General features: G+C 47.8%; 3 protein-coding genes across 6 annotated transcripts; 1 reads left to right on the forward strand and 2 right to left on the reverse strand.

The window, feature by feature from the left end:
• Positions 1 to 11,350: 11,350 nt before the first annotated feature.
• On the reverse strand, positions 11,351 to 20,508 carry DUSP15 (dual specificity phosphatase 15). The gene is made up of 7 exons (XM_008020316.3): positions 20,233 to 20,508; positions 19,488 to 19,521; positions 17,347 to 17,429; positions 15,227 to 15,276; positions 14,181 to 14,255; positions 12,850 to 13,021; positions 11,351 to 11,951 (listed from the first exon to the last, which is right to left on the reverse strand). The coding sequence occupies exons 1-7, from the start codon at positions 20,500 to 20,502 to the stop codon at positions 11,679 to 11,681; spliced, it is 957 nt and encodes a 318-aa protein (XP_008018507.1). The 5' UTR covers positions 20,503 to 20,508; the 3' UTR covers positions 11,351 to 11,678.
• Positions 20,509 to 20,773: 265 nt separating this feature from the next.
• On the forward strand, positions 20,774 to 94,532 carry TTLL9 (tubulin tyrosine ligase like 9). Of its 3 annotated transcripts, none has more exons than XM_037982905.2 (14): positions 20,774 to 20,868; positions 38,173 to 38,216; positions 49,956 to 50,048; positions 58,298 to 58,409; positions 59,441 to 59,626; positions 70,365 to 70,433; positions 72,683 to 72,773; positions 74,733 to 74,773; positions 75,598 to 75,685; positions 85,267 to 85,325; positions 86,161 to 86,357; positions 88,853 to 88,966; positions 90,511 to 90,635; positions 94,340 to 94,532. In XM_037982905.2, the coding sequence occupies exons 3-14, from the start codon at positions 49,993 to 49,995 to the stop codon at positions 94,414 to 94,416; spliced, it is 1,215 nt and encodes a 404-aa protein (XP_037838833.1). In that variant the 5' UTR covers positions 20,774 to 20,868; positions 38,173 to 38,216; positions 49,956 to 49,992; the 3' UTR covers positions 94,417 to 94,532. The 3 variants fall into 3 exon arrangements, with proteins under 3 accessions (XP_037838833.1, XP_008018440.1, XP_008018466.1); XM_008020249.3 differs by lacking the exon at positions 20,774 to 20,868 and adding an exon at positions 30,146 to 30,225; XM_008020275.3 differs by lacking the exons at positions 20,774 to 20,868; positions 70,365 to 70,433 and adding an exon at positions 30,146 to 30,225.
• A 1,999-nt stretch (positions 94,533 to 96,531) lies between these two features.
• On the reverse strand, positions 96,532 to 103,998 carry PDRG1 (p53 and DNA damage regulated 1). 2 transcript variants are annotated; one of them, XM_037982907.2, is made up of 5 exons: positions 103,823 to 103,998; positions 101,880 to 101,955; positions 100,379 to 100,453; positions 98,059 to 98,139; positions 96,532 to 97,841 (listed from the first exon to the last, which is right to left on the reverse strand). In XM_037982907.2, exons 1-5 carry the CDS (start codon positions 103,973 to 103,975, stop codon positions 97,819 to 97,821), a joined length of 408 nt encoding a protein of 135 aa, XP_037838835.1. In that variant the 5' UTR covers positions 103,976 to 103,998; the 3' UTR covers positions 96,532 to 97,818. The 2 variants fall into 2 exon arrangements, with proteins under 2 accessions (XP_037838835.1, XP_008018405.1); XM_008020214.3 differs by having other exon boundaries at positions 96,532 to 97,463; positions 103,823 to 103,997.
• Positions 103,999 to 119,976: the final 15,978 nt, after the last annotated feature.

A 119,976-nucleotide genomic window follows, 5' to 3' on the forward strand; every position in this document is an offset into this window, starting at 1 on the left:
GCAACATGTGGGAGCTGGGTCGTGGGTCTGGGAAGCGAACTTGCTGCAACGTGAGGTGGCGGCCCCAGCAGGCGCTCGGCGGCGGCGGCAGCCCGCAGACTCAGACGACAGCGCTGGGCTGTGCGCCCGGTGGCTTAGCGCACCAGCGCTGTGCCAGAGAAGAGCCACACGTGTAGCCAGCAGGCTGTGGGGCGAGAGAGAGGGTACACGTGCTGGGCGTGGGCGGCGCCACCTCCCCCCGCCTTCTTACCCTCCCCTGCAAACTCTGCTGGACCCAGAGGTCCTCCCAGCCTCCACCTCGGATATTCTGGGTGCTCTCTCCCTATCAGTGCTGATAAGAATTCTAGTAATAATAGTAGTAAATAATAGCTTGCAGTATAAACGAACTGATAGTCGAGCTCTGTAGTTAAAGCTGGGGCCATCTACAGTGAGGGCATGACCCTCCCAGCAAATCCTCTGGGATTCTAGGAGCTTCCTCCCAGCAAAGATTTTGATGCAGGTAGAAATAACCGTAACAGCGACAATAACAACCACCTAGCAGCATGTCATGAGAAACCAGCATTCCTGCTCAGTGGTTAGGGTTGCGGGCTCTGCAGCCAGGCCCTTGGATTCTAGTCTATCACTGCCCCTTAGGAGCTGTGACCTATTAGTAACTTTTCCAGGGTTACTAGCTGCGTGACCGCAGGCAAGGTTCTTGAGCTCTGTGTCCTGGTTTGGGCACATGCAAAATGGGAAGAATAGCAGCATCTGGGGGCTGTGGGGAGCTTGGAAGGGTGCCTGGCATAAACTAAGCCCTCAGCAAATGTTGACTGTTGAGGCTATTATTGGGAGCCTGGGCTGGGTGCTTTGAGTGAGAGACAGAGGTGGGCTGGCCCCACCCTGGAGCCCTCTCCAGTTCAGCACACTGGTCAGGGGTGGGGGTGGGGTTCGATTCCTTACCAGATTGCTGAAGTCATCGGAGGACATTGGGCACAGGGGTTTTTGAGGTCCTATGCCTGGTACCATGGCGAAGGAGAGGAAGCAGTCAGGCACCACCTCATCCTCACCCTGGACCCACAGATAAGGAGGAGGCCAGGGAGGAGGCAGGGCTGGGTGAGGAGACCCAGTCCTTACTGTGGTCAACCAAAGGGCCCGGGAAGAGGATGGATGATAGTAAGGAACCCTGCTGGGCCAGCCTGCGGGGCCGCTCCTTGTCCTCATCCTCTGTGGCAAATCCGGAGCCATCCTGAACATTGGGAGAAGGGGCCGTGAGGGTGGGAGAGGAGGCCTGTGATTCCTCAGGAGTTCCCAGACTGTCCCCACCAGGGGCGGAGAGAGGTCTGGGTGGACTGAAGGCCAGCTGGGGTTGACAGTGTTACTGAGTAAAAGGCTCGCTGTCCAAGTCAATATTATTGCACTGGGCTTTTGAGAAAAGAACTTTGAAGTTTCAGAGCTCAAACTCCTCGGCCCCCATGGAGGTAAAGAGAAAGCTGATGAAGATGTTGTAGGTATTAGGGTCAGAGATGGGTCACTGTGATAGGGAGAAAAGTGCTGGGGGTAAGAGGCGAGGGAGTTGGAGATGAAAGGTATGTGGGACAGAGCCGGATGCTGATGCGGGGGGTGGGGGTGATGGGAACAGAGCAATGAGCTATCAACCATGGGGGAAAGGTGATGGGGTAGAGATAATAGGGGTGATACAGACAGAACGAGGGAGACAGAGCTGATGGGAACAGTGAGGGAGCCAGAGGTGACGGAGCTGGACCTGATGGGGTGCATGGGGGTAGAGTGATGGACCCAAGGAGGACAGAGGAATGAGTGAGGAGAAGATGGGGTGGCTGCAGACAGGGGAATGAAACTGAAGATGGTGGCGCTGCAGATGGAGGGGGGGCTGCAAGAGAGGTAGGAAAAGGTGGAGCAAGTGGGAGCATGGGGACAGGTATGCAGCTGGTGCTCTGGAGGGATGAGGTAAATGATGGTGCTGGAGGTCATAGCCAGAGAGGGTGGGGCCAGCGGGTGGCTTGCTGAGAGGTGACTGGGCTGGCAAGGCTGCAGGGGCTGGAAGAACACACTCAGCAGGTCTGACCTGCAGGCGGGCTCAGCCACTTCCACAGCAGCTTCCTGTGGACTCCAGGGCATGCCTGCCTCTTCAGGGGGCACACAGGCCTGGTAACTGCATTGGGCAGGAGACAGCCTGCTGTTCCCTGGGCCCCAGGAGGAACCCCCTCAATTTAGATGACCCCAGACGAGTACCCCAATTCACTGTATGGCCTCAGGCAAGGTCCACCTGTTTCTCGGCCTCAGTTTCCTCCTTTTCTTTCTTTTTTTTTGAGATGGAGTTTTGCTCTTGTTGCCCAGGCTGGAGTGCAGTGGTGTGATCTCGGCTCACTGCAGCCTAAACCTCCCAGGTTCAAGCGATTCTCCCGCCTCAGCCTCTTGAGTAGCTGGGATTACAGGCACCTGCCACCACTCCTGGCTAATTTTTTTGTATTTTTAGTAGAGACAGGGTTTCACCATGTTGGCCAGGCTGGTCTCAAACTCTTGATCGCAGGTGATTCACCTGTCTCCACCTCCCAAATTGCTGGGATTACAGTTGTGAGCCACCACACCCAGCCAGTTTCCTCCTTTTCTAGTGGGGAGATAAACTGTGTGGTCTAGGCGTCCTAAATTGACCAGCACATGAGTTTGAACTCAATGAGTCCACCACCCACTTTATAGAAGAGCAAAGAGATCCTTGTTGCTAGACAGCCATCGCTGGCCACTACCTCCAGGGGCAGGATGGTACCTGGGGGACAGCCGGCAGACACAATATGGTCTTGTAGAAGTTGGAGGTGTTGGCCAGGTGCAGTGGCTCATGCCCATAATCCCAGCACTTTGGGAGGCTAAGGTGGGTGGATCACCTGGGGTCAAGAGTTCAAGACCCCTGGTCAACATGGTGAAACCCCGTCTCTACTAAAAATGTAAAATAATTAGCTGGACTTGTGGCAGGTGCCTGTAATCCCAGCTACTTTGGAGGCTGAGGCAGGAGAATCGCTTGAACCTGGGTGGCAGAGGTTGCAGTGAGCCGCGATCTCGCCATTGCACTCTAGCCTGGGTGACAAGAGCGAAACTCCGTCTCAAAAGAAAAGAAAAAAAAAAAAAGTTGGAGGCGTCCAGCTGGCTGCACTGACTTTCACAGCCCGGAAGGCGGCGCTCTTGTTGAAGGCAGAGTGGAGTCGTTTCTTCCAGGTGGAGCAGCCTCTTTTTTGGTGCCCTTTAAATGCTTGCCCTTGTGTACCACCCAGGCCTGGAGGCGGAAGGGGATTGGGGGATGGGGGGCTTGAGGGGGCACTTGGGGAGGAGTAGCTAGGGCACCTGGGCCGTGCAGAGGGATGAGACTCTGTCCTGCCCCCTGCCCTCTGTCTCCCTCCTTTTCCCTTCCCTTTCCCTCCCTCCCTCCCCACAACACATATTATTTGAGCTCCTACTAGGACCCCAGCTAGGGCTGGGGATTAAATGGGGAATAAGATAGACATGGTTCCTGCTCTCAAGGAACTCAAGCCTAATGGGAGAAGACAGCTGTAATCAGTTAAACAGAAATAACTATATTCTAAATTATGGATTGTGATAAAGAAAAAATAGAGTGATGGGATATAAAATCATGGCAGTGGTTTGCTATCTGCCGAGCCATAAAACGAAATCCCTACCTATTGTCATACACAATAGGTTTTTTTATGGTTTAAAAAACCACAGGTAAGAGACAAAATGGTAAAAATTAATGGGAATAATGCAGGAGAAAATCTTTTAGGGTCAGAGAACATTTCTTAAAATGTAAAAGGAGTGAGACCCTGTCTCTACTAAAAAAAAAAAAAAAAGAAAAATTAAAAACTAGCCAGGTGTGGTAGTATGTGTCTATAGTCCTAGCTACTTGGGAGAGTGAGGCAGGAGAATCACATGAGCCCAGGAGGTTGAGGCTGCAGTAAGCCATGATCACACCACTGCACTCCAGCCTAGTGATCAGGGCTCACTGCAACCTCAAGCTCCTGGGATCGAGTGATACTCCCACCTCAGCCAAGTAGCTGGGATTACAGGCACACACCACCATGTCTGGCTAATAGTATATTTTTTGTAGAGATGGGGGTGTCACTATGTTGCCCAGGTTGGTCTCGAACTCTTGGGCTCAAGTGACCCTCCCACCTCGGCCTCCCAAAGCACTGGGATTACAGGTGTGAATTACCGCGCCCAACCTGGGAGGCTTCTTTAAAAAGTGGGGTCAGAAAAGGCCTCTTTCAGGAGGTAACATTTGTGCTAAAACCTGGATGGAGCCTGACGAACAGCTGGGGAAAGGTGTTCCAGTAAAAGGAGCCGCAAAGGCAAAGGGCCTGCAGTGAAAAAGAGATGGATAATTCAGGTAAGGCCAGTGTGATCAAAGAGGAGGCCATCAGGAGATGTATTGCTATATTTCTCTCCTTCAGCACTGAGGGGGATTGGACTGATGAATTGCACTCAATCATTGTCCTCAGAGACTCCAGGTCTTGTGGGAAACATGGACACCAAAACAGAAAAGCCACAGGTCCTTGTGGGTGCTAGGGGTGAGACTTTTTGAGGTTTAATTTCGTTGTCTATAAATGTCTGTAGGTGTCAATACCACCTAACCTCGTGAGGCTGGGGTAGGTATAAGATGAGCTGGTGCATATAAAGTGCTTAGATAAGTGCTTGGCACACCGTGCTAATTTATCATGACACTTATTATATTAAGAATAACATGAAGATGACATGTGCACAGGGCAGAGGGTGCTGTCACCATGACTAGAGGAGTATTGTTTTTGTTCATGGCTATGGTCTCCAAGTGACTAGAATAGTCCCTGGCACACAGGAGATGCTCAATATGTATTTGTTGGATGCATTGAGCTGGCCTTGAAGGGTGAGTAGGAAGTTAAGAGATGGAGTGACATTTTTGGAAGAGGGAAGAGCTTGAGCAAAGTCCTGGAGGTGTGGAAGGCATGGTGCACTCCGGGGTCAGTGAGCAGCCTGGTGTTGCCCTTGCTGGGTGTGTGTGTCTGAGGGTACAGTCGACTCCCGTTATTTGAGGGAGTTAGTTACGTTCTATAAAGTTCCCATAAACACTAAATTAGGGACTAACGAACCATTGCTCCTAGGGGAAATACAGGGCTAGGTTCCTGCCAGCTTCTGGTCACACCATTTTCATCAACCAACCAACACATAACCTTGTTTTATGTGTATTTCTGTTTGAGGAACTTTATTTAATATGATGTTGATTTATTAACACTGAACTCACAACCAATAGCTCTAAACCTCATGTCTGAATGAAGCTTATCTAACTTGTATTTTCCACAGAAGGTACATGACAGCTTTCTTGCACTCAGGAACACTAGACCACACTTCAACCTTGTGCTTGGGGGCCATTTTAAGTTACCAACAAAAAAGCACAAAAACATAAAAAATGTGGAAATAGACTGTAAAAAGGACACTTGTTTACAGTATGAGAGCTGAAATAAGAAGGCAGAGAATTGCCTTGTTTGACCTGAGCTTCAAATGTTCCTGGGTGGTTGAGGGGGGCGACTTACCTTTTTTGCCATTCTGCACATATCCATGAATGGCCATGAAAGTGACACAAGTGTTGCTTTGGGGATTACAAATAAATTATAGCAAATAGGATAATTTGCAACTATGGAATCCATGAATAATGAGGGTCGACTGTGTGTGGTAGGGGAAAGAGCAAGAGAAATTAAGGAGGAAGAGATAGGCTGAAGCTAGATCATGAATGTTCTTGAAGGCCAAGCTTTATTCCATAAACTTTGGGCACCAGAAGGGTTTGAAGCTAAGGAGTCATGTGTGTGATAGTGGTGGATTGAGGGATAGGTCAGAGCAGCCAGAAGGATGGGGAGGCCAGCCCCCAGAATCTCTTGCCTCTGAACAACAGCATATAAGTCTTAAGGGACAGGCCACGCAACCACCCATTCAACACTTATTGAGCACCTACTGTGTGCCAGGCACAGTGCTTGATGACACCGCCCTCAAGCGGCTCATGGTCTGCTAGAGAAGAGAAATTCACAGCAGTCACTTAAAATTCATAGGGAAAGTTGTTCAATGAGCCTGCACCTTTGGAGTCAGTGATGACTTGAAAGAAGCACTGAGTTGGAGCCTAATAAATGCATTAAATAAATGAATGCATCGGGGAAGGCTCTCTCTTTAAAAAAATTTTTTTTTTATTTCCATAGGTTTTGGGGAACAGGTGGTACTTGGTTACATGAGTAAATTCTTTAGTGGTGATTTGTGAGATTTTGGTGCACCCATCACCCAAACAGTATACACTGAACCAAATTTGTAGTCTTTTATTCCTCACCTCCCGGGGAAGGCTTTCTTGAGGAAGAGATGGTTAAGCTGAGGATGGTGGGAGCTGACCAGGTAAAAGTGAAGAGGAGAAGGCATTGCAGGCAAAGGGAATCACATGTGCAAAGGTTTAACGGTGATAAAGACATGAAACATTTAGAAATGAAAGGAGCTACAGTCAGGGAGGGGAGGGAGTGGAGACAGATGAGGCCAGGGAGGGGCAGTTCATGCACGGCTTTGAGGGCATAGTGAGGAGTTGGGACTCCTTCACAAGGGCAATGGGGAACTATGGAAGGATTCTGAGTAGGGGAGAGTTGAGGCCAGATTTGCATTTAGAAAAATCCCTCTTGAGGACTGCAGGGATTGCTGAGGGATGGGGGAAGCAGGAAGCCCAGGGAGGTCACTGCAGTTGTCCCGTGAGAGCTGACAGAAATGAGTTCCAGCAGATCGACTGAAGAGACGTTCTGTGGCGAGAGCTGGCAGGCCTTGGTAATGGAGTAGAATTAGGCTGGAAGGTGGGGAGTGGCCAGGGTTCAGGTACCCAGGTGGCAGAAGTATGTAGGGCTGAGCTGATGAGTGTGATGTTTGGGGTGTGTTGAGTTTGAGGTGCTTGGGGGCCATCCAGGAGACAGTGCCCAGCAGGCAACTTGATGAGCAGGCTTGGGGTTCAGAGGAAGACCCAGAGCCACCATGCTGAGGCCATGGAAGGGGAAAGTGGGACATGAGAAAGTAGGTTCAGAAGTGAGTGCTGGGAGCCCCAGCAGAGGAGGGGACAGGATAGAGGCTGAGAAGCAAAGGCCTGGGAGGAGTTGTGGGGCAGGCAGCAGAGATTCTGGAAGCCAAGTGAGAGTGTTTCAAGGAGGAGGGAGGGCCTACGAGATACAGACCCACCCAGACCCATCCAGGAGCCAAAGAAGATGAAGACAGTGACATATGCTTGGATTTGGCAACCTAGGCATTATCAAGAGGGACAGAAGCCAGACTGGTCATGGGGGGCTGGGAGGCTGAGAGGGAGCTGGTGTGAGGAGGCTCTCCAGGTGCTTCCCACTGTGGAAGGAGGGGGACGCCACAGAAGGAGAGGCTGGAGGTGACTTTGGTGTTTTGGGGGGACGGAGGTGTGTGGTTGGTTGCTTATTGCTCAGGGAAGACAGCCCAGAATTGAAATGACGGCAACTGTCCCTCCACAATGCCAGAAGGTCCTCCAGGGGGATCTTTCTAAATGCAAATCTGGTCTTTTTTGTTTTTTCTCTTCTCTATAGATGAGCTCTCACTATGTTGCCCAGGTTGGTCTTGAACTCTTGGGCTCAAGTGATCCTCCTGCCTTGACCTCCCAAAGTGGTAGGATTATAGTTGATGCACAACTCCTGGCCATAAATCTGGTTTTGACCCTCCCCTACCATAGCTCCCCATTACCCTTGTGAAAGAGTTCCAACTCTTCGTCATGGCCGCAAAGCCATGCATGAACTGCCCTTCCCGGGCCTCATCTGCCTCCACTCCCTCTCCTCCCCCAGTTTAGTAGTTTTCGTCTCTAAATGCTTCATGTCTTTATCACCATTAGACCTTTGCACATGTGGTTCCCTTTGCCTGCAACACCTTCTCCTCTTCACCTTTACCTGGCAAGCTCCCACCATCCTCAGCTTAACCATCTCTTTCTCAAGAAAGGAGCCAGTTTGGAAGAAGTTAATGACGACTGGGGAAAGGGAGGACATTCCTGCAGGAGGTCCCTGAGAAGGACTGGTGTTGGGAGCACCAAAAAGGTTCCTGAGCTGCAGAGGTTGGTGGGTTTGGGGGTGGGAGGCTGAGGGAATTCCCATGAGTGCATTGGTGGAGTGGGAGAAGAGGTCCTCTGAGACAGAAGGGTGGTGCAGGTTGTGGCAGCCTTGACTGATTGTTATAAGAGAGTGTCCGAGGGTCCCTTATATGTAGAGAAGAATACCCTCAGTCCTAGAGGCCAGAGAGTGGCCTAGGGTCACACAGCTATCGGTCAGTCCCAGTACCGGGGCCACTTGTGTCCAGAACCTGCCCAGTGCTGAGCGTCTCCAGTCCCCTGTCCCCTTACCCTGAGGAGTGCTGAGTCCTGCTGCACCTGGTAGCCCTGCTCGGCTATGTGCTTCCAGGGGATGCAAAAGAGGGTCTTGTCCACATCCTCCCAGCGTAACCCCATGCAGCATCCACTCTCAATCTGCGCCACCCCAGTCCCAGAGGCGCAGGGGACCTCTGGCTCTGCCATGGGTCACCTGCCATCGGGGACCTTTCCTTCCTTCTGGCCATCAGGGATGCAGTGCTCAGGGGGCCAGGTCTTGGGCTCGCAGTGGCTGGATCCACGTGGGCCTGGGGACTACGGGCCACCTGGATGATGCTTGGAGGCTATGAAAGTGAAAGTCTGGGTGGGCAGGTTTCACTTTCTCTTTTGTCCCCTCTCCTGGGAGGCCCTTTCCTTTTGCCCCTCCCCATAGCAGCCTAGCCCGGAGGGCGTTGATCCTCTTTTATGGGGCGGCAGGAGGCGCTGTGGGTCACAAGACCCACCCAAGTTGGGTAGCCTGGACTCTGCAGGTCCCAGGAGGCGGGCCCCCACTAGCTTCCAGAGACACAGCTTTGCCCCACCCTGCAACTGTCACCTGCTCTTCCCAGTCCACCTGCAAACTTGTCAGTCTCTTTCCAGGACCTGAACTGTCGAGGTTGGAAAGGCAAGGGCTTCTCAAACTAACTCCTGCCAGAACTGAGAGGCAGCAACTTGTTTCAAATGCACACTCATGACCTCCATCCCAGACCTGCAGAATCAGACTTTCTGGGCAGGAAGCCCAGGAAACCCACATTGTAATGAGTTCCCCCACGAGGTTCTGATGCAGGTGGTCTGGGGGTCACACTTATTTCTGTAAATATTAGGAGTTCCCACTGACTGCTCATCACAGTGCTGGGCCTGGCTAAACACTTTCCTGCAGTGTCTCAATTGGTTCTCACAACAGCTTATGAGGTTGGTATAATGCCCTGTTTTAATGTTAAGACTGAGCTCAGAGAGGTTAAAGCCCTCTAACAAGGTCACAGGACTAGTGGGTAGTGCAGCCAGGAGCCAAAATGTATCTCTCTGCTCCCTAGAGCCCGGGAGCCTAAGCAGTGCCCCACACTGCCTGCCGACAGCTACACCTGCACTTCATGGATCCTTGGTGGGGGTCTCTGACCCCCTGAAAGTGAATGTAAATTTCATGTCTATGCATTTTTTTCTGGGGTTTGCATCTTTCATTAAATTGTCAAAGGAGATGTGGGATATGAAAGAGATCAAGTTGCTCAGATTGCTCCATTCCTTGCTGTATTCATGGAACTGAGGCTCTGAGAGAGAACGCCCCCCACTCCCTGCACCTTTGCACAGCAGTGGGCACAGAGCTGGGCACCTGGCCAGCACTGACCAGAGACTGGAAGCATTGTTCCTGATGTGTACCTGCGAGGAGGGCTTTCTTCGTGCTCCTCCTTTCCTCCAGCCCATATTCCAGTAGCCGCCTGGCTCTTGCAGCATCTGGAAGGATTGATCTGGAACATCAGATCAGTCCTATAGATGATGGGGGCCATGGAGGCTTCTTTTTTTTTTTTTCCAAACAGGGTCTCGCTCTGTTGCCCAGGCTGGAGTGCAGTAGTGCGATCTTGGCTCACTGCAGCCTCTGCCTCCATGGAAACTTTTAAATAGGGGAAGACACCATCAGAGATAGAAGGTGTTTTAAATGGGGCATCTGGTTGCCATTTAAACTAACCAGCCTGGAGGACTGCCAGCTCCCTGCACTCTGGTAAGTCCAGCCACTTTGCTCTTCACATTAACTGTGAAGGGAAAGACCCTAACTCATGATGGTAGGTAGTTAGGAAGTAACTCCTTCTGGTTTTGGAGGCTACTGGCAAGGAGGTTACGAACTCATGGCCTTTCCCTTAATGTTCTGCCTGCCTGGAATGCTTCCCCCAGATAACCAAATGGTCCACTCCCTCACCACCAGGCGTATTTTTTTTTTTTTTTTTTTTTTTTTTTTGAGACCCGGGCGTATTTTTTATCTGGTATCTTCCCGACCGGAATGGCAGCTACATGAAAGCAGAGGTTTTGCTCATTGCTATATACCGAGGGCCGAACACAATGGCTGGCACACAGTAGGTACTCAATGGACATTTGTTGCATGAATGAGGAGTAGGAAGTTGGGGTGGCAGCTGAAGGTTATTTTGTCCATCCCCCAACTCCAGTGCTGGAATCGGTGCCTCCCCGACAGCCCTGAGCACAGTGGTTTGTGCATATTAAGAATCCCATACAAGTGGCTATTGGGTTATAGCTATTTTCAATCCCTCTCAACTTTGGGTATAGTTTTGGAAATATCAGCTGCAGTGACTTCTACTCATCCTCAGAGCCGGCTACTGCTTTGATGGGCAGCCCCGGCCTTTAAAATCTTGGCAGGAAGGGTCATTCCCACTGGCTGGGGGTGGAGCCTCCTTGTCAGGAACCTCCCAAACCAGAGGAGCTACTTCCTAACTACCTGCCATCGTGGGACTCAGACTGACTAAGCTAGCGTCTAGCTTCCCCTGCTCTGGCTGTGTGTGCTCGGGCAAGCTGCCTGATCTCTCTGAGCCTCTGTTTCTTCCCTGAGGATTAAGTAAACTCAAGCAGTAAAATGTCAGGATGAGGGAGGCGCTACCTTATCTTCCTAGCTAGTATTTGTGCACAGGGATGGGAAGGGAGTCGGGGAGGGGAGGGGCCACTTAGGGTGGAGGAGAGGGATTCAAAAGGTGGCAGGAGGTTCCGAGATAAGGAGGAACTCAGGCCTTGTCCGGCGGGACACGGTGGCTTTGGGAGAGATGTATGTTGGGTGGGAGAGGGGAGGTGTTAGAGAAGGACGTGCAGTCCCAGGAGGCAACTCCGCAGACTGCAGTTGTGGGAGGGTGGTGGGCTCCTCAGGCCCCCAGGGGATGCAGGCTCCCTCGCATCCCCTTTCCTGCAGGCTGCTGGCCCCTGGCAGAGTCCCGCTGGTGCTGCCCCGCCTTTGTTGAATGACAGGGAGGCACTCGGACAGGCAGCTTCTTCTGTGTCTCTTTAATACCCTCCAGGCCCGTCCAACCCTCCACTCCCCCTCCCTCCCCTCCCGCCGTCTTTAAGGGTGGGCCCCCTCCCCCAGCCCAAGGACTAAGGCACCAGGTGGCTGCAGCCGGCCGACCCGGACAGAGACGCACAGGTTGGGGACGTTGACTGCAGACGCAGATGAGCAGGGCGGGCTAGGGAGGCAGGGTTCAGGCCGCCGCGGGGCTCCCCCAGCCTCTGGGCCCATCCTGGGGGGCGTGGAAGGCGCCGACAGCCCCCGAAGGCAGCCAGTTGGGAGGAAGTGGGGAGCCACGGCGGGACTGCATCCTCACTTGCCGCCCTTTCGGGACAGACACCGAGGGAGGCACGAGAAAGTCTGCTTGACACGCGCCAGCAGCGGCAGCGGCCGGTGGGCTTCCCGGGGCGTGCGCGGCACCAGGCGCTGCAGGGTTCCCTCGGAAGCTGCGGAGTGCGGCCCGGTAGAGGAGGCCGAGGTCGCAGAGCCCTGCCGGCAGCGCTTGCATAGCGGCAGCAGCGCGCGCAACTCCTCCTCGTCGCGGAAGGGGCTCTCGCCGAAGCGCTCCTCCAGTTGCCTACGAAGCTTGGGTGGGCGGGTGAGGTGGGCGGGGTCAAGGCCGGCCGCGGGACGGGGTCAAGGCAGCCGGCCCCGCCCCCACCCTCCCGACCTTCGCCCTTCTCCGAGCGTCCCACACCTCGCTGAGCCCCTCCCTTCCTGAGCGTCTTCTTTGCCTCCCGTCTCCCGGGTTTCCATCCCGTCACTGAGTTCCTCTTCCCTTCTAGGAGGCCCTTGCCTCTCCCTGACCCCTCTTCCGCCTTTGACACTCCCGTTTCCAGACCTGCTAAATTGACCCCAGGCGCCCAGCCGGGATCACTCCTCCCTCTTTGCACTTCTGGGTAACTCCTCCCGCTGTGCACCTCTGTGCTCACAACCCATTCCCACAGGTTTCTTCCTTGCCCGACTCTTTCCCAACGCCGTCCTGCAGATAAGCCTCTGGGTACCGCCCTCAACCTGCTGAGAGCCCTCCCCCTCTCATCCTTTGTTCCCAGGGAAGCTTAGTTCCTGACATTTCTACGTGGCATCTGCCCAAGAGGTATAAGAGGGAAACTGCTGTGGTCTCATCAAGGACACAGGGGTGGAGTAGGACATGGACAGTTCTCCCTGATGGGGTCAAACACTCAAATCCTTCAGGTTCCAACCAGGTAGGGCAGGCAGTGGGGAGTGCTGGAAGACCTAGTCAAAGGGGAGGGCCCGCAATGATCTAAAGGCATTCAAATTCTAAATTGAAAAAGAAAACACCTGGCTGTCTGACAAAATACACCTAGGAGCTGGATTAGCTCAAAGGCCATGAGTTTGAGACCCTAGAAAAATCCGGGTCTGAGGCACAGGCTAAATTTGTTCCAATCAGTGATCAGTTTGAGTGGGAAGAAGGATCTCCCACCCCTGGCCCAACCCAGCCCTTGAGCCCATCCATCCCTACCTTCTGGGAACTGCCCCAGCCAAACTCTTCAAGCTGCTGCCTAAAGCCTGGGTTGGGGTTGGCGATGGGCCGGGTGGCCTTGATGGCTTCAAGCACGTCCCGCCAGCCTAGCCCCGTCACAGTCATCACATACGCCGTCACAATCGTGGTGCTGCGAGAGATGCCTGCAAAGCTGGGATCCCCGACAACCCCTCAGGCTTCAAGTAAGATCCAGTGTCCTCCATGCCCCCCACGCACCCCACCCTACTTCAGCTCTCCCACCCTTGCCTCCTGAGATCCAACCATAAGGGACCTGTCAGGACTTGCCATCCCACCTCCAGGCCTTTGCCATGCTGTTCCCTCTGCCTAGAGCACCCCCTGGGTTCTCCCATATCAAAGGCCTAAGTGAAACACCATTCATTCAGTCAACGAATATGTCCTGAGCATCTGTTCTTTTTCAGGCACTGGGAATGTAGCGGGTATAAAACAGACATGGTCTTTGCTGTCCTGGAGCTTACAGTATGGCTGGGGGGACAGACATTGATCAGAGAATCAATTCCAGGTGGTGATAATAGCTTTAAGGATGAGTCTGGGGGCTTGGAGATCCATATAGGAAGAAGTATTAATCTATAGGTGGAGTGGGGTTAGGGAAGGGGTTCCCAAGGAATAGACATCAACGAAGTTTGAAAGATGGATAAGGGTTACTCAGGAACCTTGTGGGCAGTGTGTACAAAGGCCATGAGGCATAAGCCTTGTAGATCTGGAAGATGGGGAGGAGGTTAGTACAGCTGGAAAGGGGAAAGAGGGAGAGGGTGGGAGATGAGACTTGGGAAACCGGCCTCGTTGTTGGGTCTCCAGCAGAGCCAGCCTGAGCCTGGATAGGATGGGCGCTCAGCGAGAAGTTAAGGAATGAATGACATCAACTGAGCGAAGGGCACCTGGGAAGACCCAGAATTCCTGTCTCCCAGCTTGGGGTTCCCCACTGCCCTGCACCATCACCTCCAAGGCCTGGAGGGGAGGAGAGAGGCCCAGAACTACTGGAGGGTGAACTACTTGCATGACCTCACTATTCCTCCCAACAGTCCCGTCAGGTCAGCTTTCTTTCTTTTCCCCATTTTACAGATGAGGACATTGAGTCTCTGAAAGAAACAGCTACTTGGCTATGGCCACACAGCTCATAAGGAATAGAGCCCCGGGTTGGCCGCTCTCCAATGAATGGTGGGCCCTCAGGCACTGTGACAGGCTGGAGAAGATCCTTCACAGGTCCAGCCTTCCCATAGGATGAGTGTGTGTTCAACAGAGGGCACAGCCACTTCCTTCCTCCCCCACCTTACCCCCCAACCTTGACTCACCAGTGCACAAGGCAGTTCCCCCCATTAAGGCGGCAGCAGTGGATGAAGTTGATACATTCTTTGAAGTGCTTTTTGCTAGAGGAGAAAGCAATAGGGTAGGGAGCACTGCGGAGCAGATCTCTCAGGAGTTGTTCCACCCCCACCCCAATTACAGGATAGCAAGGGACACAGAGCACTGGGTTCCCCAGGTCAGCCGGCACATGCAGTGAATAGGGGCCAGTACTTAGCATGAGCTGGAGGTGTGTGTGTGTGAAGCAAGAATGGTAGCATTTCAGGCAGTGAGAGAGGCCAGTCAGGGCCAATCTCACCATCTAGGCAGGAGCGCTCCTCCTGTGGACCCTGTTTTCATGATGGGTTTATTGTGGCCTTTCAAAGAAATGGGTGGGAGGAAATACAAGGGTCCCACTCCTCTGGGGCCTGCAATCAGAGCACCTGGGCACAATGATGGGCAGCAGTGGACTGGGAGCAAGATTCCCAAGGGGGCAGGACTGTCTGCCTGGCTCCATCCCAAGCGGGGACGCATGACTACTGATGTTACAAACAAAAATCCCATTTTCTGAGCTTGGTTATACTTCAGGCCCTATCCTAGATCCTTGACCTCTGTCATCTGATCTTTGAAAGCCTCCTTGACTCTGATCATGCACTCTGGATTTACAGGTGAGGTTCAGAGAGGGGAAGTGATTTGTTCAAGGTCACACAGCAAGTAAATGGCAAAGCCTGGCTGGAACCCAGATGTCTTAACTCCAAGGCTAGGAACAGGCTGAACATGACCCTTTCAAATCAGCCAGTGTAGCTGGTCCCAAGGTACAGAGTGTCTTTTTCCCATTTCATACTGATCAGACTGAGGCTCGGGGAGGTCAAGAGTCTTGGCCAAGGGCATATCACAAGGGCATGATTGAGACAGAGTCAAACCTGGGACTGGTTGAGTTGACCACCTGTGATAACTTTCTGGCCTGAGTACTTTGTCCTCCTTCAAACCCCCTCCCCCTAACCCACCACAGGAGGCGGCTGTCTGTCCATCTGTGGGTCCATCCAGGGGAACTTACATGGGTACCTCAGGGGTATCAGCCACCGGGATGCGAAGGTAGGTGATATCCTACAAGTACAAAATACACTCAGGCAGGGGACCTTGCTTGCAACCCTCCCTGACGCTGGTCTGAGCTGCCCAGGCAGGGCATGACCCCAGCCCAGTTCCTGCCCCTCTCTGGCCCACCGTGGTCCTCTCTGCCCAAAGAAAGTAGTTGTCATCTCTGAGGCCTCCCAGCTGTGACCACTTGTGATTCCTGAACCTTCTAAGCAGATGGTGTCTCCTAACCCCATCAGCGACTTGGGCATGACGTCTCCTATTCCTCCCAACAGGGACCCAGGAACATTTATCAAATCACTAGGAAAGGGCTACTTAAAGGGTCTCCACTCCAAATGCAGATTACAAAATTACATCGTAAAAAAGGTAAAGCAGATTTGATTATCTTGAAGAGAAACAAAAATCATGAAAACAAGTATACATTTCATGAATCCTGGTTATAAAATGATGTGCTAATTGTGAGAATAATCAAGGAATAAATTATCAGGATTTTTTTCCAACAAACTTGCTGTGATGTCCTTTGTTTCCTGATTAGCCATACAATATCATGAAGATTATTTTTGCCCGCCTCCTGAGGACCTCCTTGCTTTTCTCAAGAAACTGTCTTAACATTTTGATGTTCAAATGGCTCTTTTCAGGGGCCAGGCCCACCACTGGCAGTAACTAAGGGACCACCAGCCAGGTTCTCATTTGTCCATGGCTTTGTGTGAGATTCCAGCCCTTCTCTCACTCACATTCCCCAAGGTCATGACATCCTGCATCTTTGGCAAAGTTTGCAATTTCACTTTGCAACACATTTGGCCTTGGGTTTGTGTGGTACTATCAAACCCTGCCTGGTAAATGCGCTGATGGAGCGGGAGGGAGGAGAGATGCTTGGGAGAAGCAGGAAGGGCCGTAGGAGCAGAGACTCACTGTGTAGACTGTCATTTCATTAGTAAATACACTCATGACTTGACAACCTTCCCCATGCAATCTAGTGACTGTTTACTCCAAATACTCCCAAACGAGGCTGTCCTAGGAGGCAAAATAAGACTCCAATGGCCTGGAAATTTCTTCTCTGAATGACATTGAAAATCGTGGATTATTGGAGGTTGCTGTTAGAGAATATCAAATCTGACATATGGGAAAAGTGAGGCCTAGAGAAGGGAAGGACCTTGGCCAAGGTCACACGGCAAGTCTATGGCAGAACCGGATCTTCGTTTCAGATCTCCAGGACCTTTTCTCACCCATGGTTCTTTCTCTCCAGTGGATGATACAGACTCTAATAGATAAGGGGGAAGAGGCTCTGTTCATGGGATAATAATATGATTAACTTTGTTATAGTATCAGTTGTGATTTTTTGGGCACCTATTTATGTAGTTCCCAACCACTCAGTGAAGTGGGTACTGTTACAAAGTTCCCATTTTACAGATCAGACAACTGAGGCTCAGAGGGGGCAAACTCCTGTCTGCAAGGTCATAAAACAAATAAACGGTGAAGATGTTCCTGACATAAGCACGTGTAGTCTGGATTTATTACTTTCCTCTGCTGGGTCCTAACACCCTCATGCCCCTTTCCCAGGAGTTGATAATACCAGCACCAACCGCTCTAGAGGGGACCACACTTTACGGTGTGCAAAGCACCTTCACCATCTTGCAGTCCCTGTGCACCCTCACAACAGCCCCTGGGGGCAGACAGAGCTGAGGGATCGAAGCCCTAGAGAGGTGAAGTCACAGTCCAAGGTTGCATAGCAAGACACAGAGCCCAGAGTCATCCGTTTGAATTCATCCATCCAGTTGGGCCATGGGAAGCCCATATGGGGGCCATTTTAAGGTTCAGTGTGAGACTTCTGGTGCTAGATGGCCTGTGTTCATACCCCAAAACTCCTCAGCTTCCTGGATATGTGACCTTAGGTGAGTTAATTGACCTCTGGGGGCGTCAGCTGCCAAATAGGGATGATAATGTAAAATGGCCCAGTGGTGGAGACCAAATGAGTTAACATGAGTCAAGAAGGAAGCATAGCACCTAGCACATAGTAGATATTTGATAAACGGGTCTGCACCCTCCCACCGCGCATAGCCCTGGGATGGGGGTAAGGAGTACCTGCAGCAGAGGCTGGGGTGACTCATGGATAGAGATGATGTGTGTGATCTTATTCCGGCCCAGCTGATCCAGGTCTTTGGCATCTGAAAGAAACAGGATGCTTGAGCCAATCTGGCTGGCGTGACTTATTTGTCTCTGATGGCCAAGTGCGGAGGGAGCTCACTGCCTGCCCAGCTCTCCCCCTCACCCCACCACTCCACCTTGGCCCACCCTCTGCCGGCTGCCTGATCCTCTTGCTTCTGAGGCACATGCAAATAACAGTCCAGCATCTCCCCATCCTTGCTCATGCTGTTCTTTCTATCCAAAATACCCTTCCCAGGCATATTCTTTGACCCAGCAATTCTACTTCTAGGAATCTTGTCTACGGAAGCACTTGCTCACACAGAAAGCCGTGTGTGGAGGATGATGTTCTCTGCAGTCCTGCTTATATCACAAATAGTTTAAACATGGGAACAACCTAGTGTTCATTAAAAAGGGACTGTATGATTAATGGTGTAGGCATACTTTGGCACAGCGTGCAGCCATTAAAAAAAGTTATATACATTGATGTGCAATGAAGCCCACAATGTATTTTTAAGGATACAGAATAAGCTTCCACTTTTATTTTAAATATTATGTCTTTATCTACAAAGATATATGAACAAGGGATGTACCCGACAGTGGCCCTCTCTAGGGGCTGCATACCCAGCATATGCAGACCTTTTATATTCAGAATAAATAACACATGTCCCCTCTGTCTCCACTTCCTCATTCGATGAGCATTTACCGAGTGCTAATCATTTGTATACTTTGGCTGGGCACTGGAGGTCTGGGGCCAGCTTCGTAGCTCCTGCCCTTATGGGGCCTGCACACTTACAGAGGATTCAGACCTTACTTGGCCAAATACTCACAGAAATCAATGTGGCATGAGCAGCTGAGGGAGCTCCCAGGAAGGAAGGGACCAGGATTTACGAGGGTAAAGCACCTGAGCCCCTCCCTCTCTGAAGCTTTCTCTGACTCTACAGATGGAAATGATTTTCTCACCTTGGGTCACCTAAGCCCTGGACCAGTCTGCCCCTTAGCATGTTTTCTTTTTTTTTTTTTTTTTTTTTTTGAGACAGAGTCTCGCTCCGTCGCCCAGGCTGGAGTGCAGTGGCACAATCTCGGCTCACTGCAACCCCCGCCTCCTGGGTTCAAACGATTCTCCTGCCTCAGCCTCCCGAGTAGCTGGGATTACAGGTGCCCACCACTATGCCTGGCTGATTTTTGTATATTTAGTAGAGACGGGGTTTCACCATGTTAGCCAAGCTGGTCTCAAACTCCTGACCTCAGGTAGTCTGCCCACCTCCGCCTCCCAAAGTGCTGGGATTAAAGGTGCGAGCCACTGTGCCCGGCCCCCTTAGCATGTTTTCTACCCAAGATCTATGTTCAGCTGTGCCTGCCAGCCACCAGCCTGGAAGCCACTGAGGAACAACGTATCTATACATGGGTGTCCCCTCCTCCTGACTGAAGATTGCGGAAGGAATGGATGAGAGAGTGGGGAATGTAAAGCTTGCCAGTTCACCCCCACCAACTTCCAGCTCCAGGCTGCCCACCTGCTTCAGGGCTCTGGGGTGTGACGGGATTGGTGCTCATGACCCTGCTCACAAGAGGGCCCAGCCTGTCTCCAGAGACCTCTCCTCTGACAAGGAGGAAGTTAAGAGGGGAAGGGTTCCCAGCTTCCCTGCTGGAAGCAGCACCCCTAAACAGACTTCAACCCAGAACCTCAGGGTCAGAAGAGCCCTCAGTGACTGGTAGACCTTTCGTGCTGAGGAGGAGGCTGAGGCTTAATGCGGGTGTAGACTTGCTCAGGTCCACAGCCCAGGCCCCGAGCCCTTTGCTCTGCTCCTTTGGTCTTGTGGTAGAACACAGGGTAAGGCTGAATGGCGGGGAGGGATGTCAATGTCAGGCCCCCATGCTCCCTCCATGTCTCTTCGAGCCTGGGGACATTCACCTGCACATGCACCCCTTGTCCTTCATCCGCTTTTTACCCCTCCCAGCCTGTGGCCGCTTCCCTACCTCCAACCCCATTCCTGAGATACATGGGCCAGGGCATGAATGGTGGACACAGGCCTGAGACAGGCAGAGTGCCATGGCCTCGGGACAGAGTGGGCAGTGCTCACCAATGAAGTTTCCGAGGTAGAGTCCAGGAAGTACCTAGAGGAAGGACAGGCAGGGGTCAGTGGGGCAGAGGCACCCCCTTCCACCCCCAGGGCAGCTGGGGGGCCCACAGCCCCTCACTGTCCTATGAAGGGTATGAACCTCAGGGCTCAGGGAGCACTCGCTTCCCTTTAGTGGGCCCTGGGTCCTCTGTGAGAGGGGTCTGGGGCTCTGGGGAGGGTAGGCGAGGGGGCCAGTTAACCAACCGAGGGAACCAAGGGAGGCCAGCTTGGGTATAAGAGGGGAGAGGAGGAAGGCAGGTCTTAGGAGGAGAGGAGAGAGGTGGACTTGCAGGGTGCTGTGATGGAAATTTTGGGACTGGGGAGGCAGAAAGGCAGGGACATGCAGAGGCGGGACAGGATGGAGAAACAGCTCCGGAGACAGCAGGGGAGTCAGCGACAAGGGAGAGGGACACATGCAGACGGAGAGCCGGACTCACTGGGAGACAGCCTGGGAGTGACAGCCAAAACAAGACACAGCGAGAGACACAGAGTCTAGGAGAGAGGGCGGACACAGCGGGGACAGAGACGCAGGGTCAGAGAAAGAGAGACCCGACAGCCGCGGTCTCGAGTCACAGGAACACGGAGATGCCGCCGCACAGAGACCGGCGAGACCAGAAGGTCAGAGGCGGGCGGACGGAGCTGGTCAGCGCCGGGCCGCGGCGGCCGGGGCGGGGGCCGGGGAGGCTGCGCGGGGCCCGCCCCCTACCTTGGTCATGCCATTGCCCATGATCCCGGGGGCGGCGGTCCGAGCGCACCCCCAGCTCGTCGCCCGGAAAGCGATCCGGTCACAGCTGCCCTGACGTCCCAGGCCCGGCGCCTGCAGCCTGGCGGGGAACTGGGGGCCTGGCGTCCGCGGCCCTGCCCAGCCCTGCCCAGCCACCGCCACCGCCCGCCGACCCCGGCCCGGGAGGGAAATGGTGGTGGAGCCGCCGCTGCCGCCGCCGCCGCCACAGGCTCCTCCTACCCCTTCGGTCATGTGGGGCCCCCCCTCGGGTCGCGGCGGGGGGCCGGACAAAGCCCCAGTGTGCCGGGCCCACGGCCCGCGGGACAACGGCAGTTTGTTGGGGCCGCGTGGGGCCGCCACCTCCGGAGGTGGGGGCGGGGGCGCTACCCCACCCTGGCACCGGCAGGCGCGGGCTGATGGGGGGATGTCGCCTAGAGCCCCCCGGCCGGTCCACAAACTCCCGTCCCCCTTCGGGCTCTGCCTGGACCTCCCTGCGGGCCCCGGGGCAAAGCACCCAACTTCTCCCGCCTCGCCTCGGCTTCCAGCAGAAACGTGACGGGGCTGGACTTTGATCGCCAACGGCTGTCTGCTCTTCAGAGTCTGCTTGGAACGTGATAAGTGGGTAATTCCTTCCGATACATCCCCTCCACCCGTGCAGACGCCCTACCAACCAGCCTTCCTCCTTTCCCATCCATTCTCCCACCCTCCTGTTCACTCATTCACCCGTCCATCTTCCCATCCATACATCCATCCTCTCCTTCCTTCCTTCCATCCATTTCGGCCCCTAGGAGGGATGGTGCCATCTAGGTAAGCTCTGCTGGGACCAGGCACAACTGCCATTAGGTGCCCCAAGAAATCACAGGTGAATGTTGGGAGGGGTTTCAGGGAGGGTTCCAGTCTAAAGAAGACTACATCAGGATGTATTAATAGCTAGAGGTCAGGGTCCTGGAAGGGGTCTGGAGACCAAGATTTGAGGCCCTGTTCACCTCTGACCTGCTAGATGACCCTGGGAAAGTCCCTATGAGCCCCAGCTAACCCTATCTGTGTATCTGAGGATGTTGAGGTGAGCCCTTCCGGCTCCCAGGACCAAAGCTGGATAAAGTAAAATAATCAAGACACTTCCTATAGGACTGAAATAGAAGCAGCTGCACCAGCTTTGTTCCTCCAGCCATCACCCCCACCCCTCAATCTATAGTAGTAAGTGACTGGGGATTGTGGATAGAGAGCAGGACAGAGAGAATCCACAGAGCCATTTGAAATACAGTGATTGGAGAAAAATAAAACTGTTTCTTTCCTGTTTCTTCCTCCCTCAAGTTCATAGCATACATGGGACTGCCTATCTCAGCTCTCATAAAAGCCCAGAGTTCTCATAAATACCAAATTATTCAGTAAATACTTACTGAGCATCTAGTATATGATAGAGACTAGGGACACAGCAGTGGGTAGAGATTGTTCCTACCTTCATTAGCTAACGGTCTAGACCAGCATTGTCCAAATGAACTATAATGCCAGCCACATGTACAGCCACATTTAAAAAGCAGAAACAAGTTAATTGTTGATAATATTTTTATTTAACCCAATATATCCAAAATACCATTTCAATATATAGTCAGTATTCTAAAACTATAAATGAGGTATTTTATATCCTTTTTAAATTGTATTAACTATTCAAAATCTGCTTTTACATTTACAGCACGTCTCAATTCAGACAAGTCACATTCCAAATGCTTACTAGTCATATGCAGCTAGTAGCTACATATTAGACATCTCAGATCTAGAAGGGAAGGCAAACAAAGTAAGCAAAGAGACAAATTATTTACAAATGGTCCCAGTTTTCTATGAAGGAAACAAAGCGGACATGGAGAACCTCTCTGAATAAGTGGCATTTGAGCTGAGAGGTGACGTATAAGAAGAACCCAGCTGTTTAAAGAGCGGAAAGCCAGGTGCGGTGTCTCATGCCTGTAATCCCAACACATGGGGATGCTGAGGCGGGAGGATCACTTGAGCCCAGGAGTTTGAGACCAGCTTAAGCAACATACTAAAACCTCACCTCTAAAAGAAATTTGGCTGGGTATGATGGCTCACATCTGTAATCCCAGAACTTTGGGAGGCCAAGGCAGGAGGACTGTGTGAGCCCAGGAGTTTGAGACCAGCCTGGGAAACATAGGGAGAGCCTGTTTTTACAAAACAAAAACAAAAAAATTAGCCAGGACCTGTAGTCCCAGCTACTCAGGAAGCTGAAGTGGGAGGATCACTTGAGCCCAGGCAGTCGAGACTGCAGCAAGCCATGATCACACCACTGCACTCAAGAATGGGTGACAGAGCGAGACCTTGTCTCAAAAAGTAAAATTACACACACAAAAAAGAAAAAGAGTGGAGAGAGTATTTCCAGCAGAATGAACAGCATGGGCAAAAACCCTATGATGGGAATAGCTTGGCCTCTGTAAAAAGCCAGTGGGACTGGAGTAGAGGGAGCTACAGGAGGTATTAAGAGGACGGTTGGGGGCCAGAGCATGCAGAACCATATATGGCCATGATTGGGAGTTAAAGTTTTTCTTATCTTCTTTTTTTTTTCTTTTAAGACGGAGTTTCACTCTTGTTGCCCAGACTGGAGTGCGATGGCGCAATCTTGGCTCACTGCAACCTCCACCTTCTGGGTTCAAGCAATTCTCCTGCCTCAGCCTCCCGAGTAGCTGGGATTTCAGGCGTGCACCACCATGCCCAGCTAATTTTGTATTTTTAGTAGGATGGGGTTTCTCCATGTTGAGGCTGGTCTCAAACTCCTGACCTCAGGTGATCTGCCCGTCTCGGCCTCCCAAAGTGCTGGGATTACGGGGTGTGAGCCACCGGGCCTGGCCAGTTTGTCTTCTCTTCTGTCTGATAAAAACCCAACAGGAAAATTTAATCTGGGAGGCCAGGTCATCTGATTTATTTAAGTCAAATACTTTGACCCCTCACTGACCCTTTCCTTTGTGGGGGCCACTGCAGTAGCTCAGGTAAGAGATGACAGTGCCCTGGGACAGAGTGGGACCCGAGAAGCTGGAAAGAAGGGGATAGACTCAGCATATATGAACATTTTGGCAGGGCAGCTGAAAGGACTTGCAGATTGATTGGATGTAGGGGGAAGGAAGGAATATTAGGATGGCCCCAAGGCTTCCTGCCTTGAAAGTTACTATCTGTGTCACAGAAATGAAAGCAGGGGTCTTCACCAATTCAACACATTGGGCACTGAGCTATATGTAGAAAATTGTGTCAAAGATGTGCTGACTTAAGTTTCCCCAAATGCCCGACCCATGGATGGTGTAAAGAAATGCTGATGCTGGGCGTGGTGGCTCAAGACTGTAATCCCAGCACTTTGGGAGGCTGAAGCGGGAAAATCGCTTGAGCCCAGGAGTTGGAGACCAGCCTGGGCAACATGGCGAAATTTTGTCTCCACGAATAAGCAAACTAAAAAAAAAATTAGCTGGGTGTGGTGGCACGAACCTGTAGTCCCAGTTACCTGGGAGGCCGAGGTGGGAGGATTGCTTGAGGTTGAGGCTGCAGTGACCTATGATCACAGCACTGCACTTCAGCCTGGACGACAGAAGAGACCCTGTCAAAAAAAAAAAAAAAAGAAGAAAGAAAGAAGAAAGACGAAAGGAAGGAAAGAAGGAAGGAAGAGGAAGGAAAGAGAGAGAGCGAGAGAGAAAGAAAGAAGGAAAGAAAGAAAGAAAAAGAAAGAAAGAAACTAAGAAAGGAAGGAAGGAAGGAAGGGGAAGGAAAGAGAAAGGAAGGAAGGAAGGAAGGAAAGAAGGAAGGAAGGAAGGAAGGAAGGAAGGAAGGAAACTGATAAACGAGCTTGAAGACTAGCTCCTTACCATGGCCCTGGCCTTAGCTCTGCGATCCTAGGCAGGTGAGCCAATGTCCCTTAATTTACCCATAGAGGAGCAATTATAACAGTCCTTTGTACTCCCACTGAGTGTTAAGGGGGAAGACACAAATTACATGTAGGAAATAATTCTTTCAAGTTAAAAGCCCGTATGTGTTATTAGATCTAACACATTTAATATGTATGTACTGTTCAGCCTTTGGAATTATTAGTTAATACAAAGCCCAATCTGTCTTAAATCACGAAATGACCATTTTACAAAACCAATAATAGGAAGATGCTAAAATATGGGTCTCACCCTGTCATTCCCTGGCTTAAAGCCCTTTAGTGGATTACTGTGGTAGACAAAATAATGATCCCCCCTAAAAATAGAGTGTAAACCCAAAGGTGTTTACACTCTGTTTCCTTGAAACTGTGAACGTTATGTTACATGGCAAAGGGGAATTAAAGCTGCAGATGGAATTATAGTTGCTAATCTCGGTTCACTGCAACCTCTGCCTCCCGGGTTCAAGCTATTCTCCTGCCTCAGCCTCACGAGTAGCTTGGATTACAGGTGCCCACCACCATGCCTGGCTAATTTTTGTATTTTTAGTAGAGATGGGGTTTCACCGTGTTGGCCTGGCTGGTCCTGAACTCCTGACCTCAAGTGATCCACCCACCTTGGCCCCCCAAAATGCTGGGATTAGAGGCGTGAGCCACCACACCCGGCCAGAATCAGCTGATCTTGAGATGGAGAGATTATGCTGGATTACTCAGAGGGGCCCAACATAATCACAAGGGTCATTATTAGTGAAAGAGGGAGGCAGGAGAGTAGGAATCAGAGGGGATGAGATGACAGAAGCAGAAGTTGGAGTGGTGTAATTGCTGGGTTTGCAGATCGAAGGGGGCCCACAGCCAAGGGATGCAAGTTGAAAAGGCAAGGAAACATTATCCCAGAGCTTACAAAAGAAACTCAACCCTGCTGACACCTTCATTTTAGCCCAGTGAGACCCATTTCACACCTCTGACCTCAAGAACTGTAAGACACTACGTCTGTGTTGTTTTAAGTTACTATGTTTGTTGTGATTACAAGCAGCAACAGGAAATTCATACACTCACCAACACCTTTAGGAAAATGTCCAACCTGCTTAGCATGGCACACGAGGAGGCCTTGTGGGATGTGGTTTCTGCCACTGACTTTAAGCAAGTTTTTTTTTCAACTTCTCTGGGCCTCAATTTCATCATCTATGAAATAAGGAGGAAAAAAAAAACCCTCTGTAGGTCTGTAGTAAGGTTAAATGAGAGGACATGTTTCAAATACCTAGTAGAAAGACTGGAACACAGTACATCATTGTTATTATTACCACTGGCGTTACTATTATCACAGAAAAATTGACAGAGTAAGAACCCTTGTCTCTACTCCCTTCACTAGGGCTTTGTTTCCCCATCTGTGAAAAAGGAAACAAGACCAAAGAGGTGTGGAAGCCTTGTCTCTCCCCTCTACTCCACTCTTTCCTAGTTACTGATCTGTGTGTCATGCTTTGCTTTCTCTAACTTCCAACTTTGCATATGCTGTTCTCTCTGCCTGGAATGCTCTTCCCATCCTCCTTACCAAGCTAACTCTCATTTCCTCCTGGAAGTCTTTACTGACTCCTATTAGACTAGTTTAGAAACCACTATTATGCATTCCCAAAGCATGCTAAACTTCCTCTATCATATTATTGCTATGGCCTGTGTTGCTTTTCGTTGGGAAAAAAATCTTAAATCCAGGTAAGGATACTTTGACCTATTTGCTTCAATTGTGTTGTTTAAATAAAACAAAAACATTCTAAATAAACTTGAAGTAGTTAAGTTCCCTTTTCTCTCCTCACTTCCTTCACTTTCTCCCCAACTAGTATCATGAATTTAGTGCATATCTTTTGACAGGCAGGGATACTCACCACTATACTCACAAGGATTGGCTATGGTGCATATCTTTTGAATCTGTGTTTTTAAACTCTTACTATCTATACATACAAAAGAATATGAAATACACTTTTATATGTGTTTATAATTAACACAAATTATAACCTTTAAAAAACATTTCTCATTCTACAACTTTCTTTTATTCACTTAACAATAGGTTTTGGGAATAGGTACATATCGATATAGCTCTGGATCATTCTTATCACTGTATGGTATTTTATTATTAGAATATATTGACCGGGTGTAGTGGCTCACACCTGTAATCCCAGCACTTTGGGAGGCCAAAGCCAGTGGATTACCTGAGGTCAGGAGTTCGCGACTAGCCTGGCCAACATGGCAAAACCATCTCTACTAGAAATACAAAAATTAGCTGGGCGTGGTGACGGGTCCCTGTAATCGCAGCTACTAGGGAGGCTGAGGCAGGGGAATCACTTGAACCCAAGATGTGGATGTTGCAGTGAGCCAAGATCACACCATTGCACTCCAGCATGGGTGACAAGAGCAAAACTCTATCTCAAAAAAAAAAAAAAGGAATATATTCCATTTTATTCATCCATCACCCCTACTAGTGGACATTTAGATTGTTTCTAATATTTTCTGCGTTATCAAGAACATTGCAAACAATATCCTTATACATATGACCTATGTATTGGTGTAAAAATTTATTTAGGAAGGTTGTCACCTTGCACATTAACTACAAGATGAAAGGTATTCCATGGAGATGTGGGCCTATAGGATATTGTCTAGTAGAGGAATCTATAGGCTATTCAGTGGGCCTATAGGATATTGTCTAGTAGTGGAATCTCTGGGTTGTAAGGTTCTACAACTTTATGAGATACTGCCAAATTGCATTCCAAGGTGTGAATAGCATGTAAAGGCTCCCATTTCCCCACGTCCTCACTAACCTCATAAAAAACATTGACATATTTTATTTTTGTATAGTTGATGTATTTCAAATCATACAATTATTTTTATTTACATTTCTCAATTGGCTTACCGGCCATTTGAGTTTCTTCTGCTGAAAATTCCCTATTTATATCCTTTGCCCATTTTTCTTTTCTTTTGTAGGGGTGAGGGTGGGGATGTATTTTCCTTGACGGTTTGAAGGAGTTCTTTGAGCACCAATCCTTTGTTATATATGTTCTAGATGTTTCCTCCCAGTCTGTAGCTTATCTGCTAATCAGATTTACCATGTCTTTTGTGCAGTGGCATGATCTTGGCTCACTGCAACCTCTGCCTCCAGGGTTCAAGTGATTCTCCTGCCTCAGCCTCCCGAGTAGCTGGGATTACAGGCATATGCCACCACACCCAGCTAATTTTTGTATTCTTAGTAGACACAGGATTTCACCGTGTTGGCCAGGTCTTGATCTCTTGAGCTCATGATCTGCCTGCCTCGGCCTCCCAAACTGCTGGGATTACAGGCGTGAGCCACCATGCCCAGCCTGGTAGTTTAAATTTTGAGGTAGTCACAGATCATCTTTTTCCTTTATGAGTAGTGTTTTATTGTTGTTTATCTAAGAAGTCCTTTCCCACCCCAAGATAATAAATATAACATGTATATGTCTTAAATATTTATCATATTTATTTAATCCATTTAATTAGGCATCTATTTTTCAACTCTATGGAAAGTAAATTTCTCAGTGCCATTTACTATTTTTTCCCCAGTGATTTATAATGCCATCTCTATTGTACATCAAGTACACACACACGCACTCTCTCTCCTGTGTCTGTTTTGAAGCTCTACTCCTCATTGGCTTGGTAGGCAGAGAAGTGTCTCCTTGCCCCAACATATACACATTGTTCTTTTGATTTTGACAAGATTCCTCAAAAATCCTGATTGGATTGGGGAAAATACACATCTTTCTGATACTGAGCCTTCCCATCCATGAACATGTATATCATTGCATTTATTTGATGTCCTTTAATAATATTTTGTAATTTTCTCTATGAGAATATAAACTCCATTAGGGCGAATGCTCTGTTGGTTTTCCTCTCTGCTGTATCTTCAGTGTCAAGAATAGAGCAGGACACAGAGTAGATGCTTCATAAGAATTTGTTGTTTAATGTCTTTTTCATATACTTTATGAGATCTGTTTCTACATATCTTATATTTCTGTTGCTATATATTTTTATTATAGTTTCCAATCAGTTATGGTTGGTATATAGAAATTCAAATGTCATTTTTGGGTTGATGTTTTCTTTCTTTTTTTTTTTTTTTTTTTTTTTGAGACGGAGTCTCGCTCTGTCGCCCAGGCTGGAGTGCAGTGCCGCAATCTCGGCTCACTGCAAGCTCCGCCTCCCGGGTTCACGCCATTCTCCTACCTCAGCCTCCCGAGTAGCTGGGACTACAGGCGCCCGCCACTGCGCCCAGCTAATTTTTTTTTCTATTTTTTAGTAGGGACGGGGTTTCACCATGGTCTCGATCTCCTGACCTTGTGATCTGCCCGCCTCGGCCTCCCAAAGTGCTGGGATTACAGGCGTGAGCCACCGCGCCCGGCCTCTTTTTTTTTTTTTTTTTTAAACCTTTAATTTGTTCTAATACTCTGTAGATTCTTTGGATTTTTAAATGCAGACAGTTCTGATGGACATCTATTTCAGAAGAAGGGAAGAATGGATATGGTGTAGGCAACTAGCAGCATCTTCCACACTACTACTGTATGAAGCTAGAAGAGTCAGGTACTCTAGCCCTGGCAGCTAAAGCAGTTTGTGGACTTTAAATCTGAAACAAATAGTACAACAAAGCAGGTGTCTGTTGAGTATTCATTTGGCCAATTCCAGTACTAGTAGTGATATCTATGGAGCAGAGGTGCTAGTAAAACAACAGCATCCAGTGCTATTTGCAGCAGTCATGTCAGTAGTGCTGTCTGATGTCCAGTAATAATCAGAAATGGCACCCCAATCAAAGTTTCTGCAAACTCTGATTTTGACCATAATTTTGATCAGTTAGACTCCCTGAATTCTTTCCCCATTTTTTGATTCTGATTTCCAACAACTCTGTGACTCATTCAATATCCTACCAATGAATTCCATTTCTATTTCAGTTAATCAAAGATAGTTTTTTTGTAACCAAGAATTCTGAACAACTAAACTCTCATGTTATCTGCAAATAACTTTGTCTCTTTCTTATATATGCATTCAAATAATGAAATGCATAGATCTTTTCAGTTTAGTCAATTTTGACAAATGCATATACTCAATATAACCCACATCTTTATTAGGAGATGGAAATCCCCATCACTCCAGAAAGTTCCTTCATCTCCTTCCCAGTCAACCCAACCTGAGTACTTTTAAAACAAAATGAGCTGGCTGGGTGCAGTGGCTCACGCCTGTGATCCTAGCACTTTAGGAGGTCGAGGCAGGTGATCACGAGGTCAGGAGTTCGAGACCAGCCTGGCCAATATGGTGAAACCCTGTCTCTACTAAAAATACAAAAATTAGCCGGGCGTGGTGACATGTACCTGTAATCCCAGCTACTCGGGAGGCTGACACAGGAGGATCATTTGAGCTCAGGAGGCAGAGGCTGCAGTGAGCCGAGATGGTGCCACTGCACTCCAACCTGGACGACACAGCGAGCCTCTGTCTCAAACAAACTCCAATGAGCTATCACTGTAGTCACTAAAATGAAAAAGATGGACAACATCAAATGTTGGTGAGGCTATAGACCTTAAGAATTAGAAAGCGGCTGGGATAGCAAAGGTGACTGGCCGCGTTACCGACTGACCAAGTGACCGGGTGACTTAGTGAGTAACTTCTTTTAAGTAAGGAAACTCAGTAAATTACATCTGGTAAATTACATTTACCAAAAGCTGACAACTTTTCAGACGCAGCGCTCTCAGTTTAAGGAAAGTGCAGTTGGAGGCGGCGGGGGGCAGAGGCAGCCAGCCTCAGAACGAATTGCCCTAGGGTCGCGGAGAGACGGGCCTGGGAAAGAAAGGTTGAGGAAGCCGGGGGACCTAGGCTGCCAGCACACCCAAGAGCCTCCAGAGGCTCTGGTGGATCGGAGTCTGCGCACTCCGCCGAGAGCGTGCCTTTGGCTCGTCCAATCAGAGCGGCGGATCCAGCCGCTTCTCTGTCGCCTTGGCAACGGGACGCACAAGCACGCGCGGCGAGCTGTGGCAGTTTGGATCTGGTCCGTGGGGAATCGCGTTATGTCGCGACCCAAGGTAGGAGTCAACCTGACCCAGATGCTTTTATCGTCCCTAGAAAAAGGGAGGAAAGCCGCAGAGGGATTCAAAATCGGTTGGGGATGGGTGTTCCTCACGGAATGGGTAGCGGGGTAGGGCGGGGGGAGGAGGTGGTGTTCTCGCGGAGGAATTCCGGAAAAAGGAAGAAAAAAAGTCGACGAACTTAGAGGAAAGACTACAACTCCCGGCATGCACCGCGCCACCCAAGCTGCTGCGCAAGTCCAGCGACCCTGGCCAGCTGGGGGGAAATTTACCCAACAGTGGGATTCTGAGCTCCGTGACCCCTGGGGAAGTTGAACCTCAGAATTTCAGATTTCCTGATTTGGCGAAGCCCGCCTGCCCGTCCATCCATCCATCCATCCGTTTATCCATCCATTCAAAACAACGCTAATTAGTGTCTTTTCCCCCATCAAGCTCATTGCTGGCCAAGGGACACAGGTGAATCAGACAAACCTCTGCCCTCTAAGAGGGCACAGACCAATTCCCCCATTTTAAGAATGGGAAAAATGAAAGTCGAAGAGGGAAAATGAATTACTGTAAAATCCGCTATCCCCACCCCAATCCACTTTTTTTTTTTTTTTTTTTTTTGAGACGGAGTCTCACTGTGTCGCCAGGCTGGAGTGCAGTGGCGTGATCGCAGTTCACTGCAGCCTCTGCCTCCCGGGTTCAAGCGATTCTCTTGCCTCAGCCTCCAGAGTAGCTGGGACTCCAGGCGCACGCCACGACGCCCAGCTAATTTCTGTATTTTTAGTAGAGACGGGGTTTCACCATGTTGGCCAGGATGGTCTCGATCTCTTGACCTCGTGATCTGCCCGCCTCGGCCTACCAAAGTGCTGGGATTACAGGCATGAGCCACTGCGCCCAGCCTCCATCCTACTTCTTAATCCCAGCTCTCATTCATGAGTGGAACCTTCATTTCTCTTCTTTCTTTCCTTTTTTTTTTTTTTTTTTTTTTTTTTTTTTTGAGACAAGGTCTCACTTTGTTGTTCAGGAGGGAGTGCAGTGGTGTGATCTTGGCTCAGTCGACTTCCTGAGCTCAAGTGATTCTCCTGCCTCTGCTTCCCAAGTAGGTGGGATTACCAGTGTGTACCACCATGCTCAGCTAATTCTTTTTTAGTTTGTGTAGAGACAGGAGTCTCTATGTTATGTTGCTGTGTTGCCCAGGCTTGTCTGGAACTCGGCCTCAAACCATCTCCCGCCTTGGCCTCTCAAAGTGCTGGGATTACAGGCATGAACCACTGCACCTGGTCAGCCTCTTATTTCTGTAATTCCCTCTCCCAGCAAAAAGTGAGTTTATCTGCTTTCAGAGTGCCTTGAACTTTGCCTTTTTACTACAATTCATTACTCATGTGATTATTTGTTTAACATCTGTCTTCCCCGCTGCTCTGGGATCTAATCTGACTTGTTCTTCTCCGTATTCCCGGTCCTCAGCACAGAGCTGACTACAGTTGATACATATTGAATGACTGTTGAACGACCTACCTAGATGCTCAGCTAAAAAACTGGGACTGTTGGCTCCTCCATCTTCCTCACATCCCACATCCAGTAAAAGCCTCCTTCCTCTAACTTTCTGAATATGTCTTGAATTTATTTTTTCCTCTACCTCAACTGCTATGCTAATCATGACCAAACTCTCAAATTTTAAAAATTAATACTCTTTAAACACACAGATTGGGACACATATAATTTTTTTTTTTTTTTTTTTTTTTTTGAGACAGGGTCTCATTCTGTTGCCCAGGCTGGAGTGCAGTGGCATGAATACGGCTCACTGAAGCTTCAACCTCTTGGGCTTGAGTGATCCTCCTGCCTCAGCTTCCTGCGTATCATTTTATAAAAATATTATTAAGAAAAAAGAAAACAAACATCTACTGAAATAGTCCCTTCCCATGAACCCAACTGATTCCTTTGAAAGGAAGGACGAACTGCAGGTTGCTGAAGAATGCACAAACTCTTAGCAGTCTACACTGTGAATATAGTTTAGACATGGGTGTAGCAGACCACGTTGGATGAAGGAAAAAAATAGTGGACTACTTCTTTGTGAAACGATGAATTTTGTTTTTGTTGTTGGAAAGGGAAACAAAGGTCTCCTATATATTGACTTAGGACTTTGTGGTTTCTTTCAAATGACCCAGGGGAAATAGGAGTATGAATTTATTTGAAAAGGATCGTTCATGTCAGCCTTAAGAGAACATGCCGGGATATACTTTGTGTACTCTCACAAAAACATGCTCAGAGAAGGCCAGAAGTCAGAATACTATATGTTCCAACCATTGACCTCATCTCCTCAAGGTGATGGTCGCCAAGACCTCAGCTCCAAGGCATGCTGGGAACTCTTCAGAGGGCTAAGGGGAAATGAGGAATTGGATCAGGCAGGAATGAAACTGGGGTTAGTGGAACCAGCTAAGCAATGAAGCTGATCTCTGGTTAGATGATCAAAGTCTAATCACAATGGGTAGGCTGGTGTGGCAAACTGGTTTCAGCATGACTGTCTCTACCTGGTGGGTAGTACCAGGGAGCTCAGAGCAGGACTCCAGGAATAGAGCCAGGAATGAAGGCAGCTGGCAATGTCACAATCCTATGGTCTTTTTGACTCAACACCAACTGGTGCCATTCATGCTACCCTCCATGAATGGCACCAACGAGAAATAAAAGTTCTCTGTTTGTAGCCCATACAAGCAACCAAGTCACTTTTGAATCATTTTCTCAATAAGATCATTTTTTTAAAAAGTCTTGTAGCCTTATCTTTTCTAAATGCATTATTTTAGTGGTTTGGGGAAAGTTATATCCCTGGGCTGTTTTTTGGGTCAAGATAGTAATAGGACTTCTATCTCAGGCAATATGACAGATGAGATTTCTTGAAAAGCTTATTAACACAACACACTTAAAACTGTTGGCCAAAATATAACAGACATCCTTTGAACTGTGTAACTGACCTGCGTATGTGGAGGGGCAAGGATTGGTAGAAGAAAAATCCCCAAGGGACCACCACCCTAACACAGACACACAGACACACACACACACACACACACACACACACACACACACACACACAGAGAAAAAAAATAAAAAACAGAATTGTCACTAACTGATTCTTCATTCGTCATTTTCCTTGGGGAAGTCATTGATTGTCTCACAAACAGGAGTTGAAGTGTCATGGGGCCCACTGGGCAAGGAGTTGGAACTGAGACCTCACCATAAAGCTGGACCCTTCAGAGACCCCCACCCTTAGTAAAGGTGTAATTAGAACCAATTTACCCTTCAGCAGTGGGAGACAACTAGGAAGCTCGGCAGCTTCAGTGTAGGGAAAAAAAACCTTTCTCCTGAGAAATCTTTTTTTTTTTTTTTTGTGACGGAGTCTTGCCATCGCCCAGGTTGGAGTACAATGGCACCATCTCTGCTTACTGCAAGCTCTGCCTCCCGGGTTCAAGCGATTCTTCTACCTCAGCCTCCCGAGTAGCTGGGATTACAGGTGCTCGCTACCACCCTGGCTAATTTTTGTATTTTTAGTAGAGACAGGGTTTCACCATGTTGGCCAGGCTGACCTCAAACTCCTGACCTCGTGATCCGCCTGCCTCAGCCTCCCAAAGTGCTGGGATTACAGGTGTGAGCCACGGTGCCCAGCAAGAATTCTTAACCTTAGATGAGTCCTCAGGCTAGTCTGAGAAATGCTAAATAAGATGTTACCATAAAGTTTACTGTTCTTGGGGGCCCAGGCAGATGTAAATGCTAAACATCTCGGAGTCAAACATCTTTGACTCCTATAATGGTTGAATTACATAATAATTACATAATAAAATATTTTTTTTTTTTTTTGAGACGGAGTCTCGCTCTGTCGCTCAGGCTGGAGTGCAGTGGCTGGATCTCAGCTCACTGCAAGCTCCGCCGTCTGGGTTTACGCCATTTTCCTGCCTCAGCCTCCCGAGTAGCTGGGACTACAGACGCCCGCCACCTCGCCCGGCTAGTTTTTTGTATTTTTTTTTTAGTAGAGACGGGGTTTCACCGTGTTAGCCAGGATGGTCTCGATCTCCTGACCTTGTGATCCGCCCGTCTTGGCCTCCCAAAGTGCTGGGATTACAGGCTTGAGCCACCGCGCCCGGCCTAAAAGATGTTTTAAATGAATTATTTAATTGCATAATTGTATAAGAAAAGATGTTTTAAATAAGTTTTTTAAAAAAGCCTGTTCATGATAAACCCTTAGAAAACCAGGGAATAGTAGGAAATTTACTCAATTTAGTACAGGAAACTATAGGAATCTACAGCCAGTATCATTCTTAAAAGCTGAAATAGAGAATGCATTCCTCTTATGATCAGGAGCAAGATAAGGATGTCAGCTGTTACCACTTTTAGTCAACTTTGTACATACTAGAGTTTTCACCAGTGGAATAAAGCAAGAAAACTAAATAAAAAGCATAAATATTGAAAAGAAAGAAGTAAGTCTGCCTTTATTCACAGATGACATCATTGTATCCAGAGAAAACTCAAAGGATTTACAAACTACCAGAACTAATAATTCAGCAAGGGCATCAAATACAAGGTCAATGTACAAAATCAATTATACTTCTATATATGTATCGGTTTCCAATTTGTGACAAATTGTCACAAATTCAATGGCTTTTAAAAACACTAACTTACTGTCTTACAGTTATTTATTTATTTGAGATGGCATCTCACTCTGTCACCCAGGCTGAAGTGCAGTGGCACAATCTCGGCTCACTGCAACCTCTGCTTCCTGGGTTCTCCTGCCTCAGCCTCCTGATTAGCTGGGATTATAGGTGTGCACCACCATCCCGGCTAATTTTTGTAATTTTTAGTAGAGATGGGGTTTCACCATGTTGGCCAGGCTGGTCTTGAACTCCTGACCTCAAGTGATCTGCCTGCCTCGGCCTCCCAAAGTGCTGGGATTACAGGTGTGAGCCACTGCGCCTGGTCCCTATCTTACAGTTAATGAGATCAGAAGTCTGAAAGGGTTCTCGCTGGGCTAAAATCAAGGTGTTAGCAGGGCTGCCTTCATATCTGGAGGCTCTAGGAGAGAAGCCCTGTTTTTTGCCTTTTCTAGTTTCTGGAGACTGTCTCATGGTCCCCTTTCATGTTCAAAGGCAGTTCTTCTCACAGTGTGTGACTCTGCCACTCTGACATTGACTCTGCCTTCTTCCACATTTAAGGATCCTTACATTGGGCCCACACAGAAAATACAAAATAATCTTTCTATTTTAAGGTTCTTTGATTAGCAACCTTAATTCCATCTGCAATTTTAAATTCCCCTTGCCATATAATGTAACACATTGATAGGTTCTAGGGATTAGGACATGGACGTCTTTGGAGATGGCCTTTTTCTGCTTTTTTTTTTTTTTTTGAGACAGAGTCTCACTCTGTCCGCCAGGCTGGAGTGCAGCGACCGGATCTCAGCTCACTGCAAGCTCCGACTCCCGGGTTCACGCCATTCTCCTCCCTCAGCCTCCCGAGTAGCTGGGACTACAGGCGCCCGCCACCATGCCCAGCTAATATTTTGTATTTTTTAGTAGAGACGGGGTTTCACGATGTTAGCCAGCATGGTCTTGATCTCCTGACCTCATGATCCACCCATCTCGGCCTCCCAAAGTGCTGGGATTACAGGCTTGAGCCACCGCGCCCGGCCCTTTTTCTGCTTATTATAATTTACTATCATCAGGTAGAAAACGAAATTTGAAAATACTGTATCCAATAGCATCATAAAATAAAAAACCTATGAATAAATTTAATTAAAAATGTACAAGGCTGCTATACTGGAAACTAGAAGATAGTATAGAAAAATTTTTTTAAAACATTTAAATTAATGGAGAGATCATATTACTCATGGATTGGAAGGCTCAGTACCTTATAATGTCACTTCCTGAAAATATCTGTAGATTCAATGCAATCCCAGTCAAAATCTCAACATGTTTTTTCGTAGAAATTGGCAAGCCAATTCTGAAATTTATGTTGAAGTACAAAGGACCCCTAATTGCAAAGACAATCCTGAAATCAGAATTTACTCTACCTGACTTCAGGATTTACTAGAAAGCTACAGCAGTAATTAAGCCAATGTGATAGTGACATAAGGATAGACAAGTAAATAGAACAAAACACAGTCTTGAGATAGATCCACATACACATGGTCAATTGAATTGTGACAGACGTGCCAATGCAATTCAATGAGGAGAGGAAAATTTTTTTTAACCAAAGGCTCTGGAACAACTGGATAAACATATGGAAAATGGAATTGAAAGCATGAGAGAGGATTAAAGATAAAATACAAAAAGACGAGGACAGCTTGACTAGTGTTGGGGGAGTTGGAAGGGCTTGAATGGAAGAATGAAAGAAGATTTCACTGTGTTTCAGTGGGGCTTGCTTCTGCCAGTTTTGTAAAGCAGTACCCTCCACCCCTCTCCGCCGCTCTTTGAGGGGTAGGCTGGTGTGCTAAGCAGAATTCTAAGATGGGCCCCAAGATTCCCACCCCCTGGCGTACATGCCTTGTAAAATTATCTCTCCTTGAGCATGGAGGAGTCTGTGAATTTGATGGTATGGTTACTATGGTGATTACCTTCCATTACTTAAGACTCCATCATAGGTAACTTGGAGAGGGGAGGATTGGAAGTCAGAGGGACATGCTCCACGTGGCCTGGAGGAAAACAAATGTGCATGTTGTGAAGTACCTATGGGGGCCGCACTGCAGGGAGTTGCAGGCAGCCTCTAGGAGCTGAGAGCAGTCCCCAGCAGACAGCTAGCAAGTAAACAGAGACCTCCATCCTACAACCCCTGGCAACTGAATTCTACCAACAACCTGAATGAGCTTGGAAGGGGACCCCAAGCCCCAGATGAGAGCCATAACCCCAGCCATCACCTTGACTGTGGCCTTGTGAGAGCTGAGCCAATGATGCAGCTAAGCCATGCCCACGATCCTGGCCCATGGAAACTGAGATAATGGATTTCCATCATTTTAAGCCACTGATTTTGTGATCCTGGCCCAGCAATAGAAAATGAATGCAGATGGCAGGTCTGTCCCAGCTGCAAATGTCATCCTGCACAGGACCAATTTCGATTTCTCTCATCATACGTGCCTTAGGAATTGGTCTTCCCAGGACAGAGGGCCAAGCTGTTTTGGACATGGTTGAAGTGAAATAATACCCACCACCCACTGAGGATTTGAAAGGTCCATTTGGGGTGAAAGGAATTGACATTGCTCTGAGTCTTTGACCTAGCCCCTTCTGGGATCAATTTAATCAAACATTCCAAGTTAAGAGTAGAAAGTCCAGATCAGCTGGGTGTGGTGGCTCACACCTGTAATTCCAGCACTTTGGGAGGCCGAGGTGGGCAGATCACCTGAGGTCAGGAGTTCCAGACAAGCCTGGCCAACATGACGAAACCCTGTCTCTACTAAAAATACAAAAATTGGCTGGGTGTGGTGGTGGGCACCTTTAATTCCAGTTATTAGGGAGGCTGAGAATCACTTGAACCCAGGAGGTGGAAGTTGCAGTGAGCTGAGATTGCGCCACTGCACTCCAGCCTGGGTGACAGAGCGAGACTCCATCTCAAAAACAACAAGGAAAAAAAAAGTTCAGATCCTTCTCACACAGTGTATTGAGCTGAGCTTTCAAAACTGGGGTTCAGGGCTGACCTTTGGAGTACTGAAAATCAGGCATTTGCTATACTGGTCATATCTGTGGAGCAAACCTGCAGTAAGGTGGTACGTTGGATACTTGGGAGTTCATTCATAGCAGATAAATTCTGGTCCATTTGCTGGGGACATGGTGGCCAGTGGGAACTTGATCAGACTGAACCTTCATGTCTCAGAACCTAGGCATTATTGAGTCTGATGGTTTCGGCATTTTAATATGTGCAGTAAGTTAACCTGGGAAAGCAGGGCAGATATACAAAACCAGTTACAGCCTTTTCCTTTCCTCATTGCAGAACCAAAATTACAAGGGCCATGGATTGTCAAAGGGAAAAGAGCGGTGAGTGGTCCCATCCAATCCAACAATCACAGACAACCAACCTCCCTCCCTCCCTCCCCTTTTCAATCCCTCTCTCACTTTTCTACTTCAACAATTATAATGAAAATGATAGTAGAAGTAGTAAAGCTAAACCATTATTGAGCACTTACCATGTGCCAGGCTCTGGGCCTGTCACTTTACCTGTATTGGCTCATTGAATCCTGACCCCAACCATTTGAAGTAGATGCTACTATTGTGCCCATTTTACAGATGGAGAAACTGAAGCTCAAAAAGGCTAAGTGACTTGCTCAAGATCACGTGATCAGTTAGGGGCAGAGCTTGTTGGACTCCAGGGCCCACTATCTAACTTTGGTCTCTCCTGCCTCCTTCAACAACCCTGTGATGACTTGATGACTTACATGTCAGCTGTCCTCTGATCTGCTTCACTCCGCATCGACAACCTGGATGCCAAACCCAGCACCCCTTTGGATCTCCTAAAGAGAATCCACTTGCACAAAGCAGGAGTGAACAATGTAGACTTTATTGAAGATTTTTGTGGGGAGTTAGAGGAGGTAGTTTACATAGCAAATGTTTTGATAATCTATTCTCTGGCTCATTAAATATTTCTCTCTCTCTCTCTCTCTCTGTGTCTTTCTCTCCTTTTCTTTTCTGTTCTTTTCTTTTGAGTTTCGCTCTTGTTACCCAGACTAGAGGGCAATGGCATGATCTCAGCTCACGGCAAACTCTGCCTCCTGGATTCAAGTGATTCTCCTGCCTCAGCCTCCCAAGTAGCTGGGATTACAGGCACGCGCCACCATGCCCAGCTAATTTTGTATTTTTAGTAGAGACAGGATTTCTCCATGTTGGTCAGGCTGGTCTTGAACTCCCGACCTCAGGTGATCCACCTGCCTCGGCCTCCCAAAGTGCTGGGATTACAGGCGTGAGCCACCATGCCCAGACAGATATTTCTGTTCTTTCTAAAGTCCCTCCTGGCTATACCACCACTGAGGAGGGCATGTGTGATTTGGGATGCTTCTCTCATGCTGCGCCCGTCTTCTTTGCCTTCTTTCTGTCCATACTGACTATCCTACCAACTTCAAATCTCTCACTCTCTTATGCAGGGCAACTCAGCAGTGTTCCGGATCCTGGCCCTAAACATACATGCCCACCCGACCCCCATCCCAACAAAACAAAGAGCACTTAACAGGCCTGTGTTAGGCTGTTTTTGCATTGCTATAAAGGAATAACTGAGACTTTTTATTTATTTATTTATTTATTTATGTTGAGACAGTTTCGCTCTTGTAGCCCAGGCTGGAGTGCAATGACCTGATCGTGGCTCACTGCAACCTCCGCCTCCCAGGTTTAAGCGATTCTCCTGCCTCAGCCTCCCGAGTAGCTGGAATTCCAGGTGCCCGCCACCATGCGTGGCTAATTGAGACTCAGTAATTTATAAAGAAAAGAGGTATAATTGGCTCATGTTTCTACAGGCTGTACAAGCATGGCACCAGCATCTGCTCAGCTTCTGGTGAGGCCTCAGGGAGCTTACAATCATGGTGGAAGGCAAAGGGGGAGCAGGCATGTCACATGGCAAGAGTGGGAACAAGGGAGAGATCCCAGGCTCTTTTAAACAACCAGATCTCCCATGAACTGAGTGAAAACTCACTTATCACCAAGGGGATGTTGCCACACCATTCATGAGGGATACGTTTTCAGGATCCAATCACCTCCCACCAGGTCCCACCTTCAACACTGAGAATCACATTTTAACTTGAGACTTGGAGGGGACAAACATCCAAACCATATCAAGGCCCCATCTACTTATTTTATAAAGGCACACACACACACGCACACACACACAGGTATTTACCATAAAACATTTTTTATTTATGTGCCTTATTAGGGCACATGTAGATATGTGTTCCACTACCAGTAAGAGAAAACTCGTAATAGTAGCTTAAACAAATTGTATTTATTTTCTTCACATTACAAAGAGCCTAGAGTGCTGGTACAGTGGTTCAATAATGTCAGAGTCAGCGTCTTCATGATTGCCTTTTTTTTTTCCTTTTTTTGAGATGGAGTCTCACTCTGTTGCCCAGACTGGAGTGCAGTGGTGCGATCATGGCTCACTGCAGCCTTGATCTCCCAGGCTCATGCAATCCTCCCATCTCAGCCTTCTGAGTAGCTGGAACTACAGGCTCATGCCAGTGCACTTGGCTATTTTTTTTTTTTTCAAACTCTTGCTCTGTTGCCCAGGCTGGAGTGCAGTGGCGTGATCTCAGCTCACTACAGCCTCCACCCCAGAGGTTCAAGCAATTCTCCTGCCTCAGCCTCCCTAGTAGCTGGAACTACAGGCACCCACCAGCACACCTGGCTAATTTTTGTATTTTTAGTAGAGACGGAGTTTCACCATATTGACCAGGCTGGTCTCGAACTCCTGACCTTGTGATCCACCCGCCTCGGCCTCCCAAAATGCTGGGATTACAGCCGTGAGCCACAGCGCCTGGCCTCACTAATTTATTTATTTATTTATTTATTTATTTATTTTGTAGTTATGAGGTCTCACTATGTTGCCCAGGCTGGTCTCCAACACCAGGCCTCAAGTGATCCTCCCACTTTGGCCTCCCAAAGTGTTGGGATTACAGGCATGAGCCTTCATGATTGTCTTGACCTCTTCCTCATGGAGACCAAATGGCCGCTATAGCTCCAGCCTTCATGTCATGATCAAGACAGGAAGAAGAGGGGAGGGAAAACTCAAGCCACATCCCTTCCTTCCTTCCCTCCCTCCCTCCCTCCCTCCCTCCCTCCCTCCCTCCCTCCCTCCCTCCCTTCCTTCCTTCCTTCCTTCCTTCCTTCCTTCCTTCCTTCCTTCCTTCCTTCCTTCCTTCCTTCCTTCCTTCCCTCCTTTCTTCCTCAAAAGACCAAAACTGTCCCAGGAACTTACCCTTTCTAGCAGTCTTATGTTTCTATCTTATTGACTAGAATTGTGTAATGTGGCCACCCCGACTGCATGGGTAGCTAGGAATACAAGTTATGTAAGTGTCATTGTACTGTTATTACTATTCTGCACCCTGCTTTTGTCACACAAAATATGTTTCATGTTTATCCACATTGGCACATGTAGCTCTGAATGCATTGTAACTGCTACCTCTGTTTCATTGTGTATCACACGTTATTTACCCATCTTCCTGTCGAAAAGCACTTATGAAGTACTGGTTTCAGCAGAAACTGACCCTGGGGGAAGGATGTGAGAGCAAATGGTTTATTTGGAAGGTAATTCCAGTGAGCACTGACAGGGAAGTGGGGAAGTAAGACAGCTGAGGAGGGAAACCAGTAAAAGGTGCATCAGCGACAGGTAATTGCTGTGAGCAAGTGGGCTCAATGCCCCCGGGGAATTCCTGGGAGAACGTAGAATGCACTGCAGACTCATCCTAAGTGAGACATGAGAGACTTAGCGGATTTATCCACCAACTCCAGTCGTCACTGGTTGTATGCTGCTGGCAGAGGGGCAGTTCACTCTGGTGCTTCCAATCTGCTCCACATGCTGGCTGAGCAGACTCCGGGGGCCAGGGAAAACCCTCAGGTAGCATCGAAGGTGCTGGCAGTGAGAAGCTCTTTGATTTGCACCCACAGGAGTGGTGAATGCCAAAGGGATATGGGTAGACCACCAAAAGTGTGTGCCACAGGTTATTTCTGTAACAATATTAACAATTACAGATAAGTATCTTTGCACATGTGTTTCCTCGTAGAAATGCAGAGTACAAACCCAGGGTATAGAGCTAGGATAGGTTGCTGAGTTTAGGGCACATGCATATTTGATTTTACTAACAACTGCCCAGTGGCCCTCCAAAGTGCGTTCTACCAGCAGAGGAGGAGTTTCCATTTTATCCCATCGTTGCCAAAACTTGGACCTTTAGATTTTTGCCAGTCTGATGTGTGTGACATAGTCCTTGATTGTTGTAATATGCCAGATTGCTCTCCAAAGGTGTGTCCAATGTGCACCCCATCAGCATTGTAAAATAACTGTCATTTCTCCACATTCTTGCAAACATTTGATATTTGTCTGATTTTTAATATTTTCTGCAACCTGATGGATTTTGAAATTGTATCTCTTTGTTGTTTTGGGTCTATTGCATATATTTTTAGTAGTCCATGTTGTCTCCTGTATTGACTTTTAGCTAAACCTCCTAATTTTATCTTTTTTTTTCATATTATTTGTAGAGATGAGGTCTTACTATGTTGCTCAGGCTGGTCTCGAATTCCATGGCTGAAGTGATCCTTCTGCCTTGGCCTCCCAAAGTGCTGGGATTATAGGCATGAGCCACCGTGCCCGGCCTATTTGATCTTTTAAATGGTTACTGTAGAGCAGCAGTTCTAAAAGTTTAAGCTCAGGGTGGGTCCCTTTACAACTTAAAAATTACTGTGAAACGAATTAACTTTTGTATATGTGGCATACATCTAACAATGTGTACCATATAAGAAATTTAAGCTGATAAATTTTAATTTATTTTATTATTTTGTTTTATTTTTGAGACAGAATCTCACTCTGTCACCCAGGCTGGAGTACAGTGGTGCGATCTTGGCTCACTGCAATCTCCGTCTCCCCAGGTTCAAGCAATTGTCCTGCCTCAGCCTCCCTAGTAGCTGGGATTACAGGCATGCACCACCACATCCAGCTAATTTTTGTAATTTTTAGTAGAGATGGGGTTTCACCATGTTGGCCAGGCTGGTCTTGAACCCCTGACCTCAGGTGATCCACCCACCTTGGCCTCCCAAAATGTTGGGACTACAGGCATGAGCCACCATGCCTGGCCTAAGCTGATAAATTTTAAAAATACTTATTCATTAATTTAAAAATCAATAAAATACTCATTACATAGTAGCATAAACTTTTTTTTTTTTTTTTTTTTTTTTTGAGACAGGGTCTCACCCTGTCACCCAGGCTGGAGTGCAGTGGCGTGATCTCAGCTCACTGTAACCTCTGCCTCCCGGGTTCAAGCGATTCTCGTGCCTCAGCCTCCCAAGTAGCTGGGATTACAGGCTACTACGCCCAGCTAATTTTTGTACTTTTAGTAGAGATGGGGTTTCACCATGTTGGCCAGGCTGGTTTCGAACTCCTGACCTCAAGTGATCCACCCGCTTCGGCCTCCCAAAGCGCTGGGTTTACAAGTGTGAGCCACTGTGTTTGGCCCAACATTTTTATGAGTTATAGTTATATTTCCCCACCAAAATGTACTGAGATGAGTAGCAGTCGTTTTACATTTTTGTGAATCTCTTTAACATTTGGCTTATTAGAAAACATTTGACTTTCCAGATCTTCTGTGCTCAATCTGTTAATATAGATTGTTTTGGTCGAAGGACAGGAAGAAAATCCAGCCTCACAAAGATAGGTATTTGGAAAAGGGAAGACTTTGTATACCCCTGAAAGAGAGTTGGGAATCCTGAGAAATACTTGAGACCACACTTCACAACCTATGGCTCTAGGGGATTACAATATGCATCCTTACCTTATCACCTTCAAGTCTACCTTGAAGCATAATTACACCACTTCATGTACAACTAAGAACCCTACAGCAACACACTTCTGTTTGCTCCCCTCTGGTCCTTTGTGCTGCTATTTTTGTCATATATTTACCTGTAAATATGTTACAAACCCTTCATTATATTCTCACTATATTTGCTTTAAATAGCTACTTGTATTTTTTTTTTTTTTTTTAATTAAGACATGGAAGAAAGTATTCCATATTTACCCCACTCATCTTTCCTTCTGAATTTCCATCTGGTATAATTTTCCTTCAGCCTGAGGAACGTTCTTTAGTGTTTCTTATAGTGTGGATCTGTTGGCAATAAATTCTCTCAGCTTTTATTTATTTGAAAATGTCTTTATTTCACTGTCATTTTTAAAGTAAAGTTTTACTGGATATAGAATTCTAGGTTGATCTTTTTTTCTTTAAGCACTTGAAAGATGATTTTCTTTTGTCTTTTTAGGCTTATGTTGTTTCTGATGTGAAGTCAGCTCTTCTTTTTTTTTGGGGACGGAGTCTCGCTTTGTCGCCCAGGCTGGAGTGCAGTGGGGCGATCTCAGCTCACTGCAACTTTCACCTCCCAGGTTCAAGGTATTCTCCTGCCTCAGCCTCCGAGTTGCTGGGATTACAGGTACCTGCCACTATGCCTGGCTAATTTTTGTATTTTTAGTAGAGACAGGGTTTCTCCATGTTGGTTAGGCTGGTCTCGAACTCCTGACCTCAGGTGCTCCGCTTGTCTTGGCCTCCCAAAGTGCTGGGATTACAGGCGGGAGCCACTGTGCCGGGCAAAGTCAGCTGTTCTTGTCTTCCACTCCCACTCTCCACCCCTCTCCCCGACCCCCCTATGCAATGTGTCTTTTTTTCCAGACTTCTTTTTTTTTTGAGACTGTTCTGTTTTTCAGCAATTTGACTATGGCTTACCTGGGTGTAGTTTATGATGTGTCTGTCCTTGCTTGGGGTTAATTGAGCGTCTTGGATCTGTGAGTTGATAATTCAATCAAATTTGGAAAATTTTTTAGCCATCATTTCTTCAAAAAATATTTTCTGTCCTATCTCTTCTTCCTCTCTTTCTTGAACTTCAGTTACATGTATGTTAGACTGCTTGATATTATCTCACAAGTCGCTGAGGTTCTGTTCATGTAAAAATTTTTTCTCTAATTCAGTTTGAACAATTTCAATTGGACTGTTTTAAAGTGTATGGTTTTTCCTTCTCAATGCCCGGTCTCTTGTTAAGCACATCCATTGAACTTTTAATTTCAGATATTATATTTTTCCCTTCTAGAATTTCCATTTGGTTCTTTTTTTCTTTTCTTTTCTTTTTTTTTTTTGACAGTTTCTTACTCTGTCACACAGGCTGGAGTGCAGTGGTGTGATCATGGCTCACTGCAGCTTTAACTTCCTGGGCTCAAGTGATCCTCCCACCTCAGCTCCCCAGGTAGCTGGGACTACAGGCACGTGCCACCATGCCTGGCTAATTTTAAAACTTTGTGTAGAAATGGGGTCTCACAGTGTTGCACAGGCTGGTCTTGAACTCCTGGGTGATCTTCCCACCTCAGCCTCCCAAAGTGTTGGGATTACAGGTGTGAGCCACTTGGCCATTTGGTCCTTTTCTGCAATAACTCATCTATTCACACATTGTATCCATCTTTTCCCATAAATCCTTTAACATATTTATAAAGATTTTTAAATTCCTTCTCTAATGATTCTGATAACTGAGTCATTCATGGGTTTATTTCAATTGGCTATTTTTCCTCTTGATTATGTATTACATTTTCCTACTTTGCTATTGCATGTGTTATATTTTTATTTTTATTTATTTATTTATTTTTGAGACGGAGTCTCGCTCTGTTGCCCAGGCTGGAGTGCAGTGGTGCGATCTCGGCTCACTGCAAGCTCCGCCTCCCGGGTTCACGCCATTCTCCTGCCTCAGCCTCCGAGTAGCTGGGACTACAGGTGCCCGCCACCTCGCCCGGCTAATTTTTTGTATTTTTAGTAGAGACGGGGTTTCACTGTGTTAGCCAGGATGGTCTCAATCTCCCGACCTCGTGATCCACCCGCCTCGGCCTCCCAAAGTGCTGGGATTACAGGCGTCAGCCACCGTGCCCGGCCGTGTTATATTTTTAGAACTGCACTCTGGATCTTGTGTATGAAAAGCAATTATATATAATAAATTTTAGTCTATATATACACACACATACATACACACACTTTATAGAGTATGCGAGCTCCTTCCTCTGTCTAGCGGTTAGGGTTAGGGGCTGATCTTTCAGATTCCTCCTAAAGCTGAATTGAACATGGATTGGGCTGCAGCTTTAATTAAATTGTGTGCACTCCAGTCCAGTCTCCTTCACTGCCATTTTGAGCTTGTTAGTGTTTGAACTAGGTGGGGCTGCAGTGCCCATTATTGTTTAATTTATTTTTATTTTTAGAGACAATGTCTCACTATGTTGCCCAGGCTAGTCTCCAACTCCAGTTTTTCATCTGTCAACATAAAAAAATAGAGACAAATCTCCAAGTAAAAAGGTTTTATTTGGGAATAATATACAAGAAGTAGAACTGCAATCTAGGATGTCCATATAGACTAGGATGGCCCCCAGCATGTCTGAGAACAAAGGAAAAGGTTAGGGTTCTCCTGGGGAAAGAGGAGATTTACATAAGTTGTTTCAAAAGAAAGTTCATTGGTGCTAGCAGGGTTTTTTATGAGAGCTGGTGAGTTCAGTAGCAGATTGGTGAGTGTCAGTAGTTGCTAGTTAGGACTTGGAGTCTTGGAGTTCTTGTTAGGCCCTTGCAGTTTTGGATTGGGCCTGAGAAACAGTGTCAGGCTAGTATTCTTCTGTTAGCTGCTAGCTGCCCTTGTGCTGTTAGCAGTACTTGTGTCTCATGTGGTAAGCTGTGGTTTGGAAAATGTTCTTGTGATCTGGCAACTCGTACGTGAGAATCCTCCCTTCATGACCTTCCCTGGCTCTGTTTCTTTACTTTTTTACTTTTTATTTTTTGAGATGGAGTCTCACTCTGTCACCCAGGCTGGATGCAGTGGTGGGATCTCGGCTGACTGCAACCTCTGCCTCCCAAGTTCATGAGATTCTCCTGCCTCAGCCTTCCAAGTAGCTGGGACTACAGGTGCACACCCCCATGCCTGGCTAATTTTTTTTTTTTGAGATGAAGTCTTGCTCTATTGCCCAGGCTGGAGAGCAGTGGCGTGATCTCGGCTCACTGCAGCCTCTGCCTCCCAGGTTCCAACGATTCTCCTGCCTCAGCCTCCTGGGTAGCTGGGATTACAGGCACATGCCACCATACCCAGCTAGAAGCTGGGAAAGGCAAGGAAACAAATTCTCCCATAGAGCCTCCAAAAGGAATGAAGCCCTGCCAACCCATTTCAGTCCCTCTGACTTCTGGGACAGTAAGGTTATTCATGTATTTATTTATGTATTTATTTATTTATTGAGACAGGGTCTCACTCTCTTGCCCAGGCTGGAGTGCAGTGGCACAATCTCAGCACACTGCAACTTCCACCTCCCGGATTCAAGCGATTCTCCTGCTTCAGTCTCCCTAGTAGCTGGAATTATAGGCGCCAGCCACTACACCCAGCTAATGTTTGTATTTTTAGTAGGGACGGGGTTTCACCATGTTGGCCAGGCTGGTCTGGAACTCCTGACCTCAGGTGATCCGCCTATCTCGTCCTCCAAGAGTGCTATGATTACAGGCAGCAGCCACTGCGCCCGGCCTAATTTTTTGGTATTTTTAGTAGAGATGGGATTTCACCAGGTTGGTCAGGCTGGTCTCCAACTCCTGACCTCAAATGATCAAATGATCCGCCCGCCTCGGCCTCCCAAAGGGCTGGGATTATAGGCGTGAGCCACCTCGCCCGGCCCCCGGGCCCTATCTTGCCAGAGTCTGACATAAGTGACTCCATTTTTTTTTTTATTTTTTTATTTTTTATTATACTTTGAGTTCTAGGGTACATGTGCATAACGTGCAGGTTTGTTACATATGTATACTTGTGCCATGTTGGTGTGCTACAGCCGTCAACTCGTCAGCACCCATCAACTCGTCATTTACATAAGGTATAACTCCCAGTGCAATCCCTCCCCTCTCCATTTTGAATCTGACAACTTTCACATACCACTAATTATAATGTTAGCTTGAGTTTTTTTAGATGCTTTTATCAAGTTGATGAAGTTCCTCTCAGAGTTTTTAAATGAATGAGTGTTTAATTTTTGTCAAATGCCTTTTCTGCATCAATTGATATGATCATGTGATTTCTCCTTTTTAGTCTGTTAATATGACATTGATTTTTTTTTTTTTTTTTTGAGACAGTCTCTGTCGCCCACACTGGAGTGCAGTGGTGCTATCTCAGCTCACTGCAACCTCTGCCTCCCCAATTCAAGCGGTTCTTCTGCCTCAGCCTCCTGAGTAGCTGGGACTACAGGTGCCCACCACCACACCTGACTAATTTTTGTATTTTTAGTAGAGATGGGATTTCACCATGTTGGCCATTCTGGTCTTGAACTCCTGACCTCAAGTAATCTTCCTGCCTCAGCCTCCCAAAGGGTTGGGATTATAGGCACGAGACACCATGCCTGGCTCATTGATTAATTTTTGAATATTGAATCAGCCTTGCCTGCTGGAATAAACTCCGCTTGGTTATGGTGTATAATCCTTTTTATATATTGCTGAAATCTATTTGATTGCATTCTGTTAAGGATTTTTCCATCTGTATTCATAAGGGATATTAGTCTGTGGTTTACTTCTTGTGTACTGTCTTTGGTTTTGATATCAGGTTAATACTAACTTGGAAAAATTGAATTTGGAAATTCTCCCTCCTCTTCTATTTTCAGGAAGAGATTGTGTAAGATTGGTGTTAATCCTTCTTCAAATATTTGGAGAAATTCTCCAGTGAAACCATCTGAGCCTGGAGATTTCTTTTTTGCGAGGTTTTGAATTATGAATTCAATTTCCTTAATAGCTATAGAGCTATTCAAATTACCTATTTCATATTGGATGAGTTGTAGTAATTGTGCTTTTTGAGGAATTGGTCCATTTCATCTAAGCTGTCAAATGTAGGTGTGTAGAGCTGTCAGCAGCATTTCCTCATTGTGGCTGTGATACCTGCGGGCTCCATAGCAGGAGCCTCTGTTTCGGTCCTCTTATTGGGTAGCTGGGTCTTTCCTTTGTCAGTCTTGCTGACAAATAGGCTTGTCGATTTTATGGATCTTTCCAGAGAACTTGCCTTTTATTTTACCGATTGGCTATACTGTTTTTCTGTTTTCGATTGTATTGATTTCCAGCTCTCCTCTAGGCCCTCTTTAACATCACCCCAGAGTGGGAGGGCACCTCATTACTGCCAGGTTGGGGAGGAAGTCCAGGCTCCACACATGGTCTCTTCATTGCTGCAGTGGGGGTGGGAGCCTCATTACTGCCTGGCAGAGGTGAAAACCTGGCTATGTCTGTGGCCTTCTCTGACAGCACCGGCAGGGGTGTTGGGTGCCCTGCTGCAACCTCAGGGGAAGTCTAGACTCCCTACCCAGGCTTTGCTGGCATCACTGGGAGTGGGTCACAGATGTGTTCTTGGGGATCCAGCTGGAGTAGAGCAGTGATTGTCCAAGTCTTCTGCCTGGCTAGGCTGCTCCTTTCTTGGTCCTTTGGCTAGAAACGGGGTGCTTTTGTTGAAGCTTTATCGTCTGTGCCCATTGGCATTTCTGGGTTGGTGGCTTTTCATCTCCATATCTGAACTACATGAGACAAAAAGGAAACCCAGGGAATTCACCACCTTGTAGTTCCTGTGGTCCTGAAGTCCCCAGCCAGTCTGCCCTCTTCTCTAGCTTTCCGTCTTGTATTTATTTTATAGATAATATCTTGTGCTTTCAGTTGTATCAGTAGGAGGAATAGGAAAAAGTACATCTGCTTCATCTTCCCAGATGATTGCCAGGAGAGGGCTTTGCAAATACTTATCATTTCATGTAAGAATTAGTCATAGCACATGGAAAGCAACCAGATCATGCCTGGTACGTAGTAGGCTTGAATATAATGATCATTATTTTTCAATGATTCAAAGATGCTATAATTCTCAATTTGATTATGCTAAGTATTATCATGCTCTAATGCTAAATTCTAAAATACAGTGTGAAACTTTCCAGGTATGGAACTTGACTTCTCTTCCTCCCACTTTTTTCCTCTCCCTGCGCCATCCTAGGAAAATCATTGATCCTGAGCAAATGTTCATTGCCTTGTCTTGCAGAGAGCAGAGAGCATCGATCCGGTTCAAGACCACCCTCATGAACACACTCATGGACGTCCTTCGCCACAGGCCAGGATGGGTGGAAGTGAAGGAGTAAGACACTTCCCCCAGCCTTGTCCCTTCTTCCCTTTGTCTCACAGGTCCTTGTCGTCCTTTGTTTTTCTCCTAGTTCCCCTGGGTGGCCACTGGGGCTTGTCCCAAAGTGGCTGTGATATTTATTTAGCACCCACAATGTGCCAGGCATATTATTGCTATCATCTGTCTTATTTAAGCCTTCCAACTAAACCGTAAGATAAGAGTATGTTCAGAGTTATGAAACCAATTGCTTAAAGTCACACAGCATTGCAAGTGTCAGAGCAGGATTCAAATCCAGGCGCATTTGTGTCCTACGGCTTTCGGTAGAAACTAGGAATGCAGCTACCACAGACCTGTGGCCTGGATCCTCCTGTGATGGGTCCAGATCAAGGACTGTTCTTCCCTGGTCACTTGCTAGTTCTGTGACTTTGGCCTGTAAGCCTGCCTTTCTTCTTTCATGCTGGCCTCTGGGGATACTGATTGAGACAAACCAGCATGTGATGCCTGGCACAGAGTAGGTGCTATTAGTTAGGGCTAAGGATTGGAGGTATGCAATGGAAACCCAAAGTAAAAGAGGCTTCGACATGCTAGAAGATTATCTATCCCATTGAAGTTCATATGTAGGAAGTTCAGAGATGGTAAGGGGGCCCCACAGAAATGTGAGATCCATCTGCTTCTGTCTTTCCACTCTACTATCCCTTAGGTGAAGTCCTTGTTTTTCATAGTCCAAGATGGAGTTCTAGCCTTGCTTTCACATTCCAAACAGCAGGAGGTAGGCAGGAGGCAATAAAAGGCATAAGCCAGGTGCAGTGGCTCACACCTATAATTGCAGCCCTTTGGGAGGCCAAGGTGGGAGGATCACTTGAGTCCAGGAGTTCAAGACCAGCCTGGGCAACATGGCAAGACCCTGTCTCTACAAAATTTTTAAAAAAATGTTAGCCAGGCACGGTGGTGTGTGCCTGTAGTCCCAGCTACTTGGGAGGCTGAGGTGGGAAAATTACTTGAGTCCATGAGGTCGAGGCTACAGTGAGCTGTGATCATACCACTGCACTCCAGCCTGGGTGACAGAGTGAGACCCTGTCCCAAAAGAAAAAAAAGAAAGAAAGAAAAAAAGAAAAGGCAAGCCCATCCCTTGAAGGACAAAACCCAGGAGTCTCTCACAGCTCACTGGCCAGACTTTAACCATGTGGCCACACCCAGCTACAAGGGAATCTGGAAAATGTAGGGTTTTTTTGTTTGTTTTTTTTTTTTTTGAGATGGAATCTTGCTCTGTTGCCCAGGCTGGAGTGCAGTGGCACAATCTTGGTTCACTGCAAGTTCCATCTCCCAGGTTCACGCCATTCTCCTGCCTCAGCCTCCTGAGTAGCTGGGACTACAGGCGCCCGCCACCACGCCCAGCTAATTTTTTGTATTTTTAGTAGAGACGGGGTTTCACCATATTATCCAGGATGGTCTCAATCTCCTGACCTTGTGATCCACCCGCCTCGGCCTCCCAAAGTGCTGGGATTACAGGCGTGAACCTCCATGCCCAGCCGAATCTGGAAAATGTAGTTTTTATTCGGGGAAATACAGGCTACATTTTCTCAAGTAAATGCTGAAAATTCTTTTACTATAGAGAAAGGGGAGAAGGGATAAGAGGGATAGCTGCCCTGCTGTGTGGTACTCAGGAAATATTTGCTGCTTACCATTAGCTAAGCCTTCTGGACACTGTAGCGTTTCGCATGCATGATCTTTTAATCATCCCAACAAATCTTTCAGGTAGATGTTATCATCACCCCCATTTTACTAATGAGAAAACTCGGCACGAAGTAGTGAAAATGCCATGTTTGAGGTCACTCAGCTTGTGAGGGCTTGGGCTGGGATTTGCATCAATACCTACATGTTGGAAGAAAAAATATATAAAATCTTTTTAATTTTGATTAAGTCCAAAAAAAGTATATATATACAATTTCGTGTCTTTTAGAATATTCACAAAGTTGTGTAATCATCACCATTTTTTTTCCCCCACATACCTGCTGTGTCAAAACCACGATCTAATTCCGAACATTTTCATTATCCCAGGAAGAAACCCCATACCCACCAGCAGTCATTCCCATTTCTCCCTCCCTCTAGCCCCTGTCTTGGGCCCTGTCTCTATTTATCTATTCTGGACACATCATATAAGTGGAATTATACAATATGTAAACTTTTGCCTGTCTTCTTTCACTTAACGTAATGTTTTCAAGGCTTATCCATGTAGCAGTATGTATCAGTACTTCATTCCTTTTTTTTTTTCTTGTTTTGTTTTTTTGAGACAGGATCTCAGCCTGTCACCCAGGCTGGAGTGCAGTGGCGCAGTCATGACTCACTGCAACCTCAACTTCCTGGGCTCGAGTGATTCTCCTGCTTCAGCCTCCTGAGTAGCTGGGACTTCATTCTCTTTTATGACTGAATAGTATTCTACTGTGAAGGAGTACCACATTTATTTAAAATATCTATTCATTAATTGATAGGTGTTTAGGTTATTTCCACCTTTGGGCTGTTATACATAATGCTGCTGTGAACATTCGTGTATGAGTTTGAATGGACATATGTTTTCACTTTTTGCGGGTGTATACATAGGAGAGGAGTGACTGGGTGATATGATAACTCTATGTTTAACTTTTTAAGGAACTGCTAGACTGTTTTCTCAAGTGGCTGTGCCATTTTACATTTCCACCAGGAGTGTATGAGGGTGCCGATTTTTCCACATTCTCACCAACTCTCGTTATTATTCATCCATTTATTTATTTATTTATTTAGAGAAAGGGTCTCTCTCTGTCACCTAGGCTGGAGTGCAGTGGTACAATCACAGCCAACTACAACCTTGACCTCCTGGGCTCAAGTGATCCACCCACCTCAGCTTCCTGAGTGGCTGGAACTACAAGCACACACCACCATACCTTGCTAAATGTTTTAAGTTTTTTTTTTTGTAGAGATGGGGTCTCATTATGTTACCTAGGCTCATCTTGAACTTCTGGACTTGAGTGATCCTCCTGCCTCTGCCTCCCAAAGTGTTGAGATTATAGGTATAAGCTACCGTACCGACCCTCGCATTTTTTATGGCCATCCTAGTGGGTATGAAGTGGTATCATTTTGGTTTTGATTTGCATTTCCCTGATGGCTAACGATTTTTAGCATCTTTTCATGTGCTTATTAGCCATTTATAAATCTTCCTTGAAGAAATATCTATTGCCCATGTTTAAATTTAGTTGTCTCTTTATATTCGAGTTATAAGAATTCTATCTTATAAGGGTATTCTTATATCTGATTTGCAAGTATTTTCTTTCATTTTGTGAATAATCTTTCCTCTTTCTTGACTGTGTCTTCTGAAGTAAAAACTTTTTCATTTTCATAAAGTCCAATTTACCTATTTTTTCTTTTGTTCCTTGTGCTTTTGGTATCACATCTTATAAACCATTGCCTAATCCAAGGTCACAAAGATTTACTCCTATGTCTTCTTCTAAGAGTTTTATAGTTTTAGCCCTTACATCTAGGTGTTCTATTTAATTTTTTATATGGTGTGAAGTAGGGGTCCAACTTTAATATTTTAAAATACTTACTTTTAAACTTTTTTATTTTGAAATAACTTTAGACCTACAGAAAAGTTTCAAAAATCATACATAGCTTCCTCTTTTAGCAGTTTCACCACCTTTCCCTGTTAGCAGCTTATGTAATCATAGTATATTTGTCAAAGTCAGGACGTTAACACTGATATATTACTGTTAACCAAGCTGCAGACATCATTTGAATTTCACCAGTTTTTTCCCACTAACATCCTTTTTCTGTTCCAGAATCCAATCCAGGATCCCACTTTGCATTTAGTTGACCTTTTTTACCTCAAATATGTTTCAGTTCCTTGGTCTTTGTCTTTCATGCCCTTGACAATTTTGAAGAGTACATTGTGTAGAATGTCCCTTGAATTGGATTTGTCTGATGTTTTCTCATCATGAGGTTATGGATTTTGGCAGGAATACTGTGCCCTTTCCAGTGGAACTCATCGGGCATTTGTGATGTCAATGTGTCTTATCACTGGTGACAGTACCTTGATTGACTATTAGATTAAGGTGGTGTCTGCCAGGTTTCTCCAATGTAAATTAACTTTTAAAAAAATAATTAATAAGTATCTCATGGGCAGATACTCTGAGACTGTGCAAATATCTTGTTCCCAACAAACTTTCATGCAATGGTTTTAGCATTTTTTGATAATTCTTTTTTTTTTTTTTTTTTTTTTTTTGAGACAGAGTCTCACTCTGTCACCTAGGCTGGAGTGCAGTGGGACAATCATGGCTCACTGCAGCCTTGACCCTCTGGGCTCAAGTGATCCTGCCACCTCAGCCCCCTGAGTAGTTGGGACTACAGGCCCATGCTGCCATTCCTGGCTAATTTTTGTATTTTTTGTAGAGATGAGGTTTAACCATGTTGACCAGGCTGGTCTCGAACTCCTGGGCTCAAGTAATCCTCCTGCCTTGACCTCCCACTGTGCTGGGATTATTGGCGGGAGCCACCGTGCCTGGCCTTTTTTGAGAATTCTTGCCTAAATCTATTATTATTACAATAATTACAAAATGGTTACTCTCTGTCATTCCTTCTACATGTATTAGGTAGCATTCTTCTGTAGAGAAAGTTTTTCTCTTCCTGCCCCTTATTTAATTATTTAGTATCAGTTTGGCTTATTGCAGCCTATCATCTTGCCTAGAGGTTACCACACCTAGATTTTCCCAATAGGAAGCTGAGGCCCAGAGAAGAGGGCAAGGTCACATAAGTGCTACTGCCTGACAAGACGAGAATCAGGGCTCTTGACTCCTGTTCTAGTGCTCCTTGCACTGTGTGACATGACTTGGTACAAACATCAGGGTGGCGAAAAGGCAGGACTGGGCATCTAGATGAAGCCCCAGCCAGCCAGCCAGGAATCTGCGACTCTATGGTGTCTGAGGGTTTATAGAACACATGGCCATTTCCTTTTTTTTGTTTGTGTGAGATCGAGTCTCGCTCTGTCGCCCAGGCTGGAGTGCAGTGGTGCAATCGCTACAACCTCTGCCTCCTGTGTTCAAGCGATTCTCCTGCCTCAGCCTCCCGAGTAGCTGGGATTACAGGAAACTGCCACCACGCTGGGCTAATTTTTTTAGTTTTTAGCAGAGACGGGGTTTCACCATGTTGGCCAGGCTGGTCTCAAACTTCTGACCTCAGGTGATCCACACACCTCGGCCTCCCAAAGTGCTAGGATTACAGGCGTGAGCCACTGTGCCCAACCAGCCACTTCTCCAGTGGGTTTCCATCAGTTCTTGAAACCGTTCTTGCAAACCACTGTGCCTGGGCACAGCCACAGGGGAGGTTTGGAGAAGGACCAGGCCTCAGATTTTCATGAGTAACTTAGGACAAAATTTGGAAACCGTAGATTTCTGGTTCCAGTGTCATTCTGTTACCATGTGCTTCACGTCACCACATCTGTGCACGGTGTGTGCACCGATGTCCATCTCTGGACATCTCTGAGAGCAGTGAAAGGCTGGGCCTGTCTGCCTGCCTTAAAGCCCTTCTGCACATGGTGTGACATTCAGGAGAAACACCAAACCAGCAGCCACAAGGAGAAACAATTTAAATCTTTAGTTCTAGGAAAATTCCAGGCTGGGTGCAGTGGCTCACACCTATAATCCTAGCACTCTGGGAGGCCAAGGCGGGCGGATCACCTGAGGTCAGGAGTTCGAGACCAGCCTGACCAACATGAAGACACCCGTCTCTACTAAAAATACAAAATTAGCCAAGCGAGGTAGTGCATGCCTCTAATCTCAGCTACTCTGGAGGCTGAAGGAGGAGAATCACTTGAACCCGGGAGGCGGAGGTTGCAGTGAGTTGAGATCGTGCCATTGCACTCCAGCCTGGGCAACAAGAGTGAAATTTCGTCTCAAGAAAAAGGAAAGAAAATTCCAAAGGGAGCTGCATTTACAACACAAGGCTCAACTGCTTGGCCATTGTTCCAGTTGCTATGGCTGTGTAACAAATCCCAAATTTAGCTGCTTAAGACAGCATTGCATTAGGCGCGGGGCTCCTGTGAGTTAGGGACTCTTACAGGACACAGTGGGACTGGCTTGTCTCTGTGACATCAGCTGGGGGCATCAGCTGGGGAGAGTCCAGATCTGGAGGTCACTTGGTGGCAGGAGTAGTCTGAGGGCATCTGACTCACAAGTGTGGCAGTTGATGCTAGCTGTTTGTGGGGATCTCACTAGGGCAGACAGCTGAAGAAAGTTCTCATGGGTTCTTCTTGTGGCCTCACAGCCCCGCAGCCTCTGGATGAGGGATATAGTGTAGGCATATTTTGGAACTACAGTCTGCCCCTGCATCCTCCCCATTGGTCCTGTTCAGGGCCTGTTCATTCATCATCCCAAGGTTATGGCAATGTCTCTTCACTTTTCTCCATTTCTGCCTCAAACCTCCAGATGTCTTTTGAAACTCAGTCTACTTGTCTGTATTAGAGAAAAGGGGTAGGGGGAAAGGGAGACAAACCAAACACTTTTTTTTTTTGAGATGGGGTCTCACTCTGTCACCCAGGCTGGAGTGCAGTGGCACAATCTTGGCTCACTACAACCTCCACCCTCCTGCTCAAGTGATTCTCCCATCTCAGCCTCCAGAGTAGCTGGGACTACAAGTGCGTGCCACCGCTTCTGGCTAATTTTTTGTATTTCTGGTAGAAATGAGATTTCACCATGTTGGCCAGGCTGGTCTCAAACTCCTGAGCTAAAACAATCCATCCACCTCGGCCTCCCAAAATGCTGGGATTACAGGTGTGAGCCAGCACGCCCAGCCCCAAACACCTTTTAATAGGAAAATGGATATACTGTGGTATGTTCACCCAGTGGAATGGGAAATGGCAATTAGAATGACTGAATTAGACTCCTATGTATCAAAAGGATCGATCTCCAAAACAAAAGTTTGGTGGGAAAAAAGCATGTTGTGAAAAGAAACAGACGGGAGTGGTTGTAACCACAGAGCTTGGACTCTGGAGCCTGAGACCTGAGTTCAAATCCTGCTCTGCCGGTAAGTAATAAGTATTAGTGTTAGGTTTAAAATCATGACAAACAATGCCATGTGCCATGATGCATGGATATACACATATATACATGATGAAACTATAAAGTCACTGCAGGCTGGGCACGGCGGCTCACACCTGTAATCCCAGCATTTTGGGAGGCCAGGGCGGGTGGATCACCTGAGGTCAGTTCCAGACCAGCCTGGCCAACATGGTGAAACACTATCTCTACTAAAAATAAAACATTAGCTGGTTGTGGTGGCACGCACCTGTCGTCCCAGCTACTTGGGAGGCTGAGGCAGGAGAATCGCTTGAACCTGGGAGGCAGAGGTTGCAGTGAACCAAGATCACACCACTGCACTCCAGTGTGGGCAACAAAGTGAGACTCCGTCTCAAAAAAAAAAGCCACTGTATAGAAATGATAACACACCAAACTCAGGCTGATGGTTTCCTTTGCAGCAGGAGAGAAGAAGATAGAATCAGGCAGGGATAGACAGGGGGCTTCAGTTATATCTGTACTTTTTTACTTAGAAATAATTGTGAACAATCATGGTGGTGTTTTATTTCCTGTGGCATCTTTTTCAAGCTCCTCCTCCCAGCACCCTAGCACTGGCACCCAGATTTGGTAGATTGGCCCGGTTTCCTCTCCCTGGCATGGTGGTGGAGAATGGGATCAGAATTTGGAGCCAGCAGAGCTGGGTGTGGGTCCTGCTGCTGCTATGTCCTCGGTGAGCAAGGTCATCCTGCCTTAGAGCTCTGGGGATGATCCGAGTCACCTTTGGGGGCTGCTCTGAGGATCTGGTGAATGGAGAGTTTTGTGAACTGGGAGGGGCTTGCAGAAGTTAGCTCATTCCACTGTGGGCTGCAGGCGTGGCAACTGGCAAGAACAAGTGAGGCTGAGTGGCTGTCGCATCACAGAGAATCGTAGGGACTGTGGTCTGGGGAGGGCATGCCCTCTCTGAAGGGGTGGCCGCTCCTCAGCCCAGCCAGGAGACACTCTGGGAAGCCAGCCACCTGGATTTTTGTGGGAACAGTTCCCTGGTTTTTGCTCTGGTCTAACAAAGGACATTTAGGCCAGTGACACCACGGCCACTTCCAAGAGACTCCAGAGGGATATACTGCTGCGTACCCTTCCTCAAATGCCCTCGGCAGCACCTCCCTGGGCCCTGCAGTGCCAAGGTCCTCAGATCATGACCTTTATCCCCACCCCCAACTGCAACCCCAGCGAAGGAGAGTGGGATTTCTACTGGTGCGATGTCAGTTGGCTCCGGGAGAACTTCGACCACACCTACATGGATGAACACGTGCGGATCAGCCACTTCCGGAACCACTACGAGGTAAGCTGGGCAGGCAGGAGGGGACTAAGCCAACCAACTCATGTCACTGGGTGTGGCCATGAGCTGGAGCTGGTACAAGGATCAGAACGGAAAAGTGTATTGGAAAAGTGTATTAGAATGTGGGAGGCAATGCCGGGTGGGGAGTATGCGGGCTAGACCTATGGAGAGCCAAATGGTTTGGGGGTATAGGGATCTAAAGCCTGAGGATTGGAAGTCACAGGCTGGTTGGAGTTTCAGCACCAAGATTTGAGGAGCAAGCTGGTTTGAGGGTGCAGGGTCTGAAGGGAGAGGATGTATGAATGATTATGGTGATTTCAGGGTGGAGGCAAGTTGAGAAGTTTGGGGTCTAAAGATGGGAAGGAGGTCTAGAAGGGACAGGACTGGAGGAGGCTGTGGTGGGAGATTTTTAAAGGTTAGTGTAGCTTAGTGGTTAGAAGCATGAATTTTTTTTTTTTTTTTTTTTTTGAGATGGAGTCTTGCCCTTGTCACCCAGGCTGGAGTGCAATGGCACAATCTTGGCTCACTGCAACCTCTGCCTCACGGGTTCAAGTGATTCTTCTGCCTCAGCCTCCTGAGTAGCTGAGATTACAGGTGCTCACCACCACGCCTGGCTAATTTTTATTAGAGATGGGGTTTTGCCATGTTGGCCTGGCTGGTGTCAAACTCCTGACCTTGTGATCTGCCTGCCTCGGCCTCCCAAAGTGCTGGGATTACAGGTGTGAGCCACTGCGCCCAGCCAAAAGCATGAATTTTGGAATCAAGACAGGCCCTGGTCAAATCCTGGCAGTGCAGCACCTTCATTGGATAGCTATGAGCAATTGACTTAATTTGTCTAAGCCCCAGTTTCCTCATCTGTGAAATGGGGATAATTCTTGACTAGCAAGCTCTTTCTGGGTCAAAGTTACTCTTACTGTTGCTATTTTGTGGGCCAGAGCATGGAGGCTGTAGGGTGGCTGGTGGATGTGTGTGACTGGGAGGGGAGCGGGGCTGTGAGCAGGAGCTAATGGCTGCCTGTCCTTCCCGCTATCCAGCTGACCCGGAAGAACTATATGGTAAAGAACCTGAAGCGGTTCCGGAAGCAGCTGGAGCGCGAAGCGGGAAAGCTGGAGGCAGCCAAGTGCGACTTCTTCCCCAAAACCTTTGAGATGCCTTGCGAATACCATCTTTTTGTGGAGGAGTTTCGCAAAAACCCAGGAATCACCTGGATCATGAAGCCTGTGAGTGCCCAATGCCCGGGGCTGGTGGGAGGGAACAAGTCCCAGGCACCAGAGCAGGGATCAGGTGCAGACACTGTCTGGGAATTCAGCTTTAGATGCAGTCTGCCTTCCCGAAGGGCCAGCTTTAGCTCCTCTTCTCTGCAGTGTGTGGACCCAGCAGCTATGGCTGCCAGCACACAGTAGGTGCTTAATGAGTGTTTATTGAATGCACAAGTGATCTTAACACACCAGGGCAGGGAATTTGGAATCTGTCTTCCTGACATGCCAAGTGCTTTACCTGCGTTACCTGAATCCTCATAGTGACCCTCGGGGTAGGGATCAACAGCCCCATTTTGGCAATGAAGAACTTGAGGCCTGCTTATTCAAGCATTCCACAAATACTTACTGAGCATGTGTCATGTGCCAGACACAGACCCAGGTGCTGAAGACACAGCCCTCAGCAAGTCAGCCTGGGTATCTGCCCTTTTTGCGGGCAGACAATAAGGAAACAGAGGAGACCTATGTGGTTGCAGTTGTGCTGTTATTAAGGAAAATGGTGTCAGGAGAGGGATCCACAGGAGGCTCTTCCTGGCTGGGCAGGCTTCTCTGAAGAAGTAAGAGATGGGACTCTGAGGCCTAGCCCCTTGTTCAAATGCTACTGATACACTTACTAGCTGTGTGGCCTCAGGCAGCTTACTTACCTTCTCTGTGCTACAGTTTTCCCGTCTGCAAAGTGGGATTACTATAATACCTATCACCTAGTCTTAGGGTACTAAATGAGTTAACACAGGTAAAGCACAAAGTAAGTACTCAATAAATGAGAGTTGTTGTAATAAGAATTAGTATTGAGCTGCAACCTGAAGGATGCCTAGGAGTCCCCCTGGAAAAAAGTAGAGATAGGGAAGAGTATCCTAGGCTGAGGGAACTGCATGTGCAAAGGCTTGGTATCAGGAGGCAGCCTATTGGGGCTCAAAAATCTGAGTGGGGCCGGGCATGGTGGTTCATACTTGTAATCCCAGCACTTTGAGAGGTCAGTGGATCACTTGAGGTCAGGAGTTCGAGACCAGCCTGGCCAACATGGTGAAACCCCATCTTTACTAAAAATACAAAAATTAGCCGAGTGTGGTGGTGGGTGACTGTAATCCCAGCTCCTTGGGAGGCGGAGGCAGGAGAATTGCTTGAATCTGGGAGATGGAGGTTGCAGTAAGCCGAGATTGCCCCACTGCTCTCCAGCTTGGGTGACAGAGCAAGACTCCATCTCAAAAAAAAAAAAGAAAAGAAACTGAAGGAAGGTGAGGGCAGCAGCACACCTACCAATCACTCAGCCCTTTCTGGTGCCATGATAGTCACTCACCACAAAGCCACATGCTGCTGTAGCCTTGAATGGCATCATCAAAGCCCTCTTATGTTTCCAGGCCTGAGAATGTTCCAGGCCCCAGGGAGGGAGCGGGAGGGAGGAGGGAGCAGACCTTTCCTGTGGAGCTGAAGACTGATGTTGGCTGATGCAGATTTAGCCAATAACACAGGTGCTTGGGGGGCAACTGACATGGGGCTGACAAAAATAATGGATGCTCCCAACGGGCACGGAGCCAGGGTGTACCTGCCTCCCAGGTTCTTCCCTGGCCCGTCCTGCCTCTCCTGTGTCCAGGGAAGACAGTGAGGAAGGTTGTGGCTGCAGCAGTAGGGATTAGGCTGATGCGCACGGAGTTCTGTGACCCACCGGGGCGGATTCCAGCTCCCAGCATTATCCTCTCAGACAAATGGTAATTTGTGCTAATTGGGAACAGCACTTGCATATTAAATTGATTCCATTCCCAGCCCACAGCCTTTGTTAGCAGCAGACGCAACGGCAGCTACAGCTGTAATTAAGAGGAGGCATCTTGGCGCTGTGTGTCTGTGCGTCTGTGTGTGTGTCCTGTCTCCCAAATCGTGAGGCACCCTGTCTGGGGAGTGGAGAGTGGGTGCTTCTGTGCTTCTAGTCATTTCTGGCCTGGGTTCTAATTCTGTGTCCACCGCTTACAAGCTATATGACCCTGAGCAGGTCACCCAACCCCTTTAAGTCCCTCTGGGCTCATTTCTTCATCTGTAAAATGGAATTAATGAGTGTGTCTACCTTACAGGGTTGTGAGAGAATTCAGTGAAGTTACACACGTTCAACACATGAATTATACAAGTTATATAAAGGGCTTGGCACTAAGTGCCTAATAATTGACCACTGGTATTTCCAAGAGTCCAGGGCTCAAACCCTACAGTGCCTGTGCAGCATCCAGGGACCTGGTTCAATGCAGAGCCTGATTCACAAGTCTGGGTGGGGCCTGGGAATGTGCATTTCTACCAGCTCCCAGGACCTGCCAGTGCTGCTGGTCTGTGCATACACTTTCAGTATCGAGATTGTGGAGCAGCGGTTCTCAAACTTGAGGGTGCAACAGAATCTCCTGAAGAGCTTGTTCAGGCATCCCACCCACCACCCCAGAGTGTCTGATTCAGTCAGCCTGGTGGGGGCCTGAGAATTTGCATTTCTAGCAAGTTCTCAGGTATAGCAGTCAGGGTTCTCCAGAGAAAGGAAAGCGTGCGCGTGTGTGTGTGTGTGTGTGTGTGTGTGTAAGGAATTGGCTCATACAATATTGTGAGGGTTGGCAAGTCTGAAATCTGCAGGGCAGGCCAGCAGGGTGGAGCTTCAGGCAGGATTTCTGTGTTACAGTTTTGAGGCAGAATTGCTTCTTTTTCAGAAACACTCAGTTTTTACTCTTAAGCCCTCAACTGATTAAATGAACACCCCCCCATGCTATCAAGGATGGTAACTTAAAATTAATGATTACAGGCCGGGTGAGTGGCTCATGCCTGTAATCTCAGCACTTTGGGAGGTCAAGGTGGGAGGATCGCTTGATCCCGAGAGCTTGAGACCAGCATGGGCAACATGCAAGACTTAGTCTCTACAAAAAAATACAAAAATATTAGCTGAGTGTGGTGGCATGTGCCTGTAGTGCCAGCTACTTTGGGGGCTGAGGTGGGAGGACCGCTTGGGCCTAGGAGGTTGAGGCTACAGTGAGCCGAGATCATTCCACTGTACTCCCGCTTGAGTGACAGAGTGAGACCCTATCTCAAAAAAAGCTAATAATTGCAGATGTTAATCACATCTACAAACTACCTTCAGAGAAACATCTAGACTAGTATTTGACCAAGCAACTGGGCACCATAGCCTAATCAAGTTGACACATAAAATTAACCATCACCCCAGGTTCTGAGGGTGCTACTGGTCTGAGTACCACACTTTGAGAACCACTGGGTTTCAGTATTAATTCCGAGATCTTATTTGGATTCCGTTCAGGACGAGAGAGTGTTAAAAACAGAACATTGCCCTAAATTTGGAGAATAGAGGGAGAAGAGTCCCCCCAGTCCCTCCACTCTTCCCATAAGGCCTGTCTTTGTGACATGGTTGATCTTTGCCCACCCACAGGCGAAAGTTTTCGCATAGTTGCTGTGGCCCGGCCAGTCACAGGGCAGCCCTCGGGCGTCTCCTCTGCATTGTCTTCCTGGTGTCTGCCAAGTCTTCATCTTCCTCATCAGTGGCAGCAGAGCAGCCCAGGACTCAGAAGGGAGCAGGCAGCATCATCCCCTCTCCATCACCCTGTGGGGACCCTCCTCCCACCAGGCCACAGCCCCAGCCCATCTTGGAGCTCTTAGGGGAATATAAGAACAAACCCAAGAGGGTCTGGCATTTAAATGTCCAGTGTAAACACTGCATTGCTCTTAACTTTTTTTCCCATGGAAGCATTCTCCCTTGCCAGCAGTTCAGGCCGGCAGTGTTGCTGGGGAGGTGGGCAGGACACTGACATGGGTCATGGGACCACTGTGACTCCAGTATGCCTTGTGGTGCGGGGAGGTGGGTGCTTGGCTGTCAGGGACTGGGCTTGGCTGTCAGTCTCTCTGTGTGCCCTGCAAGCTGCTCAGGGACAGGGCCTATCTATCTGCTCACCCTGTGTCCACCAAGCTGGTCTAACACTTCACACTTGCGGCAAGCGTTCTTGGCAACCAGGGGGCTGTTCTCAGCCTTGGGGGCCTATTTCCAAACTGCAAGGCAGGAAGAGCCACATTTTAACATTCCATTACACTAGTTTACCCCAACCAGAGCTTCTCAGAATTTTTCACTGAAACTTTCTAAGAGTTGGGATGCTTTGCTTAGTAAATAATAGAAAATCCAAATAACAGTAGCTTAAACAAGAGGGAAAGACTTCTGTACTGTTTTTATGCCATGGGCCTCTTTGACATCTGGTGAAATGTGTGGACCCTATCACAGAATAGTGGTATTTTTTTTAACCACTTCATTGAAACATAATTGGCATACAAAAAGCTGTGCATATTTAATGTAGACAGCTTGATGAGTTTGGAGATAAGCATGTACCAATGAAAGAGTCGTGGTTTTAAAAGCAGAAAATACAGTACATTCCATTATAAAAGAAGGCAGCTATATGAAAAGCCATTATCAAACTGTTAGTCTGGGTTCCCCAATAAATGGATGCCAAGAAAAATTAAACAGTTTGGCTGGTGAGAAAAAATGGGGAGGGAGCTAGCAGGTGAGACTGGGAGAGAAGTCAGGCCTCCAAGGAAGGAAAGAAAGAAGAGAGGGAGGGAGGGAGGAAGATTAGAAGCCTTTGGAAAGTTCATCAAGGCCCCTGGGAGGCCTCAGCCAAAGTTGGCTGTCAGGAGTCCACTGTCTCTCAGGAATGGCCGGTCTTCATATCCCCTGGGGCTCAGTCACTGACTGAGCAGCCCTAGCAAGGCACTCTGGCAAACCAGCTAGACCTCAACTGGAAGCAGCTGGCACTCTCAGTCAGTTACTCTGTTGGAGGCCTGCAAGGTGCATTGTCATGGGCACCACACAAGCTATTACAAAATTCTTTGTGCTATAGAAATATATGCGCTTTTCATTAACAATTAAAGAGGATCTAACAGCAGGCCTCACAGCTACCATAATTTCAAAGTCAGGAGGAGCATAAACAATATTTTGAGATATCTGCAACAATTGTAATATGATATCGAAATCACTGTGATCTCTTTTGATGGCAAAGTCACGGGCATGGCTAACACTCCTATGATTTGTTGCATTCCTAATAGAGAGAAATGTGAATATCTGGTTAGTGGTTAATGAAAATAAAGACGAAAAAAAAATTTTATTTTATTTACATTTACAGACACTGGGGAATTTTTTTGAATGACGAAAAGCCGACTCTAGGGATGGTTTATTGGGTGGCTTAACAACCCCACCAATTCCCAGCCCAGCAGGCTGGCCGCTTCTCCCGGGCCCCTCTTCACACCTCCCCTGCCTTGCGAATAAAGGAATGCCCTGGCCTCATGTCCTTTTTGAAGAAGACACACATTTTTCCCAGAAGTCCCTGCAACAGGCTTCCCGTAGCATCCTGCTGGCCCCTGCCTGAACTAATCACATGGCAATCACCGTGAGGGCTCAGACCGCCCCAGAGGACAGGGCCACCGGGAGGAGTTGATCCAGATGGGTTCTGTTGGCAGAGGAGAGGAGGGCATGGCTGCGAAACTGGCTGTATTCCACACCCGATGAATGCTACGTGAGGAATGCAGCCCCCAGCGACAGGGCATAGGGTGACAAGGGGACAAGGACTTTGGTTGGCCACAGCTGGCACAAAAAGTTATGGCTCATTCTGATAATCCATTCAAATAGTGGTTTCCAATAAAAAATATATCTTTTTATAAAACGCATAATATGGCTGGGCGCCATATCTCACGCCTGTAATCCCAGCACCTGGGGATGCTGAGGCGGGTGGATCCCATGAGGCCATGAGTTTGAGACCAGCCTGGGCAACATGAAGAAACCCTGTCTCTACAAAAAATGTAAACATTAGCCAGGTGTGGTAGTTCCCACCTGTAGTCCCAGCTACTCAGGAGGCTGAGGTGGGAGGAGTGCTTGAGCCCTGAAGGCAGAGGTTGCAGTGAGCTGAGATGGCGCCACTGCACTCCAGCCTGGGTGACAAAGCAAGACCCTGTCTCAAAGAAAAAAACATAATATAAAAATATTTCCCTCCCAAACCATCAAGTAATAGAGATGTCCCCAGAAGTAGCAATGTTTATCATGTGATTTTGTGTATCCCTAGCACTTTGCAAGAGGTATATGAGCCCCAGGTTTGTGTAGCACAGATTTAACTATCTCGGATTTGTCACCCGTTGGCTGGGTGACCTCCAGCAATGTGTTTGGCCTCTCTGTTCACTGCTCTCGGCTGCAAAATGGGGATAACATTAATGTTTATGTCAAAGGTGTGTGTTTTTTTCAAGCTTTAATGAGGTAACGTGTGTAAATCACGGTGCCTGGCACTGAGTAAACACCTGGTAAGTATTAGCTGCTGGCATTGCCATTGTTATGAACCATTTTACTAAAGTTCGTATTCTGATTATCTATTTCAGAGAAGCAAACCACTCCCAGACATAGTGACTTGAAACAACAGTAATGTCTTATTTAGTTCATGAGCCCCCAGCTTGGGCAGCGCTTGACGGGGAAGGCTCATCTATGCCCCAGCATCCACTGAGGGCTGGAGGATCCCCTTCCTAGCCTGCTCACTGGCTGGGCTAGCAAGTAGGTGCCGGCTGTTGGCTGGGAATTCAGCCAGGGTTGAGGGCTGGAAGACGCAGTTGCCTTCCAGGTGGGCCTCTTCCTGTGAGCTGGGCTTCCTCACGGGATGGCTGCTGGGTTCTGAGGGCGACCATCCTGAAAGAGAGAGCCAGGTGGAAGCTATATTGCCTTTTATGATCTGGCATTGGAGTGCACACATCACTTCTGCCATAGGCAATTAGTAGAGACACTTTCAGATTCAAGGGAGGGGACATTGACTTTACCTCTTGACAGGGTTCTGGAGAACATATGGGACTGGAAATATTGTCGTGGTTGTTTTTGGAAACTGCCATCTGCTGGATGTATTAAGTGATTTCCTAATCAGTATTAGGTGATTTCCATCTCACCAACCCCAATGTAACACCATGCAGGTGCTTCATCTTCCATTCTTTAGGGTTAGTCCCTTAGGAAGGCACCTCCTGTAACAGTCGTGTCGAGTTACTAACAATGGCCTTAACAATAAAGGCGTTTTGTTATCTCACAGAACTAGAAGGCTGAGGGTAGGCAGATCCAGGTTTGGGGATGTGCTCCATAATGCCACTAGAGGCCCAGGCTCCTTCTCTCCATCCACTGTGCAGCCTGTGTGCTGGCTTTTTATCATCAGACTTGTCACCTCATAGACGTGACATGGCTGCTGCAGTCACAGGCATCATCTCTGCAGACAGTAGCATTCAAAGAAAGAAGGAAGGAGGCCAGGACTTTTCTTCCCGACCCCCTTTCTCCCCAGCTCCTTCCCTAATATTTTTAGAAAGGAGAAACATCTTTCCTAGAATCTCTGAACAAATGTCTCCTTAGGTCTGATTGGCTAAAACTGGTCATGAGGTTTCCACCAACTGCAAGGGAAGCTGGGAAAACCTACATCTGGCCTTTCCAGCCTCCCTCATGAGAGGTGGGCTTTGCTAGCAAGGAAGAAGAAGAAGGAAAGTGGCCATAGGGAAGGCAGCCAATAGGGTTGGAGATAGGGGTTACTAGATCAAAGAGTATGAACCTGAAAAGATACCTTTTAATTGAAGTTTAATAAACCATAGAAGAGTAGTCAAATTATAGGGGCACAGTATGAATTTTCACAAAGTGAATCCACTCAAATAACCAGCACCCAGGTCATAAACAGAGCATTCCCTACCCCTCAGCCACCCTCTTAGGCCCCCTTCCACTCACTCACAGCCCCCCAAGGCACTAAACAGCATAGGTTTGCTTTGTCTACTTTTGGACTTCAATTAATTGGAATCTTATAGGATGAGTACCTTGTGTCTGGTTTCTCTCCCTTGACATGTTTTGCAGTTCATTCTGCTGTTGTGGGTAATTGTACATTACTGTCATCTTTATATACTATTCCATTGATTAAATATTCATCCATTGGGTAGTCTCCGGGTGGAGCTATTATGATAGTGCTGCTATGGGTGTCTGGGGCCATGTCCATGGTGACATGTACAGACATTTCTGTCATGTAGGTCCCTAGGAGAGGAATTTCTGGGACCTAGGATAGAGGATGCCTATGTTCAGCTTTAGCGGATGCTACCAGTTTCCAAACAACATACTCTCATACCAGCAGTGTGTGCAAGTTCCAGTTTCTCCACATCCTCACCAATACTTGGTATTGTCTGTCTTTAATTTAACCATTCTCAGGTAGTATGTAGTAGTATCATACTGTGATTTTCATTAGTGTAAGAATTAAAGAAAGAGGAGAGAAACTCGAAAGGTGGCTCGCCAGTCAAGACAGGTTTATTTTAGAGAAAACAAACCTGAGAGGAGCCTTCTGGCTGAGTTAGGTCAGAGCCACACTTTCTTACAGACTTAAGAGTTTTTTGTTTTGTTTTGTTTTGTTTTAAAGATGGAGCCTCGCTCTGTAGCCCAGGCTGGAGTGCAGTGGCGCGATCTCGGCTCACTGCAAGGTCTGCCTTCTGGGTTCACACTGTTCTCCTGCCTCAGCCTCCTGAGTAGCTGGGACTACAGACACCCGCCACCATGCCCAGCTAATTTTTTGTATTTTTAGTAGAGACGGGGTTTTGCTGTGTTAGCCAGGATGGTCTCGATCTCCTGACCTCGTGATCCACCCACCTCAGCCTCCCAAAGTGCTGGAATTACAGGCATGAGCCACTGTGCCCCAGCCAGATTAAGAGTTTTTAAGGATTCAGGGTGGGAGAATTTATTAGAAGCTTGGACTGCTTCTGTGTCTCTTTGTTGTGCTTATCTGGGAGGGAGGGTTGTGTGTCTGTTCCCATACATCTTTCTGCAGCTGCAGGCATATCCCCCAAGTCTGCTTTTAGCTTCCCTATCTTAGTGCACCTGAAGGGAAAGGAATGTGCTTATTAAGACCCACTGTTTTACTGGAGTCCATTGTATGAGGGTGAAGTTTGGCAGTTGCCCAAGAGACTTTCCCCCCCGCCTCCCTCTGTGCCTGAGCTGTCTTATCTGTGTTTTACTGTCTGCTCTTTCTGGCTGTTCATAGTTAGAAGAGAAGTGATTTCCCTGGAATGCATGAGGCTAGAAAGGGAGCTGGAACTTAAAGTGGTGGTGTTTGTCCGAGATGATGGTGCTCTTGTTTTGTCAATTAGCACTTCTCTGTTGGTGAACTCTCTGATGAAGTTGAGTGCCTGTTCTTTTCTTTTCTTTTTTTTCTTTTTTTTTTTTTTATAAAGACAGAGTCTCACACTGTTGCCCAGGCTGTGCAGTGGTGCAATCCCTGACCACTGCAGCCCTGCTCTCCTGGGTTCAAGTCATCCTTCCACCTCCACCTCCCAAGTAGCTGGTACTACAGGGGTGCACTGTCACACCCAGCTAATTTTTAAAATTATTTTTAGTAGCCATGAGGTCTCAAGGTCTTACTACGTTGCCTAGGCTTGTCTCAAACTCCTAAGCTTAAATAATCCTCCTACTTCGTCCTTCCAAAGTGCTGGGATTACAGATGTGAGTCACTGTGCCCAACTTATTGTATGTTTACACTGGCAATCTTCTTTCATAAAATGCCTGTTCAAGTCTTTTGCAAGGCTGTGAACTGTTGGAAGCTCCTGATGCACACTGATTAGTTGCTTTCTAAAATTGCTATGCACATTTGGCTGCCCCTGAGCCACCACCACTATTCCATAGAGTTTTTGGCACCCAGTCTTCTGGGCATACACAACCCTGAACCAGGGTGCACAGCATGGCAGGCAGAACAGGGGTCCTTCGTGCAGTTGACAACCTGTACAACCACACTTGACAACCCTGCCTGCCCCTACCTTGTACAGAGAGCCTCAGGTGGGTCAGGTGGGCCATGTTCAGAGGAGAACAGAAGGAAATGAGAGTTTGCAGTTATGCTGGAGGTAAGATGGCTTGGGGGACCTGCTCAGTTGCTGCAAATACCTAAAGGACTCTTCTGGACCCAGGAATCAGCTTTGTTCTAGGAGGTCCTAGAAGCCAAAGCCAGACTGGCCAGTTTTAGCTCAACACAGGTTAGGCTGTGAACGTTCTATGAGGTCTGGGTTATTGCATAAAGCTCAACATACAGTATGCACTTCATATATACCTTTTGGATGACTACTTAACAAAGCTATCCTGTAACAAAATGGGCTGTGTTTGGCGTGGGTTGGGGGAGGTAGTGAGCTCCTAGGCACTGTGGGTGTGCAAAGTCAGGCAGGAGGACTGTTGTCCTTCTACAATAGTAGAAGGGGAGTAATGCCTTTGTTGAGGACCACTGCATATGAAATCAAAGATTCTGTCAGCCCCTGGACTCTGTGAAGCTATGAATTATCCATGCTGGGTTTCAGTAAAGGCAGGCTGATTTCAGTATTAGCCGAAGCAAACCCTAATTAGGAAGGCAAATTGATTTCCAAAAAAAGAATTGGATGATATGTTCCCAGGACTGTTAGAAATGGCTTTTTAATTGTCTGTTCTTTTGCATTATTCATGCAAATGTATGTCTTTGTGAGCTAAGTCAGTCTGCCTCTTTCCCTCGCTTCCCTCTCTCCCTCTGCCAGGGTTAGCACCTTCTCTGTTCCAGCCCCTTCAGTTAGCCTTCCTCTGGGGATTTGGGGGCTCATAAGGAAAAAGAGACAGATATGCTGGGGAGAGCCTCCAGCCATGGGGGCCAATGAAGAACCATGCAGAGCTAAGAGCTGGCTTTCTGCGCCCACCCCACCCCAGGTAGCCCGGTCACAGGGGAAAGGCATCTTCCTCTTCCGCAGGCTGAAGGACATCATGGACTGGAGGAAGGTGAGCCTGCCTCTTCCCCTTCCTCCCTGAACCCTCCTCTGACCTTGCCAGCAGGAGGGGCCCCTCCTTCCTGCTGTCAAAGCTCAGAGGGCTGGCAGAGAAACTCTGCCCACAGGTCTGCCCATTGGAGCAGGGTCTCCAGAGCCAGGTTGTTCAGGTTCAAATCCTGACCTTGCCACTCAATCACTCAATAGCTGTGTGCCCTTGGGCAAGTTACTTCACCTGTCAGTGCCCCAGTAAATGTGAATGGTAATTGTACCTGCTGAGGATGCAGTGAGCTAATAAATACACACACCCACACACATACACACACACACATTCTCACACATACCCACACACCCAGCACAGTGCCTGGCACTCAGTGCTCGATGCACATTTTTTATCTGAGCCTCCTGCTCATGTGGCTGGGGAAAGTTTGGCTGACTCTTCCTCAGGGCCTAGACTGAGCCTCGGGGGCAGCTCCCTCCCAACCCCAATCCATTCTTGTCCCAAGACATGGTGCAGTAGAAATCCTGATTCAAATCCTGCCTCTCCCACTCAGCAGATGTGTGGTCTTGAGAAAATGACCGAAGCCCTCTGAACCCTCTGAATCCGAGTGGTGACGATGGTGCAGGGTGGGTGGGAGGAGCAGGATGGCTGAAATCCTATAGGACCAGCCCCTGCTGTACCAGGAGGTGAACAGCAGTGCTCAGTGTCTGGACTCCTCCCATGAAACTGTCAGGGCACTGCAGGGAAGAAGCTCAGCAGCCTGGAGGCCCAGCCTGCTGGAGCACTGTCAGTCCCTCTGGCAGCCACGTGAGTGGCTGGGCCCAGGTCCCAGGAAGGCAAGACCTGGCTGCTTCTGTCTTAATACAGCTAAGTGGGGAACAATGGTGGGTGGAGCAGGTCTACCCTGAGAGCCAGTGCTGCCTGCCATTGTTGGGGCTGTTGTGTCACCCATTCAAGTGTGTGACCCTTGTCTTTGAATGAAGGGGACAATAGGTGGGAGAGGCATTTGCAGCCTGTGAGGTGCTGTGCAGATGCATGAGAGCATTGCTGCCTTCCAGAGCTGGGCTGGCAGGTAGAGAAGAAGGAGCAATGCCCTTGGGGGCATGGTGTAAGCAGCACTGTCCAACAGAACTTTCTAGAGAGATGGAAATGGTGGATATCTGTGCTCTCCAATGCGGTGACCACTAGCTACATGCAGGATGTTGAGCGCTTGCCATGTGGCTGGTGTGACTGAGGACTGGATTTTTAATTTCATATCCTTTTTAAAAATTGTGGGCTGGGCGTGGTGGCTCACACCTGTAATCCCAGCATTTTGGGAGGCTGAGGTGGGTGGATCACTTGAGGTCAGGAGTTCAAGACCAGCCTGGCCAACATGGTGAAACCCCATCTCCACTAAAAATACAAAACTTAGCCGTGGTGGCTCTCACCTGTAATCCCAGCTACTTCAGAGGCTGAGGCACAAAAGTCGCTTGAACCCGGGAGGTGGGGGTTGCAGTGAGCTGAGATCATGTCACTGCACTCCAGCCTGGACAACAGAGCAAGACTCATTTTCAAAAAAAAAAAAAAAAAAAAATTGTGGTAAAATATGTAGCATGAAATTTACCATTGTAACCTCTTTTAAGTGTGTGGCTTTGTTACATTAAGTGCATTCACATTGTTGTGCAACCACCACCACCGTCCATCTCCAGAATGTTTCATCTTCCCAAACTGAAGCTCTGAAACTGTTAAACACAAGCTCCCCATCCCCTTCTCTCCCCAGCCCCTAGCAGCCCCCATCTACCTTCTATCTCCATGAACTCGACTACTCCAGGCACTTCATCTAAGTGACACCAGACAATATTTGTCCTTTTGTGTCTGGCTTATTTCACTTAGCCTTATGTCTTCGAGTTTCATCCATGCTGTAGCATGTAATTTCATTTACTTTTCATCAAGGTAAATGTGAATAGCCTCCTGTGGCCAGTGACTGCCCTACTGGGCAGCACAAGTCTAGAGGTTAAACACGCAGGCTCTGGGCCCAAACCGTGTAGGTTCACATCCCAGCAGCACCACTAACTGACTATGTGAACTCGGACAAGTTACTCTCCCTTTCTGTGCTTCTAATCTGTGAAATGGAAATAACATTAGTACTTACCTGATAGTAAGTACTAATAGGGTTGATTTAAAGATCCAATGAGCTACCCCAAGTAGTGTCTAACACAATGCCTAATACATAGGAAATGTTCCATAAATAAATGTTCAATTATTATTATTATTACAACTAGGACACAAGAAGCTCTGATGACCAGAAAGATGATATTCCTGTGGAGAACTATGTGGCTCAGCGTTACATTGAAAATCCCTACCTGATAGGAGGTGAGACGGCTGTCTCTGCTCCTGCTCTTCCATTGCATGGTCATCAGTCAGTCAGTCAACAAGCTTTGACCAGCAGCCTGCCAAGGGCCCAGCCTGACACCAGGCATGAAGGGTTGCGTGGAAAAAGATGGGTTCTGCAGTCTCCCACCTCCAGCCATTGCCTGTACAGTTCTCTCTGCCCAGCATGTCCATTCCACTCCCTTCTTGGTTCAGGAAAATTCTCCTCCTTTAAAAACTAACTTATTCATTCATGCATTTATCCAACAAATATTATAAAGTACCTACTTGGTGCCAGCACTGCCCTGAAAACTGGCTACCCCCCAACCCTGCTCTCCTGGAGCTTACACCCCTGATGAGCAGGCTGCAAGAAACCAGAAAACAAACCACGGGACGGTCCCATGCAGTGCTGGGTGTTAGGAAGTCAGTCAAGCAGAGCAATGGGACAGAGAGTGACATGGGGGCCAGGAGGTGGACACGTGAGCTGAGACCTGAGTGACAACTACGAGTCACTGTGGGTAGATTTGGAGGGAGAGGAATGCAGGGAGGAGGAATTGCAAAGGCAGAAGGCCCTGAGGTGGAACCCAGCCTCCTGCCCGCAACCTTGGTGAGTTTCCCCAGGCAGGCCAACATCTGCTTTTCTCACTGGGGCTCTGGGAACTACAGGCACATCAGGCATGTGGGACGTCATTGCAATAGTGTTAATGCCTCCTCCCACGTCCTCTGGCAATTACCTTCCCCAGGGGGAAGTCCCTAGGCCTCTTCTCCTCTCTCCCCCATAGTGACCCCATCCTGTCTGTGGCTTAAACACCACCCAAAGGCCAGTGACTCCCAGCTTTCTGTCCCCAGCCGAGACCTTGCCCCTGAACCCCAGATCCTAATGTCCAGCAGCCTGTGACATCCCTCTTGGGCATCTGCCAGCCACTCAAACCCAACACATCCCAAATTCTGCCCTCCCATCCCCCCACCACTCCTCAGCTTCTCTGTTGGGGACACAGCTAGAAGCCAGGAGCCATTCTGGGTGTGTCCCTCTTCCCCTGCCACATCTGGTTCTCACCAAGCTCCTACAAGCTCTTGAATCTGCCTGGCCGCTCCTCTCACCTCCACCCTGGGCCCAGCCACCATCCTCTCCCTCCTGGACAACCACACCTGCTCCTTCACTGGCACCTGCTGCTGTTCTGCCCACTTCTCTCCACCTCAGCGTGGCAGCCAGAGGGAGGAGACACCCTTCCATGGCTTCCCATGGTTTGTGAGACAAAACCCCAAAACTGCATGGGTCATGACCTCTGCCAGCCTAGCCGACCTCATCTCCTTCCATTCTGCCCTTGGCCCGAGCTCTTTCCCCCTCCAGGCCTCTGTTCTCGCAGTTCCTCCTGCCCAAGGTCCTGCACCACTCTGGGCTAGGCAGGCACCTTCACTCCATGAAGGTCACCACTCCCCATGGGGGTCTTTGACCAATGAGTTTCAAGCCTTTCCCCCATGTTGACCCCCACACACCCCTCCCCCGCCTCCCGTTATTCTCTCTTTATACCTTGTGCAGTTTTTTTGTTGTGTTTTTTTGAGACCATGTCTCGCTCTGTCACCCAGGCTGGAGTGCATTGTCATGATCAGAGCTCAGGCAGCCTCCATCTCCTGGGCTCAAGCGATCCTCCTGCCTCAATCTCCAGAGCAGCCGAGACTACAGGTGTGCACCACCACGTGAGGCTAATTTTTTGTAGACACAGTCTCACTATGTTGCTCAGGCTGGTCTTGGATTCCTGGCCTCAAGCGATCCTCCTGCCTCAGCCTCCCAAAGTGTTGGGATCACAGGCATGAGGCACTGCACCTGGCCCCTTGTGTCGTTTCAGCGGGAGCTTCATGAAGGCGGGGTTTCCTGTCTGTCCACTGCTATTTTCCCAAAACCTAGCACAACGTCTGATGATCAATATTTGTGCACAAATTCTTTCTTTCTTTGCCTGACAGGCCGCAAGTTTGACCTGCGTGTCTATGTGCTGGTGATGTCGGTGAGTAACGAAGGTGGGGTCCCTCTTCCAGCAGGGGTTAAAGGGTGGCTGGACTAGGGAGATGGGGGGAAGAGGCCTGGGGGTACCTTGTATGAACTTGTCTGGTCTTATCTCTGCCTGGGAGAGCTCCGAGGGACATCTAGGGATAGGGTGGGGGCAGGAAGACTTATCTGAGGTTTACCATTTTAGATGCCCCAAAATTTAGATTTGCCCTCTCTCTGCCCTTCTTTATTCATTCGGTCATCCACAGCAGACATTTATGGAGCACCTACTAAGTACCAGGCCCTGGCACTTAGCAGGTTTTATCTCATTCAGGCCTCCTAACAACGCAGAGAGGCAGGTTCTGTTATTATCCTCCCTTTACAATGAGGGAACAGATACAGAGGTTGTGTACCTTGCCCAAAGTCACACAGTTGGTGAGCAGCAGAGCTGGGATTCAAATCCAGGTAGCCTGGCCTCAGAGCCTACTCTCTTAACCAGGGAGTGGCTATGTTCCCTCCACCCATTCATTCATTCCTTCATCCAGCCAACGTTCAAATCTTTTTGCTGGGCACAGGATATGGAGGTATCTGAGGCAGACTCCACCCCTGTCCTCCTGGACCTCACCTTCATTTTGTTTCCTTCTGTATCCCCCTCCCCCTGGGGGAAAGGAGGGGACAGAATCAAAGAAGGCTGGTGTAAAAGCAGGTGCCTGAAGGATGATTTGGGAAAGACAGAAGGGCACTCCGGGTGGAGGAAACGGTAGGTGCAAGAGCTAGGCGGTCTGAGAGTGCCTGAATATATTCCCTTTCCCTTCTCTCTCTCTGTTTCCACCTCTGCCTTAGTACATCCCGCTGCGGGCCTGGCTCTACCGGGATGGCTTTGCCCGATTCTCCAACACCCGCTTCACGCTGAACAGCATTGATGACCAGTGTATCCTGGGATCCTGCCTAACCACCCCCAACACACCTACCCCTTCCCACACTCTGGCCGGTCGCAAGTGAACTCCTTTGTCCCACAGATGTTTGCTGAGTGCCTGCTGTGGTCTGGGCACAGGAGACAGTGTATGAGACAGGTCTGGTCCCTTCCCTCTGGGAGCTTCCAGTCTTGTGGGGGTGATTCCGTGGGAGAGGCCAATTCTGCTTAGGACAGCTCACCACAAACTGCTCTGCCTAATGATAGTTTTGGTGCTATGGCTAACATTCACATTTACTTATATTCCTAGGGTTGGACAGTTTTAGCCCTTTGGAGAACACTTTATATGCCTGTTTCTTCGGTGCCTAGTCATTGGCTCACTCATTCATTCAAGCATAATGCTATTTTCACCCATCTGATTGGCAAAGACCAAAAGTTTGATAACACGTTGTCCTGGTGAGGCTGGGAGAATACATATGTTGCTGGCGGGTTTGTAAATTGATTGGTATGACTTCTTTGAAGACAATCTGGCAAAGATCTGTTAAAAGACAAATGTACCTATCCTGTGACCCAGCAATTCCCCTTCTGGGATTTTATCGTCTTACAAGTACATCTGCAGTATAAGACAAGACAGGCTTCAAGGTTATTCACTGCACAGTCTTGTCTGTGAGAGAAAAAAATAGGGAACAATGAAATGAATGTCTCCTTTATACAGTGGAATACTATGAAGCTGTTAAAAAGGAATGGGGAAAGTGCTTTATGTCCTGATATGAAACGATTTCCAAGATGTATTGTTAATTGGGAAAAAACAAAGTATGTCTAGAACAGTGTGAAAGTATGTTCTCATTCATGTTAAAAATTATATCTGGCCAGATGTGGTGGCTCACACCTGTAATTCCAGCACTTTGGAGGCTGAGGCAGAAGGATCACTTGAGACCAGGAGTTCAAGACCAGCCTGGGCAACATAGTGGGATCCTGTCTCTATGAAAAAAATAAAAATAAAAATAAATTAGCCAGATGTGGTGTCACATGCCTGTACTCCCAGCTACTCAGGAGGCTGAGGTGGGAGGATCACTTGAGCCCAGGAGTTCGAGGCTGCAGTGAGCTGTGATTTTGCCCCTGTGTGCCAGTCGGGGTGACACAGCAAGACCCTGTCTCAAAAAAAAAATTCTCTTTCTCTCTCTATATATATGTTTGCTTATCTGTACATAGACATCTCTGGAAGAACAGACAAGAAGCTGGGTGCGGTGGCTCACACCTGTAATGCCAGCACTTTGGGAGGCCAAGGCAAGTGGATCACCTGAGGCCAGGAGCTGGAGACCAGCCTGGCCAACATGGTGAAACCCCATTTCCACTAAAAATACAAAATTAGTTGGCATCGTGGCACCTGCCTGTAATTCCAGCTACTAGGGAGGCTGAGGCATGAGAATCCCTTGAACCTGGGAGGCAGAGTTTGCAGTGAGCTGAGATCACACCATTGTGCTCCAGCCTGGGTGACAAGAGCAAGACTGTCTCAAAAAAAAGAAGCTGGAAATAGATGTAGCCTTTGGGAAGAGAAATGTGAGTGGAGACAGAGGTAGAAAGGAGATGGTTCCTTACATACATTGTGTGCGTTTCAACTTTTGAGCAATGTGAATGTATTATCTGGTCATAATAAACACATCAAAAGAAGATCTTTAGGCCTGAGCCTCAGAGGAAAAGAGGTAGAGAATCCAGTAATATTTAGGAGGCAAGTGGGCAGGACCAGATGACCTGCACATGGGAAAGATGGAAATAGGGGTGACGCTACCCAGCTTCGGGTGTGGGCAACCCAGCCAATGCTTTTAGCCCATGTGCACCTCTCTGTGTTAATTTTCCCATTCAGTTGAGTGCGTGTCCAAGGTGATGCATGTGCATTGCCTGCATGTGAGACTGGGATTAGACCTTTCTGAGTATTTTTTGCAGTTTGTTTTTTTCTATTTTGCCAACGTCAGCACTTCCAGTACATTCATTTTATTTTGTAATTCTAACAAGCATTTATCATATGCAAGTCATCGAGTTTTTTTGGTTTGTTTTTTGTTTTTTACTAAAGTTAAATAATACATGTAAAGCACTTAAAACAGTGGCTGGCCCAGAGTGACCTCTCAGTAAATGTTAGTGGTCCTCCTCTCCCACTTAAAAATGTTTGCACAGCTCTGGGCATCGTGGGGACTTTTTAAACAAATCAAGCCCTCTCCCGAGGCTAGTTACTAGTTAATGAGGCTTTGCTGTTTTCACAGTGAGTAAATACACATTTTCCACCCCTTCTTTTATATTGTTTAAAATTTTTAATCTTGAAATATTAATAGAAAATAATTTCCTATAAATAGAAAACTGCAGGAAAGACTATAACAACCCATGCATTTACCATCCAGATTTAACAGATTAATATTTTATCATATTCACATCAGATATTACACACCAAATTTTAAAATCTTGGATCACAAAATAATAAACATTTTCAACCTGACTTTATTATATATAATATATATAGTTTATATATAATTATTCAAATATATATTTACATATAGTATATCTATACATACACTAAATACAAAAATATTCATTGAAACACTGTATATAATAGTGTACAGTCATCAACCTTGATCCCTTAAATCTCCCTTGAGGGATGGTGAAATGAATGATAAAGCATCTATGTGATCTTGTGCATCCATTAAAAGCAATGAGATAGGTCGAAATATCAGGACATAGAAAGGTACCTAAAACAGATGACTAAGTTAAAAACAAAATGTAAGATGGAGAACTGGTATATTCACGTTCTCATTTTTGCCTTTTTTTTTTTTTTTTTTTTTTGAGACAGAGTCTCGCTCTGTCGCCCAGGCTGGAGTGCAGTGGCCGGATCTCAGCTCACTGCAAGCTCTGCCTCCCGGGTTCACGCCATTCTCCTGCCTCAGCCTCCCGAGTAGCTGGGACCATAGGCGCCCGCCACCTTGCCCGGCTAGTTTTTTGTATTTTTTTAGTAGAGACGGGGTTTCACCATGTTAGCTAGGATGGTCTCGATCTCCTGACCTCGTGATCCACCCGTCTCGGCCTCCCAAAGTGCTGGGATTACAGGCGTGAGCCACCGCGCCTGGCCTCATTTTTGCCTTTAAGGAAGAATGTTTCTGTTTAAGAAGAAGTATGAAAGGATGTTCATGATTCACTGATCTATCTTACTGATTGATTGATTGATTGACAGTTTCCCTCTCTATTGCCCCTGATCGAGTACAGTGGTGGGATCACTACTCTTTGCAGCCTTGAACTCCTGGGCTCAAGTGATCCTCCCATCTCAGCCTCCTGAGTAGCTGGGACCACAGGCACACGCCACTATGCCTGGCTAACTTGTTTTTTGTAGCAATGAGTTCTCGCTAGGTTGCCCAGGCTGGTCTCAAACTCCTAGGCTCAAGAGTGTGACCTTGATTCAACAGTTTGAATCCTCCCACCTTGATCTTCCAAGGTGCTGGGATTACAGGCGTGAACCACCGTGCCCAGCCTCACTAATTTATTAACTCTGAAAACTGCAGAGAATTAGAGTCAGGTCAGGAAACATTTATTTTCAACTTTATACATATCTATTATGAATTGTTTCTACAACGGATAGGCCTTACTCTAATAATAATATCATAAAACATCTAAAGGATATAGTTTTTATAAAAGTGGTATAGCTCATGAAAATCAAATCAGAAAATTCAGAAAAGTACCAAAAGGAAAAGAAACCTTCTCTAGGCACATTTTCTGGCAAAAACTACTTACTAGTTTGGTGTATTTCCTTCTAGGCTTATTTGTAGGGAATTTTGTTGTCATTCACCTTTTATATACAAATGATTCCACTGTACAAATATAACCTTTTCTTGCACTAAACATTATCAGCAGTATTTTCCTTGTAGACTTTTTTTTTTTCCTGTTACAAAAATATTCCACTGAGTAGGTTTCCTGGTTTTCTAATCCCCCATGCTGCAGGCATTCGGGAAGTATTCAGTTTCTTGCTATAGTGACACATAATGCTGCAAAGGAGCATATTTCTTCATAAATCTTTTACGGTATTTAAGATGTTTCCTTTGGATGGTGTCATAGAGGTGTAAATACTGAGTCAAGCCCATCTGGCCACATTGCTTCCCAGAAGTGTCCTTTTATGTTTTTACCCTCGCTGGGTGTGGTGGCTCACGCCTGTAATCCTAGCACTTTGGGAGGTTGAGGCAGGCAGATCACTTGAGGTCAGGAGTTCGAGACCAGCCTGGCCAACATGGTGAAACCCTGTCTCTACTAAAAATATAAAAATTAGCCAGGCGTCGTGGTGGGCGCCTGTAGCCCCAGCTACTCGGGATGCTGAGGCAGGAGAATCGCTTGAACCAGGGAGGTGGAGGTTGCATTGAGCCAAGATTGTGCCACTGCACTCCAGCCTGGGTGATAGAGCAAGATTCTGTCTCAAAAATAAATAAAATAAATAAATAAATAAAATAAAATATGTTTACCCTCCTATTGACTGGTCCATTTCATCCCGGCTCCCCAGTCCTGGGGACAATTGTTTTAAACAGCCATTTCTGAAATGATTGGGCACATCTAGGTGAAGCAGATAGGGGCATTCATTATATGACTCTTGCAAATATTCTGTGAGTTTTGAAGTTTTCAAAATGAAAAGATTTTTGTACATCCCACTGACCTGATGAGGAAGCAGAGTTTTGCCTTAAAATTAGCATTTCTTCCAATTTTCATTTTCCCCATTTGCATGCCTTTGAAATTATATATCTTCTATTACTAGGAACTTTGAGCTTTTTCCCAGATGGGGTCCTACCAGCTGTATTTTCTCTTTTATGTTTGTCCATATCCTTTACTTAGTACATAAACAGTCATATTTTTTATTGTTACTTCATGTGGGGTTTTCACGTGACAGAAACGTTAGACTGTTGCGTTTGCTACACATCTTTTCTGTGGTCACAGATTCTTTAATTTTTGTCTTGACATCTGTTTATTTTTATTTCACATGCTTGACAGCTTACTTGTCCATTGGTTTCTTCTGTGATTTTTACCATCATTTCTAAACTAAGAAAAGTCTTTTTCTCCTAAAGATTTCACAATGAATCAGTTCTGTTTCTCTGTGGATTTGGTTATATGTTTACTCTGCTACTTGACCATTGGTCCATCAAGACCTGGTTTTAGGTTCCTCTCTAGAGACGGGAGGCTCTGAGGTTTGCTGACCCACCTCCCACCGCTTTCTTTTAGCCTCTCCTTCTCCTCTGCTCCTAAGGAGGCCCACTGTCTCCTCCACAGCAGGCAAGAGCAGTGTGTGAAGTGTGAAGTTCTGGGAGCCGTGCTTCCTTCATCCGAAGAGAGCTATTCGCCCTCTTCAGCCAGTAACTCACTTTGCTCCAGCATCCTCTTTTCCTTTTTTTTCTTTTTTTCAAGACAGAGTCTTGCTCTGTTGCCCAGTCTGGAGTGCAGTGGCACAATCATGGTTCACTGCAGCCTCCATCTCCTGGGCTGAAGCGATCCTCCTACCTCAGCCTCCCTTGTAGCTGGGCCCACAGGCATGCACCACCATGCGCAGCTAATTTTAAAATTTTTTGTAGAGACTGGTCTCACTATGTTGCCCAGGCTGGTCTCAAACTCCTGGGCTCGAGCGATCCTCCTGCCTTGCCCTTCCAAAGTGCGATTACAGGCATGAGCCACTGAACCTGGCCTTCTCTTCTCCTATTTTTTATAACAGGTTTACTTGGCCATAATATCTTCATATCTTGAGATATATATTGAGCTTTATTGAGATATAATTCACATATCATACAATTTACCCAGTGAAAGCATGCAATGAAATGACTTATCATATCCACACAACCATTACCACAATCAGTTTTAGAAAATTTATTTTGTTTTTGAATCAGGGTCTCCCTATATTGTTCAGGCTGGTCTCGAACTCATGGGCTCAAATGATCCTCCCACTTCACCCTCCTGAGTAGAGGATACTATAGGCATGAGCCAACATGCCCAGCTTTTTAGAATATTTTTATCGTCTCCCCAAAGAAATTCCATCATCCCATTAGCCATCATCCCCTATTCCTCCCTAGACTCCCCTCCCAGGCCTTTGCAGCCACTTCCTGTCTCTATGGATTTGCCTATTTTGGACATTTCATATAGATGGAATCATACACTATGCAGTCTTTTGTGTCTGACTTCCTTCACTTGGCTTGTTTCTAAGGTTCTTCTATGTTGTAGCATGGATCAGTACTTCATATTTCTTTTTGGTTTTTGTTTGTTTGTGACCAAGTTTTGCTCTTGTTGCCCAGGCTGGAGTGCAGTGGCCCCATCTCAGCTCACTGCAACCTGTGCCTCCTGCGTTCAAATGATTCTCCTGCCTCAGCCTCCCAAGTTGCTGGGATTACAGGTGCCTGCCACCATGCCCGGCTAATTTTTTTTGTATTTTTAGTAGAGATGAAGTTTCATCATGTTGGCCAGGCTGGTCTTGAACTCCTGACCTCGGGTGATCCGCCCATCTCAGCCCCCCAAAGTGCTGGGATTACAGGTGTGAGCCACCGCGCCTGGCCTTTCATATTTCTTTATTGCCAAATATTCCTTGTATAGATATATCACATTCAGTAAAATGGGTATACCATTTTATCCATTGTTGGCACTGGAGTTGTTTCTGCTTTTTGGCTATTATGAAAAATGCTGCTATAAAAATTTCATGTACAAGTTTTTGTGTGGACATATGTTTTCATTTCTTTTTCTTTTTCGAGACAGTGTCTTGGTCCCCCAGACTGGAGTGCAATGGTGCCATCTCGGCTCACTGCAACCTCTGCCTCCCGGGTTCAAGCGATTCTCGTGCCTCAGTCTCCTGAGTAGCTGGGACTACAGGCGTGCGCCACCATGCCTGACTTAATTTTTATATTTTTAGTAGAGATGAGGTTTCGCCATGTTGGCCAGGCTGGTCGCAAACTCCTGACCTCAAGTGATCTGCTCACCTCGGCCTCCCAAAGTGCTGGGATTACAGGCATGAGCCACCACACCCAGCCTATTTTGTTTCTCTTGAGTATATATCTAGGAGTGGAATTGCTGGTCACATAATAATTCCATGTTTAACTTTTGAGGAACCTGTAAACTGTTTTCTAAGGTGCTGCACGATTGTACATGTCCACTAGCATTGTTTGAGGGTTCCAATTTCTTTATATCCTCGTCAACACTTGTTATTTTGTATTTTTTGAGACAAATTCTTGCTCTGTTGCCCAGGCTGGAGTGCAGTGGTGTGATCTTGGCTCACTGCAGCCTCGACTTCCCAGGCTCAAGTGATCCTCCCGCCTGAGCCCCTCAAGTAGCTGGGACTATAGATGCTCGCTTCCGTACCTGGCTAATTTTTGTATTTTGTGTACATACAGGGTTTCACCATGTTGCCTAGGCTGGTCTTGAACTCCTGGACTCAAGTGATCTGCCTGTCTTGGCCTTCCAAAGTGCTAGGATTACAGGCGTGGCCATCATGCCTGGCCAGTACTTGCTATTATCTGTCCTTTTCATTATAGCCATTCTAGTGGATGTACACTGGTTTTGACTGGCATTTCCCTGATGACTAATGATACTGAGTACCTTTTATGTGCTTGTGACCACTTATAAATCTATTCAAATCCTTTGCCCATTCTTAAATTGGATTATCTTTTTAATGTTGAGTTATAAGAATCCTGTATGTATTCTGGATACTAGTTCCTTATTAGATACATTATTTGCAAATATTTTTTCTCATTCTGTGAGTTTTCTTTCATTTTTTTCCATAATTCCCATTGAAGCACAGAAGTTTTAAATGTTGATAAAGTTGAATTTATCTATTTTTTATTTTGTCACCTGTGCTTTTGGTGTCCTTTCTAAGAAGACCTGCCTACTCAAGGTCACAATGACTCATTCCTCTATTTTTCTCTATGAATTTCATAGTTTTGCCTCTTATATTTAGGTCTGTGGTCCATTTAAAATTAATTTTTGGGCTGGATGTGGTGACTCATGCCTGTAATCCCAGCACTTTGGGAGGCCAAGGCAGGCAGATCACCTGAGGTCAGGAGTTTCAGACCAGCCTGGCCAACATGGTGAAACCCTGCCTCTACTAAAAATACAAAAACTAGCCGGGCGTGGTGGCACATGCCTGTACTCCCAGCCACTTGGGAGGCTTAGGCAGGAGAATCGCTTGAACCCGGGAGGCAGCAATTGCAGTGAGTTGAGATGGTGCCATGGCACTCCAGCCTGGGTGACAGAGCAAGACTCCGTCTCAAAAGAAAAAAAAAAAAAAAGCTCTGAACAAGAGCTCTAAAGAAGATGTCTAGGAAAAAGATGCTAACGAGGATACTCACCTTCTCCAGAGAGGTTGAAACCACCCTACTCTGTTCAATACACCACAAACTGGAAGAACCATACGTTTAGGGGAATTAGACTTGGAGTCAGAGACCTAGAACCTCTACCTCCCCATCTGAGAAATGCCCCAAGTAAGTCCTGGAGAAAGTCAGGTCTTATGGCCATTTCATGAGGTTTGGTACTGGGTGTGGTAGCTCACACCTGTAATCCCAGCACTCTGGAGGCTGAGGCGGGCGGATCACTTGAGGTCAGGAGTTTGAGATTGGCCTGGCCAACATGGTGAAACTCCATCTCTACTAAAAACACAAAAATCAGCCTGGCATGGTGGCGGGCGCCTGTAATCCCAGCTACTTGGGAGGCTGAGGCAGGAGAATCGCTTGAGCTCGGGAGGCGGAGGTTGCAGTGAGCTGAGATTGCACCACTGCACTCCAGCCTGGGCAACAGACTACATCTCAAAACAAACAGACAAACAAATACAAGGAGGTTTGAGGAAGCCATCCTGCTTAGCTGTGGGGGTAAGATGTTAAGGAAGGAGTATTCTGAATGGTGGTCACTTAACTTCTCTGAGCCTCCAAGGTCTCATCTGTGAGACAGGAATAATTTGGGAAACAAGTGAGATGCTCTGTAAGCTGCAAAGTGCTGCTGATGTCACTGGTGGTGATGATGGTGATGGTACTGAGAGGCCAAATCTCAGGGCTGGGTCTTCCAAGGCCACCCTGACCCTATCTCAGTGCTGGATCCCTTTGCCAATATTCCTACAAAGTGGCCGCCCAGCCTGGACCCCTCTAGTGACAGACAGCCTAGTGTATCCTGAGATGGTTGTTCTGTATTTAGTTCCTTTACTTGTTAGAACCACTCCTCTTGATTAAAAAAAAAAAAAAATCATAAAGATTAAAAAAAAAAAAAAAAAAAAGAAAAACCGTAGTATAATATCAGCTATGCCAGGCACTGGAAGAGGCACAGTATTTAACCTTTTGAAAAATCCTTTGAGGTCAATATACTACTAAGTACCCCCATTAAAAGGTGGGGAAATAGGCCCAGGGAAGTGAAATGGCTTTTCAGGAGCCCACAGCTAGGAAAGATGCAGGCAGGATTTGAACCCAGGCACAACTGACTCCAAAGCCCACACACACAACCGTGGAGCTATTTCGTAGCCTTCCCCATCAATTCCCAAGCAAGGTCTCAGTTCAGTCCTGGGGACTTCGGGGGGCAGGGCTCGCCCTTTCTGTTCACATTGATCCTTGACTACCACCCTTTCCCAGATGTTCACCTCACCAACGTCGCTGTGCAAAAAACATCTCCCGACTACCACCCAAAGAAGGTGAGGAAGCTGCGCTTGGCTCTGCACGGGGGCAGCCCTCTAGGGCCGGGTTGGGGTAGGGAGGGTGGAGTGGCAAGGAGCCCAGGATAGGCCTGTCTGAGCCTGTGTTCACCAGTGAGGCAGGCCTGCCCATCCCACTTGCAGGGCTCAGGGCAGGACTACAAATGGAGGCCTACATATCATGTGTCTTAAGTATTTAAAAGTTGTAATCACACTAACACACCCCTAAACAAAAAATGTCCTATTCCCCTACCTTGACAGGTATCTTCTATTGGTCAATGGATTAATCGATTAATGTAACGTATCATACAGATATATTTTATCTCTCTATCTATGTAAAATAACCTGCAAGGCCAGGTTCAAATACAGAATTCTCAGACTTCTCAAAGTCAAGGGCCAGACCAAGGGGACACAGGAGAGCAGGTCCCCAGCTCACACCTATTCCCTTCTCTCCCTCCCCTGGCTCCATCCCACACAGTGCGGCCCTTGTGCATACACGCCCCTGAAAACGGCAGCCTGTTGGTCACTCTTTGGCCTTGGGATGCACACATGGTCAGTGTGGTCTGTCCTCAGCAAGTCAGGCTCAGGGAAGGGGCCTACGCAGGCGGTGTGGGCAGGGACTTCTGGGATCCTGCATAGCCAGTCCTCTTAGACATGAAGAATTTTTTCCCTTGAAAGAGGGGCACACCTGGGGTCATCCTAATTACAGGGCTCAGGGCTGGGCCCCTCTTGCCCTGGTCTAAGGGAAACACTGAAGGCAATTGTGTAAGGGTCCTACCAGGCCAGATCCTGACTAACTGAGGCTTCTCTCTCAACCTGGCTGCCTGGGGCCCAGGGCTGCAAGTGGATGCTGCAGCGCTTCCGGCAGTACCTGGCATCCAAACATGGGCCCGAGGTGGTGGAGACGCTCTTCAGGGACATCGACAACATCTTTGTCAAAAGCCTGCAGAGTGTGCAGAAGGTGATCATCAGTGACAAGCACTGCTTCGAGCTGTACGGCTACGACATCCTCATCGACCAGGACCTCAAGCCGTAAGTGGGTGGGTGGGAGAGCCAGGAGGTCACAGTTTGAATACTCGGCACCCAGACTGCCCAGGTTTGAATCCCAGCTCTGCCAATTCCTAGTTGTGTAACCTTGTGCACACTTACATTTTCTGTGCCTCAATTTGCCCATTTGTAAATGGCGTTGGTCATGACAGGATCTATCCATACGTCATTAAAGGAACGTTATGAGGAATAAGTGAGATATAGTCTGTAGAGCACTGAGGACTGAGCCTGGCACTGGGAGGCCTTTCCTGATCATCTGCTGAGTCAGGAATTCGCCACTATACCAGGCAAGAAACTTCCCCTCTGTAAGTCTTAGAGCTTTGAAGGTGCAAAGCACCATATAATGGAATATTGTTACAATGTTGATCTTTGCCAAGACTTTGATCCACTCCCAAGATGCCCGTGGAAGAGGTTGAGCTGATGAATAGAACAAACCAGACCTGGCAGGGACCACCATGATGGCCTCACATGATGCAACAGGACACAGAAGCCTAGTGAGGGTCGGGGAGCTTGAGGTCATGTAGCCAGTCAAGGGCAAAGCCAGGCCCAGGGTCTAAGGACCTGGACTGAGCTGCTCCTCACCAGCACTGCCAGATCCAGGAGCCAACCCTCTATTCAGGGTCGCCATGTAAGTGTTGAGGGGTTTTCTAAGCCAGGAGGAGAAGCCCTCAAGGGAAACGGTCCCAGCACCAGCAGGACTCTCTCCTTTGTCCCCTGTAGCAGGATGTGACTGCTGGCATTAAGGTGGACCTGGTGGAGGAATAAGCTCTGGTCGGTGCTTGGATACCAGCTACTGCAGGAAGCACTGGAGCATCCACTTGTGGCCCTGGGGCCTGGGCAGTCAGGTTGGGGGAGGGACCTCAGTTAATCACCACCTGGCCTGCTGAGACCCCTAAACAATGGCCCTCAGCACTGCCCTTAGGCCTGGACAAGAGGGGTCCAGCCCTGAGTGTTGTGATTAGGATGACTCTGGCTGTGCCCCTCCGTGTGGGCAAAACTTCTGCAGGTCCAAGAGGACTGGCTGCATAGGACCCCAGGTGGCTACGTCACCCCTCAGAGCCTCAGTTTCCTCATTTGTAAAATGGGAAACACCATGTCTACCTCTCCAAGTTGTTAGAGTAATTTACCAAGATAATTTGCTGTATAGTGGAAAGGGACTTGGTCTCCCACAGACCTGCCAGGTGAGCCCTTCCCTCTCTGGGCTTCAGCTTCCTGTCTGTAAAAGGATGGGGTTGAACAAGACAAGAGGTGGTTAGCGGGAGGTCTTTGGGCTGCTTTTGGCCTGCAGATACTTGGAATTTGGCCTTTAGACTGTTTTTGTTTTTAATTTTAATTTATTGACAGGCTCTAAAATTTGGAAGATGTTTACATAAAAATCAGAATTACCAAGTACAGTGGCTCAAGCACCTATAATAATAATACCAACTACTCAGGAGGCTGAGGCAGGAGGATGACTTGAGGCCAGGAATTCAAGGCTGCAGAGAGCTAAGATTGCACCACTGCTCTCAGTAGCCTGAGTGACAGAGCCAGATCCTGACTCTTTGAAAAAAAAAAAAAAATCACAATTTTTGGCTTTTCTGGAAAAATCAGATGATCTCGCAATTCTGGACTCACATGCCCACAAGGCAACACTCTCCTGGAGCTGGCCACAGCTACCCCTTTAGACACGGAATGCCCTTTCCAGCTCACCACAGTCTCCACCTCTCCCCACTGCTTCCCAACCAGCAGGTTGGGTGCCACCTATAGTGCGCAAATTTTCACTAAGAAAGGGAAGTTTTTCTTGCATTCACATCTCTGTTGGAAGAAGGGAAAACAATAACACCACGAAAGCACCCTAATCATGCCTATGCCAGCTTTCTACATTTGAGTTACCTTTCTTCAAAGTGGAAAGGTGGCTCACGCCTGTAATCCTAGCACTTTGGGAGGCCGAGGTCAGGATCACCTGAGGTCAGGAGTTTGAGATCAGCTTGACCAATATGGTGAAACCCTCTCTCTACTAAAAATACAAAAAAAAAAATAGCTGGGCATGGTGGTGGGCACCTGTAATCCCAGCTATTCGGGAGGTTGAGGCAGGAGAATCAACTGAACCTGTGAGGCAGAGGTTGCAGTGAGCTGAGATCATGCCATTGCACTCCAGCCTGGGCGACAAGAGCAGAACTCCGTCTCCAAAAAAAAAAAAAAAAAAAGGCGGGGGGGGGGGGGGAGGGAAGGGAGCTGGGCACAGTGGCTCCTATCTGTAATTCCAGTACTTTGGGAGGCTGAGGCAGGAGGATCACTTGAGGCCAGGAGTTTGAGACTAGCCTGGGCAACCTAGCAAGACCCTATCTCTATAAAAATAATTTTTAAAAATAGAAACGTAGAGGGAGTAGCCTGGATTGAATTAAGGGTGGGGTCCATGCATCCATCTAGCCTCTCAGTGAAATCCTAGTGGCTCCAGGGACCGAGTAACCCTAAGACTCTCTACTCCCCTTCCTCCCCAGGTGGCTCCTGGAGGTCAATGCGTCCCCGTCACTGACAGCCAGCAGCCAGGAAGACTATGAGCTCAAGACCTGCCTCCTGGAAGACACCCTGCATGTCGTGGACATGGAAGCAAGGTGAGGGAGGGCAGCCTTGATCACATATCCTTGTACATGACAACTGAGGCTCCCACCAAGGAAGAGGGGAAGCTTAGAACCTTGGGGCCTGAGTGGCCCTCAGTGATGGCTTTGGCCTGCCCTACCACTTTGTAGATGGAGAAGCTGAGATGTCCACAGAGGGTGGGGTCCTGACCCAAGGACTTGACCTCTCCAGGGCAGAGCAGGGTCAACTACAGCTTTCTGAGACAGTCCAGCAGGATTTCCTCGAAACCTTCTGACTGTGAGGCTTTGGACTAGTCACATCACCTTTCTGAGCCTCAGCTTCCTCATCTGTAAAATAGGAAATGCCATGTCTACCTCTCAGAGTTGTTAATTTACAACGATAATTTACTATCTAGTGCCTAGTTAACAGTAAGTGCTGAGTACAAAGCTATTGCTATAACAATGTGCAATGGCAGAAAAAAAAACCCAGAGCTACTTTTAGGAATGGGTGAATGGGTGAATCCAGGTGCTCAATGTTGGCTAGTCTGTTCCCCCTCCCCCTCCCCCTCCCCCTCCCTCTCCATCCCTTCTCTTTCCTCTGTGTTAGCTTTTCCCCAATTATTCCAGCAGAAGTTTGAGGACTGATTCTCCTTGCTGGGAACTGGGACACATGACCATTCCTAAACCACTCATTGTGACTCTGCTTGACCAAGCATAGTTCTTGTGCTCACCTCCTCGGGAGTGGGGACAACCCCATGTGAGCCATGGGGTGAGGGAGGGAGAAGTGGTTCTCAAAGCAAAACCCAAGGTACTCTTGGACTGAAAGAAGGTGAAATGGATGCTGAGCAGGCAGAAACCTCAGGTATCCACTATTCCTACCATCACCTATTCATTCAACAAACTTTTGAGCCCTGCTCTGTACCAGGCCCTGTGCCATGTCCTCTGGACACAGTAAGAAACACGACAGAACTAGTCCCTGCCTTTATGGAGTTTAAGGTCTGAGGAGGAAAGGAGACTTTAAACCACAAATCACAAATAGAGGCACGTGGCCGGGCGTGGTGGCTCACGCCTGTAATCCCAGCACTTTGGTAGGCCGAGGCGGGCAGATGATTTGAGGTCAGGAGTTTGAGACCATCCTGGCCGACACAGTGAAACCCCATGCCTACTAAAAATACAAAAATTAACCGAGTGTGGTGGTGTGCACCTGTAGTCCCAGCTACTCGGAAGGCTGAGTCAGAAGAATCGCTTGAACCTGGAGGCAGAAGTTGCAGTGAGCCAAGATCGTGCCATTGCACTCCAGCCTGGGTGACAGAGACTCCGTCTCAAAACAAAAACAAAAACAACAACAAAAACAAATAGGGGCACATTATCAAGAGTAAGGAGCCTTGGGGGAAAACTGGGGAACAACCCCTCAGAGACCTGCATAGGTACCCGGGAAACAGTCAATTAATGGTTAGGAAAAAAGGACTTCTGAGGGACGGACATCAGTCGGGCTCAGGGAGGGATCAGGGACCTCACTTGGGTGTTAGGGCCCCGCCAGGTGCACCTTCATTAACCCTGTGTGCCTCCTTCCTGTCCAGGCTCACGGGAAGGGAGAAGCGAGTCGGGGGCTTTGACCTCATGTGGAATGATGGCCCCGTTAGCAGAGAGGAGGGGGTTCCTGACCTGTCGGGAATGGGAAACTTTGTGACCAACACACACCTCGGTATGTAGGGCCAGGTGGGGTGGGCACAAGGGATGGGTCATGGGAGGTACCAGGTAGTCTAGGAGGCAGGTTGGGATAGTGGTTAGATTGTTTGAATTCAATCTGCAACTTACCAGCTGTGTGACCTTGGGTAAGGGACTTAACCTCTGTTCCTCATTTTTAAATTTGGTTTCTAAAAAGTGAAAACTTCCCCTGATTATAAAAAAAGGATTCACACTCATTGTAGAATATTTGAAAACTAAAGAAAGAAATAAAAAAACATCCAGACATAACCATCTTTAACAATCTGGTGTATTTCCTTCCAGTTCTTAAAAAATGCATATATTCATACTTTTTCTTTTACAAAATTGGCATTGGGCTAGAGTTTTGAATCCCACTTTTCCCCATGGCATTTTCCATTCAAGTATATTAAGAGCCTCCCTCTTGAATGTACTTTTTGGTCCAGTCTGGATGAAATCTTTTACATACATTATCTCATTTGATCTTTAAGCAGTTTTTATTGTCATTTTACAGATGAGGAAATGATATCCAGGTGCTATGTAACTTGCTGAATGAAGGTTTTGGTCATAAGTGGTGAGCCAGGACTCAAACTCCCATCTGCCTGGCTCTAAAACCTGAGTGCTTGACCGTTAGACTTTCCTGCCTCTTGGCAGAGTTTAAAAAAATTACTGTATGGCTGCAAAATATTTCAGTTTGTACATATGCCGACATTTACTAAACCAATTTCTTATAATTGGACATTTGGCACAATTGCATTTTATATTTTTTAACTTTTATAAATAATACCATGATGAACACCCTTTCACATTAAGCTCGGCTGAAATTCTGGCCATTTCCTGAGGACAGATTCCTAGAAGCAGAATTATTGGGCCAAAGGGATGGGATTATTACAACCAAATTGCTTTCCAGAAATATTATACGAATTTGCCAGATTTGAATTTTTAGGAAAAAAAAAAATCTGTGCCAACTGGCGAGGTAAAACATACTGACTCATTGTTGTTTTATGTGCATTCCATTGATTACTGGTGAGGTTTCCGTTTTGTAAATTTGCATTTCTTCTTTTGTAAGCTGTCTATACTCTTTATCCATTTTTTTAGGGGTTGTTTAGTTTTCTAAACGTATAAGGCTTCGGATGACTATATAACCTTGTCCAAGCTTAATTTAATACGCATACCATCACCTGGAAATCTTGTTAAACTGTAGATTGTGACTCCATAGGTCTAGGGTGGGGCCTAAGACTGTATTTCTAACAAGCTCCTGGGTAATGCTCTATGGATTAACCATTGCTGTGTAACAAACCCTCCCAAAACCTAGCAGCTTAAAGCAACTGTTTTATTTGTTCATGCTTCCTCAGGTCTCTCCTGGGGTCACTCATAGGGCTGCAGGCACCTGGCAGAGACTTGATGGCTACGACAGCCTCATTCATAGGTGTGGGGGTTGATACTGGCTGTCAGTTGGGCCTCTCTTTCCATGTGGCCACTCGTCTTCCAATAGTCTGGCCCTGGCTTCTTCATGTGGTAGACTCGGGCTTCCAAGAGGGTGAGAAAAGACACTGCGAAGGCTTTTGTGGCCCAGACTCAGAAGTCCCATAAAGTCATTCTGCTACAATCAAAGCATGTGTTAGTCTAACCCAGTCACTGGGTAAGAAAAGAGACCCCACCTCGCCGGGCGCAGTGGCTCATGCCTGTAATCCCAACACTTTGGGAGGCCGAGGCGGGCGTATCATGAGGTCAGGAGATCGAAACCATCCTGGCTAACACGGTGAAACCCCGTCTCTACTAAAAAATACAAAAAAAATTAGCTGGGTGTAGTGGCGGGTGCCTGTAGTCCCAGCTACTCAGGAGGCTGAGCAGGAGAGTGACGTGAACCCAGGAGGCAGAGCTTGCAGTGAGCAGAGATTGCGCCACTGCACTCCAGCCTGGGCGACACAGCGAGGCTCTGTCTCAAAAAAAGAAAAACAAAAAAGAAAAGAAAAGAAAAAAAAGAAAATAGACCCCACCTCTTGATGACAGGAGCAGCAGTCACCTTGCACAGAGGTGTGCATATAGGAATGGAATTGTTGCAGCCATTTTTGCTAACAGTGTACCTCAGATATCAATGCGCTAGTTCCTGGACCCCCATTTGAGTAGCAAAGATGGAAAGTGGCGGTTCTCCACCTTGGCTGCCCATTGGAATCACCCGGGAGCTTTAAAGACTACTGATGCCTGCCAGATCAAGATATGATTGGTGTGGGCATCAGTAGCTTTTAAAGCTCTCAGGTGATTCCAATATGCAGCCCAAGTTGCGAGCCACCGTTTTATATTTTAATTTTTAATTTTTTTTTTTGAGACGGAGTCTCGCTCTGTCACCCAGGCTGGAGTGCAGTGGTGTAATCATAGCTCACTGTAACTAACCTCAAACTCCCAGGCTCAAGCAGTCTTCCTGCCTCAGCCTCCCAAGTAGCTAGGCCTACAGGCACACACCATCACACCTGGCTAATTTTATTTTTGTGTGTGTGTTTTTTTCCTGTAGAGACAAAATCTCACTATGTTGACCAGGCTGGGAGAGCCAGTGCTTTAGAAGTCTCTAGAATTATTCCTGTTTCAAGTGTTTGGGTTGATGGTGGTAAACACAAGGGTAGCTGGTTAGGGTAGGAAGAGTACTGATGAATTGTGTTAGGGAAGTGTTCAGGGACATCCAGGTGAAAGGGTCAGCAGATAACTCAGAGATGTGTCTAGAACTCCAAGAAGTTTGCACCGGACAAGACTTGGGAGTTATGAATGAGCCAAATAGAGTTTAAGTTAGGGCTGCATGGAACTCACTCTGGAAAACCCTGAGGATGTGCATAGTAGGCTCTCAGCTCAGTGAATGGCTAAGTGAGTGCCTAGGAAGCAGGGACAGTCAGGGTTTGGGGGGATGTGGAAGATGGCAGATACCCCCAGGTCAGTACTAGTGGCCAGAGAGATTCAGTCACTCAAGCAGCATTTTTGAGTGCCATCAATATGCCTGGCATGAGATTAAATGACCAGAGAGTTACCCCAAGGATCAGCTCTGAGAGCAAATAGCTAACATGTAGCACCATGAACGTCCTGGGAGAGACATCTCAGTGCTCACGGCAGAAATATTTAAAGGCACGAACTGCCTGGGACTGGGGGCCACATGTACGGAAAACTCATCCCTTAGCCAGTTGTGCCTGACACATGGGTTGGGTAAGGGAAGAAAGCTGATAGTACTGGGCAGCTATGAGAAGCCAGGCACTGAGCTAGCTTTAAATACATTTTCACTGAGCAAAGCCAGGAGGAGCGGCAGTGTGGGGTAGTGGTTAAGAGTGTAGCTCTGGCACCAGGTAGTCTGGGTTCAAATGATTTAACCTCTCTGAGCCCGTTTTCCCTTCTACACATCATTCCCGTGAAGGCCAAACAAATCCATCCACATTTAGCATCTGGAGCAGTCCCTGGCTTGAGGGAAGCTCCCAATCCTCATGTTCACTCCCTAAGGTGGGCAGTAGTATCTTGGTTTACAGATGAGAAGACCGATGCTGGAAAGGGTAAATGACCTGTTTGAGGGCCATGGCAGTTCAGGAATGGAGCCAGGATGTAAACCACAGGCTGTGTGTGGTTGTCTGACTCCTGCTGTCCCCTCTTCCCAGCAGGGAGTGGGGGCACAGGCCCCTCCACTCCTCCCAAGCACAGGTCATCCCAGCCAACACCCCACTTCCTTTCCAGGCTGCGTCAACGATCGGAAAAAACAACTGAGGCAGCTCTTCTACTCCCTTCAAGTCCAGAAGAAAGCTTCCAGTTGATCCCCAGCTGCCAGGAGGAAATCAGCCTTAGCAGGTGCCACCCAGGCCTCCCCCGCACTCTCAGATCCCAGCACAGCACCTCAAAGCTCTCACCTCCCCACCTCCACCCTGGCACCAGCTTTGCTGGCTTAGCAGCTGCAGCTTAGTACCTGAATTGGGCCGCTTGGATACCTCCAGCCCATCCCCAGGCATCTTTGCACCAGGAGACGCCAATCCCTAGGACTGGGGGGTGTTTTAACCTTGACAAACTGACTTGGCAATTAGGCCCAAAGAGAACAAATACAGCAAGTTCTGCTACCCCCAAGAGATCATATCTAATAAATGAGCACAGGCCCTACTTGGAGTCACTGGGCACCAGGCCTGGTTCAGGGGATACTGTTGGCTGCAGCCAAGTTCTCCTGGCTTTGACACTTGGATGCCTCCCAAGTCAGTGCTGAAAAGGTCCTTCAGGAGCAAGGGTTTGGAGGCTAAGGAACTTGTCTTTAAGCTGTGCTTACAAAGCAAGCCATTATTAGATTATGTTTATTGGGGGTCTGGGGAAGTACTGAGCCCTAAACACATCCTCTTCTCCTTGTAATACCCTGACCCTGCATATCAGGAACCCATGGGGCTCCCTGACTATCATCTGAAAACCAGTGGGACAGAGCATCCCCACTTCTCAGATGGACCAGACAGACCAGGGAGGCAGAGCTTAGTGAGGGTCTCTGCAAAGGTGCATTGATCTAAGTCAGATGGGTGACTTAAGTGCTTCTCTAGGCCCTGTGTTTGAGCTTCGGAGCTGAGCCAGAAACCAGAAACCTTGGGCTCGTGGGCAGGACAGCTTGGGGAGTTGAGTGTGAGTAAAAATCTCTGCATTTTCACATCTTACATTCCTAAGCCTCCTCTTGGTTTAAGAGGGGTTGCAACAAGAGTCGGGGCTGTTGGGGTAACTGCTCCAGGGGGGATTTACTCCCTCTACCACTCTGCCTGCTTCAGAGTACTTTCTCTGGCTGCAAATGGTGGAATCTGACTGCCTAGGTTAAGCCCAAAGGAAAGACTTTTGGAAGGAAAATACTGGCAAATCCAAGAAGTGAACCAGCTGACTTTAGGAAAGCCAGAAGCCAAGCTACTCTGGACCTTCTGCCTTCAGAGCATGAGGACTTCTCCCATTCATCCTTGTGACTGAGGCAAACACAGGTCCAGACATGGGCTCCAGGTTCCCTATTTCCAGAATGAATGCGATTGGCTCTTTTTGGCCCAGCACCCACCCTGCAAGGGAGGAAGGGGCAATTTTCCAATGGTGAAATTGTGAATCAGGCAGTCATACTGGAGAACATCTAGCAAGGTGAATTCTGCAACTCCCTACTTTATTTACATTTAAAAATAAGTAATACATTCATGTGGTTTAAAATCCAAAGTTTACCAATGGGTATAGGGTGACATCTCCTTCCCTCCCACCTCTGTGCCCCAACCCTGCAGGTGCTGTTCTGAGGGAATGATATTGTATTGGCACACACACATTATTAGCTTATAAGACACCTGCCTTCCCCTTGCTTTTCCCACTTGATGTATCTTAGAGCTTGTTTCTTATTCTTGAGTATAGTTGTATGGTATTGCACTGTCTGGAGCTACTGATTCCTTTAACTAGTCCCCTGTGGATGGACAGTTTGTTTCCAATTCCACCTGCCTACTTCTTAAGAGATCACAGGGAAAACACATAGTAATTTCTGCAAAACTCAAGAGGATTCAAAACTGTAGGTCTGGGCCAAGTTTGGCTTGGGTAGGGTAAAACACCTGTGACCCACACTCACGTTTTAAAACAGTTTCTGCATTAGTCAAAAATATTTAAAAGACAGGAGATTCAACTTCACAACCCAAATGTCTAGCTTCTCTTGAAAAAACGTTAAGAACTGGCCATGACAGCCTGTGTTTCTATGTAACTATGAGCCAGAGCCAAGAAGCAGGGGGACCAGGAGAGGTGTGCCCCTGCCATGCTGCCATTTGTTGTCACCTGCCTGTCAAATCACAGGTTCATTTCAAGGCAAGAACCATGTTCATAGGTGGTATTCTAAATGGAGCGGCGTGTCCTCACTGAAGGACTAGATGAGGTAAATAAAGACTAGTTGCTGCTATTCATTCATTCAGCTAACATTTATTGAGCCCTTAATGAACACAAGAGTTTTGACTTCATGACAGTTGATACTGGGACCTCAGACCACTGAAGGCAGACAGTAACGAGCAGTGCTGGCCAGGTCCCACTTTCAGAGGGGGTGGAAGGGCACTCTTGACACATGTCATATATGGTAAGAGGTGCACCCACTCACCCAGGCCTGGTGCAGGACTCTGCAAGGCCCTCCTGAGTAAAGAGCGGCCACAAAGCGCTGCTAGGCAGCACCCACTCTTGGAATCAAGCAGGGAAAAAGCGCAAAAATGGAGCTGGCAGAGAGGTGTGTGCGCCTGCCCCACAGATGGCTGTGGTGAGCCAGAAAGCACCAAGATTCTGTTCTTCATTCAGCAGCCACCCATGAGCCTCCTGGTTTATTCCAATCCCATGGCACCTGCCTGAAAACCTCTCTCCCTTCTGAGGGGAATGCTGGAATGAAACTCCATTCTGCTCCTCCCTCCCTCCCTCCTTGCTCAGGGTCCATGTGAACAGAAGGCCATTGTTGGGAAGTGCCTGTTGCAGTCATTCTTACACCCCCACAGCCACTGCCCCACACCCCCACTGATGGCTACCAGGGCCCATCAATAGATCTTGTGTCCACTGAGCCCTGGTGTCCAGGTCCAGCAGCCAGATAGGCTGAAGGTTCCCTCCTGCCATCATAGAGTAGCCAAGCACTACAGACAAAGAGGTTTTCATGGCCAGATTCCTGACGCCTGTCCCCTTACAGGGCAGATCCTGTCCTTACAGATGTCAAGGTTGGAGGGTTCTGGGTCCTCCATGACCCTGGGGGGTTGCTGGTCCCCCATCTTGGTTCTGGAGTCTCATCCTTTTAAGATGACCTTGAGAGCTTTAAGCTCATCCTGGTTGAGGGGGTTCAAGTTAAAACCCTTCAGCTCCGGTTTGCCTAGGAGAGAAGATGATCCATCAGCATGTCAGGCCTCCTGCTGGCTCTGGAACCAGGCCCAGGAAAGGGGCTGACACTGCACTAATGCTGCCAAACTTGGCCTGGAGGTCTGGCAGGGATGGGCCTCCAATTCTGCAATGCACCAGATGAGGCATCACCACCACTCCTGTGTCACCAAGAACCTACAAAGTCATGACTCTGCTGTCTCAGGTTTTTCCAAGACCTGTGACCAATCTAGAGTGCTTGTGTTTATCAAGAATTTCAGCTCTGACCTCAATCACTCACTGAAGCCTTCTGAGTTTCCTCAGTCGGAGCTATCTGATCCCCATGCCATGCCCTGATGTATAACGTGAGATCACCCCAAGCGGTTCCTGGGACCTGGAAAAGAAGCTGTGACAGGACTAGGACTCTATAAATTCCCATCCATTCTGTCCCTGGGCAGCTACAACCAACCACTGTGCACACCTCCAGGGCCACTCACGGGCTGCCCTGGCCACTGCCCACCTCTGAGGGTCGGGCTTCCCACCCCTGCCCTTCAAAGTCCATGCTGATGATTCTCTCCCCTCCTCGTCTCCAGTCCCTGCTAGGCCAATACCTTGGGCCTCAAAAAGGCGGTTGACCTTCACTTTAAGTTGCTTCCGGAGTTTTTCTATTTCTTTATCCAGATGATCCTGATCTGAAAAAATGAGGGGGGCAAGCAGAGGATGAGATTGTACCAGACAGACTTGACCCCAGGAGTGGAGATGCCAGCCTCTCCCCAGCAAGGGCGTGTAGCTTTCAGGAAGGAAAAGGAGACATCAGAGGCCGAATGAGGAAGGATTCAAGGCTAGAAGGGACATGACCTGCTCAGGACCACTCAGAGAGCCCAGGACACAGCAGTCCCGACTTCCATTACACTGGCCTTTTTTGCATTATGCAAAGTACCTTGAGGTGGTCAGTGGACAGAAAAGCCAACATCAGGACTTTAGGCCGCTCTCCCACAATGAAATTAGGGAAAACTCCAATGCACAAAGAAGCATCTCTAGATTCAGCCCACCCTAGATGGCTAGATAATGGATGCCTAAGAAATTTTACAAACCCGAGTCCACCAAGGTGGGGGGGTTTTAGAAAAATATGATTGTGTGAACATGTGACGTAAACAATCAACACTCAAGCCTAATGCTCAGGCTTAACTTAATTAGCCACTGTGAACAGAAAAGGGTCTCCTAGTGTCCTGGACTGCCCCTGAGAAGTCAGTGTGATGACAGAGGTGGCTATCAAAGCCTCATTGACCAATCAACTGAAGTCACCCAGCCAATTCTACCTGCTCACGAGTGACATTCTGGCTAGTCTGTCTCCCCACAGACTCACTCTTTCTGATGGGGAGAAACCCTGAATGGCCAAGTCTTATAGCCTGGTTCTATTTCTCATTGTGAATGAGTAACCCCAGTGTCCATGAGCTTGTTTAGCCTGTGTTGATCCCCAAGAAACCTGATGATGTCTCAGAACCCCTCTAGGTACAGTGACAAGACCACATTTGGGGACCAAAAGAGCCAACAAGATCCTCAACCCAGGCAAGGAACCCCTCTGAAAGCTTAGTCTACAGCCCACCACCAAGTGCAGTTTAATTTTATAACCGTATTATTACTGTATTTTTTCAACACAACAGTTGGAAACTTCTCCATGCTGGATATAGCTTTCTCTGTTAGTAGTTTTATGTAATTGGCCGGGAGCAGTGGCTCATGCCTGTAATCCCAGCACTTCGGGAGGTCAAGGCGGGTGGATTACCTGAGGTCAGGAGTTCCAAGACCAGCCTGGCCAACATAGTGAAACCCTGTCTTTACTAAAACAACACAAAAATTAGCCGGGCATGATGGCATGCACCTATAATTCCAGCTAATCAGGAAGCTGAGGCAGGAGAATTGCTTGAACCTGGGCGGCAAGGTTGCAGTGAGCCGAGATAGCGCCATTGCACTCCAGCCTGGGTGACAGAGCAAGACTCTGTCTCAAGGAAAAAAAAAAAAAAAGTTTTATTTCATGAGGTATGAAGACACCCTATCTTCAGGGACTGAGTCAACCTGGCTTGTCCTTTTGGCCATTTTCAAGGTTATGGAAGAAAAAATATGTGTAGCCTGTTCTTTTTCTAGCCAATAATCCATTTGTAGCCTGACTTGCTTTAAGATGCTTTTCCAAAGAGCTTCCAGATTATGGTTGTGGAAACTGAGTACGCTGAGTGCCCAAGCTATGGCAGACCCTAGACGTTTACTCTCCCCAAACCTCCATATTCAACCTAGTCTCTATTGCAGGGCATGTGAAAAAGAAAAGCTCACTCTCCCGGGCTCTCTTGCGGCTATGGGTAACCATGTGACTTAGTCTGGCCAATGAGATGTTGGCAGGAAGTCCCTGAGGAGATGGCCTCACTTCCAAAATAGAAGGCAAAGCTCTATGTGGCAAAAGCCTTCTGTCTTTCCTCCAGCCTGGCATGAGGACATGAGGACATAAGGCCTGCAATGATGAAACAACAACCAGGAGAATATGTTAAGGTGCCACTGCTGGGCAGCTATGCCAGGCCTGGACTACACACCTCTGGACAATTTCTTATGCAAGAGTAAAAGAAGCATATTTCCTTAAGCCTCAATTTGTTTGGTTTTGTTAGTTGTAGCCCAACTGATTCCTCACTAGTAAGAAAGTACTATGCTAGGCACAGATAGTGTTTTACCTCAACTTCACAGCTGTGCTACACAGACACATTCCCCTCTTAGAAATGAGGAAATAACCCACAGTGGCAGAGGTGGAATTGAAACCCACAGCAGTCTGAACCCTGTGACAGAGCTGCCTCTCCTCCAGCTGCCTGAAGCCTGACTCCCTGTTCTGGGTTAAGACCAAAGCTGGTGGAAGAGGCAGCATATCCCTGACCCATCCCCAGGAGGCCTTACCTTTTTCAATCATTTCCTTTGTCTCAGGGTGAGGCATCTTGATAAACATGTTCCCAAAGCAAACCATCACATCTTCTGAAAGAGCAAATGGTAATTCCTTCAACAATTTTTTTTTTTGAGTACCTATTATCTGCCAGGCATTATTTTAGATACAGACAACACAGCAGAACAAGACAAAGTTCCTGCCCTCTTGGAGCTTATGTCATAGTGGAAGAGAGAGAATAAACAAAGATAGGATTTTTCACACCTTGATTAAAAGTTGTAGAGAAAAATAAAGCAGGTTAAGATGGCTAGGCGATGCCAGAGGAGGACCTCGTTACTCATACCAGGTAGTCCGAGAAGGCCTTACTGATTATATGATATCTACATAGAGACCCAAGGAAAGTGAGAGTGGGAGCACTGCAGACATCTAGGGAAAGAGTGAGCCAAACAGAGGAAACAGGAACAGCAAAGATCAGTAGTGTGCTTGGGGTGTTCAGAACAGCAAGGGACCAGGCGCAGTGGCTCATGCCTGTAATCCCAGCACTTTAGGAGGCCAAGGCAGGTGGATCACTTGAGGCCAGGAGCTCGAGACCGGCCTGGCCAACATGGCAAAACTCTGTATCTATTAAAAATACAAAAATTAGCTGGGTGTGGTGGTGCATGCCTGTAATCTCAGCTACTCAGGAGGCTGAGGCACGAGAATCACTTGAACCTGGGAGACAGAGGTTGCAGTGAGCCGAGATCATGCCACTGCACTCCAGCCTGGGTGACACAGCAAGGCTCTGTCTCCATATACATAAATAAAATAACAGCAAGGAGACCAGTGTGGATGGAGTCATGGGGGGCGGGGCGGGGGCAGAGATGATATTGGCACACTCATGGATTCACAGGGGCTGGATTACTCAGTCTTGCAGGACCTCTGGATTTTACTCAGATGAGATGAGAAGCAACTAGAAGATTCTCCACATTCTAGTGCACTTTTCAACAAAATGTAAACTTCCTCCCTTATCCCCCAAGACCTTTCATTATGGCCTGGTCTCTGCCCCTCTCTCCAGCCATACTTACTCCCCATCTGCTTCCTCTGCCACAGCCACTCGGCCTCATCTAAAGGGTTCCCATTCTTCCGGATATATATTCTCAACACCCACCCCAAGTCCAATTCCATCTTTGGCTTTCTTACAACTTTCAATTACACATTTTACGTTGTTTTCCTCATCTGTAAAGCACAAGGGCAGGAACCATCAGTTTCATACATCCCCAACACTCTCTCAGTGTCTGCCATTGTCGCTAAGCCAGGAGCTAACAACCAGTCACTGAACTGAGCAGGCAAAATCCTGAACCACAGTCTGTGCCAGAACTGCAAAACTTGCTCCCCCATCTCCTCAGACTGTTTCAATTTCCCACAAGGCTGAGTTATACAGCTGTGACCTCCTGCCTGAACTCTATCAGGGACAAGGTAAAGGCCTTAAAGGAAAATGGAACAGGCCTCCAGGGCTGCACTGAGAAAATTTCAACTTACCAGAGAGGCTGAGATCCTTCTGCAGGGCCCTCAGGCCCTCTCGATTCTGATTCCTTTTAGTGTCCAGGTCCACAATCTGAAAACCACACGGACAGGAGGGAACTCAGCTATCTCTTGCCCCAAGCTGTCACCTCTTGACAGACAACGGCTGCAGAGACAATGAATTATTCCTGGTTACATCCAATGTCCTGCCTAAAATGGATTGATGTGTGAATGTATTTCTTCTCTCACTCAGCTTCCTGGTCTGAAAGACAATGCTGTGTGCAGCTGCCCTCTGCCCAGAGAAGATGCTGGGAAAACATGTGCTGACTAAACGGGAAATTCTGCATTATCCACTCGAACTTTAGGGCATATCAGAATCACCAGGGGAGTGGAAACCCTTCCCCTACACACTGTGATTAAGCAGGCCTAATGTTTATTTTTGGACAAACTTCTCCAGCTGATTCTGAACTAGTAATATGAGAAACCTAACAGTACTAGATTGGAACAGCAGGATTGGGGGCACTGAGACAGTGGTAACAACACAATAGCTACTAAGGAAGTGAAGCAGTCGTACAGTATACTGCACGAGAGTGCTGGTTCTGGAGCTGGAATACCCAAGTTCGAATCCTGCTGTCTGCCTCAAGCTGTGTAATTTCACCTTCCTATTTACTCCTCCCCAAAATGGAGCTACAAACAGTACCTACCTCACAGGTTATTGAGCCAGCAATTAAATGACTTAACACAGTACATGGACATAGTAAGTAGCTGATAAACTCTATTTATTTATTTATTTTTACTTTTTTTTATTTTTTATTTTTTTTGAGACGGAGTCTCGCTCTTTTGTCCAGGCTGGAGTGCAGTGGCGCAATCTCGGCTCACTGCAAGCTCCACCTTCCGGGTTCATGCCATTCTCCTGTCTCACCCTCCCGGGTAGCTGGGACTACAGGCGCCCGCCACCACGTCCGGCTAATTTTTTGTATTGTTAGTAGAGACAGGGTTTCACCGTGTTAGCCAGGATGGTCCTGATCTCCTGACTTCGTGATCCGCCCGTCTCGGCCTTTCAAAGTGCTGGGATTACAGGCGTGAGCCACCGCGCCAGGCCTGCTGATAAACTTTAACTGCTCTTATTATTCTCATCCAGCACACCCGGATCCAGTATTTAATTTGACAGATTCTTGCCCAAGTTTTCCCCTTCTCAGTAAATACCTGACCCTTCTAACTGGAGATGAGAGGGAGTCACGACTCCCGCGGCTCCCTCACCCGTTTACACAGCCACTATCACGGCCTACTGAGTCTGTCTCCAAAATACATTTCTGACCCCTTCACTCCTCTCCACCACCACTACCTAGTCCAAATCCATCTCTGGTCTGGACCATAGCAATGGCCCCTCACCCATCTCCCTGCCTCCACCCTTGCCTGCCTATATTCTGTATTCCACACAGCAGCCAGGGGATCCTTTTAAAAACTAAATCCAATTACGTCACCCTCCTTCCCCAAGGAACTCCCTTCTAAAACTTGGCACTTAAATTAGAGCCTGACCCAAACCCCCTACAAGGCACCCCATAAACGGCGCCACCTTCCCCCAAGTCCCCACCCCCTCCCGGTCACAAGGCCCCCTCAGGCCTCTTGTCGGTTCCAGCTCTCCCCGTGGGCCTTTACAGGGCGGTGCCCCCAGATCAACCATGGGGCCGGGAAGTGCATTTTGAAACAGGTGCTCAGGAAAACCGCCCAGAGCATGATGGGTCGAGATCCAGAGAGCATGGCAAGGGGCAGAGAAAAGATGAAGAGCGAGGAATGACCAGCACAGCGCAGGCGCTCGCTTAGTAGCGGCCGAATATTTATCGGCCCACGTCTGTCGCCTCGGAGCCGTTAACCGCCTGTCCGGGTTAACTCTCCGCGACCCCGCGGGCTTTCCGACGGCGCCGGCCGCCAGGCCCCAGCGCCGCGGACGGGCCTCTCACCTGCCGCTGGTCCGCCAGCACCTCCTCGGCGAGCTCCTCCACCTCTACCAGGTACCGCAGCACTCGCTCCGCCTCGGGCGATAGCATACCGCCCACCAACTCCTGCGGCTGTCGCGCGACCCCGGGGTCTCCGTTTCGACTCCCGCTGCGCATGCGCCGCTCTCTAGGGGCTTCCGGCGCGCCTGCGCAGTTAAAAGAACGGTGGTGCGCAGGCTCTAAGGGTCGTGCGCCAGTCGGCTGCGAGAGGTGGGGCCTAGCTTTGGGGGCGGGGCTGGAGCGCCCTCTGCAGGCTCAGAGAGTTCAGTCCGTGGGTTGTCTCTGACTCACTCGGTTCATACTTCTTGAGCGCTTACTATGTGCCAACCAGTTTTAGGTGCTTAGGATGCAACAGTGAACACAACAAAATCCTTGCCTTCATGGAACTTCATTCCAGTGGGAAACACCGACAATTAATGGCAGGTAGTGATCAGGACCTGGGAAATATGATTCTTCCCCTGGCTAAGAAACACCAAGAAGGCCCATGTGGCAGTGTGACTTATGTTTAATCTCTGACACTTTCAGTTTCTAATTTATAAAAAGGGGATGAATAAAAATCCGCCTCAGTGTCTCCCCACAGAATCGGAAAGAAGTAGGAATCGGCTGGGCGCAGTGGCTCATGCCTGTAATCCCACTTTGGAAGGCCAAAGCCCGGGGGGATCACTTGAGCCCAGGAGTTAGAGACCAGCTTGGGCAGCACAGTAAAACCTCCGTTTCCACTAAAAATAAAAAATAAAATAAAAAAAAATTAGCTGGGTGCGGTGGGGCGCGCCTGTTGGTCCCAGCTACTCAGGAGGCTGAGGTGGGAGGAGCACCTGCACCTGGGGAGTGGAGGCTACAGTGAGCTCTGATGGCACCACTGCACTCCAGCAGTAATCACTTTATCACTTTTAATTCCATTTAACCAGAGTTCACTTGAGCCCCTGTGGTGGACCCAATGCCCAGAGTAACTGGCCTATACATAAGGAACAGACTTGAAAACTATGGGCAGTAAGCAATGAAATGGTAGCTCAGAAAAGCAAACGGGTGTGGGTTGTAGGATTGGTAGGACTTCCCAGAGGAGGCAGGCAGATGGAAAATGGTTACCATCAGAACCAGAGAGTTCCCATGAGGTCTTCATGCCCAAACTCCTCATTGGATAGCTGGAAAAAAACAGAACTCAGAGAGAGGTAAGGCTTTGAAAAGAAGGTGAGGGGTGAGCCATGTGGATGCCTAGGAGAAGAGTGTTCCAGGCAGAGGGAACAGCCAGTGTATGTGGAACAGAATGGGCAGGGGGAAGCAGGCAGGAGGTCAGAGGGGAAGGAGGCATTGAGCCCACAGGGCTGTAAAAGGCTCTGGGAAAGGACTTTGAAAGTCTGAAGAGCAGAACTGGTATTATCACTCTGATCTTTTGCCTCTCTGATCCCAGCTTCTTCTTATCTCCTTTTGACCTCTTGTAACCCTTCACACCCCTTGCCTTACTTGAGTGTCAAAGCAACCTTTGTATGGATGGGATTATTACTGCCCCATTTCACAGCTGCAGACTGAGGCCAGGAGAAAGGCAGTGCCTCATCACACAGCAAGCCAGGAGTGCCTGGTGTCCATGCCATTTCTGGACCCTGAAAAAACCCTCCCCCAAAATTGTGGCCCCAGAAGCCCCAGGAGCACCTCTGTGTTGCCTAGCCTTTGGCTGCCTTCAACTACCAGAGGCAGAGCTAATTTTTCCTTCAGCCACCTGGTGTGGGGAAGGAGGGAGATTCGTTAAGGATTCCTCACTGAGGGTGAATTTGTCGCCAAACCCAGGATGTTTTGTATAAACACCTTCTGGTTCAGAAATGCAGACACAGGCCCTGAGAAGGAAAGGGGGATGTTTGCCAAAGCAGAAATGGGGCTCACCAGGCGTCCCTCGGCCTGGACCCCAGAACTGCATCTCCTCTACCTCAGGACCCACAGAGGGCTGGACCACGTTGACCCTTGACCCCTACCAGATGGACCTGGATGGGGAGAGGCTGAGAGAGGCTCCCAGATTAGCAGCTTCTTGGTGGTGACTGGCCCTTAGAGGCCACCCCTGGCCACTGGAAATGTTGGGGAGGGGAATCATAGTCATTTCCAAGACTTTGAAATGGTCAGACCCAGAAAAACTCTCGGAGAGCATTTCAGTTTCAGAACCATTTATTTCACAATTATTTATTGACTTCCCAGGCCCTGTGATAGGGATTCTGCCATGAGCAAAACTGGACATGGTCCCTGCCCTCAGGAATCTCCCAGTCTGGTGAGAGAAACAAACAATCAACATACAAACAAGTAAATATATGTCAGGTGGTGAAAAGTGCTACCAGAAAAATAGCAGCCTAATGTGGGGGCTCACACCTGTAATCCCAACACATTGGGAGGCCAAAGTGGAGCATCACTTGAAACCAGGAGTTCGAGACTAGCCTGGGCAACATAGCAAGACCCCCATCTCTACCAAAAAAATAAAAATAAAAAAATTAGCCAGATGTAGTGGTGTGCGGCTGTTGTCTCAGCTACTCAGGAGGCTGAGGTGGGAGGATCACTTGAGCACAAGAGTTCAAAGCTGCAGTGAGCTACAATCGTGCCACTGTACCCTAGCCTGGGTGACAGAGTGAGACCTTTTCTCTAAAAAAGAAAAGAAAAGGAAAGAGAGAGAAAGAAAGAAAGAAAAGAAACAAAGAAAGGAAGGAAGGAAGGAAAGGGAAAGAAAGGAGGGAGAGGGAGGGAAGGAAGGAAGGAAGGAGAGAAAGAAAAGAAAAGATAGCACAGGATAAGGTAGAGAGGGAATAATGGAGGGGCCATTTGAGATAAGATGGTCAGAGAGGGTGTCTCTGAGGAGATGGCATTTGAGCAGAAGTGTGGAGGAGATGAGGGGGTGAGTCTTGTGGCTATCTAGGGGAAGAGCGTTCCAGGCAGAGGGAACAGCCAGTGTATTTGAATAGAATTAGTGAGGGGGGGAGGGTAGGACAGAGAGGAGAAGGAGACATTGAGCACACAGGGCTGTAGAAGGCGCTGGCAGAGCCCCACTCAAAATCCATTAGGGCCTCCCCAGAGGTCATCTGCAGACACTGCTGCATATGCCTGTGGCTTCCTGCTTCCTCTGCTCATGGATGCAGGTTGAGAGGGGAATGCAGTGAATTAATATCCACGAGTGTGAACTCCTACCGAGAAAAGAGAGGCGTTAGTGACTGCATACTCTAGCTTCTTTGCCCCTCTGTGGGAGACCCAAGAGGAGGCTGCTATAATCATCCAGGCAGGAGAGGGTGGCCACTGCACCAAGAGACAGCAGTGGGGTTGGTGACCAGTGGTAGGATTCTCAGGGCCTTTGCACATACTCCCCCATCGGTCTAGATTAATTTTCTCCCATGCCTTTATTCATATGTAACTATTCCATAGCCCCCACTGCTCAGCCTGGGGTTACCTCCTCCTGAGGGTCGAGTCCTCTCTGGGCCCCCACAGTTTCTTGGACTTCCCTCATCTCTGCACTTCCCATACCACCTTTGTTCTCTAAATACCTCACTTTGTAGTCGTGAGCTCCCCAGGGCAGAGACCTTGTCTGTCTTGTTCATTGGAAAAGTGTCCCCCTCTCTGGGTCTTCGACTACCTCCCTGCTGCTGCTCACACAAGCCAGGCATGGTCCTGCCTCAGGGTCTTTCGATTGGCTGCTGCCTCCGCCTGTACTTTTCCCTGATGTCTACAGGGTTCCTTCCCTCACCTCCTACTAGTCTTTTCGTTTTCTTTTCCTTTTTTTTTTTTTTTTTTTTTTTTTGAGATGGAGTCTCACTCTGTTACCCAGGCTGGAGTGCAGTGGCACAATCTCTGCTCACTTCAACCTCTACCTCCTGGGTTCAAGTGATTCTCCTGCCTCAGCCTCCCAAATAGCTGGGATTACAGGTGTGTGCCACCATGCTCAGCTAATTTTTGTATTTTTTTAGTGAAGACAGGGGTCTCACCATGTTGGTCAGGCTGGTCTCAAACTCCTGACCTCAGGTGATTTGCTTACCTCGGCCTCCCGAAGTGCTGAGATTACAGGCATGAGCCACCGTGCCTGGCCCAGTCTTTTCTTAAATGACACCTTCTCAGTGGAGCCTGCCCTGACCACCATGTTTAAAATGCAACTTCTGCCCCTCCTGCTACTCCTGATCAACTTCCTCTGCTCTAGTTTTTCTTTTTCTTTCTTTTCATCATAACTTTTGTCACCTCCCAGCTTGCCATATAATTTACTTATGGTTGTTGTTAGAAGAGAGGCTCCTTGAGGGCAGGAATCTTTCATTCATTTCTTCACTGATGTCTCCCAAATGTCTAGAACAGTGCCTGGCTCCCACAGTAGGTGCTTGATAAATAATTTTGAATGAATGAATAAATGAATGAATGAATGAATGAATGAGGAGAAGAGTCAGAATTCTACTTAAGGCAGATTCTCTCTGAGGCCAGACTCTTAAAGGTGAGGCCTGGGATCGTGCCTTATCCACTAAAGTAAGGGGACTGGTTTGTTCTCAGATCCTGAGAAGCTGCTGGAGGGTGCTGAGCAGGCACAGATATGATTGGGTTTACCTTGTGAAAGCCCCGTGTGGCTCTGGTGATAGGATGGGTGAAGAGGGGCAAGTGCGGTGCATTCCTCTGAGATATGTGTGTATGTGTTGAGGGGGTAGGAAGGTGAAAATGGGGGTTTGGGGAAGTGACAGGGCTGGAGCTGCACTAAGAGAGCAGTGAGAGGAATCCTTTTAATGTCCAGATTCTCCAAGCAGCCTGGGTGGCTGCCCTACCAGCTCTGGCTGGGCCTCCCAGCTGCTGACAACATCCTCCTGTCCTGCAGATGGGCTGTGTGCTCACTTGGGTGGTCCCCAGCTCCTCCCTCCACTTCCTTTGCACCCCTGTGGGCTTGGCAGGTAGAAGAGATGCTTCCACCCTGTCTCCTCCCCGACCCGGAGAATAATCCCTTACATTCATGTGATTCTCTTCACGCCCTCACTTCATCCTCCCACATCCCTGGGTAACACAAAAATCTGAATCCCATTGGGCAGATGAGGACATTGAGGTCAGGAAAGGGGATGGGATCCTCCCAAGGTCATGCAGCCAGATGGGGACACCAGGTGGGGACATGTCTCCCAGCTCCCCACGCCTCCATTTTCACCAGGCAACAGATGGCCCATGGCTTGACTTGAAAAATCTTAAGTGATCCCAAAGAGAGTGCAAGCCCAGAACATTCCAGCCCTCCTTGAGCTGGTTTTTACTACTACCTTTTAATGCCAAATTCATTCATTTTAATTTCTGTAAATGGATTCTTCTTATGGAAACTAAAAACATTACAGAGAAGACTGAACTCTTCTTTATCCTCCTCCTGCTCTTCTCAGTTCCCTCTAGTATCCCAGTTTGGGTGTGTCTTTTCAGAACTGTGATATGCATTTAAAGACATAGCTGTGAACCCGGAGAAAACCCACAGGACTATTGTGAGATGGTAGGACAGGAAGGCAGGTGGAGGGCATCGCATACAAACTTAGTGCTTTGCAGCATTGCTCTTGGACAGCTTTGATTGACATTTAGATCTCTTTTCTATTTTCTAATAGCTGCAAAATATTCTATAGTGAGGCCAGCGCAGTGGCTCACACCTATAATCCCAGCATTTTGGGAGGACAAGGGGGGCATATCACTTGAGCTCAGAAATTTGAAACCAGCCTGGGCAACATGGAAAAACCCTATCTCTACAAAAAATACAAAAAGTAGCCAGGCATGGTGATGCACACCTGTAGTCCCATCTACTCAGGAGGCTGAGGCGGAGGTTGCAGTGAACCAAGATCGCACCACTGCACTCAAGCCTGGACAACAGAGCAAGACCCTGCCTCAAATATATAAATATAAATTCTGTACTCTGTGTGTGTGTGTATATATATATGTGTGTGTGTGTGTGTATATATTCTGTAGTATATTAGCCATATAGTCTGTTTGCTTATCTCATTTTCTACATTAAAATTTACATTTCATTTTCATGCACTGAAGTACAGTGGGTTGAGTTAATCCTGCCTCTCAGTTATTAGCACATGGTCATGATTTAGTCTGCAAGGACCCTTTCTTGTTTATATTATTTTCTCCCACCTCCACTCACTTTTGACCTCACTGAAACCCTCTCTACTGTGTTTGATATGTCCTTAAATGCTCAGAATTTCTTGCAAAATGCATCATGTTTTTTTATGTGTTTCTGTGTTTCAAAACTTCTTAGTGGGACCGGGTGTAGTGGCTCATGCCTGTAATCCCAGCACTTTGGGAGGCCAAGGTGGGTGGATCACCTGAGGTAAGGAATTAGAGACCAGCCTGGCCAACATGGCAAAACCCGTCTCTACTGAAAATACAAAAATTAGCCTGGTGTGGTGGCACATGTCTGTAATCCCAGCTACTTGGGAGGCTGAGGCAGAATCGCTTGAACCCAGGAGACAGAGGTTGCAGTGAGCTGAGATCATGCTACTGCACTCCAGCCTGGGCAACAGAGCGAGACTCTGTCTCAAAACAAAAATAAATAAATAAATACCAAACCATATACCCAGTTTATTAGTATCAGCTAAAACTGGGCATACCTAACAATTCCACTCCTATCATTGTGTGTAATTCCACACAATAGAAACACATACCTACATGTACCCAAAGACACATACAGAGATGTTCTCAGCTCACTGCAGCTTCTGCCTCCTGGGTTCAAGCGATTCTTGTGCCTCAGCCTCCAAAGTAGCTGGGACTACAGGTGTGCACCACCACACCCGGCTAATTTTTGTATTTTTTGCAGAGATGAGGTTTCGCCAGGTTGGCCAGGCTGGTCTTCAACTCCTGGCCTCAAGTGATCCTCCCACCCTGGCCTCCCAAAGTGTTGGGATTACAGGCATGAGCCACCGTGCCTGGCCCGGGGCACGTGTTTTGAATCCACATAAATGTTATTGAGTTGGCCGGGCGCGGTGGCTCAAGCCTGTAATCCCAGCACTTTGGGAGGCCGAGACGGGTGGATCACGAGGTCAGGAGATCGAGACCATCCTGGCTAACACGGTGAAACCCCGTCTCTACTAAAAAACACAAAAAACTAGCCGGGCGAGGTGGCGGGCGCCTGTAGTCCCAGCTACACAGGAGGCTGAGGCAGGAGAATGATGTAAACCTGGGAGGCGGAGCTTGCAGTGAGCTGAGATCTGGCCACTGCACTCCAGCCTGGGCGACAGAGCGAGACTCCGTCTCAAAAAAAAAAAAAAAAAAATGTTATTGAGTTGTAAGTCATGTTCCTTTCCTCTCTCTCTCTTTTTTTTTTTTTTTTTTTTTTTGCCTCTCCCAATGTTTCTCAGATCTCTTCATGCACTGTAGCACTCTAGGTACCTCTAGCTCCTTACTCCTCTAGCTCCAGAGAACTGCAGAGCTGCCTCTACCTCATTTCACTTGTCCACTCTCTTGATTATGGACACCTGAGTTGCTTTCTGCCCCATCAACACACGCAGCACCACACTGGACATCCTATGTGGTATTGCCTTGTCATAGGGCACACACACACTTCTTCTTCCTTTTTTCTTTCTTTTTCTTTTCTTTTTTTTTTTTTTTTTTTGAGACAGAGTCTCACTCTGTTGCCCAGGCTGAGTGCAGTGGCCTGATCATAGCCCGCTGCAGCCTCGAACTCCCGGGCTCACGTGATCCTCCTGCCTCAGCCTCCCAAGTAGCCAGGGTTACAGGCACGGACTCTACCATACCCGGCTAATTTTTAATAGAGACAAGGTTTACCATGTTGCCCAGGCTGGTCCCAAACTCCTGAGCTCAAGCGATCCTCCCACCTTGGCCTCCTAAAGTACTGGGATCACAGGCGTGAGCCAGCATGCCCAGCCTTCTTTTTCCTAAATGCTGCCACATTTCTCTCCAGGATGGCTTCCTCATTTTCACTCCTACTGGTGAGGCACATCCTCACCAACTTTGGGCATTTCCACCTCTCCATGGCCCACTAGTGTGGTGGCTGTAAGTAACGTATTTACTTTTAGCCAGTCTCTTGTGGATAGATATTTAAGTTGTTTCCACATTTGCAGATGATACAAACTGCTGCAATCATCCTTCAGGGATGTGCTTCCTTGTACTTTTCTCTGAGTTCAATTTCTTTTCTGCCTCATCTTCCTCCACTCTTCTTGAACACCAGTTCCTAAACACATCCTAACTTTCCCAGATCTTTCCCTGTGCTCAGGCCGTGCCCTTTGCCAGGAATATCTTTTGCTGAGTGTTTATTCTTCCCTTAAGGACCCTCCTCCTAGAAGGCCCTGCCCCACCCCTGCCACCATGAGGGTTGCTCTCCTTCAGCTCTCTCAGAGGGACTTTCATTCCCTTTTCTCCTGGCATCAGACACTTTCCTGTTTTGGACAAGACCAGGTATTTGTTATTGTTCATGGTTTTGGCTTTCTCACCAGCCCAAGAGTCCATTGAGGCCAGGGGTTCCATTGGCTTCCTCGAAGGTGCTCAGGACCCTCAGATGGGGCTCAGGAGAGGTCTGTCGAATGACTGAGGCCATGACCTAACTATGGGAATGAAGAGTCCACTCTCCCTTTCTCTCTCTCCCTCTTCTTCTCCCCTCTCTCCTGCCTCTCACCCCTACCCCTTAACCAACTAGAAGCTTTCAGGAGCAGCTCATTCCACTGGAAAGAGGATGGAGCATTCAGTCAAGACTCCCCCTCTCTTGGCTGGGCACAGGCAGCTCCACCCATCTGGAAAGTTGATGTGGGCCTCACTTATTCCCTCAGGTCAATGACTATTGAGTATCTGCACTCGGCCAGGCCCTGGGATCCAGTGGTACATAGGACAGGCCAAGTCCTGGGCCTGACAGGCTTTCAGCCATGGGGACAAGATTGACACCATGCATGCACCCTCCTAATTGTGATAATGCTTGAATAAAAAGCTCAGAGTCCAGTGGAATTATATAGAGGGCGGTCCTGGACTGGAGGTGGAGGAGGCTTTCTTGAGAAAGTGACATTTAAGCTGAGATTTAGGGATGGGTAGAAATAAACTAAGCAAATGAAGAGGCTATGGGTGGTGGGGGGTTGGGACAGGGGTGGAGAAAGTGCTTCTGCCAGATGGAACTGCACGTGCAAAGGCACTGTGACAGGAGGGAGCCAGGGGAAGACCAGTGTGTCTGGAGTCCAAGGAGAAGGGGAAGAGAGGCTGTAAGGATAGACAGAAAGCCCTGGTCAGCAAAGTAAACCTGGAAAATGGACTCATTCACTCAATAAATAATTACTGGATGCCCACTATTAGCCAGAAGCTGTGCTATAGCAGTGAACATGACAGACAAAGTCCCCGTTCCCACAGAGCTCCCTGGGGGCAGAGAAAGAATAGCTAACCTTTATAGAGGCCCTACTATGTGCCGGGAACTGTGCTGAGCACTTTGCATGCACTATTTCATTTCATCCTCACCACCACTCTATGAAGCAGGATACCCATTTTATTGAAGAGGAAACTGAGCAAGGTGGAGTGATTTACCCACCTGTAAGGAGTCTTGAGGACTTACTGCAGGCCATTTAAAAAGGCCTTTTACAAGCACTCTCACTCAATGCTGGTGTATGCAGGATAAATTGGTACAGCCCCTATAGAGGGCATCTATCAAAATTATAAAACACACACGCTGTTCAATCAGCAAGTCTATCACTAGAAATTTATTCTACAGATACCCAAAATGGCATGTCCACAAAGTCGTTCACTGAAGTATGGCTGTAAAAGGCTGGAGAAAACCTAGCTGTCCATGATTTGGGGGACTGATGAAGTGAATTGTGGCATGTGCATGCAATGGAATGTTGCCATACCATGAAAGAATGAGGGTCCCTCTATGCACCGATAGGAAGCAGTTTCCAAAAATGGTGTCATGTGGGGAAAACAAAGTATAGGACTATATATAATTAAGCTATCGTTTGTTTTAAAATGGTGATGGTAGGTATATAAATAGGAAGATGAGAGAGAGAAGAGACAGGAAGAGAGGAAGAGAGGGAGAGAGAGAGACTTAAAAAACTTATAGCATTGATTGCCCACTGGGAAGGGAAGGCTGGCTGGAGGATAGGGTAGGGGAGACACTTTTCAATGTGTCCCCTTTGTGCCTTTGAGTTTTGAACCATGTGAATATACCGACCATTCAGTAAATAAATAAATACAATTATGTTTATTGAAAGGACTTTCTGACTCTATGGGGAAGAAAGAGGCATTGGGATGAAGAAGACATCCCAGGATTATTGAGTTGAAGATGTCAGTGATTCCCTTTTTTTCCAAATGAAGAAACTGAGGCCTACAGAGGTGAGGTGACTTGCTCAAGGTCACCTGTGCAGGTAATGGCAGAACCAGGACTGGCTATTACCTGAATTGTAGCGCTTTGTCCTTTTCTGTCACACTGAGCATCTGCTATATGCCAGGCCCCACTAAGCGCTGAGGATACAGTGGTGAACAAGATAGGCATGACTGCTGCCTTAATACAACTTACCTTTTAAGCAAGAAACAAATAAATACGTATTATAAAATCAGGTGGTGATCAAGGTTATGAGTGAAAAATAAGGCAAGTGAAAGGATAGAGAACATAGGGGAGTGGGTGAAACGATCGAGAGAAATCCCTCTGAAGAGGCATTTTAGAGAGGAGAAAGATGGAGCCTTGTGAATACCTGGGAGCACCGCAGGAACAAAAGCCCCATGGAAGGAAGAAGGTTGGCTTGTTAAAGGAGCCAGTGTGGCTGGAACAGAGTGAGCAAGGGAAAGACAGTGGGAGATGAGGTCAGAGAAGGGGCCAGGACAGATAATATATGCAGGGCTGAGGACTTTGGCTGAAAGTCAGGCAGGAAGCAGTTGGAAGTTCTAAGCAGATGTGGGACCTGATGAGATTTCCCTTTTTAAAAGGCCCCTCTGGCTGAAGGTGGAGACTGAACATGAGGAGAGAAAAGAGGGGCTGCAGGGAACCCAGCGAGGAGGCAGGGGCAGTCCAGTTGTCCTGGAGAGAAGTGACAAGCCTGGGGCAGTGTGGTGGGGAGCACAGGTTGGTGTCCTCATCTGTCCAATAGGGGAGTTGAATAAGATGTTCCTTTAGGGCCTTTGCAGCTTTGGGATTTGGTAATTTGGTGAATGACCTCAGAACATATCAACTAGGTGAGCCAGCCACACTGTTTTTCTTTTCTCATAATCTCCAGGTTTCTCCCCTTGGATTCTGGGTCTGAACAGACCCAGTGATCTGAGGCTTAGATCGGGGACTCCTGCCCACCCCCTCCCTGCCAGCCCGCTCCTGTCCCCACCTCCCAGGGACAGATGGGTGGGCAGCAGGAGCAGCTGGGCCTTGATGCCTGCAGGTCCCTGGGGGAGGGAATTATCTGAGAGTTCATAACCCTGCTCTGCCTTCCAGATCTTGAGTTAAAAGCCCCACATGTCACAGCTCCAAGGGGCGCAGGTTGGAGGGTGGCAAAAGAGGGGTAGGGCAAGACACTTTTCAGTCCTGTAGCTGCCCATGGGGGACAGTAACCTGGGGTGCTGAGGACTCCAGGAAGCTATTAGGGCTGAGGCTGAAAGTGGTGACCCTCAGGCTGCATCTAACCTGCTGGCTTTTTTATTTGGCCTGAAAAGCGTTTGAGAAAAGTTGGAACCAGTGCTTAAAAATCAAGGAACTTCACAATAAAATTCAAATTTCTGACTTCTCCTGAATAATTAAAAAATGTGACCAGACTGACCACCCATTCCTAATTACAACACCCAGCAGGAGCCGAGTAGCAGCTGTGCCTATTATTATTTTATTTTATTAATAAGTAAATACATGCACATGATTCCAAAAAGAAATCATAAATTGGCATATATCATGAAGTCTCCCTCCCATCCTTGCCTGCCCTTCTCCCCAGTTCCCCCTTCAGTAATCTCTTTATTTTCTTATGTAAATTTCCAAAGTTTATACATATAAAAACACATTAAAAATATATATTATTATTCCCCTTTTCACCTAGCTTCATCCCCTGTTCTCTGCCTTGTTTTTCCCCGAGGAAGTCTTTCTGTATTAGGACATAGAGAGCTTGCTGCTACACGCCATCGCATTGTCAGAAGTCTCATGATTTATTTAGCTGGTCTCCCACTGATAGGCATTTAGGTCATTCCCACTATTTGCTTTTATAAACAATGCTGTATCAGTGTTCTCATGCATAGTTTGCACAGGTGCAAATATTTTAGTCGGAACTAAAGGAAGATTATCAGGAGCTGGTTCAAGCAGAGGGTGCAGCATACAAGAGCTGAACCCTCAGCAGGATCCCGAAGCAAGGCCAAGCGAGGAAACGTGATGAGGGCTGTTTGTAAAAGTGATTCCTGGCAAGGCATAGTGGTTCATGCTTGTAATCCCAGCACTTTGGGAGGCCAAGGCGGGAGGATTGCTTGAGTTCAGGAGTTTGAGACCAGACCGGGCAACAAAGCGAAATTCGTCTTTACAAAAAAATGTTAAAGACTAGCCGGACATGGTGGTATGTGCCTATAGTCCCAGTTACTCAGGTGGCTGAGGTGGGAGGATCACTGGAGTCCAAGAGTTTGAGGCTGCAGTGAGCTATGATTGCACCACTGCACTCCAGCCTAAGCAACAATAAAGAGTGATTCCCAACAAAGGTCAGAGATGTGGGGGACTAGGGAAAGGCTCCCAGATTGGCTCCTGCCACTTGCAAAACATGGGACTTCTTTCTGAGTCTCAGAGTCCCTGCCTGTAAAATGAGAGAGGGGCTTGGAGAGCTGGATGAAATCCCAAAGGACTTTTCCAGTTCTGACCGGCTGCGGCCACCTTCTCCCTCCACACAAGACAGACTCAGCCTCTTCTCAGTCCTTGAACTTGCCTATTGCAGAGTGCTTGCGCAAGCTGATCCCACCCCAGCCCCCACCACTGGAACATCACCTCTGTGCACTCCTATTGGTTTTTGTCTGAATCTCTGAACTGGTGGGCCACTCGGAACACACCAGCCCAAACCCCTTCAGGGTAGAGTCCCCTGTACAATACCCCGGAGAGGTGGGTCACCTCCATACCTGATCCACACTTCAAATCCTTCTCCTTGTCACTCCCCCTAGTCACCTGAACTTTTAGCATAGAGTTCTTGAATGCCAACTCTGCTACTTCCTAACAAATGGCATTTGTGACAGTACCTCCCTGAATTTCAATTTCTACCTGAGAAATGGCTGGTTCGAGGATGTGATGGTACTAGTAAAGTTCTTAGCACAGCTCCTGACACACAGAAAGGCTTAATAATTCCATAAGTCACTGCCCTTGTCTGAATAAGTTACCTTGTTTATAAAATGGGAAGAACCTATAGAACCTATCCTTTTTTTTTTTTTTTTTTTTTTGCGCAATGATTTCTTACTCTGTCACTCACGCTGGAGTGCAGAGACATGATCATGGCTCACTACAGCCTCAAATTCCTGGGTTCCAGTGATCCTCCCATCTCAGCCTCCCCGGTAGCTGGGACTACAGGTGCATGCCACCACACTTGGCTAATTTTTGTCTATTTTGTAAAGATGGGGTCATATTGCCCAGGCTGGTCTCAAACTCCTGGGCTTGAGCAATCCATCCGCCTCCGCTTCCTAAAGTGCTGGGCTACAGGTGTGAGCCACCATGCCCAGCCTCAGAACATATTTGTAGGGGTGATCACTCACTCACTTATTCATTCATTCATTGACTTAATGATTTTTGTAGAATACCTATTGAGTGCCCAGCATAGCACTGGGCCCTAGGAGATTTGGTGGTGAAGAAAATAGATGAATTGTTCCAATCCTCATGGAGCTCCCAGGCAATTCCGAACAGGCAAGCATAGATTGCCAGTGTGCTGATATTAAGAAGGAGAAAACAAAGATATTATGGAAGCTCATAACAGGATCGTGTCAGGGAGGCTTCTCTGTGAGACAAGGAGCAGGGCATGGCTGGGTGGGAGAGTCAGGAGGGTTTCCTGCAGGAGACATCACCCTAGTCTAATAATTAGCTTTAATTAGCCTCACCACAGTCCTAGAAGGAAGGCACTGGTTATCTCTCATTTTACTTTTCCCTGAAGATAAATTAAGTGACTTGCCCAAGGTGATGGAGCCAGGAAGGGATGAATGGTTTTTGTTTGTTTGTTTGTTTGGTCGGTTGGTATTTGAGACAGAGTCTCGCTCTGTTGCCCAGGCTGGAGTGCAGTGGCCTGATCTCGGCTCACTGCAACTTCTGCCTCCCGGGTTCAAGCAATTCTCCTGCCTCAGCCTCCCAAGTAGCTGGGACTACACCATGCCCGGCTAATTTTTGTATTTTTAGTAGAGACGGAGTTTCACTGTGTTGGCCAGGCTGGTCTCTAACTCCTAACCTCGTGATCTGCCCACCTTGGCCTCCCAAAGCGCTGGGATTACAGGTGTGAGCCACTGCACCCAGCCGATGAATGGGTTTTAAACCCAGATTTCCTGGCTGTGGAGTCTCAGACCTAAAAACCTGTCTTCTGCTGCCTGTTTGAATAGGCAAATCCTGGGATAAAGAGCATCATGGGAAGTAGAGAGGCTGCCTTCACTCGGATGGGGCCCAAAAGTGGGACTCTAACTTTGCCATATCCTATCCAGACACCAGTGAAAAGGAAGAGATCAAGACATACAAGAACTGACCGAGGACCCTCAGGGTGGCTGCGGCCAGAGTTACTCCCCTGCCCACTACCATCCAGGGCTCTCTGCACTTCATTAGTCTTCCTGCCTAGGGTTGTGGGAGAGAAAGAAAAAGCAGAGATATTCCTTTCTAAATTACACTGGGATTCAGACCTTCCAGCCCGACCCACAAACACTCTTGCTCACTAAACATGCCTGTCAATAGGCGGCTGTCAGCCTTGAATCCATCCTGGAAAACTCCCTTAATCCCTAACTCTTTCTGCTCTGTTTTCAGCCTTGGACAACAGCTGGTACCCCAACCTCCTAAGCATTGCTGAGACCAAAACAGTCCCTGGGCATGAAAAGGATGCCAGGCTGCAGGACTGCAGATGGCTTCTCCTTCCTGACCCAGGGCAGCTGTCTCCCTTCATCCTCTCTTCCCTGCCACTCTGAGGCAGGTTGGTTCTCCCGCTTCCCTTCCTCAGCTCCTCTTTCTTCACCCCCTACCCTTTGCCCCTCCTCTGTCCCTCCCCTTGAAGGGTAGCAAAGCCTATTCTGGAGCCAGATGATGGGCATGAATTTGGCTCTAGCTCCTACTAATTGTGCAGCCCTAAACAAATTAATTTCTCTGTTACTTAGTTTCTGCATCTGTAAAATGGGAGGAAAAAAGGAGCTAGCTCACAAATTGTGAGGGTAAAATGAGTTAGTAGTTGTAGTGTTTTGGACAGTACCAGGCAAAGAGACACTACTACATGAGTGTTTGTATAATAAATGCCTGGGTACATCCAAGCTGATCAAAGGCGGAGATGGGAGATGAGCTTGGGGTATCCAGGATGTGTGGAAACCCCACACCCTCTCATAGATTACTGCTATAATCTCCTTCTGGTCTCACCAGCCCCAGGCTGCTTCCTTGTGATCGCTTCTCTACTCTGGCTGCTGGGTCTTCTTTCTAAATCCTGATGTGACCACATAACTCATCTGCTCAAATTCTGCAGTGGTTTCCCATTGCCCGCTGGATAAAGGCCACCTTCTGGCCCCTTAGGATCTCATCTTCAAAATTCTGCAGCCCCATCTTCCCCATCTTTCTACTCCCCTGGATCTGAGATCGACTTGCTTGAAGATATGCCCTCCAATCTCAGGCCTCCAGGCCTTTGCACTTGCTCTTTCCTCCACCTGGTGTTTCCTCCCATCCCTTTCCTCCTGATGTTGGATGTTGTCCCCTTCCCTCCCCCTACTCTACTAGGGCTGTAGCCAGATGAAGGCAGTCCCTGAGGGAGAGAAAGGGGAGAGTAAGGAAGAGACAGCAACTCAGAGCTGCAGCTTTCTCAGCTTCAAAACGAAGACAATAAGAAAAGGGGACCTCTCAAGATCAAAGGAGGGGACGGAACAATATGTGAACACTCAGGAAACTGGAAATAAGCATTAGCATGGAGTGACTGCTAAAGGGTTACTGGGGGGCCCGCCCAAGTCCCCCAGCTCCTTTCTTCCAAGTCCCCCACCCACCCACACCCACCCCCCCGTCAGACCCAGACCCCTGGAGGTGAACACAGGAG

This window comes from Chlorocebus sabaeus, chromosome 2, assembly GCF_047675955.1.
Source record: "Chlorocebus sabaeus isolate Y175 chromosome 2, mChlSab1.0.hap1, whole genome shotgun sequence".
NCBI classification, from domain to species: domain Eukaryota; kingdom Metazoa; phylum Chordata; class Mammalia; order Primates; family Cercopithecidae; genus Chlorocebus; species Chlorocebus sabaeus.

Excerpts from the sequence above, each read along its gene's own strand:
- DUSP15 (XM_008020316.3), bottom strand. The coding sequence starts at position 20,502 with ATGACCGAAGGGGTAGGAGGAGCCTGTGGCGGCGGCGGCGGCAGCGGC. Across the intron at positions 14,256-15,226 it reads GATACCCCTGAGGTACCCAT|CAAAAAGCACTTCAAAGAAT; the intron begins GTAAGTTCCCCT and ends TTTCTCCTCTAG. Across the intron at positions 13,022-14,180 it reads GGGAACTGCCTTGTGCACTG|CTTTGCAGGCATCTCTCGCA; the intron begins GTGAGTCAAGGT and ends CGGGGATCCCAG.
- TTLL9 (XM_008020249.3), top strand. Across the intron at positions 50,049-58,297 it reads GGATGGGTGGAAGTGAAGGA|CGAAGGAGAGTGGGATTTCT; the intron begins GTAAGACACTTC and ends CTGCAACCCCAG. Across the intron at positions 88,967-90,510 it reads GTCGTGGACATGGAAGCAAG|GCTCACGGGAAGGGAGAAGC; the intron begins GTGAGGGAGGGC and ends CTTCCTGTCCAG.
- PDRG1 (XM_008020214.3), bottom strand. The coding sequence starts at position 103,975 with ATGCGCAGCGGGAGTCGAAACGGAGACCCCGGGGTCGCGCGACAGCCG. Across the intron at positions 98,140-100,378 it reads AAAGGAAATGATTGAAAAAG|ATCAGGATCATCTGGATAAA; the intron begins GTAAGGCCTCCT and ends TCATTTTTTCAG. Across the intron at positions 97,464-98,058 it reads CCGCCTTTTTGAGGCCCAAG|GCAAACCGGAGCTGAAGGGT; the intron begins GTATTGGCCTAG and ends CTTCTCTCCTAG.